This window comes from Eumetopias jubatus, unplaced genomic scaffold (assembly GCF_037043125.1).
Source record: "Eumetopias jubatus isolate StellerSeaLion01/CBP00866 unplaced genomic scaffold, mEumJub1_p1.0 scaffold_10, whole genome shotgun sequence".
Lineage (NCBI taxonomy): Eukaryota > Metazoa > Chordata > Mammalia > Carnivora > Otariidae > Eumetopias > Eumetopias jubatus.
In genome coordinates, this window is record NW_028274816.1 from 56,226,518 (window position 1) to 56,367,255 (window position 140,738).

At 49.1% G+C, this 140,738-nt stretch overlaps 4 protein-coding genes and 2 pseudogenes across 10 annotated transcripts; 4 read left to right on the forward strand and 2 right to left on the reverse strand.

Annotated features, from left to right (window-relative positions):
* Positions 1–6,961: 6,961 nt before the first annotated feature.
* Positions 6,962–84,118, forward strand: SAE1 (SUMO1 activating enzyme subunit 1). The gene is made up of 9 exons (XM_028088049.1): positions 6,962–7,152; positions 23,081–23,192; positions 27,915–28,088; positions 30,018–30,160; positions 31,825–31,924; positions 43,974–44,079; positions 68,788–68,932; positions 79,644–79,713; positions 83,050–84,118. Exons 1-9 carry the CDS (start codon positions 7,055–7,057, stop codon positions 83,140–83,142), a joined length of 1,041 nt encoding a protein of 346 aa, XP_027943850.1. The 5' UTR covers positions 6,962–7,054; the 3' UTR covers positions 83,143–84,118.
* LOC114197139 (V-type proton ATPase subunit e 1 pseudogene) lies at positions 52,559–52,812 on the forward strand (annotated as a pseudogene).
* Positions 84,119–91,796: 7,678 nt separating the features above from the next.
* Positions 91,797–99,762, reverse strand: BBC3 (BCL2 binding component 3). 2 transcript variants are annotated; one of them, XM_028088149.2, is made up of 4 exons: positions 99,684–99,762; positions 95,694–95,982; positions 94,051–94,241; positions 91,797–91,998 (listed from the first exon to the last, which is right to left on the reverse strand). In XM_028088149.2, exons 2-4 carry the CDS (start codon positions 95,965–95,967, stop codon positions 91,882–91,884), a joined length of 582 nt encoding a protein of 193 aa, XP_027943950.1. In that variant the 5' UTR covers positions 95,968–95,982; positions 99,684–99,762; the 3' UTR covers positions 91,797–91,881. The 2 variants fall into 2 exon arrangements, with proteins under 2 accessions (XP_027943950.1, XP_027943949.1); XM_028088148.2 differs by lacking the exon at positions 99,684–99,762 and adding an exon at positions 98,484–98,563.
* An 18,217-nt stretch (positions 99,763–117,979) lies between these two features.
* Positions 117,980–118,869, reverse strand: LOC114197063 (UBX domain-containing protein 2A pseudogene; annotated as a pseudogene).
* Positions 118,870–120,603: 1,734 nt separating this feature from the next.
* CCDC9 (coiled-coil domain containing 9) lies at positions 120,604–134,826 on the forward strand. 6 transcript variants are annotated; one of them, XM_028088061.2, is made up of 15 exons: positions 120,604–120,687; positions 122,378–122,451; positions 122,596–122,700; positions 124,306–124,407; positions 124,603–124,851; positions 126,714–126,797; positions 126,890–127,063; positions 127,894–128,075; positions 130,561–130,607; positions 130,721–130,853; positions 131,299–131,389; positions 131,475–131,706; positions 132,230–132,322; positions 133,255–133,304; positions 133,873–134,826. In XM_028088061.2, exons 2-15 carry the CDS (start codon positions 122,449–122,451, stop codon positions 133,888–133,890), a joined length of 1,563 nt encoding a protein of 520 aa, XP_027943862.1. In that variant the 5' UTR covers positions 120,604–120,687; positions 122,378–122,448; the 3' UTR covers positions 133,891–134,826. The 6 variants fall into 6 exon arrangements, with proteins under 6 accessions (XP_027943862.1, XP_027943864.1, XP_027943861.1 ...); XM_028088063.2 differs by lacking the exon at positions 132,230–132,322; XM_028088060.2 differs by lacking the exon at positions 133,873–134,826 and having other exon boundaries at positions 133,255–133,363.
* An 83-nt stretch (positions 134,827–134,909) lies between these two features.
* INAFM1 (InaF motif containing 1) lies at positions 134,910–135,711 on the forward strand. The gene has a single exon (XM_028088092.2). The coding sequence runs from the start codon at positions 134,937–134,939 to the stop codon at positions 135,366–135,368; it is 432 nt and encodes a 143-aa protein (XP_027943893.1). The 5' UTR covers positions 134,910–134,936; the 3' UTR covers positions 135,369–135,711.
* The last annotated feature ends 5,027 nt before the right edge of the window (positions 135,712–140,738 follow it).

Sequence of the window (140,738 nt, forward strand, 5' to 3'; positions counted from 1 at the left end):
CCCTCTGCCTGCCGCTCCACCTGCTTGTGCCCTCTCTCTCTGACAAATAAATAAAAATAAAATCCATAAAAATTAGCTAATTAATTAATTAATTAAAAAGTTACCAAATAGCGTCAACTATTCTCATTCTGTTCCTGAACTTCAAGCCATTTGGACGCTCATCTCATCCTCTGGATTAGGATAAGGGGTAAGGTCAAGGTTGGAGGCTGGGTTGGAGGTCAGGAAAGCAGTTAGGAAACGGCCTTTGCTGGGGGCCCAGCGATATTTGGAAGAAACTACAGATCTGAAGAGGCATGTACCTCCCAGACAGTCTCATTTCAAAGAGAACCTCAAATCATTCTAAGCAAAGTGATGTTCACTCTGGACGTGTCTCTTTAGCTGTCAGGATCCTGATTTTTTGTGTTCTCTATTTGCTTCAAAGTACAACAGTCACACACTGTAATTAACAAATAGATTTTCAGCATTAAAAAAAAAGATGATTCATGATCTGGTTTCTTTTTTTTTAAGACTTTATTTTTAAGGGGTGCCTGCTGGCTTGGTCGGTGGAGCATGTGACTCATGATCATGAGACTTATTTTTTTTAAGATTTTATTTGTCTACTTGACAGAGAGAGTGAGAGAGCACAAGCAGAGGGAGCGGTAGAGGGAGAGGGAGAAGCAGGCTCCCCACTGATGCCCAATGTGGGGCTCCATCCCAGGACCCTGGGATCATGACCTGAGCCGAAGGCAGCTGCTTAACCATCTGAGCCACCCAGACACCCCGTGATCATATGACTCTTGATTCTTAAGGTTGTGGGTTTGAGCCCCACATTGGGTGTGGAGCCTACTTAAAAAAATTTTTTTAAAGACTTTAAGTAATCTCTACATCCAATATGGGGCTTGAACTCACAACCCAGTAGCCACCCAGCCAGCCAGGCATCCCCATGATCTGGTTTCTTTCTTTTCTTTTCTTTATTATTTTTAAAAAGAGTTTTTTAAAGATTTTATTTTGAGGTAATCTCTACACCTAACATGGGGCTTTGAACTCACAACTCTGAGATCAAGAGTCGCATGCTCTACCAACTGAGCCAGCTGTGTGTCTCATGATTTGGCTTCTTAATTGATGCCTTTATCCCCTTCAGTTCCCGTGGCTCAGTCACCTGACTTTTCTTCATCCCTCACATCTCTGCTTGGTCATTACTTCCTCTGAGAGATAACAAAATAGGCCCCCAGGGTTTATGTATCACCTAGCACAGGGCTGGGCCCAGAGAAAGTCCTCGGGGAATACTGAATGAATGAGCGTGTCAGAGGAACCCAAATCAGAAAGATGGAGAGTGTTGGCAGAGAAGGGGAAAGGGAGGGAGAGAAAGAGAGTAGGGTGAGGGAAAGAGAGAGAGAGAGAGAGAGAGAGATCGTTTGCCTGTGAATGGCCGCAAGCCAAGGGGAGGGACAGAGAAGGAAACATTACAGAGAAAGAAGAAAGCATGAGGAGAGAGTTGATAGGGGGCAGCATCCAGGTAATCTAATGCCGTGTAACAAGTGATCCCAAAACTTTGTGGTGTAAATCAACAGCGATCATTTATTTTGCTTACTGATCAGAACTTTGGGCAGGACTTGGAAGGAATGGCTTGTGTCTGCTCTATTTGGGGAGGCTTCACCATCTGCCAGAGGATCCACCTCCAAGATGGCTCACTCCCATGGCCAACAGGTTGGTGCTGGCTGTTGCCTGGGGCTGTTGGCCTCTCTGAGGGTCAGGAGCTTTGTCTCCTCTCCGCGTGGACTTCTCTTTGGGCTGTTTTGACTTCTAGCAAGGAGGCTGGGATTAAAATCAAGTGTCCCACGGAAGGGAAAGTTGAAGCTTCCATTTCCTTTTTTTTTCTTTTTTTTAATTTTACAGCGTTACTGAGATATTCACATAGCACACAACTCACCTGTTTAAAGTACAATTCAGTGAGTTTTGGTATATTTCATTATTAATTTTTTACAATTGTGATTAAAACCATACATAACATAAAATCCACCATTTTAACCATTTTTTTTTTTAACTAAGTAAGCTCTATGCCCAACGTGGGTCTTGAACTCATGACCCTGAGATGGAGAGTCGCATGCTCTACTGACTGCCAGCCAGGCACCCCACCATTTTAATCATTTTATTTATTTATTTATTTTTTAACAATTCTTTTTTTTCTAAAGATTTCATTTATTTATTCATGAGAGACAGAGGGAGAGAGAGAGAGAGAGAGAGAGAGAGAGAGAGAGGCAGAGGGAGAAGTAGGCTCCCAAGAAGCAGGGAGCCCGATGCGGGACTCGATCCCAGGACCCCGGGATCATGACCTGAGCCAAAGGCAGACACTCAACCATCTGACCCACCCAGGCGCCCTTTATTTATTTATTTATTTTTAAAGAATTTATTTGAGAGAGAATGAGAGACAGAGAGCACGAGAGGGAAGAGGGTCAGAGGGAGAAGCAGACTCCCTGCTGAGCAGGGAGCTTGATGTGGGACTCGATCCCGGGACTCCAGGATCATGACCTGAGCCGAAGGCAGTTGCTTAACCAACTGAGCCACCCAGGCGCCCTAACCATTTTAATTATACAACTCAGTGGCATGAAGGACATTCACGATGTTATGCAATCATCATCACCATCTATTTCTTTTTTCATCAGCTTTCATGACAGATTTCTTTCACCTAGCATGATGTTTCTGGGACATGTTGTAGCATGTGTCAATGCTTCATTCTCTCTCTCTCTCTCTTTTTAAGGATTTTTTTTGAAAGATTTTACTTATTTATTTGTCAGAGAGAGAGAGAGAGAGCGCACGCAAACAGGAGCAGGGGGAGGGGCAGAAGGAGAAGCAGACTCCCCGCTGAGCAGGGAGCCCACCATGGGGCTCGATCCCAGGACTCTGAGATCATGACCTGAGCTGAAGGCAGACGCTTATCGGACTGAGCCACCCAGGCGCCCCAGTGCTTCCTTCTTTTTTATGGCTGAATGATATTCCACAGTAAGCATCTGACACATTTTGTTTATCCTTTCATTCAAGACAGTTGGATTGTTTTTCCTTTGGCTGTTGTGAATAGCACTACAGTGAAGATTGGCATACAAGTATCTGAGGGCCTGCTTTCAATTCCTCAGGGTATACACCTAAGAGTGCAGTTTCTGGGTCATAAGCTAATTGTGTTCAGATTTTTTGAGGGCAAGCTGCACCCTTCTTTCTTTCTTTCTTTCTTTCTTTTCTTTCTTTCTTTCTTTCTTTCTTTCTTTCTTTCTTTCTTTCTTTCTTTCTTTCTCTTTCTTTCTTTCTTGATGTTATTTATTTGTCAGAGAGAGAGAGAGAGAGAACAAGCGGGAGGGGGCAGGCAGGCAGAGGGAGAAGCAGGCTCCCCACTGAGCAAGGAGCCCGATGTGGGACACGATCCCAGGACTGAACCCAGGACCCCGGGATCATGACCTGAGCCGAAGGCAGACGCTTAACTGACTGAACCACCCAAGTGTCCCAAGCTGCACATTTCTTAAGGCCTGGATATAGAAATTGGTTCAGCGTTCATTTCCATCTTGTTCTATTGATCAGCAGTCACGGAGTACAGATTCAAGGACAGGGGACATTGATTCCCCCCACTCAATATCATTGAAGAATATCAAAGGATTTGTGGGCATGTTTTATTTTTTATTATTATTTTTTATAAAATAAGCTCTAGGCGCAACATGGGGCTTGAACTCATGACCTCCAGATCAAGAGTCGCATGCTCCACTAACTGAGCCAGCAAGGTGCCCCAGATTTGTGAACCTGTTTTAAATTTCCCACAGAGTGTGTGGGGGTGAAGGAGTAAGGCTCAAGGAGATACCCTCAGGGAGGCAGAGTCAGACTGAGAGGCACCTAAGTGGCTTAGTTGGCTAAGCAGTTAGTGTCTGACTTTGGCTCAGGTCATGATCGCAGCGTCCCGGGATTGAGCCCCTTGATGGGCTCCCTGCCCAGTGGGGAGCCTGCTTCTCCCTTTCTGTCTGCCCCCCCTTCTCTTTCTCTCTCAAAAAAATAAATAAAATGTTTAAAAAAAGAGAGAGAGAATGAACTTAAATTCTGAGTCACAGCAGGTGCAACCGTCCTTTCTGCCTGGGGTTCTTCCTGTGTTTTGTTAAACTTTATTTACTCTGTAAAGCTCAGCAGAAAGTTTACATTCTCAGAATATCCTTTTTCTCACCCAACACTAAGTCAAACATGTCATAGCTCTTTCTTCTTTTCACAGCACTTCGGGGAGTTTCTATTTATGTGACTGTTTTATCTCTCCCACTGGATTATGAGTGTCCCTAAAGCAGGAGTATGTCCATTTTTATCATTATTGTATCCCTGTGGCCTGGCACAAAGTCAAACACATAGTAGGGATATGGTAAATATTTTTCGAGAATATTTAGTAAATACTGATAAAATACTTCCTGTCTTCCCTATTAGCTGGTCAGCACAACACAGGGTGGATCCATGTTTCTTTTGTTCACCATATTCATGCCCTTGTATTGTCCTCTCCTACAATGAATACAACTGTGTATGATCAATGGAATATTACAGAAGTGGCAGTGTGTGACTTCCAAGGCTGAGGTATAAAAGATATTGCTGGGGTGCCTGGGGGCTCAGTTGGTATGTGTCTGCCATCGGCTCAGGTCATGATTCCAGGTCCTGGGGCCCAGCCCAGCATTGGGCTCCCTGCTTAGCGGAGAGTCTGCTTCTACCTCTGCCCCTCCCCTGCTCATGATCTCTCTCAAATAAATAAAGTCTTTTTAAAAAATAAAGTAAGGGGCGCCTGGGTGGCTCAGTTGTTAAGCGTTTGCCTTCATCTCAGGTTGTGATCGCAGGGTCCTGGGATTGAGCCCCGCATTGGGCTCCCTGCTCAGCGGGAAGCCTGCTTCTCCCTCTCCCGCTCCCCCTGCTTGTTTTCCCTCTCTCGCTGTGTCTCTCTCTGTCAAATAAAGAAATAAAAAATCTTAAAAAAAAAATAAAACAAAAGGCATTGCTGCTTTCACCTTGCTCTCATGGATCACTTACTCTGGGGGAAGCCAGCCACCATGTCATGAGAACACTCCAGCAGCCCAGCGGTTAGGCCCACGTGGAGCAGAACTGAGGTCCCCAGCCATCAGCCCACATCAGCTTGCTAACCATTGGAGTGAGTCACCTCAGAAAGGAATCTTCCATCACAAGCCATCAGATGACTACAGCCCCAGCTGACATCTGACTGCATCCTCATGAAAGACCTGTGCCAGAACAGCCTAGACAAGTTGCTCTGAATCCCAGACCCACAGAAACTATAAGAGATAATAAATATTTATTGTTGTTTAAGTCCCTAATTTTTTACATAATTTGTTCCAAGTCCATAACCAAGAGTAAGCATTGGCCAAACTTTTTTTTTTTTTTGGAGGGATATTGTGATCTTGGATGAATTCCTACCCCTTTCTGAGTCCCAGAGTTGTAATCTGTAAGAGGGGATGAAATATCCATCTCTGAGGTTCACAGAGTATGTACCTCAGAGGCAAGGTCGGAGCACATGGTAGAAGCCTAATGTACCACCAGCAGTATGACCTCCTGATGAAGCATGTGGGCCACACAGCCTGGGTTTGAATCCTAGTTTGACTACTTCTTTTTTTTTTTTTTTAAAGATTTTTTAAAATTTATTTATTCATGAAAGACAGAGCGAGAGAGAGAGGCAGAGGGAGAGGCAGGCTCCCAAGGAGCAGGGAGCCCAATGCGGGACTCGATCCCAGGACCCTGGGATCATGACCTGAGCCGAAGGCAGACGCCCAACCATCTGAGCCACCCAGGTGCCCCCTAGTTTGACTACTTCTAAGATATAAGCCTTTGTTCAGGCTACTGAACTTTGCTGGACCTCAGACTCCTTAGCTATGAAATAGCAGTATCAAAAAACCTAACTAATCTCATAAGGATTAGAGAAAGAATTCACATAAAATCCATTTTGACTCCATGAGAAGGCAGTGTTATTTTTTTTCTTATTTCAGTGCTCTACCTGGCCTAGCACTGAGATCAATGATTGACGCATAACAAGTGCTCAGTAAGTACTTGTTGAAGGGGTAATAAAAAAAGACACCTTGCCTAAGGAAAATAGGTATAAGCTATACTAGCCTACGAGGCCCTACAGGAAGTCCCACTTGCTTCATCTACGATTTCACCTCTTACCACCTGCCCATCCTCTCACTCTGCCCCAGCCACCTTGCGCTCTCCACAGTTCCTCAGCTATGCTAGCACATTCCAGCTTCAGGGCCTTTGCACCTGCTGTTTGCCCTGACCGGAAATGCTCCATCTCCCAGTTATCCACATGGCTTGTTTATTCGGTCCCTTCAGATCTCTGTTCAGTATCACTTTCTCTGAAAGACCTTCTCTCCGGCCACTCCTGCAACACTGTAATCCCATATCCGCCTTTATTTTTCTCCACAGCATTTATCACAGCCTGATTTCTTTTTTTTTTAAAGATTTTATTTATTTATTCATGAGAGACAGAGAGAGAGAGAGAGGCAGAGGGAGAAGCAGGCTCCCAAGGAGCAGGGAGCCCGACGCGGGATTCGATCCGAGGACCCTGGGATCATGACCTGAGCCGAAGGCAGACGCTTAACCATCTGAGCCACCCAGGCGCCCCTGATTTCTATTCTTCTGTGGGCACCCCTCAATAGAACGTAAGCTCCATGAGGACAGGGCTTTGTCTCTTTTATTCGCTGCTCTATTTCAAAACCCCCAATGCCGGGATTTCAGCAAGTGCTAGATAAATATTTGCCGAATTAATAGCCCCAGAAATCACCACTTGAGCATCTATCGTCTCCGGGCGTTAAACCGCGCCATCTTGGGGCCAGGATTGGCTGGAGCCCCGTCACGTGACTGGCAGTCCCGCTGGCCCGCCTTTGAGGCTGGGGAGGTCCACGTGGTCGGGGCGGGCCGGGCCGTGGAGGAGGTCCTGCGCAGGCGCGGCCCCTGGCGCAGGCGCAGAGGCGGCCCGGGCGTGCGGCCGGCGGCGGTTGGCGGCGCGTGGGGCCGGCGGGCGGTTACCGTGGGCAGGACCCGAGTGCAGGCAGCTAGAGCCGGCGCCATGGTGGAGAAGGAGGAGGCTGGCGGCGGCATCAGCGAGGAGGAGGCGGCGCAGTATGACCGCCAGATCCGTCTGTGGGGATTGGAGGCCCAGAAACGGTCAGGGCCCGAGCGGCTTGTGGGGCTGAGGGTCTGGAGGGGGCGCCCAGGCCTGAGGCGTTGGCGACCCTCACGGAGCCGGAGGGTCTGATTTGAAGCGAGGAGGCGGGAATTCTGTGCCGGGGAAGGGTGGCCTTCTTGAGAGGACTGGAGGGGTTGGTTAGGGGTGTTTCTGGAAGATGTGGGGAGAGGGGACCTCCCAGGGTGGGGGGAGGGTCGTTCCGAGGGAGGCCTCTGGAAGGGGCGGTGGGGGAGCCCTGAGGGTTCGGGACGACTCAAACTCAGGGACGCAGACGCCCGAAGGGAGTGGTGGTGGTGGGCACTTAGGGAGCAGGAGGATGCAAGGGAAGGATGAAGTGGGGGCGTAGTTCATTCATTCGTAGATTGTGGGAACCTATTCTCTGCTGGACGCCGGGGAGACTGGCCCACCGAACACGGGCGAGCTTACCTTTTTGTGGCTTCGAAACCGTGGGCCAGTTTGAAAGAATGAGGGTTTTTGAGGAGTTTGGGAGCAAGTTATTTCAACTGAGAATCTTGAGAGGCCCGGGGAGCTCAGGGGTTGGAGCTACCCGAAGAGGTTGCTTAGGCCTGGTTACTTGGGTGTGTCTAGAGAGGACTGGGCACTAGGGTTGGGCATACCTTGGGTACTGAATAGTTATCGGAGGGGATGAGGTCTTTGAAAGAGGTGATTGATTAGATCAAATATTTATTGAGCACCTGCTGTTTGCCCTGACCGGAAATGCTCGACGGGAAGCCTGTTTCTCCTTCTCCCACTCCCCTTATAACAAGCACTGTTATAGGTACTGAGCATATATTGATGAACCGGATGGACTCCTTGCCCGCATGGAGTGTACGCTCTGGTGGGGGAAACAATAAACATAAAGAAATAATATAATAGGTGATGCGAATGCGAGGGAGAGAAATACAGCCGGGTAGGAGCATCAATAAAGGATGCTGAGGTGAGAGAGCCATTTTGATAGGGAGGCCAGGGAGTGCCTCTGAAGAGATAACATGGAGCTTCAGACCTGTATGAAGGAAAAAGAGCCACGTGAAAGAACTTTGCTAGCAGAGAGAAAACAGCTGGTGTAAAATCCTGGAGGCCGGAGCATGCTTGGCAAGTGAGAGAAAGAAACAGAAAAGCTACTCATTTGATTTGGAGTAGCTTTTTTATACTGAGTGTTCTGGGAAACCCACTGGAGAGTTTTGAGCCTAGGAGTAATGCGATCAGGTTTGCATTTTAAAAAGGATCACTCTTGCTGTGGGGAGAGTAGGTTGAAGCAGGCAGAAGTAGAGATGAGGATTCTGGTTAGGAGACCGTGATAATAATCCCCTTGGGACATAAGGTAATGGTGGCTTCAAACTCTAGAGAAGGGGACAAATATATATTCTGAATATATTTTCAAGGTGCGGGAGGGGACGGGATTTGCTGAAGGATACAGTGTGTGGGGTATGAGAGGGAGAACACAAGGATGGCTTTAAGGTTTCCTTGGTTTGAGCAGGTGGAAAGATGGAATTGCCATTTATTGACTGAGACAGTGGGGTGAGTGAAGAAGCCAGAGTTCTCTTTTGGACTTAGGTTTTAGATGGTTCTTTATGTCTAAGTGGAAATATATGAGTGGCTGAGTTGAGAGATGAGGTCTGGTTGAGGGGGGAGGTATGTGATGTGAGTCCAGAGTATAGAGTTAACTGATCTAAGGGTAAGGAGGCAGGCAGGTCAAAAGAGAATTTAGTTTGAGAGGTGGGAGTTTCTAGAATCTTTTGGTGAGAGAGAAAGTGTGTGGGGGGCGTGAGTGGGGCGAACCTGAGTTTTCAGGCTTATTTCAGGTGTGGGGTTTTATGCGGTTGGTGGAGGGGGCATTGTGAGGCATTAGCAAACATTGGTCTGAGGACCCAAGGCATCTGAAGTGGAAGATTGGGAATTAAAAGGTGAAAATGGGCCTGAGGACATAGGTGGGGCTGGTTGAAATTAGGGACTGCTATTTGAAGAAGGTTTGAGTGTTAGGAGGTCCTAAAGGGTTGGGAAAGAGATCCTAAGTGTATTAGAAGGGCTCATCCAAAGGGTTGGGGCAGCCGGTGGTTTTAAGGTAGGGCAAAGCTGGTGAAGATTAAGATGGAATGTAGTGAGAGAACTGTCAAGAGGGTAGAATGATTCCTCTGAGGAGCAGTAAAGAATGATGGATGGGGGCTGCTGAAGAGGAGATGACCTAAGGGACAAATCAAAGTCAGGGAATAGAATTCTTGGGAAATGGGAGTTATTCTGAGGCAGTGGAGAGGTACCGAACTCAGTGGAGAACCTGAAAAGGATTGATTGAGTGTCCTGGGAGGGAAGGAAGGGGGGTGATCTGTAATTTGGACCTCTGTTTTTATAGACAATCTTGCAGAGTTTGTTAAAGTGCCTTCGTGTCCATTTTTCAACCGAGTCTCATATCAGCTCTGAAGTAGGAAGAGCAGTGATTTCCCCTGTACAAATAGGAAAGGGGCTCCACAAAGCAAATTGACCTGCCCCTAAGGAAACTCCAGGTGGAATAGGAGAGCTCTGGAGTTTGGGGTTCTTTTGTAAAATAAAAGATGGCCTAGGAATTAGCTGATTGCATTCTGGCAACATTTTGTTGCTGATTTTTTTTTTTTTTTTAAGATTTTATTTATTTGACAGAGAGAGACACAGCGAGGGAGGGAACACAAGCAGGGGGAGTGGGAGAGGGAGAAGCAGGCCCCCCGCGGAGCAGGGAGCCTGATGTAGGGCTCGATCCCAGGACCCCGGGATCACGACCCGAGCCGAAGGCAGATGCCCAATGACTTGAGCCACCCAGGCGCCCCTTGTTGCTAATTCTGTGTGATGTTGGACCAAGGTTATCAGAGAACTGAAAAGGAGAGTAATGGTCTAGAGGTTAAAAACTGGGTTGTATCGGGCGCCTGGGTGGCTCAGTCGTTAAGCGTCTGCCTTCGGCTCAGGTCATGATTCCAGGGTCCTGGGATCGAGTCGCACATCGGGCTCCTTGCTCAGCGGGAGGCCTGCTTCTCCCTCTCCCACTCCCCCTGCTTATGTTCCTGCTCTCGCTGTGTCTCTCTCTGTCAAATAAATAAAATCTTTAAAAAAAAACAAAACTGGGTTGTATCTCTCATACACTGTTTTAAAGATTTATTTATTTATTTGACAGAGAGAGAGACAGAGAGGGAACATAAGCAGGGGGAGTGGGAGAGGGAGAAACAGGCTTCCCGTCGAGCAGGGAGCCCGATCCGGGGCTCCATCCCAGGACCCTGGGATCATGACCTGAGCCGAAGGCAGATGCTTAACGACTAAGCCACCCAGGTGCCCCTTTCATACACTGTTTTAAATTTTTTGAAATTAGTTGCCAGCATTTAAAAATCTAGAGAATTGCCGCATTTGAGACCATTTGAGCATCAGAAAGAAAAAAATTGGGGCTCCTGGCTGGCCCAGTTAGTGGAACATGACACTCTTGATTGGGGTTGTGAGTTCAAGCCCCACATTGGATGTAGAGATTACTTAAAAATAAAGTCAAAGGATGGGTACCTGGGTGGCTCAGTTGGTTGGCGACTGCCTTCGGCTCGGGTCATGATCCTGGGGTCCCAGGATCGAGTCCCACATTGGGCTCCCTGCTCAGCGGGGAGTCTGCTCCCTCTGACCCTCCCCCCTCTCATGCTCTCTCTCTCTCATTCTTTCTCTCAAATAAATAAATAAATAAAATCTTAAAAAAGTCAAAAGAAGGAAGAAAAAGAAAGAAATTGACTTAATTTAAAAATACATAATAATTTAGAATCCATAAGGCCAAGGAAATAATTCAAACAAAGAAATTAAAAATGAGTTTATTGCCTTTGGAAGTGATTCTTAATAATGTGCTTTCTGTGAAATAAGAACTTGAGTATATCATCGGTGAAGTTGTCCTGCTGACTATCTTTTATCCTAATCATGCTTTCAGAGAACAGAGGAACAAATTAACATTGAGGTAATGATAAGATGTCCAGGATGTGGGACTTTTTTTTTTTTTAAAGATTTTATTTATTTACTTAGACAGCATGAGAGGGGAGAGTGTCCAAGGGAGAAGCAGCCTTCCCACCGAGCCGGGAGCCTGACGTGGGACTCCATCCCAGGACTCCGGGATCATGCCCTGAGCGGAAGGCAGTCTCTCTCTTTTTTTTTTTTTTAGAAGATTGATTGATTGATTGATTGATTTACTTGAGAGAGAGAGAATGAGAGATAGCACGAGAGGGAGGAGGGTCAGAGGGAGAAGCAGACTCCCTGCTGAGCAGGGACCCGATGTGGGACTCAATCCTGGGACTCCAGGATCATGACCTGAGCCGAAGGCAGTCGCGTAACCAACTGAGCCACCCAGGTGCCCCAAAGGCAGTCTCTTAACCAACTGAGCCACCCAGGCACCCCTAGGATGTGGGACATTTTACAAGACAACTGTCCTGGTTCTATTACAAAAGTCAATGTCATGGAAAGAACAAGGGAAAGGAGTGTTCTAGATTAAAAGAGCATAAAGAGATGAAGCCAAAATAAGATGTAAACTTTTGATTGGATCCTGGTTCAGAAAGAAAACTCCTAAAGAAACATCTTTTAGTCAGTAGTGGAAATTTGAATATTCAGTCCTATTAGGTGATATTTGAGAATTATTTTCTAGCATGGTTCTGGAGGAGAATGTCATATTTTTGGAGATGCATGCTAGAGGTGTGAAATGCCATGATGTATGCATAAAAGGCAAAATGCTAACCTTTTTACTTTATGTTTCAAATTTTTTATCATGAGAAGTTGGGAAAGAAATGTGATTCTCTTCCCTCCCACCCCACCCCAGCCCTATGCCCCATGCCCCAATCTGGCAATTTCTGATTTCTGTCTTCTCTTGAGGAATAGAAAAGTCAGACCTTCCACATTGATTGGAGCTAAGTAGGGACCGCCTCTGACATGGCACAGGGTTCTCTAGGGATCCTCTCTATTAGTTCAACTTCACTCATTTGATATAATTGCCTGGCCCCTGTCAGCATGTGACTTTGCATTTCTTGCTATGGTACATAGCCCATTTTATGGATGAGGTTCAAGGAAGAGAGCAGACTCCCAAGGTCATGCACCAAGTAGATAGAAGTAGGAGTTGAACCTAAGTCACTCACTTCAGGTTCATACTCTCCCCCACTCCGGGTCATTTTCGACAATAGGGGCTCATTTTTTCGGTCAAATTAGTGTAAAGGAGAGTGTTGAAGCTGGCAGCTGTGTATGTTTTCAGAATGTGTGCTTCAGCGGTTTCTGCAATATTTTTCACAACTAGGCCTGTATGATTTTTCTTCCACTCAGCAGTAGTTTATCCCTTACCTAAGCATGAGGAAGGGAGGGAGGGTGACTGGAAAGAGCAAAATAGATGATAAGCTCCATGAGGACAAGTGTTTTATAAATGCCTGATAACTAAAGGTTATCAGACTGGTCTTACTAAATTTCTAGTGCTTGCAAGTTTGTAGACATTCAGATATATTTGTTGGATGAAATGATTGTACTTTGCAAAGATGTAGGAAGTCAAGAAACCTGGGTTCAGTTCCCAGTTCTGCTAACCAGCTCTCCTGACCTTGGGTCAGTCTCACAGTTTGTTGGCCTTAAGTTCCACATCTGCAAAAAGGAGGGGTAAGTGTGACTACATTTTTAAGGACTCTTTCATCTGAAATTCTGACTTTACAAAAAAGGGACTTCAAAAATTTTCCTGTTTTCAGAGACTCATTAGCCAACACCGCTGCTGTTGAGTAGAACTTCAGTTGGTTCCATAGTCACACATTTGCCATAGTTAGTGACTGAGTGCATACTGTGTTGTGGAGGCCAATCCTGATTGCTCACATAAGGACCAATTTATTGTAGTGTTGATAGTGGTTGATAGTTAAGTTTGAATCTCAACAGCAGAAATTCTTAGTTATTTAACCTTGGATACATTCCTTCTGTTATTTAACCTTGGATATATTCCTTCTCTGTGCTTTAAGTGTCCTCATTTGTCAAATGGAGATAATAGAGTGTTGAGAATTAAATGAGATAATGCATGGAGGTGCCTGGCCGGCTCAGTTAGAAGAGGATTTGACTCTTGATTTCGGGGTCATGAGTTTGAGCCCCACATTGGGTGTAGAGATTACTTAAATGAATAAAGACTTATAAAAAATGACATAATGCATGAATAGTGCCTATGCTCACAGAGCATTCAGTAAATTATAGCTACAATTGCTTGACAAGTATAAATCATGAGTAACAAAAGCAGGAAGCTACATAGGAAATAGGTTGAGATAAATAAGGCAAATGTAAAGTAAACATTAGTGGGATGAGTGGAGACTCCAGAAGGATGAGGAAGATTGTAGGGGGATCAGTCTTAAGTTCTGTTTTGGATTCTGACAAGACATTGAAGTACATGTAATGAATGGGCAGTTAGATGGAGCAAGATTGTAGATTTATTTTATTTTTTATTTTTATTTTTTTTTAAAGATTTTATTTATTTATTTGAGAGAGAGAAAGAGAGAGAGCACATGAGAGGGGGGAGGGTCAGAGAGAGAAGCAGACTCCCTGCCGAGCAGGGAGCCCGATGCGGGACTAGATCCCGGGACTCCAGGATCATGACCTGAGCCGAAGGCAGTCGCTTAACCAACTGAGCCACCCAGGCGCCCAAGATTGTAGATTTAAATGAAAAGTACTTTACTGTTAGTTAAGTGAAGATGAGCTCATCTCTGAAGGAGAAAGTGGACCGATCTGCCAAATGCGGTTGGCCTCACCATTTATCTGGTTGCACAGACCAGAAACCTAGGAGTTCTTTATTCATCTCTGTCCCTTATTCCTATGTCCAATCTGTTGGCGAGTCCTATCAGCTTTGCTTCAAACTATCTCAGCCCTTTCTTCATTTCTTTTTTTTTAAGATTTTATTTATTTGAGAGAGAGAGCACATGAGAGTGGAGTGAGGGGCAGAGGGAGAAGCGGACTCCCTGCTGAGCAGGGAGCTGGGTGTGGGACTCAATCCCAGGACTCCGGGATCATTACCTGAGCTGAAGGCAGTCGCTTAACCGACTGAGCCACCCAGGCGCCCCAGCCTTTCTTCATTTCTTTTTTTTTTTTAAAGATTTATTTATTTGACAGAGACAGCTCTAGAGAGGGAACAAAAGCAGAGGGAGTGGGAGAGGGAGAAGCAGGCCTCCCGCTGAGCAGGGAGCCCGATGCGGGGCTCGATCCCAGGACCCTGGGATCATGATCTGAGCAGAAAGGCAGACGCTTAACGACCGAGCCACCCAGGCACCCCCCCCTTTTCTTCATTTCTAAGTCCAGCTTATACTCATCATCTCTCAGATTACCTCTGTAGTCCCCTCAATTGGTCTCCTCTGTTCCACTCTTGACTCTTTATAATCCAGTCTCCACACAGCAGCCAGATTGCTTAAAAAAAAAAAAAATCAGATCTCAGCCAGTTCTCTGCTTAAAGCCTTCCAGTGATTTCCTCTTATATTCTGAATAAAATCCAAAGCTTTTAAAATGCCTTGCCTTTCATGCTCTGCCTTGTCTGATCTTGGCTACATCTCCCTGGTTTACTTCATTCAAGCTCTTGAATTTTTCTGTTCCTCAAATATGCTAAACCTCTGGCCTAGAGATTTTGTGCTTACTTTTTACCCTACTTGAAGTAGTCTTTTTTTTTTAAGATTTTATTTATTTATTTGAGAGAGAATGAGAGAGAGAGAAAGCACATGAGAGGGGGGGGAGGGTCAGAGGGAGAAGCAGACTCCCTCCCGAGCAGGGAGCCCGATGCGGGACTCGATCCAGGGACTCCAGGATTATGACCTGAGCCGAAGGCAGTCGCTTAACCAACTGAGCCACCCAGGCGCCCTTGAAATAGTCTTATAACCAGATTTTTTCATGACTCATCACGCATTAAAATCTCAATAAATGTGGGGCTCCTGGATGGCTCAGTTGGTTGAGCGACTGCCTTCGGCTCGGGTCATGATCCGGGAGTCCCGGGATCGAGACCCACATCGGGCTCCCTGCTCAGCTGGGAGTCTGCTTCTCCCTCTGACCCTTCCCCCTCTCATGCTCTCTCTCAAATAAATAAATAAAATCTTTGTAAAAAAATAATAGGACGCCTGGGTGGCTCAGTCGTTAAGCGGCTGCCTTTGGCTCAGGTCATGGTCCCAGAGTCCTGGGATCGAGTCCCACATTGGGCTCCCTGCTCAGCAGGAAGCCTGCTTCTCCCTCTCCCACTCCCCCTGCTTGTGTTCCTGCTCTTGCTGTCTCTGTCTCTGTCAAATAAATAAATAAAATCTTTAAAAATAAAATAAAATCTCAGTAAATGTGGTTCAAGTGTGAATTTGATAGTCTTAGGAATTCTTAACCATAAGTGGAATTCAGTTGGCTTGGCTTAACTTGCGATATGTATTGTGAATTCAGAGGTTGTGATAAAAAGGCTCTGGTTCCTTCCTTCTCAGAAATTTAAAAGATATTCCTGTGGCAGTAGAAGTTAAGGATGAGAGAGCCCAATCAGCAAATATTTACTTAGAACCTGCTGTGTACAAGACAACATGGAGGGGTGCCTGGGTGGCTCAGTTGGTTAAGCGACTGCCTTCGGCTCAGGTCATGATCCTGGAGTCCCGCATCGGGCTCCCTGCTCAGCAAGGAGTCTGCTTCTCCCTCTGACCCTCTTCCCTCTCATGCTCTCTCACTACCATTCTCTCTCTCAAATAAATAAATAAAATCTTAAAAAAAAAAAAAGAACATGAAGAAGACATTGAAAGAGGAAAAATACTAGATTGTGGTCAGAACTGTATTCTTATCCCAGTTCTGGCCACTCATGAGCTGTGAGAGCTTGGACACCTTTTCTGAGCCTCAGTTTTCTCCTTACTCTAGGCAGACTTGAATCCTTTCCTGTGGAAACGTGATGGCCTACTCTGGGGTCTGTGGAGCCCTTTGGACTTCTAAGGCGAGAAATTGTATGCAATATTTAGGGTGTGTATGCTTTTTTCCCCCAAAAGAGACATGGTGAAGAACCATAATCAGAGTTGTTGTTTTGAACTTTATTTTAAGTAGGCTTCATACCCAATATGGGGCTTGAACTCAGGACACTTATGAGTCACATGCTCTACCGACTGAGCTAGCCAGGCACCCCAGTAATCAAGGTATCTCAGTGGAGTAGTATATGTAACGTACCTAGTTCCATGCCTCAAACCCAGTGAGCCCTCTGTAGATGGTGATTATTGCCGTCGTGGCTCCCGGTGGGCTATATACATAACATGTCGCAGTGTGATTTTACATTTATTTGTGGTATTGAGAGGCAATATAACTGGAAGAGTACAGATTTTGGAGCAGTATTTCCTGAGTTGATACCTGCTTTGCCATTTTGCAGTTGTGTAATCTTCAGCAAGTTCTTTAACAACTCTGTCCTCAATATCTTAGTTTCCTGTTGCTGCTGTAACAATGGCCACAAACTTAGTGGCTTAAAACAATACAAATTTACTCTCTTACAGTTCTGGAGGTCAGAAGTCTGAAATCAGTTTCACTGGGCTAAAATCAAGGTGTTGACAGGGCCATGTTCCCCTGTGGAGGCTTTAGGGGAAAGTCTTTTTGCCTGACTTTTCTAGCATGTAGAAGCCACCTATGTTCCTTAGCTTGTGGCCCCTTCATTTCCAAAGACAGCAGCATAGCATCTTCTGACCCTTTTGCCTCCCTCTTTTTTTTTTTTTTTTTTTAAAGATTTTATTTATTTGACACAGAGAGAGAGACACAGAGAGGGAACACAAGCAGGGGGAGAGGGAGAAGCAGGCTCCTCGCTGAGCATGGAGCCCGACACGGGGCTCGATTTCAGGACCCTGGGATCATGACCTGAGCCAAAGGCAGACGCTTAACAACTGAGCCACCCAGGCGCCCCTCTTCTGCGTCCCTCTTATTAAGGACCCTTGTGATTACTTAGGCCCACCCAAGTAATAATCTAGGTTAATCTCCCCATTTCAGAATCTTAATTTAATTACACCTAAGGTCCTTTTGTCATGTAAAGTAATTTATTCACAGGTCCCAGGGATTAGAGCGTGGACATCTGCAGTGGTGGGGGGGAAGGGAGGGATGGGCACATTTTGTCTACTACAGCTTTCTGTCTGCAAAATGAGAGTAACAGTGCCTTTCTGGCAGAGGTTTTTATTTTTTTATTTGACATAGAGCACAAGCAGGGGGAGCATCAGGCAGAGGGAGAGAGAGAAGCAGGTTCCCTGCTGAGCAAGGAGCCGGACACAGGGCTGGATCTCAGGACCCTGGGATCATGACCTGAGCTGAAGGCAGACGCTGAAGGCAGATGGAGCCACCCAGGTGCCCCTTTCTGGCAGAGTTAATACACATACATTGCTTAGAACAGTGCTTGGCATACAGTAACAGCTTAATAAGTGTTACCTTTTATCATCTTATTCTTTCTAATGGCCACCTCGTTTTCTATAGTGTGTGTGCACCAGAGCAGTGTGGCCTCAGAGCCCACCATCTGAATCGCTCTCCCTTATTATTGCCCTTATCAACTAGTTGATTATTAGCGACTTCCTAGCTGTGTATCCTTGGATAAGCTAGTGAACTTCTTTGTGCCTGTTTTCTCAGCTGCAAAAAAGGGATAAAAAGATAACCAGCTCATAAGATAGTCATGAGGATTAAATAACATAACACGTGTAAAGAGTGTGTAGCATGTAGTGAGTCTTCAGTAAATGTTAGCTATTATTATTTTATTATGTACCAGGTTTATGTAATTCTGCTGATGGACACTTGGATTTCTTTTGGTATATCTATTAATTCAGTACTGTTTCAGTAACAGTATACTAAGTGCCAAGCGCTGTCATAGATGCTGGGGATACGATGGTTTCTGGAGCTTACCTTACATTCAAATGGAGGTGGCAGTGAACATAGAAACGTAAAGTAATTCCAGATAGAAGAGGGCGTGGACATAAATTTGGATTAGGTGGCCAGTGTGGACTTCTAAGGTGGTGACAGTTGAGTTGAGACCTAAAGAATTGACTAATGCCCAGGTCAATGCCCAAGGCTGGAGCCAGGCTGTAGGCAATTAGCAGTCCGGAGAGTATGATGAGCCTGAGATGGGAGCAGTTCGCAGGGCTTTGGGTAAGGAACTTGAATAGGGAACCATTGAACGGTTTGAGCACGAGAGGGTCATAATCTGGTTTAAAAGATCTCTCTTCCGGGGCGCCTGGGTGGCTCAGTCATTGGGCGTCTGCCTTTGGCTCAGGTCATGATCCCAGGGTCCTGGGATCGAGCCCCACATCGGGCTCTCTGCTCAGCGGGAAGCCTGCTTCTCCCTCTCCCACTCCCCCTGCTTGTGTTCCCTCTCTCGCTTTGTCTCTCTGTGTCAAATAAATAAAATCTTAAAAAAAAAAAATCTCTCTTCCTGAGATGGGGAGAGCAGATTGTAGGGGGCAAGAGTGGAAGCAGGGAGACCATGTATAAAGCTATTGTAGTTTTGTAGGTGAGAAATGGTGGTGGCTGTGGAGGCGGAGGGAAGCGGATGGATGCTGCTGCTGTGAATAGATTTGTACATGATCTTGGTACACACCTTGAGTATTTCTGCAGGATTCATTCCTAGAAGGGGAATTGCTGCATCGGAGTATGAATAATAATAGCTGACATTTATTAAGTGCTGACTATGTGCCAGGTGCTATTTTAAGTGCATTTCATGTAATTGAGCCATACGTTAGCTGTAAGCTTGTAAGCTCAGGGCCTCTAGTATAGTTAAGGATTAAAAATACAAGCATGATATTCAGTGTTTGATGGCAGCTGAATAAAAAAACCTCTCAAGCAAGGGCACCTGGGTGGCTCAGTTGGTTAAGCGTCTAACTCTTGGTTTTGGCTCAGGTCAAGATCTTGGGGTCCTGGGATCCAGCCTTGTGTAGGGCTCCCTGCTCAGCAGGGAGTCTGCTTCTCCATCTCCCTCTGCCCCTCCCCCCACTCACGCTCTCCCTCTCCCTCTAATAAATGAGTAAGTAAGTAAAATCTTTAGAGGTAGAAGAAAACCCCTTCCAAGCAGTCAGAGTCTAGAGTTCTATAGGAGGTAGGGATTTTGGAGAGGCTATGTGGCTAAATGTGATTTTTTTGTCAGAGGCATTTATAAGTTGCAGTGCTCCAAGAGCTCAGAGGAGGGAGTGCTCACTTGAGTCCACTGTGGTAAGAGGGACTTTTTGAGGAAATGGAATTTGAATTGGGGTTTGAAGTCTGGGAAAAAGCTCGACTAGGCCTCAAGAGGAAGAGAGTGTATTTCAGGTGTGTGGAATGCTGTGATCTGAAGTTGGCAGGTGGGAAATGGAAGGCATGTCTGGGAGGGAGGAATCTGGTGCTGGTGGGAGAGACAGCTGGAGAAGTGGGAGACAGTACTGAAGGCCTTTAAATGCCAGCTTTAGAATTTTTCTGTCAGATTTTTTTTTGAAAATCGGGAACCCACCTATCACTGAACCCTTTTGGGGTTTTATTTTATCATTTTTTGTTTTTTAAAGATTTTTGTTTGAGAGATGGGGGAGAGCTCACGAGTAGGGGGAAGGGCAGAGGGAGAGAGACAAACAGACTCCCTGCTGAGTGTGGAGCCCAATGATGGATCCTAGGACCCTGAGATCATGAGCTGAGCCTAAAGTCAGATGCTTAAGAGACTGAGCCACCCACATGCCCCTTGTTTTTTGTTATAAGTAGGCTTCATGCCCAGCATGGAGCCCAGTGTGGGGCTTGAACTCACAACCCTAAGATCAAGACCTGAGCTGAGATCAAGAGTCGGACATCTAACCGACTGAGCCACCCAGGCGCCCTGTCACCAAGCCCTTTGGTAATAATTAGGGTAATGGGGTTGAGAAGTTCAGTAAGTCCAAGTGACATATATTGAGCATCCATTGTGTGCCAGGGATTATGCTAGATGCTTTTGCACACACATTTTGCCAGGTTGTCAAGGAGATTAATTGACATGAAATCACAACTGGTATCCCCATTTTACAGATGAAAAAACTGAAGTTTAGAGTGATTGTGCGGATTGTCCAGATCACCCAGTTGGGAAGTGGCAGAATTCAAACCTAATTTTTCAGACCTAGAGGGCATTTAGTGATTGGCAGTGCCCATTTCTGAAAGAACAGCAAAGAGAACAGAGCCTGAGAAGAATTTAGTGGGTGTAGGGATTAGAGGCCTATTGTTTGAAGATACAATTTCCCAGGAGAGAGCTGGGCTATTCTAGCTGTATCCTTGGAGTACTGGAGCAGCCAAACAGGACAAAAAACCCAGAACTTAGCACCCTGGAATTCCAGGAGGGGCAGTGTTGGGTCCAGGTGAAGGGAAGACTTACAGATTAACAGTGACAACAGAGATCTGGAAGGTAAAGCTAAATGCAGGGGTGCTCAACCTTTCTGATGTCCAAAGGTTTGGTATGTGTACTCTTCTTTTTGGAAACATTGCCTATTATATGCGCTGATTCTGGAGGGATAGGAGCTCCTCTGGAAAGTCACATAGCTTTTCTTCCTCCTTCCACCCACTGGTATAAATCTCTGATAAGCGTAGTACTCATTGCTAGCATCTTTGTTATTTACCTTGTATTTTGTAAGCCCTTTTCCCAATTCCCTTCTATTTTAGTGAAGTGGAATTGTCACTTGAAAGGCTTGTGTCTGCTAGCCTGTGGTTGGCAGTGGGGGAAGGGCCTGATAGAAGAAAAGCCATAATGGAGAAGCTGAAACCCAGACATACGCCTTTGAAGGAAATGTTGTCAGTATGCCCCCCCCCCCCCAATTTTACCCTTGGGTTGTATTAGCAAAAGAAATCCAGTATCTGCTAATATCAAGAATCAGTGCAGGATCCTATTTTGTCAGCCACCATCCTCAAAGATCTCTAGTCTAATTACATCCAAGTATCCATAATTATTAGTACCATTTTTAGAAGAACTTCTACATGTTCTCCCTAATACTAGTGCAAGTTGAAAATCGACTCATTTCATAAAGTTTAAAAAAATTTTATTCATTTATTTGCCAAAGAGAGAGAGTGAGCGAGCACAAGCCGGGTGAGCGGTAGGCAGAGGGAGAAGCAGGCTCCCCCCTGAGCAGGGAGCCCGACACAGGGCTCCATCCCCGGACCCCGGCATCACGACCTGAGCTCAAGGCAGACACTTTACCAATGGAGCCACCCAGGCGTCCCCTCATTTCATAAATTAAGAGCAAACTCATTGGCCAGCCAAACTTGAATTTATGTGAGATTGTTCTTAGTTCTCACTGATACTTTTCAGTGTGAATAGTCATACATTTGCTGCAAAAATATTAATGGGTTTGATTACAGGGTGTACTGCCCAAGATCCTGATGGGGTTTCATAATAAATGATGTAAATTCTGTTTCTTTTTTCAAATCCAAAAGATTCTGATTCTTAAACCCTCTGGTTCAAGGGATTTCAGATATGAATCCATGGACCTATACTGCCTTCCACTGACCTCGGAGTGAGGTCCAGACTTCTTCTTTTTTTTTTTTTTTAATGGAACTGAGGGTGGGGATTTTCTTTTCTTTCTTTTTTTTTCTTTTTAATTTTTTAATCAGAATAAGAGAGCAAGCACAGGCAGGGGGAGTGGCAGGCAGAGGGAGAAGCAAGCTCCCTGCTGAGCAAGGAGCCCGATGGAACTCGATCCTAGGACCTTATTGACCCGAGCCAAAGGCAGCTGCTTAACTGGCTGAGCCACCCAGGCATACCCAGACTTCTTCTTCTTCTTCTTTTTTTTTCCAGATTTTATTTATTTTAGAACACATGCATGAATGTGTGGAGGGAGGAACAGAGAGAGAGGGAGGGAGAGGGACAAGCAGACTCCTCACTGAGCATGGAGCCCATCTCAGGGCTCCATCTCACAACCTCTAGATCATGACCTGAGCTGAAATCAAGAGTCAGTTGCCCAACTGACTTGAGCCATCCAGGCTCCACTAAGTCCAGATTTTTTGAGACAGCTGGACATCTGACTACCTTTTTTTAAATCTCATCTTTTGTGACTTTACACACTAGAATGATCCAAACACTTTCCAAATACACCCTCTTTCATGCCACCCTGTTATTGCTCATACTCCCCCTTTTCACCTTTTCTTCTGCTGTCATACTAGTCCAAACCTTCGTTCTCACTTGCCTTAACTGTGACACTCTTCCCCCTCCAAGAGTCCATCCCCCCATGGCTTTCTATTGTGCTTAGATAAAATTCAGCCCTTACAGTGTCTGTAAGAGCCTTCATGATGTGGCCCTGGTTCTGTGACCCACCTCCTACTGTTCTTCCGTTTGCTCATTGTTGTTCAGCCACTGTCCTGTCTCCGAAACATGCCAAGCACTCTGCTTCAGGGCTTTTATACTTGCTGTTTTTGTACTTGCTCTTCTCCCAAATATGTGTATATTCGTCCTTCATTTCATTTTGATTTTCGCTCAGCACCTTCTCAGAAAGGTCTTCATGATCAGTCTGAGTAAAATAACATCCTCCATCATTCTTGATCTATATCCTGCTTGATTTTCATCACTTTTTTTGTTGTTCTAAGTAAGCTCTTCTACACCCAGTGTGGGGCTTGAACTCGTGACCCTGAGATCAAGAGTCACTCTACCAACTGAGCCAACCAGGCCTCCCTGACTTTCATCACTTTTTGACATAATCCTATATCTTTGTCTATCTCTTCCATAAAATAAAAGCTCCAGGAGGGCAGGGATTATGTCTGTCTTGTTCACTGCTGTATTTCTATACCTTAGAAGGGTGCCTGGCATAGTAGGTGCTCAATAAATATTTGTTGAATGAATTGTTCTTTGCAGGATGGATTAGAGCCTGTCTCTTTCCTAGATTTTAGGCCATGATGCTTCTGTGCATTTAATGAAAACCAAAATTACTTCACTGTTATTTTGACTTGTTTTTCAATGATTCGATGAAACTTCCATTGTCTTCTGTCACCTGGTTAACAGTGTCTGCCTTATAGGCTGCGGGCCTCCCGGGTGCTTCTTGTCGGCATGAAAGGACTTGGGGCTGAAATTGCCAAGAATCTCATTCTGGCAGGAGTGAAAGGACTGACCATGTTGGATCCTGAACAGGTGAGATGTTTGGGCACCTTGTCACTCTTCTTTCACCGTCTCCCCTCTTCAGTATGAAACCCTTGGAGGTTTTGTGAATCCCTACGTGCCCCTGCAGGCTGTGAATGGAGGACTGGCATTAGTGGAGCTGTGGCCTTTGGCCTCATGGCACTGGCATGTCCTAGGTGGTCGACCAGTGAGACTTCTGTCTCCTGCTAGAGCTTACCTGTTGGTAAAGTGTAGTTAATCTGTCCCTTGGAGGGTGACTTTGAGGAGGAGAGGGGTGGTTTTGTTACGGTATAGCTAGCTTTCACAGCCCCAGTGATTCTGCTTTAGAAGGTCTGAGATGTGGCTCAGGAATACATACGTTTGAAGGGTATCCCAGGAGAGCTTCACTGTAGACTGTTCATAGCCATTAGTTTGGAAAACAGTGGATCGGAGAGAATGGATGCAGACTGCTTAGCACGGTGCTGGCACATAATGAACATCTGGTAATAATTATATGACATACCATTTAATTGATAATACAATAGTCTTTCTCATCTCCTATGTAGATTTCTCTGACCAGTTTTTCCAAGGTGAAAATAACTTCTTTCTCTATATTCTCATGCTTCAACGTTTTTTCTTGTATAGAAAATTTCAAATATATACAAAAGTAGAGAGAATAACATTTGACACCCCATCTATCTGACTTCTACAGATAACTATATATATATATATTTTTTTGGTCTGTATTTTTTCCCCTGTATTTTTTTGGATGGTATTTTAAAGCAAATTCTAGAAATCATGTCGTTGTTGTTTAAGATAAAATACTTGAAAGGTTGTGTCATCACATGATACTGTTTGTGTCTTTCCTTTTAGGCAATGAACATGCTAAGTAGCACACAGTGAGGTATAGGCTCTGTGGAAGAAAGCAAATGTTGATGAAACTTTTTAAAGCTCATCTCGTTTGGGTTTCAGAGAAAAGTAATATCAGGATTTTAAAAAAATTCTCCTGCAATGAAGAGAAATGTGGGTTAGCTCACTTAATATCACAGTCACAAATTGATTTTTGACTTGAATTCAAAACCTTCTAAGGAAAGAAAATTCCTGCAAGCAAACTGCCAGATCAGTCACTGGCTGAGCACTTGCAGTTTTGACATCTCCCCAACCACAGTGCCCCCTAGAGGCGTTTGGAGGGAGAATTTGTTTGCTGTGTAGAGAGGGTCAGAGGGGAGAGAGAGCCAGGGAAGAAGGATGGTTCCCCAAATGTGGAGGCCCTCGGTGTGGGAAAATGAAACCAGATGGGGATGATGACTTCCTCATCTGGTTGCGAGAGTCTGAGAATGGGGAACAATGATATAATACTGAGGCGTGTGTGATGGGAGTGTTGTCACTGCCTCCGGACAGTGGGTGCCACCCAGTGTTGGAGTGAACAGGCTGACCGTTATCCCTTCCGTCTTCACTTTGAGGACTTATAGTGCCTTCCACCTACCTTCCACTGCAAAGCCTAATTCCTCTGACTGATTTTCAAGGCCTAACACAGTGGTTCTCAATCCCATCTGTGCTTTGAGTATTTTGGGGGAATTGTTAAAAATAAAAGTTCTCCAGGTGAGTCTAAAAGTCAGGGAGGGTTGAGAACCACTGACTTCATGTAACCTGGGCCCAGTGAATTTACCCAACCTGACTCCCACCTCATAAATTCATGGACACACTTTGGTTCTGCCTTGTTGCAATATGCTTGTGCTTTTTTCGCCCTGACTAGAAACATCCCAGGGAGACCGTGCTACCTAGTGCAAAAGCTCTGGAATTTTGCAGACTTGGACTCAGATCCCACCCCTTCAAGCTGGGCGAGAGGCCTAACCTCTCAGGGACTCAGTTTGCTATCTATCTATCTATCTATCTATCTATCTATCTATCTATCTATCTATCTTTATTTATTTTAGTACCCAGTGTGGGGCTCCAACTTGCAGCACTGAGATTGAGTCTCATGCTCTACCAACTGAGCCAGCCAGGTGCCCCTCAGTTTGCTCATTTATAAATCAAGGATGTTAATTCCTGCCCTTCAGAGTTCAGAGTATTTTATTTTGTTTACATCAACAAATACCCGAGTACCTGCTGGCTACCCTATCTAGACACTTGTGATACAAAGATCCACAAAATTTGGTTCCCATTCTCAAGGTTTCTTTAGAAACCAGAGCAGGCTCCTTGACTCAGGTTGTGGTAGGGGTACACAAAAGGCTTCGTGGAGCTGTGATCTTAGCTGAGGCTTAAGGAACAAGTAGAGATTTCTCAAGTGGCGGGGCTGTGTCTTAGGCAGGAAACATTAGCAGTGGCACAGAACAGCGTGGTAGAAATAGAATATGGCAAGCAGTGCTCTTTGGTGTTTTTAGAATGAGAAGCCCAAAGTGGGGGTGTGCAGGTTGTAGGTAAGGTCTAAATCATGAAGGCCCTGCTAGTAAGCCTTGCTGTAAGCTTGTACTCATCCTCTGGGTGGCAAGGATTCATTAAAAAGTTTCAAATGTGGGATGGGTGACCTGGTCAATTTCAGGCCTTCTGTAGAACAGTAGTTACTATATATGATTTGCACAAGATACAGTGCAGAAGACCACTTAGAAGGCTGCTTTAGTCGGTTAGGTGAGAGATGAAAAGGGTCTGAGTAATAGCACTCGTGATAGAAAAGACAAGAAGCACATAAAAGGTGAAAAATACGAGGTGGTAGAATCAGTAGGATCATATACAGGAGCATAGGGAAAGCAAGGAATCACTGTAGTAGCAGATACTTCCTGAGGGTGCTGGATACTTTTCTTTCTAAGAGCTATAGTTGTATCTCATTTAGTTCTCGTAACTCTGAGATGTAGGGATTGTCATCCCTATTTTACAGATAAGAAAACTGAGGAAAGGGAATTGACTTGCTGGCCCACTCAAGGTCATAGTAGTTGGTGGTATGACCAGCACCCAGGGAGTCTGACTCTTCGTAGAGCCCATGCTCTTAGCTACCTCGTCAGGTGGCTGTTAACCAAGGATATAACATGAATATAAAGATTGGGGTTTCTGACTCAAGTAATTGGATGGTTTGTTGGTAGGCTCATCAGTTGACCAAGAAAATAGTCAAATACGAATATTCAGGAGGAAATAGCTGGTGGGCAGTTTAGTACAAGACTCTGATGGATCAGTTAGCAGTCTGTACCAGTAGGAACAATTTGAGAAATAACCAGCAGAAATTAAAGGTAGTGAGTTTATGGAGCTATGCAGAGCAAAAAGATGAGTGATTCTGAGATGGAGTCCTGGGGACACCACACCCAAGAGGGTCCACGTAGAGACTGGATGTCTGGGGAGGGAAGAGCAGAGCAACACAAGTAGAGTGATTATAGTAAGTGTACTGTTTTTATTAACCTCATTTTGCATGTGATTCCTATATACTTGTTCAAGGTCACACAGTTAAGTAAGTGGTTGACCTAGGATATGAATCAAAGATTTGAATTCAGCTTGAATTATTCCAGAGCCTTGCTCTTAATCACTATGATATACAGCCTCTCAGTGTGATGAGATCCCTGAAGTGGGACAGGATGGGTCAAGGGTACTGGTAGAGGGCTGGCCTTGACCAGGAGGAAGACGAGCTCATTTTCTTGAAAGAGAGGTAGGAAGGGAGAGTGTGTGCTATGGATAGTTGGCTGGAGGAGAGGAGGGGGATTAACTTGTGTCTTGGTGAAGGTAGCAAGGTCATACTGGAGATTAATCGTTAAAATAGATGTTTGGTGTGTGAACAAATGCTGTGAACAGAATGGGATCTGTAATCCTACTGGCAGCTGTCACGTGATTTTATTATCTGTCTTTGAGGCTCTCTGCTGACATCCAGCCTTGTGGGTGAAATCCTCACTTTGTTCCAGCCCTACTCATCTCTCCTCCTTTCTGAATTTAGTTGAATTTAAGAGTTAATTTCAGGCATTCTTAATTGTGCCTGATGTTGGCACTGGTCTGATTTTATTTATTTACTTATTTTTAAAGTTTATTTATTTTAGTAATCTCTGTACCCAACACGGGGCTTGAACGCACGACCCCAAGATCAAGAGCTGTGCACATTCTTTGACTGAGCCAGCCAGGTGTCACTCACTGGTCTGATTTTAAACCAGTTGTAGGCAGGGACTACATCCTTTATTGATTTATTTTTTTTTTTAAGATTTTATTTATTTGATAGAGCACAAGCAGGGGGAGTGGCAGAGGGAGAAGCAGGCTCCCCGCTGAGAAGGGAGCCTGCCTCGGTACTCAATCCTAAGGACTCAATCCTAGGATTCTGATCCCAGGATTCTGGGATCATGAGCTGAAGGCAGATGCTCAACCGACTGAGCCACCTAGGCGCCCCAGGGACTACGTCCTTTAAACTACTATTGTTTGTCTCCAAATGCTTAAAATTGGGAACGTAGTACGTATTGTAAATTCTTACCACTGATAATCATGTCATTTTATTAGCAGTTACAAATTTAAGTGAAAGAAGAAAGTGTGGACTTTTCTGTTTAAAGTGAATTTTCTTTATAAACACAAGGGGGTGCTCTTTAACTATCAATGCCAAGTAAAAAAAGTTAAATGTCTCTAAAGTCTCTGAAGGAATGAGTGTAGGGAGTCTGCATTAGGCAAATTCCTGCAAGAACAATAATACAATTAGATGGTAGATATTTTAGTTATCCTTTAAAATGGAAAGGTTTGTTGTTTTTGAGAATTTGTTTTCCCCCCACAATTCAAGTATTAAAAAAATATTATTTCTAGGTATCTCCAGAAGACCCTGGAGCTCAGTTCTTGATCCGTACCGGATCTTTTGGCCGCAATAGGGCTGAAGCCTCTTTGGAGCGAGCCCAGAATCTCAACCCCATGGTGGATGTGAAGGTGGACACTGAGAATATAGAAAAGAAGCCGGAGTCATTTTTCACTCAGTTTGACGCTGTAAGTTTCATAGAGTGTAAAATCTTAAGGCTCAGTACATTGCCTGCGTGGTCTCAAGTGTGACATTGCCTTAGTGTATGTGCCTTACTAGCACATTGCCTTGCCATGTTGAATGTGTTGGTAGTAGATCCAGTCTGTTGGATCTGCTGTAGCTGTTTGTGATTTGCTGTCTGCTGCTTTCTTCTTTGGGCATATGTTCCCTTACACCAGGTTTCATCATTGGTGGTCTGTACTCCTTCCAGAATCTTTCCATATAGCTTTGATACATTTTACTGCAAGTGTTTTCTCCGGAAAACAAGTTGGTGGCTAATTTCTGTAGTAGAGGCATTTTTTTTGTTAGAAATATCAAACTACAGCTTGTGTTTTGTCTTAAAAAAAAGAGCACACCTGATCTTGGTCTGTCTGTCTCTTTCACACAGCCACTTTGACCGTGTTGCCATGGATAACTAGACAAATTCACTGTAGTCATAAGCCAAATGAGGCATATCCAGCCTCATTTGGTTTTCACTGCCAGATCTATGCAGAGGTGAAAGGATAAGTTAAATTCTGTTTCAGCATCTGTGACCTTTCAGACATGGTTCCCTGTACCCAGGAAAAGCTAAACAAATGTTGGATAACCATGAAATAGTCACAGATGATCTACTTGTTTTTTAAATGAGAGGCCTATTACATGAGAGGTTAGAATTTGGGCTGGGTAGTTTGTTTTTCCACACTTTTATTTCATATGTGCATCTGTTCAGATATGTGCTTGGAATGATGGATCATCTGTGCGTTTTGTCTTTTTTTTTTTTTTAATTTAATTCATTCTATTTTGTAACTCCGAAGTATTGGAATATTTTCTGTTTGGACAAACCTCTCCTCTTCATTTCTTTATCCATAGTAACTACATTTGGTTAATTCTAGGTGTCCCTTGCATTTCTAGCACTTAAGAGAGAGGGTTTGTTCGAACTGAAGCACCGGGCCAGTTGGTTGTATAAAGCATGCGCATGGGGCGAGGATCAGTGTCTCATGGGCTATGTATGACTGGGCCTCTTAGGTTTTACCCTCACTTTTGACTCTGCAGGGTTCCATTTGGTCAATGTTGCATGTTCAGCTGTGACGTCTTGCCTTTTAGATTTGATTTTTTTCCTTGGGTATTTTCATGTTCAGAAGAAAACTTGTGCAATTTAGAAATTGTCTTCATGACCCTTATCACAAAGGTTTTCCTGAAAAGATGGTGTTTCATGCAGTAAAACTTAGCTATTTCCAGTACCTCAACTTTTGGAACACAACATAGAGGCCTCAGAGCAACATTGATAATTCCAGTGAGTGAATCACCGGTTCATTGTCTACGTCTGAATGGAAGGTCACTTGGTGTGTAACCTTTTCTTTTGTCCTTAAATTCAGATAAAGTTTCACGTTGAAAACTGTGGAAAACTAATCTCAACAGGACTTGTTTATCTTCTTTATCTTAACATATCAATCAAAACAAGGAGGGAAAAATGCCCCCGAATTTAAATATGACCCTTGGGTCACTTAAAACTGGTTTTGCTTCTCATGATAGCTTATTCAGATTTTAATAGATTAAATAATTTAGAAATAACTTAGACTAAATTATTACTGTCTTTTCCCTTTTCACAAAAACTTTGAGGTGTGGTTTATATATGTTCATAGAACAGGGGAAATAAATTCATTGAATGGCTTTTACTTTCTGGTTTAAACCCATTTTGTTTTGGTTGCAGAAAGTGGAGGTCTCGCAATTTACATTTCTAGTGAAACCTGCAACTTTTCTTTTGTCTTCTAACCATAGGATCCAAAGAACCTGTTATTCCAGTTTGAAACTGACTTTAGACATGCCCAGAGAGACTGTTCATTAAGATTTATTTAGACATCAGGGCAGTGATTCACATTTTGCAAAGCTCACACTCAGCCAATTCTATCTTTCTGCAGGTTTGTCTGACTTGCTGCTCCAGGGATGTCATAGTCAAAGTTGACCAGATCTGTCACAAAAATAGCATCAAGTTTTTTACAGGAGATGTTTTTGGCTACCATGGATACACATTTGCCAATCTTGGAGAGCATGAATTCGTAGAGTAAGTTTTGGGAGAGGAGGGGAGAACATAATATTTTCAGAAAAAAATATAGTTTTATTCACCAGTAGGAAACAACCCATCTAAGGAAAGTATGCTTGAACACTTGGCAACCAGTTCATTAACAGCCTACTGATTATATAGGTTGTGTGTTCAGAATTGTAGGAGATGTGGCCCTTGTTTTCAAAATAATGGTCTAATTTAAAGCAGAGTTCTTACGGCAGTCAAATATACCACGTGGGTATTTGATCAGCCTGGACTTCAGTTGGTGAAACCACACCTTCTGTGTACGGGAGACTTGCTTGGATTGTAAACACGTGTTCCTCAGTTTTGGCTTCTGTGTTTTGAGGTTGATAATAAAATGAGTATGAAATAGTTAAGATGGGTAACTCTGAAGGCACAGGCAGTCAAAGTCTGTCTTGGAAAAGCTCCAAAGTCCAGAGACTGCTCTGGTCTAACAAACAGACCTTATCCTCTCAGTTTGAATATCAAGGTTGAAGACGGTGGTGATTCTCACATGATGGGACCTGCAGTGGTTTGAACTTGTAGCTTCCAGATGAAAGGTGGCAGATGATACCAGTATTGTTAAAACTATCTGCACTGGGTTTTTGGCTGTTATTTCTGACTACCTCCCTTGCTAATAAGAGGTAAAGAGAGATCCTGTGTGGTAGGTGAAGCTTCCTACCAAGAGTCAAGAATTGCTTGTTTTGGGGCGCCTGGGTGGCTCAGTCGTTAAGCGTCTGCCTTCGGCTCAGGTTGTGATCCCAGGGTCCTGGGATCGAGCCCCGCATCGGGCTCCCTGCTCCGTGGGAAGCCTGCTTCTCCCTCTCCCACTCCCCCTGCTTGTGTTCCCACTCTCGCTGTGTCTGTCTCTGACAAATAAAATCTTTAAAAAAAGAATTGCTTTGTTTTGTTCAGTTTCTTAGGCAGATCACTGAAATATCTCTGGTCTGCAAATATCTTGTCTGTAAAATTGAGGTGAGGGAAGGACAGACATGTTCAAAATCTCTCATAACTTTGGCATTTTATGGCTTTCAGAAACTCTGTAGTTTCTTGGGCACACTCTAAACGGATGGAGAAGTCAATACTAGAGAAAAGCAGGCCAGATTATTTTAATGTGAGCTCCCCATGGCAGAGGGGAGAAATTAAGTTTGGCTCTATTTCATAATTCAAGTGAAATTTAAAAAGCTTGCTGAGAGCTTACTTTGCGCTGGGCAGTGTATGCTAAGCAATTCGTTATTTCTCATCTTAAAATAATTCTGAGAGATTGTTATTCCCACATAGTGGGTAATTGATTTATCAGGTAATCATTGGCCACTTTGGGATTTGAACCCACTCTGATACGCCTGACTGCAAAGCTTTTGCTCTTTTTTTTTTTTTAAGATTTATTTATTTTAGAGAGGGTGCACAATGTGGGGGAAGGGGCAGAGGGAGAGGGAGAGAACCTCAAGCAGACTCCCTGCTGAGCATGGAGCCCAACGCAGCTGTTGGTTCCCACGACCTTGAGCTGAAACCAAGAGTCAGACACTTAACCCGCTGAGCCACCCAAGCACCCCAGGCTTTTGCTCTCAGCCACCATCCTATCGCATGAGCTGGTGATGCTCTTCTTGTTCTAATGGCTTGATTCAGAGAGTAGAGTTCAATTCCCTTCCCTTGTCACTCTCTAGGGAGAAAACCAAAGTTGCCAAAGTTAACCAAGGGGTAGAAGACGGACCTGATACCAAGAGAGCAAAGCTTGATTCATCTGAAACGACTATGGTCAAAAAGGTATGTGTACTGTGAGGGGGTCAAAGATCAGAAACCTTGGAGCCTTGTTGGGGACAGGCAGTCACAACTGCAAGCAGGGGAAGCAAGCATGTAGTCTTGAAGGGAGGGGTCTGGACAAACCCGGCTAGTGCTTGTCCAACTTAAAGGAGGGAGGGGGTAGCTGCTGCTTAGTTTCAGCCAGCTGTTGCCATGAAGGAATATGGACCCAGTGATGCCAGGTGTTAATTTTTTTTTTTTTTAAAGATTTTATTTATTTATTTCTTTGAGAGAGAAAGCAGGAGCTGGGGGAGGGGTAGAGGGAGAGGGGAAAGCAGACTGCCCACTGAGCAGGGACCCCGATGCGGGACTCGATCCAGGGACTCCAGGATCATGACCTGAGCCAAAGGCAGTCACTTAACCAACTGAGCCACCCAGGTGCCCGCCAGGTGTTAATTTTTAACAGAATCAGAAATACAGATTTTTTTTATAGGTTCTGTCCCAAACTTTTTTTTTTTTTTTAGATTTTATTTTTTTGGAGAGAGCGTGCGCACGCACAAGCATGCACAAGGTGGGGGAGCAGCAGGCAGAGGGAGAAGCCGGCTCCCCACTGAGCAGGGATCAATTCAGGGCTCTATCCCAGGACCCTGGGATCATGACCTGAGCTGAAGGCAGACACTTAACTGACTGAGCCACCCCAGGCATCCCAGTACCAAACTTTTTAATACTGGCTACCTACTCACTTTGGTTTGAATGCTGTTCCTTTCACTCCGTGGAGGCTAGAGAGAACATGCCTGCAGGACTGACTTGGTGTGGGGGCCGATTGGAGCCTCTAGTATTTGGAGCAGTGTCGGAATGACTTGGAGCAAAGGCCATCCCTCTTGCATAAAAGAAAGTTTTTTGGATAGACAGACAATTTAGGGAAGTCCTACCTAAGTGGGCAGGAAGACAGTTTAAGCTTGAATTGTTTATGCTTTGCTTCTTTTAAAATGAAGTATTCGAGGACAGCTTTCCACCAGATAACCTTTTAAGAAGAAAGGCCTCAGTGTTGACAAGTGTTATCATCCGGTGTGTATTTTTTAACATAGTTTTTAGGGGCTTAGGCTCTACTGGAGTTGGCGCAGTGATTTAAATCATTTTACAGAGAGAGCAGGGACTCGGAAGGAGATGATTTCCACAGCCAGTGTTGGAATCCGAGAAGGGAGTCCTGCACTGGGGGAGACAAGATGAAGGGGCCAGAATTGGTTTTGTCCAACTGAGGAAAGACATGACCGAGTCCATATTTACTCTTTGCTTTGTAGATTTAAATATTGAGAAAGAAAAACAGCTGGTCAGAGCTTCGAGTTAAAATTGCTCTAAAGGGGGGATTCTAAGAGCGCAGAAACCACAAGAGAGACTGCAGAAACCACAGAAGTGGAACTCGTTGAGTTTCCAGCAAGGCTGCGCAGGAGATTTTTGTTTTCTTGCTCTTTATGTTTGTATTGGAAGAGTTTGATTGCTGTGAGTGTGATATAGAGGAATTATTAAGCCCTAATTTTAGTGTCTATTCACAGGACCATAATTACCCAGAGTGAACATTGGTGTTTTGGCCAAAACTTGGGTCCTTTTCTTTCTCCCTTTTCTTTCTTTTTGAGGCCCAGTCAAGCTTTATCTGAATAGCTCCGTGAGTTTGGTGGGGGGAGATAAATTGTTAACTAAGGAGGAGTACAAAAGCATCTTTGTGGGTGCTGTCAATTTATAAATCACACCCTCTTACAAGTGTGACACTTGGCCTTGGTGTGAAGGGTTTTATGGCTTAAGGGCCTTCTCTGATTGAGGCGGGGTCGTTCACATTCAAATGGGGGAGAGCGCCTAGCTTTGTTAGCCCTTCACAGCTGGAAGTTTCTCCCGGAGTCAATACTGATGATGGTGCCCACTGGGGCGGATCTGGAAACCGCTCTGGGGAGCCACTTTATCTAGCTATGAGGAGAATGTGGGCAGCCCAGGCAGGCACCCGGTGGCCTTCGCGTACCATTCCTTGGGCTCTTCAGTCACAGAGCTCTTTGTGCGGCCTCTTCCTCCAGGGGCCGAGTTTGAAGGTATCAAAATATTCCCCAGCTGACATTGTTAGTCAGCTGTTTCACTTGGACAATTCAGGCTTGGATTCCAACCCCGAGCCCTTAAGGTTGTGAGGCATTCAGTGCATTCCTGATGACAATCCCTGGGATTCCAAACCTTGTCTTTGTGCGGCCTCACTAAGAGCACTGCGGAAGGACGGGCTTGAACTGGGTTTGGGCTCTGGCTTCGCCACCTTATAACAGGCCTTGTCCATTTTGGCAGAGACTGCTCCTTGGATTTTAAAGTTTTCTTCCAACTCAAAAATTCCTTAATTGAGATTATGCCCCTTCGCCTAAATTGTACAGAATAGGTAGTTGGGTTATGCTCAAAGTGCAGGATGGGGGTGGGGAGGCAACCACTTCCTGTTTCCTGTGAAAGGTTTCTGGTTAGGGTTCCCTCCCCGCCCGCCCCCCCCCCCCCCCGCCGCCTTTTCCTTAGGTTCAACCAAATGTTGTATAGCCACTTTTGCTTCAAGGTACACATTGTGCTCCTAAATTAGAAATGTTAAAAAACAAAGAGGAAAAATAGAGCTTGTGGTTTTCACACCGCTTAGGAGGATACTGGGCCTTTCTAGCACATGTGTCATCATGATAAATACAAGAGTGGGAAAATTCTTAGCCCAGAGGTAGGTGCTTGGTCGTTGGCTTCCTCTGGTGCCCAGGAAAAGTTATGAGACAGATTTCATCAGAATCAGGTCTTGGGCACAATCCTAATAGAGATACCAGTGTAAAGTAGATAAAGGAGAGGGCAGTAGTTTTGTGATAAGGAAGTGTCCAGAAAGATTTCCCAGAGGAAGAGTTGTTAAGAGTTGGTACATGAAGGAGAGTTTGCCAAGCACTGAAGACAGGACTGGCATTTAGTCACAGGAAATGGGATCAACTGAAAGCACAGACGTAGGAACAGAATGACTCTGGCTTCCCTCACCCCGAAACAGCCAGGTCTTTTTGTATCTGTGAGTTGCAAAGTGCCTACTGTGTGCAAGGCATTCTGTGGGGTGCAGGGAAGTGCATCCAGTCCTGTTGTCTCTATTTACGGCTGCCACCAAAGCTAAGAGCAGTTCCTTGACTTGCCTGAGATCCTGCAGCTATGTTAAGAGGGAGTGGAGGGGGAGGACATAGACGGTGGCCGCGGGCACAGGCTTGCCCTGCCTTCTAAAGGGTGAATCCCCCTTGGAGTTTCTAGGATAATTTTAAACTTTATGGAGATGATGGGATAAAATACATGAAAATTGGGACCTTTCTGGAAAAGCCTTCAGGATAAAAGGCCACCCTCATGCTCCCATGCTGCTGCTCATGTTTCTTTATTGTTAGGGCTGCCAGACACAGTAGATGCCTGGTGGTGGTGACTCTGCATCACAGCTCTTTAAAAATTAAACATAACAAAGGATTTGTTCGTGACATGCTAAGAAATACAGATTTAATTTTACCTCTGTTTCTGAAATAGTAAGGGACTAATTTGGGCACTGTTAATACTCTTGCATGAATCAGTTGTGAGATTCCACAGTTGAGTAGTGATTCATTATTTTGATCCCCCTTTCTGAGCAGTTTATGGACGACTCATCTCCTTTCACCCCCATCCTGAAGGGAACATTCCAGGGACTGACTGGTTTCATTCTTCACCTTGGTTTGTGATGCTGAGGGAACTTGTCAGGGTTTCTCTCCCGTTAGGGTCCAGGCTCCATAAGGGCTGGGCGCTTTTGTTCACTGCTGTGTTCCTGGTGCAGTCCCTGGTACAGTCTTATCCAGGAAATGTTTGTTCAGTGTGTTGTGGCTGCTCCTGACACATAATAGGACAGCTTTGGAGATCATTGTCATTTTAAAAAAGAATTACTGAGTTGACTTTCTTTGTGATCAACCAAATGGATTAATTAACCTCATAACACATTAGTTGTCATGGTTTATGTTATTTGAGCTGGGCTGAGAGAACAGAATTCCAAAAGAGGACAAGGGACTTGGCCCGGAGTATTTAGAAGTAAGTCATTGGGTTGCCTAGACCAGGACCTTTAGACCAGAGGTGTTTAAAACCCTGCTAATTGTCAGAATCACTTGGTTTGGGGGTGGGGGGCAGGAGATGCAGGGTGCATATTGCAGAGTTGGGCAGAGTGCTGATAGCAGGTTTTTAAGGTAGGACAGGTGGGGGGCTGGGGGCGAGGTTTTGGCACTCTAGGAATGAGGGAAGGGGGTCTCCCAGCATCACGGCACAATCCAGTGTATTTTTTATTGTGATATCTGATATCCCCAAATAATGTGACATCAATACAGATTACAGAACATAACAACAAAACACTACCCAACTTAAAAACCCAAATATTTCCAGTCCTGTTGTACCAATCTGTGTGTTCCTTCTCTGTCTTCTCCCCAGGGAGGTACGTTTGTGTGGATTTTAAAAAGTACGGGGGTCGGGGGCTGGTGCCTGGGTGGTTCAGTCAGTTGAGCCTCCAGCTCTTTGATTTTGGCTCAGGTCATGATCTCAGGGTCCAGGGTCGTGGGATTCCCTGCTCAGCGCAGAGTCTGCTTCTCTCCCTCTCTCTCTGCTCCTCTGCGTGCTCATACGCTTTCTCTCACTCTCTCTCTCAAAATAAATAACAAGTACCTGGAAGGGGCGGTTATAGCCCTGCTTGACATGGCGTTTTACCACGTTTGTAAATCTAAACAATGGAATGTGATGTAGGTGTAAATTAAGAATGATGTAGCTAATCTGCCATGGACCCACCACCCAATTTAAAGCATAAAACTCTGCCAGCATGGTCAAGGTCCCCCAGCTATCCCTCCCCAGTATAAGTAATCACTACCCTCAATTGTGGTTCTCATTCCCACCCATTTCTTCTTACTACATATGTATTTCCAAGCAATATAGGATTGTTTGGTATGCTTTTTAACTTCTTAAAAATCAGGTTTAATATTGTATGCATGCTGCCACCTGCTTTTTAAGAGCAGCGTTATGTTTGTGAGGCCATCTGTGTTTGTATGCAGTTCTAGGGCTTTGCTGTCCATTGTGGTTAGCCACTAGCCACATATGGCTATTTAAATTAAAATTAACTAAAATAAAATTTTTTTCAGTCTCCTAGCCACACTTCAAATGCTCACCAAGCACGTACGGTATTGGCATCTGTATTGTGCACAGATACAGAACAGTTGCCATCATCACTGAGTTCTCTAGGACAGCCCAGCAGGACATTTGGTCTTTTTTTTTTTTTTTTTTGCTGTAGTGTATTTGTTGTGTGAATGCATTGCTGTTTGTTTATCCAGTCTCCTATTGGTGAGCATGTGGGTGTATAAAGTTTTTCTGTTACAAATGGTGTCACAGAGAGAGAGAGAGAGTGTGTGTGTGTAGATAATCTCTCTGGGTAAATGTGTGATTTCTCTGGGATGTATGCTTAGGTGGGAGAATAGGGTATGTGCAGTTTCAACTTCACCAGACCTGCTAAATGACTCTCGAGTAGTTTTATCAATTCACATTCCAGAATCATCAGTATGTAATGGTAACATTTGGTGACTTCAGGCTCTTTTACCACTCTGCTGAGTGTGACAGCTTTGTCTTGGATTGTGGTTGTCATTTGTTAGAATGCTTTTGAAAACTATAGACTCTTGTGAGTAGGTGTGGAAATCCAACTTAGAAATCTGTAGTTTTCAACTTGTCTCAATTCTGATTTACATTTAGCTTTACAGCCAGAGCTGTATCCCTTGTTATAGATGTTCAGCCTGCTTTTTTAAAAGTAAAATATTTTGGGATGCCTGGGTGGCTCGGTTGGGTGTCTGCCTTCGGCTCAGGTCATGATCCCGGAGTCCTGGGATCAAGTCCCGCGTCGGGCTCCCTGCTCAGTGGGGAGTCTGCTTCTCCCTCTGCCCCCCCCACCCTCATGCTTGCGCTGTCTCTTTCTCTGAAATAAATAAATGAAATCTTAAAAAAAAAAAAAGTAAAATGTGTTTACAGTCCCAAATGTGGGAAATACAGAACAAGTTGAGAAAATGTGAACCCTGCTCGCCAGTAATGACTGTCATATTCCTTTCAGTATTCTTCCTACTCATCTGCATATGTGATAAAATTGGGGTTTTAATGAACATACGTTAACATGAGAAATACATAACAATCTAATATACATGACATATACACATAACATCTTTTGCTTTCTTCACTCAACATATTTTCCATAAGCATAGGAGTGGATGGTCCATTTTGGAGAGTCGTTTTAAGAGGCTGTGTTCTCTTCTCTTTTCGCTTTGCCTCAGTGCATTGAGCCAGGCTCCTATTGCGTTGATGGCTTTATACTTGCCCACTGTTCAGAGTGGCTCAACACAGCCCTACAGTTTGATGGCTGTCAGACTGTGTGGGAGAATTCATCTTTTATATTTACTACTGGGCTTTTGGCAAATGAAAAACAGGTTGGATCCTATCAGCTCACAGATACTTATTGACATTCTCTTCTATGCAGTGCTGTGTCTTTCACCGTGATCCCTGCCTCAGGAAGCTGATACCTGTCTGGGGAGAGTTGTAAGAGGGTTTGTTACTAGTCTTAACTAGACTATCAGTTTGAAATCCTTAAGGCTCAGAATTGCTAGGAAAGGAAATGGATAGTGGAGGGAAGTAAGTCAGGCATTGTACCCAGCGGAATCCATGAGCTGAGGGCAGGGAAAAGGGGGAGGGCTGAGTGAGGTGTGAAAGTTACCTGTTTTGGGGTGTTCATTCTGGGGGTTGTGGCTCCCTGGCGCATATTGCTGGGGGCTTTATCTGAAGACCCTTCATTTTCTGCGGATGCTGTTAGGCATATTTTTCTCATCGTAAATCCAGTGTCAGCAAGGTGGGCAAGATGGGTACCACCATTTGCATTTGTTGTACTATAGATTAGGTGATGTCGTTTTTTTTGTTTTGTTTTGTTTTGTTTTTGTTTTTTTAAGTAATCTCTACACCCCACATGGGGCTGAAACTCATGACCCCTAGATCAAGATCGCATGCTCCACCAACTGAGCCAGCCAGGCACCTAGACAATAATAGACTTTAGGTAGTTTGAACCAGAAAAATGGGACATTAATTGGGTTCAGGCTGCAGTAGCACAAGAAGCATTGACTAACTACTGTGACCTGAGAAGGGTAAAGACCAGGCCAGCTGGGGAGACTTGGATACAGCAGGAATTTAGCTTTTCTCTAAAGAGCGCTTCCAGCCATTAATGTGTCTCTGTTATTAATTTTCAGATTCTCAATTCCCAGGAGAAAGAATCTGTTTGGTGTGGCCTGGGCCATGTGCCCACCTCTGGCTCTGTCACGTGTGGCTGGAGGGCTGGTACATATTTCAGACAAGGTTACTGGGGGCCTCCTTCCCAAATATCAGAAAACTTCCCTAAAAGTTGCCTGCCACAGACAGGCCTAAGAGAGGTACATTCATTTGTGTGAATTCACAAGTTCCTGGCAAAATTTCGAGTAGTTCTGCCCTGAGACTTGGGGAGGAAAGAGGGCCGGTGTCCTTGGTCCTAGTGCTCTACAGGGTCCCAGTCTGGTCTCCTTGTAGCCCTTCCTCTAGTAGAGTGAGGATTCCGTGGGATTAAGGTGATATGTCCACCTGGGTCCATCTCCCCCACCCCCCTAGTTCTGGACCACATTGCGGGTACTTGGGACCCCTGGAATCTCCTGCCCAGACCACCCCGGCTCACTACCCAGGCCTTTGTGGGCTTCTTCCCTGATCTTCCTCCGGAGTGCAAACCTTGCAACAAGGTCCACACGCCTAGGCCTGAAGAGTAGTTGTTTCAGTGGGGAAGGATGGCCTGGGTGGCCACACTCATGTGCAAAGTCTCTTGCATGGTGACACAGAGCCAGAGGTGGGAAGAAAGAGGGGAAAGAGGACCTTTCCCTCTCCTAGTGCACCTCATTCTGCCGCAGAACTCCCAAGGAGTGTGAGAATTCTAAATTTGAACCCAGTCTTCCAGGTAGTAATAAAGAAAGTTTATTTGCTGAGGCAGGAGAATATAATACACTTTATTTTTATATTTTTAAAAAAGATTTTATTTATTTATTTGACAGAGACACAGCGAGAGGGGGAACACAAGCAGGGGGAGTGGGAGAGGGAGAAGCAGGCTTCCTGCTGAGCAGGGAGCCCGATGTGGGGCTCGATCCCAGGACCCTGGGATCATGACCTGAGCCAAAGGCAGATGCTTAACGACTGAGCCACTCAGGCACCCCTACACTTTATTTTTAAATAGCCCGTTCGTATGATTTATACCTAAATACGTAGAAGTGTTATATGGGTTTCCACCTGTACTTTCACCCCAGGCCCTGAAAGTTTAGAGGTAGGCCTGTGTGGGACTGAGACTCTGAAACACAACTTTTTTTCCTCATTTGTCATAGTGTCGTGACCTAAGAAATCAGTGGATTCTTAGCCAGGCAAACTACAAAAATTCTGAATTAAAATCTTGGTAGTTTAGGGCGCCTGGGTGGCTCAGATGGTTAAGCGTCTGCCTTCGGCTCAGGTCAAGATCCCAGCGTCCTGGGATCAAGTCCCGCATCAGGCTCCCTGCTCCTTGGGAGCCTGCTTCTCCCTCTGCCTCTCTCTCTCTGTCTCTTATGAATAAATAAATAAAATCTTAAAAAATAAAATCAAATCTTGGTAGTTTATGAGACCTCATGAGAGTTTGTTTTGTCATCGTGATGGCATTCCCCGACCATACTGCTGACGGCTGGATCTGTGTTGTAAGACTTCTTAAGAGGGGTCTGGCATTCTGTGTCAGGCAATAAATGTCACCCAGCTGGCTATTTCACTTGACTTTTGAGGTCAAACAGACTCATTGACCAAAAGGTTTGAGGGCAGTACAAACATTTTGTATATTAACTTTTACAGTGGATTTAAATCCCAAAGGAGTGATTATGGGGAAGTAGAAAACCACCTTAAAAACCATATGAGTTTTTCATCTTCACTAGTCATTTGAGCTTTCATCTGTCAGTTCCATTTTGGTCCTTAGCAAGCAGTGTCAACTGCCTGGGAACTGATAGATCTTGGTACTGTTGTCTCTTTTCTTTTTTAAATATCTGGGGTGTTTGTTGGAGGAGTGGATATGTGTGCATATGGAGTAGTGTGTATATGTGTGTATATGGAGTAGTGTGTATATGTGGTGAGAGAAGGAAGGAGAAAAAGACCCATACCTCGGGAAATTTGAAATTATTTATACATACTCACATACCATCTTTTTTTTTTTTTAGATTTTATTTATTTTTTTTGAGAGACACAGAGAGCTTGAGCATGAGTTGGGGGGAGGAGCAGAGAGAGAGGGAGAAGCACACTCCCTGCTGAGCAGGGAGCCCAATGTGAGGACTGATCCCAGGACTCCAGGATCGTGACCTGAGCCAAAGGCAGACACTTAACTGAGTGAGCCACCCAGGTGCCCCCATCTTTTTGTTGTTTTTAAGATTTTATTTATTTACTTGAGAGAGAGAGAGTGTGAGAGCATACAAGTCGGGGAAGGGGTGGAGGGAGAGGGAAATCTCAAGAGAATCCCAAGACTCCCTGCTGAGCAGGGATCCAGACCCGGACCCGGGGCTCAATCCCAGGTCATTGGGATTGTCATGACTTGAGCGGAAGGCAGATGCTTAACTGACTGAGCCACTCAGGCGTCCCCACATATAACCATATTAAACTTCGTAAAAGTAGCTAGTACAGGGGTGCGCCTGGGTGGCTGAGTTGGTTAAGCAGCTGCCTTCAGCTCAGGTCATGATCCTGGAGTCCCGGGATCAAGTGCCACATCGGGTTTCCTGCTCAGCAGGGAGTCTGCTTCTCCCTCTGACCTTCCCCCCTCTCATGTGCTCTCTCTCTCTCTCTCTCTCATTCTCTCTCTCAAATAAGTAAAATCTTAAAAAAAAAAAAAAACTAGGCTAGTACTGAGAACCATTTTTTTTCTGAACCATTTGAGAATAAGGTGTCAAAATGATGCTCCATCCATCACTCCTAAATATTTGTCTGTATTTTCTCAAACAAGGCATTTTCCGTAATCACAAACAAGTTAACTTCAAAATCAAAATTTAAATGGAGACATCACTACCATCTAATCCTCAGACCCCATTCAGGTTTTACCAGTTGTTCCAATCATGTCCTTAATGACAGAAGGATTCAGTTCAGGATTATGCATGCATCTAGATTTTCATGATGCTTTTGAAGATTATAAGCCAGTTATTTTGTAAATTGTTCCTTAGTCTGGGTTCGTCTAATGTTCCCTCATGATTAGATTCCAGCTTCACACCTTTGGGAAAAATATCACAGCAGGGTTGCTCCTCATCCCATCCTGTGGTCTGGTGCTGGTTTCCATATGCTACTTTACTGGCAATGTTAATTTTGATCGTTTGAGTAGAATTATGTCTGCCAGATTTTTCCTTTGAAAACAATTCCTCTCTTCCCTATAATTATCCTCCAGTAATTTTTGGAGAGGTTGTTTGAAAATATGTAAATACCTCATTATTCTTTATCAATGAGTTGATTTTAGCTATATGACTGAAGGATTCTAGTTTATTTAAAGTGTTATAATGTATTATTTTTTTTTCCCCGCAAAGTGTTCCAATTTGACCAGTGGGAGCTCCTTTATGTTGGCTCCTGTTTCCTCTTGACACGTCCCCATCATTCTTTGCACACTTCCTTGTTTCAGGCACAGTAAGATGTTTTGGGCTCCTGTCATACTCTCCCTGACCTAGCTTCGAAATCAGCCATTTCTCCAGAGAGAAATGTTTCTCTCATTGGGGGTTAGAAACCAAGATTTGTCAAGGTCTGCTCACGGCTCCCAGGGCATCATTGCTTTGGTGCTTTGTCTGTGGACGCAGCTCTTCAGTATTTGTATGTGCGTACACACATGCTTGCATCTGCATTTACTTCCTTGTCTGTCTGTATATATTGAAAATGAGTTCACACTAATAACCCACCACAGGCTTTATTCTATTTTTTTCCCTTTCCATAATTCTAATTCTCTTCTCTGACAGTGAGAAACCTAGGTTCTCTGTGTATTCACTTGCTGCAGAAGTTCTTCGTTGGTGGGGCGCCTGGGTGGCTCATTCATTAGGCGTCTGCCTTTGGCTCGGGTCATGATCCCAGGGTCCTGGGATCGAGCCCCGCATCGGGTTCCCTGCTCAGCTGGAAGCCTATTTCTCCCTCTCCCACTCCCCCTGCTTGTGTTCCCTCTCTCGCTGTGTCTCTATCAAATAAATAAATAGGAAAAAAAAATCTTAAAAAAAAAAAGAGAAGTCATCCCTGGTTGGAGTCAGTCTCCCAGTCCCCCCTGGGTTGCTACCCTTCTTACCCAGCTCTGCTCTGTCCCCTGCAGCAGGCCACCCAGCCCCCCCACACACACACACTCTTCCCTGCCTTTCCTCAGTCCCAGCGGGATGTCTTCTGGACCGAACGATTCAGGAAAGGAAAAGGAAAATCACTTTCTTACTCATATTTAATTGTTTATATTTTAAAATATAGATATGTGCTGGCATTTTTCAAGATAATTTTCATTTAGCTTTAATAGGTTTCGGCAATGTTTCTTGCTACTGTAGGCCTTTTGCTAATGCCATCTCCAGCCCCACAGCCTGGAACTTTTGTTTCATAGCCCTTGCTTATGTTTCTTGCTGTTATTTATTGCTATTGTTATCTTCAAACCATTCTTCTAATGAGACACGTTTAATTTTTTTGTTGGCTGTGACAAAGAATGTTGTATTGAATATCTTTAGACACACACTCTTATTCACTTGTGCAAGAACTTCTGCGGTGTGAACACAGCCAGAGTTAAAGCCAGAGTGGAACTGGATCTTTAGCTTTGCTAGGACTCCTCCTAGTGCAGAGAGTACATGTCATTCATCGCTGTGTCCCCAGCACCCAGAGGAGCACACAGTAAGTGCTCAATTAAAATTTATTGGGCTTGAGTGGTCCTCAGCTGCTTTTAATGAACAGTAAACCTTAAATAATGACATTTCTCCTAGATGGTGAGGAGCTACTGCCCTAAGCAATTTTGCCTTTTTCTCAACAGAAGGTGGTCTTTTGCTCTGTTAAGGAAGCGCTGGAAGTGGACTGGAGCAGTGATAAAGCAAAGGCAGCTCTGAAGCGTACAACTTCGGATTACTTTCTCCTTCAAGGTGAGGACTCAGAGCAGAGCTTCCCAGTGAGCACTTTGTGCTTTGATTTCTGCACCTGTGGCTACAGAGTCCAAGGGGTTTCTTGATGTTTGCCCCTAGTCGAGTTCCTCACGAGGTGGTTCTCCGTGGCCACTCAAGAACATCTAGATGGATGGAGATGTGGCCCATCGTTGAGTTCTGCATAACCCTCACCCATTCTCAGGGAGACTGAGGTAGAGATGTTGCTTTTATTTGTCAAATTTGCAAAGCACTTTTGGTTGCATTTGGATAGTCTTCAGCCTTCCTTTCTCCAGGGCTGGGTCTGTGCAGACTCCAGGAACACCCCCTGCCCCAAGTCAGGAGAGAGGGTGGCTGTGTGTGATAGCTACACACAATTCCTCCCTCCCCAGGCACTATGTATATTGGTTCAAAGGGAAATATATAAAACTTCCTTAATAAACTGAAAATCAGATGAGGCTAATTAGCTAGGAATGAAGCTTTCCTCCTGTTAATTAGTGGTGTTAGCCAGGTTGGGGTTGGGGAGAGTTGGGAAAAACTAGTTTAGAGCACTTAATATCCATTTGTATAGAAATCATCCAGTGTGGGGAGGTAAGGAAGTCATCCAGTGGGTTAGGTAGGAATGAGTCTTAGGCACGTGAGTCGGCTAGGACTCAGAAAATAGCTCCTTTTCTGGACGAGGATAGGACGGCAAGGCAGTGCCATCTCTAGTCCAGCCTGAGCACGGGGCCTGGACCCTTGGGAGAAGCCAGTCACTCTGGCTGGCACATCGAGAGCCCTCAGTAAACAGTAGCCATTAATTTGTAAAGGTTTGGGGGGTATAACCTGAGTGGTTCTTACTGCTGCTTATACAAGGAGTCAACAGGTATTTGAGTTTACCAAAATCTGGTGATTCTCAACCAAGGGCGGTTTTGCTCACTGGGGCTAGTAGCGGTGTCAAGACATTTTTGGTTGTTCAGGCTGGGGGCAGATAGGGTGGGGAGAGGTTAGGCATGTTGCTAAATATCCATGGCACAGGACAGCCCCTCGTGACAAAGCGTTATCTGGCCCACAGTGTCACAGTGTCAGTAGTGCCAAGGGCAAGACATCTAATCTAACCCTTTGCAGTTTCTAGAGTATTTTCTCTTCCCACCTCATCAACACAGCACCCTTGTGAGGTAGACAGAGTGGGACTTCTCCCCAGTTTGGTTTCTTGAGGTGGGGAAACAGAGACCCAGAGAGGCTCAGTGTTTTACCTGAGAGAACACAGACTGGACCTTGGGCCCTGAACCGCTCAGGTCTTTGAAGCATAAGGCCATGTGGGAAACAGCAGCCTACCTTCATCCTAAGTGCTGTCTAGGTGTTGGCTTATGGAATCCTCGCTACACTCATGTGGAGTAGCTGCTATTCCCCCATTTATAGTTGTTTTAAAAGACACAGACTGGGGCGCCTGGATGGCCCAGTCGGTTGAGTGGCTGCCTACGGCTCAGGTCATGATCTCAGGGTCCTGGGATGGAGCCCCGCATCGGGCTCCCTGCTTGGTGGGAAGTCTGCTTCTCCCTCTCCCTGTACCCCTCACCCTGCTTGTTCTCTCTCTCTCTTCCTCTATCAAATAAGTAAATAAAATCTTTTTTAAAAAAAGACAGACTGATTAAGATCCAGGCCTGCTGCCATCCCTGCCCTCAGGAGCCCATCACCAAAGTGGGAGGCCACATTGTGGGGGAAAGTGTATATTTAAATCCAGGTGCTGCTGGCCAGCACCGTTAGAAGTTACCAGGGGCTGGGGAAGTAGACAGGTCCTGAGGAAGAAGCAGTAGCCTTATTACTGTGACCCATATGGCATACTCGGTTCATGGTTGTTCAGAACAGGAGCTTTGGAATGAAAACAGATCTGGGTTTTCAGTCCTGGTTCTGTCATTTTTCTAGGTGGGTGATGTTGAGCCACAGAGTTAAATTCCCTGAGGCTCACTCAAATTCCCCTCTGACCATGGGGGTGTTATTAGCGCTTGTCTCAAGGGGGTTTTTGTAAGACTGGGATGGTATACATACAAAAGGCTCAGCACAGAGCAAGGAAATATTAGAGACCTGTGTTATCTGTGAAGTTGTAGGCTTTTTTGTTTTTTGGGTTTTTGGTTTTTGACATGAGTACTTTGCAACTGTGTAGAAATTTGGGGATTGACTCAATTTCCCTTAGTTCCATACTTGAGTAGGTATTATCATGGCAGCAATCTTAGTAGATTTTAATTTTCTGCTGGTGACACTTCGTTGGGTAATAACATCCCATATGTTTACTTCTCTCTTCTCTACGGTACTCAGTACCTTTCCAGTTTCAATTTCAGGGCTTCAGATTTGGTGATCTGATGTAAAACGTTCATTAATTAATAGTCATAGAAATTTTTTTATTATGGTAAGAAACACATACCATAAAATTTACCCTCTTAACCACTTTCCATGTACAGTTCTGTAACAGTCATAGAATTATAAAAGGAGGCAGGCCCACATATCCTCTAGGCCAGGAGTGGCAGGAAGGGGCTTTCCACTCCTCCCCCTACCCCCCTCACCCGTGGCATGTGTGGCTGAAGGACCCTCATTGCTGACCGGCAAGTCCACATCATCAGGCCACTTTCCCTAAGCCTCAGAACCCGTTCAGTGGCACAGGAGGGGAAGTGACTCGCCATCGTCATAGAACAAAATGGTGGTAGTCTACATCTCAATCCCAGGTCTCCTGACTCTTCCAGGGGCTAGTTCCTTCACACCACACCCAGTGCTCTTTCTGGCTGTTTTTGGATATCCATCACAGCCTTTCTTGAGCCTCTCTCTCTGCAGCAGGTGACAGGTTCTAACCTTTCTTGCGTGGTGTCATACACACATTCCTAGTGATTTTTTTTGGTCAGTTGGTCTCTCTGAGCTCTGCTGTGTCTTTCCAGAGGGGCTGCAATCGGAACTACCGGGAGTGCTCCAGATGCAATGGGCACAAGGGCCTGGCTTGGCTTTGGGGAGCTACTCTACGAATGCATACTTAATTAACACCCGTGACTGCCTGCTGGACTAAAGTTCTGGAAGTAGAGGGAAATGGCTGACGTGATCTCTTTCCCTGGTTATTCCAGCAGCTTAGAACCCTCTCCTTGTGGGTATGAAGCTGATCCTCTGCGGGTGTATCATCTTAATCTTATACCCAGGGAAATAAATACTCCTTTCGATTTTCTGCTCAGCCATTCATGGAGCTATGGGATTCTCCTGTGATTTGACCTCGTTGGATTTATGCAGCAAAGCATAGCAGCTTCCACATGTGAAGTTGCCTTGTGCCAAATACACTTGCCATTAACAGTATTTGTGACTTTAGGCAAATAACTTGCTTCTCTAGGATTTTGTTTCCTCGCTTCTGAAATGATAGGACTAAATCAGCCAGCCTGTCTTGAAAATCTTTTTCTGAGTCTAAATAATCAGTGAATCTAATAAAATATCATTCTTGTGGCTTGTATTTCTCTACTTTTATACTTGTATCTTTTTTTAAAAAAAGATTTTATTTGAGAGCGAGAGCATGAGCGCACAAGTAGCGGAAGTGGCAGAGAGAGGGAAAAGCAGATTCCCCACTGAACAGGGAGCTCTATGTGGGACTCGATCCCAGGACCCGGGGATCATGACCTGAGCCGAAGGCAGACGCTTAATGGACTGAGCCACCCAGGCGTCCCTCTACTTTTATATTTATAATTAACAACTTTATTGACTTATGATTTATACCAGAAAACTTAGTTTAAGTGTATTTCTTTAAAAAAAATTCTAGAAGTTATTTCTTGTTTTGTTTTGGGGGGTGTTTTGTGATTTTTAAAAAATTAATTAATTCAAACAATATTCTCCACGTAGTCCCAAAGTTTGATTTTAATTAGAAGCATTCTTTTTGCCCAGCCTGTTTTGATTGCTAACCATGGCAGTAAAAGTACAGCCTGAGTAGAGACTGATCCAGTCTTGTGTCTTGGAAAAAGCCTGGGCTTTGGAGGCTGACAGAGCTGAGCTCAGATCACAGCTACCCCCCCTTATCAACAGGCCTAACCTTTGGTGCATGAGCTTCATTCAGATCTAGGTTCCTAACTTGGGGCTGAGGGGGCTCGGGGATAGCACTGCCTTCCCTTGGCTCTAAGAGATGTACTGAGGTGGTAAATGTGAAAAACGAGTGCCGGGGCACAGCTTCTAGACTATTGAATATTTTCCTTTGACTCTCTTCAGAACATTTTCCAGTCACATATTGAGGAGGAGGAGAGTTGGTTTTGTTTTTTAAGTCAAGGTTTGCACACCTGAAATTGATATAATTCTAAAATGGCCTTAGATTTGTTATTATAAAATCAAACAATGGTAACGTCTGACTTAAGGTTGTGGGATGGCCTTAGGGAATATCCAGGTTGAGTGGTCATCTTTTCAGGCACTACTGTGGTTTTCATGTGGCGTGTAAGGATGGTTATTGTGTACTGAACAAGGCTTGCTGCTTTACCTCGCATTGTGCTAAGCATCTGACATATTCTCATTATTATTGGGATAACCTTTGAAATACAGTTGCTGTCCCATTTTCTTTAAGGAGACCAAGGTTGAGCATGGCTGTGACTTGCTTGGGCATACGCTTGGTTTTATAGACAGAACCAGGATTTAGACTACGAGGTCTGTTTGGTCCATGGACTGTGCTCCTCACATCTGTAATATGCACCTCTAAGCTAAGTGATTTTGTTAAACTGCAAATCAGGAGCTCTCCATGTTAGAGAAATGGGATCACCACCACAGTACAGAAAACCCTGGTTCAGATATGTATTAGACACAAAGATTGTCTGAATTCTGACCCAGATAGTCTTCCTCCTCCCCCAAGAGACACTTGAGTTTTATTTTTTTGAAAAAGTACCACAGTAAGCAGTTTTCAAAGAATTCACAATGGTGTAAAAGGGTAAGTTTTCTTCGTTATACCCTCCCCATTTTCCCCACTTCCAATTTGTGGGGGAAACTACTGTTTAAGAATACCTTGCCAGGGCACCTGGGCGGTTCGTTCGGTTAAGCGTCTGCCTTTGGCTCAGGTCATGATCCCGGGTTCCTGGGATAAAGCTCCCCATCGGGCTCTCCGCTCAGTGGGGAACCTGTTTCTCCCTCTCCGTCTGCTCCTCCCCCTGCTTGTGCTCATTTGCTCTCCCTCTTTCTCTCTCTGCCAAATAAATAAAATCTTAAAAATCTCCAACTTAAAAAGAATTTCTTGTCTCTCTGGGGTGGCTCAGTCGGCTAAGCATCCAACTCTTCTGGGGCGCCTGGGTGGCTCATTCGTTAGGCATCTGCCTTCGGCTCGGGTAGTGATCCCAGGGTCCTGGGATCAAGCCCCGCATCAGGCTCCCTGCTCCGCAGGAAGCCTGCTTCTCCCTCTCCCACTCCCCCTGCTTGCGTTTCCTCTCTCGCTGTGTCTCTCTCTGTCAAATCAATAAAATCTTTTTTAAAAAAAAAAAACAACTCTTTTTTTTTTTTTTTTTTTTTAAGATTTATTGATTTGAGAGAGAGAGCCAGCACACACGCACGAGTAGTGGGGAGGAGCAGAGGGAGTGGGAGAAGCAGACTCCGCGCTCAGCAGGGATCCCCCACTCGGGGCTCAATCCCAGGAGGCTGGGATCATGATCTGAGCCGAAGGCAGACGATCAACTGAGCCACCCAGGCACCCCAAGCATCCGACTCTTGATTTTGGCTCAGGTCATGATCTCAGGGTCGTGAGATTGAGCCCTGCATCGGTCTCTATGCTGAGGATGGAGTCTGCCTGGCATTCTCTCTGCCTCTTCCGGCTGTATGCTTTCTCTCTCTCTCTCTCTCTCTCTCTCTCTCTCTCTCTCTAAAATAAATAAATCTTAAAAAAAAGACTGTCTTGCCTGTCTTCTTGGAAAATGGTTAACAGTTATAATCGTGCATGTGTATATGTAAACCAAACTATTAAAGCAGCTTGCTCTTTTCTACTGGATTGCCTTAAGTGAGATGGAAAGATCTTGGAGCATATATAGAGTGACCTCCTGTGTCTTGTTGGCTGTATGATGTATTCCTTTGGGTGTACCATTGTTTGTGACCAGTTTCATCTTGAAAGGCATATAAGCTGTTTTCAGTTTTTCCTGGTCCTTGGAATTTGTTCTGAAGAGTCTTTCTAGGAAGGTGACTTACACACCTGATGATGCCTTAGGAGTTCCTAGTGAGGACACAGTGCTTGCTCGGCTATGGTGCACGCCCGAGAAAACCTCATAGGGGACCCAACTTTGTCTCACTATCGCCCAGTAGAGCACACAGTAGGTGCTCCGTAAGTATTTTTTGCCTGAGTGACTGCCTTTTGCTAGTCTGGTCATTTGGTCCACTCTAGAGGGAGAGCAGCCTGCCCACTGGTGTCCCTGCAGGATCTTCTTGCCTGCCCATTTCTCAGGCACCCATCAGGCTCGATTCCAGCCCCTCACATGTAGGTGTTTCTTACTGCCCCATTCACAATTCAGCCTCTGGTGAAGCAGCTGCTCTGTGCTGTCTGTGTGCGTGTGTGTTTGCCTTGTTTGGGTGTCGAGTGTTTTTCCAGTTTACTTAATAAGATAGTGGCCAGACTGCATGCTTCCTGCTGCATTTTTCCACTATCTTGAGAGTTGGCCTCACCATCTGTGAGCAAAAGGTCTCATCTTTTTATTATTCTCCCATGGCATGTTGCAAAACATTAAGCGTGAGCTGGTTTCCTGTGGCAAAAAGTTGACTTTGATTTGTTCTTTTTGAGGTTACTGTGAGTTTATCATAACAGGAGTGCTAAAAATAATCAGGTCTAGTATGGAAACAGCATTCACTTACCAGCATGAACAATAACATGCAGGTTTAGCCCAGAGCAGGAAGAGATGGGCTTCATCACAAGAGGAGAATTACTTAGCAGAGAATCCTTGGCAATTTGAACTTTCTCGGTCTCTGTTCTGATGAGTCGTGGAAAAGTACTTAGGCTGTTTTTGAGCCACAGAATTAAAGCTGAAAATAATCTTAACCAAACATTGTTTGAGCACCTGCTAAATGCCAGATCCTGTGCCTGGGAATCCTCATCGGATGCTTGCCAGTGGGAAAGAGAAACACAAATAATTCTCCTCCTCGTGAGGAGAGCTTTAACAGGGCTCTGGACAAGGCTGTTGTGTTGTGCTGTTCTGTTCTTCAGCATGTGTGAATTACTTCATAATAAACTACTGAGGAGCTCAGGGAACCGGGGGTCTGGCCGTCTTTGGGAAGCCGACGAGTCTTCACAGAGGACAAGACATTTGCGCTGGCTTCTAAAGAAGGGTTTGCTAGGGGCTCAAGAGAGGCGAGAAGATCGCAGGTAGAGGAGCCGTCCCTGCAGGGGGCCAGCACAAGCTCTCGGAGCTGGCTGGAGGGGAGATCATCAGGGCCCTGCTTTTTAGCCTTTTAATTCTTTTATTTTTATTTTTTTAAGATTTTATTTTTAAGTGATCTCTACACCCAGTGTGGCACTCGGGAACTCACAGCCCTGAGATCAAGAGTCGCATGGTCTTCCCAGAGACTGAGCCAGCCAGGCTCCCCCAGGCTTTTATTCTTACAGCCAGTCATTCCCCAACTGATAGAATATCAGAATCACTCAGGGAACATTTGAAAAATACAGATTCCCTGGTCCTAGTTCAGATTTATTGGCTCAAAATAACTAGGGGAGCCTGGCATATCTGTATGTTCGTAAAGCTCCACAGCTTCTGAAGGCCCAGCCAATTAGAGGGAAACTGCCACAGGGGAGGGGGTACCCATGTCCTGTGTCACAGCTTTGAGCTCATTTGTGTTCTTACTTTACAGCGTATTAAGTATTTATTTCAAATGGGGCCATTACTATACTGAGGCAGGAAAAAGGAACTAACCCATGTAGCTTTTGAATATATACCCTCAGACTAAAGAAAAAAGAACTATAAACAAATACTGAACTCTAATTAGTAGGTTTGTTTTTCACAGTGGTGTATGGGTTAGCAATTCTGAAACTAGTTACTGTTTGTTCTAGAATTGAGCAGATAGGTAAATATATTTTGGATAATGAGAATCACATTTTTTTTTATTACCAGAAAAGGGAGTTCCTGTAAGTATGGAAGGTGGGAAAGGCTAGAAGGAACTCTGTGAGATCAGATGGGAATTGGAGTCACCAGATGAACTCAGGGTTTTTCTGCGTAGATACAGAAATAGATGTGTGTATGTGTGTGTCTTCACATTTATGCATGTGTATTTCCTAGTTCTGTTTGTTGAGAGGGCTTAGAAGCAAGGACACTCTGGTAGCAAGCCATGAATACACTTCATGCCCAGATCCTGCTTGTTAATGTCCTAAGAACCAGGCTGTCTTGGAGAAATGGCTGATTCTGGGGCTTGGGAAGGAACATCACAGGTGAGCTTGGAGCATCCTGCTATGCCAGAAAGTAAGGATGTGCTCAAAGAATGATGGGTCATGGGGTCGGACCAAAGTGAGGCGGCTGGGCAGGGGCTGGTAGCTTCGGCGGCAACCATGGCATATAACGGCCTTATGGTGCCTCTCCTCATAATGAGCGTGTTCTAGGGCTTTGTCAGCTTCTGCGTGCCCTGGTTCATCCCTAAGGGTCCCAAACGGGCCGTTATCATCACCATGTTGGTAACCTGTTCAGTCTGCTGCTATCTCTTTTGGCTGATTGTAATTCTGGCCCAACTCAACCCTCTCTTCGGACCACAGTTGAAAAAAGAAACCATCTGGTACCTCAAGTATCATTGGCCTTAAGGAGGAAGACCTGCTCTCCAGGGCTCCATCATTGAGGTCACAGGGAGAATTCCTCTAGATGCAAAATCAACGCCAAACCCAGACCACCTTTGACTCGCCTCTTTTGGCCATCAGCTGCCTTAAATATTCACACCGCATTTGAATATCTTATTCTACAATGCAGTTATTTTTTCCTGTCAACCTTTTTTACATTTTGATGAATTATGTGCCTACTTAACCTAAACTGTGCTGACTCTATAAAGTGTTTAGGCACTCTTCTGAGATAGAAGGTGCTATTCTTCTGAGAAATACATTGCTCGCTCCTTGGAACCTGTGAATTTGAAGATACCTGCCAGGTCACAACATGGGAATCAGCAATGTGTTTAACTGTCACAAGACAGAATCCAGTGGGGCAGTCAGGAGAGCATGTTCAGAGGGACTGTCTGTCCCAACAGAATTGCACCAAAGTATATTTTCAGGATGACTTTCTTATTTCTGCCATCTACTGGAATAAATTATTTTTCTGCTTTCTGTGGAGAAAAAAAAAACTATGGGTCATGTCAGAAGGACACAGGAGCCAACTTGAAGGGGCTCCTCCTGGTGAAATCTGGGACAGTTGGAGGATCAAGTAAATAATAGATTATAACCCATTGAATGAATAAAAGAACCCATGAGTCTATACTGATAGATAAACGAATAAATGGGGGAGAGACGAAATTTTTTTTTTCATAAACGAATAAAGCAGGAGCAATGAAGATAAAAAAATCTGTATAGGGGCGCCTGGGTGGCTCAGTCGTTAAGCGTTTGCCTTTGGCTCAGGTCATGATCCCAGGGTCCTGGGATCGAGCCCCGCATTGGGCTCCCTGCTCGGCGGGAAGCCTGCTTCTCCCTCTCCCACTCCCCCTGCTTGTGTTCCCGCTCTTGCTGTGTCTTTCTCTGTCAAATAAATAAAATCTTAAAAAAAAAAAAAAATCTGTATATGACCATCACCATAGCAGTAAAAGTTGTTTCAGTCAAGAATCCTTGATGGAGGGGCGCCTGGGTGGCTCAGTCGTTGTGTCTGCCTTTGGCTCAGGTCATGATCCCAGCATCCTGGGATCGAGCCCCACATCGGGCTCCCTGCTCTGCGGGAAGCCTGCTTCTCCCTCTCCCACTCCCCCTGCTTGTGTTCCCTCTCTTGCTGTGTCTCTCTCTGTCAAATAAATAAATAAAATCTTAAAAAAAAAAAATCCTTGGTGGATGCTAAACCTAATGGGAAGGTTTGCTGTGAAGTAGAAGAGATGTCTCTTCCCAAGTTACTTTTTTAACTAATTACAGAGAGAGACTTTAGAGAACCCTGGCAGATTGTACCTCAACCGAGAGATCAAAGTTGATATTCTGGGAATGGGACAAAAAGAGCTCATGCGTCCCGAGAGGATGCACTGAGAAGGACACACCACCACTCTGGATTTCCTGTCCAAAATGGGTAATGTGAGTCTAATTACGAGGAAACATCAGACCAACTCGAATAGAAGAATATTCTGTGAAGTAAATGACTTGTACTCTTCAAAGTGTCACAAAGAACTGAGGAACTCTTGTTCCAGATTAAAGGAGAATAAAGAGACACGATAACTAAGTGGAGTGGAGAATTCTGGATTGGATCCGAGAGTAGGGGAAGACTTTTCTTTTGCTTTCGAGGACATTAGTGGGACAGTTGATAAAATTTGAAAAAGGTCTGTAGATTAGATATAGTCTATCAATGTTAATTTCATGGTTTGCATAATTGTTTTGTGGTTATGTAAGAGAATATTCTTGTTTTTAGGAAATACACCCTGAAGTATTTAGGAGCAAATGCTGTATCATTCAGGAAAAAATGAATATGTGTAGATACAGAGAAATAATGATAAATGTGGTAGAATGTTAACATTTGGGAAATCTAGATGAAGTTATACAGGAATTCTGTGTACAGTTTTTCTGTATGTCTAAAATTACTTCAAAAGTTAAAAATAGGGGCGCCTGGGTGGCTCAGATGGTTGAGCATCTGCCTTCGGCTCGGGTCATGATCCCAGGGTCCTGGGATCGAGCCCCACAACCGGGCTCCTGGCTCAATGGGGAGCCTGCTTCTTCCTTTCCCTCCGCCTCTCTCCCTGCTCATGCTTTCTCTCTCTCTCTCTCTCTCTCTGTCTCTGTGTCTCAAATGAATAAATAAAATCTTTAAAAAAATAATGTTTTAAAAAAAAAAAGTTAAAAATAAGGGCACCTGGGTGGCTTACTTGGTTAAACGTCTGACTTTTTGGCTCAGGTCATCTCCATGTCCTGTTATCAAGCCCTGTGTGGGGTTCCTTGCTCAGCAGGGAGTCTGCCTCACCTTTTCTCTCTCTTTCTCGCTCTCTCTCCCTCTCCCTCTCTCCCTTTGCCCCTACCTCCACTCTTGCTCCCGCGCTCAAATAAATATATAAATAAAATCTTAAAAAAAAAAAAAGTTGAAAATAACAAAAAACAAAAACAGTCTCCAAATGAACCGATTCTCAGCACCTGGAAAAATGCTGATATTTGATAGCTGATGAATAATACTTGCAAAGGGCTTATTGATGATCTGTGCGGGGTCCATAGAGTGCCATATTTTTTTTTAAGATTTTATTTATTTATTTGACAGGCAATACAAGCAGGGGGAGTGGGAGAGGGAGAAGCAGATCTCCCACTGAGCAGGGAGCCCGACACGGCCAGGATGGTCCTGGGATCATGACCTGAGCCAAAGACAGACACTTAATGACTGAGCCACCCAGGCGTCCCGAGAATGGCAGATTTTAACAGCACATCCTCGTCATCTCTTCAGATGGCGGGGAGGTCTGAAGCTGGTATTCTGTATGTACAGTTCCTCTGGAAAAGAGCTGTATAGGTTCCCTAGATTTTCAAGTGTTGCCTAGAGACCCTTGCTGTGGGAGAAATACCGCACATCACCAGAACAGCAAAGCCTTGATGAATTAGGTAGGAGATGATGAGCAAGTCTCCGTGGCCTCCACTATGGGGTTTTGCTCTGCAAAAAAGAATTTCCTCTGTCAGGCAGTAGTGGTAGGCAGACTGTAGGGGGTGTATTTGCATGTAAACAAGTCACACCTTCTGTCTGGAGCTGGGCAGGAACTTACTAAAAATACAAATGGTGGCTTGGAGGCAGGTACTAGGGGGGCAGAGGGCATAGATAGAGTGGTGGCCTCTTGTAACTCACTTCCCACTGCTGAGCCTCATTGGTTGTGGGGTGGATTAAAGATGAGGTGTCCTAATATGCTGCCTGTGTTTACCCAGAGCCAGAATGAATCTGTTGGAAGCCAGTGCTCCAAATTAAGCTGTTAACTTTGTTCCAGCCTATTTGCCTTTTTCTCTTCTGCAAAGCATTCGTGAAGTTCATATGCGTGATTGGCAGCTCCTTTCACCTAGAGCCCCAGCCCGGCCCTCTGTGTGGTGCTCTCTGGGACCCGAGTTCACTAGAGACCTGATCTCCCTCCCTCCTACTCACATGACCACGAGTTCTCCCATAGGACTGCCTCTCACCGGCAGCCTTCCTCAGTGCTGTGGTCCTTTTACCAGCCTCTGCCTTTAGAGCTCCTCCTTCTGATCCATTTTTAGTCACCAGATTGATCTTTCTAAAAACTGAAACCCTTCCATGAATCTTTTTTGCCATCAGGATACAATTTAAACTTTGCGGCTTAGCATTCTAGACCTGGGACCCGCTGACCTCTTTTCTCCTTTCCATTCCCTTCTGCCATCCTTGAACCCTACACTCTTACTGAACTACTACTTGCTGTCACCCCCTTCATTTCTATAACCATTTCCATTTCTTCTGCCTGGAATATCCTGCTTCAGCCCTTCCCACTTAACCCTCATTGCTCAGCTCCAGTGCTACCTCCAAGAACCTAACTCCCCTTATCTGAGTTGAGTTTCCTTCCTCTGTAATCCCCATGCCACCCCCAGACAACAGAGCTGACTCGAGGGCTATCTTGTGGGCTCCCTCGTCTCTTGACTGTCCAGCAGAGGCCTGATGCAGAACGGGCTTCGTCAATGTGGGTCAATTGCTGAGGCTACCTGTCCTACGTTTGGAGAGTTTTGCTAATTCCTTTTTGTTTTGTTTTTTAAGATTTTATTTATTAGAGAGCATGAGTGGGGGGTGGGCAGAGGCAGAGGGAGAAGCAGACTCCCCACTGAGCAGGGAGGGAGCCTGATGCGGGCTGATACCAGGATGCTGGGATCATGACCTGAGCCAAGGGCAGGCAAATGCTTAACCAACTGAGCCACCCACGCACCCCAGAATTTTGCTAATTCTTAACCTGTGGCTTCATTAGTTTATTTTAGGCTCATGTAAAGCTGCTTAGATGGTGCTAATTTGCCTGAGTCCTTTTCTCCACTGTGGCACAAGACTGGAAGTACCTGTAAGACCCAGACGTAGCTGTAGGACTGTGCCAATAAGCATCTAAAGGATGGAGAAGTATTTCCATGCCTTTAACTCTCATGTCCAGGGAGCAAGGGCTTGTTAACAACCAGCAGCTCCTGTCTCTGCTAGGAGCTGGAGAGGTCAGGGCCCTTCACTGGGGGATTAGGCTCTTTTCTAAAGTGACTGATTGTCCTTGGTTTGTAAATCTAGCCAGACAAGTTTGGGGTTCACATCTCCTTTCTCCTGCCTGTAGAATCTTCTCAGTCACCAATACCTTGAAGTCTCCAGAGTTGGATCTGGAAAGAAGAAGTTTAGGTCCCAGCTCTGCATATATTTCTTGACCTTAAGCAAGTCCCTTCACTTCGTGGCCTCTGTAGAAATGGAGATTTTGAGAACTTTATACTTAGGATGATCATATATATGCGAACCTTCAAAGTAGTTCTGTTTTGTCCTTTTTTAAATTGTAAAAGTGAGACAGATTAGTAAAATGTACAGATAACTTCAGAGGAAACAGCCATTTCTTATATATTCTTCTAGAACTTTCTTTTTTTAGGTTTACTTATTTTTTTTTAGTAACCTCTACACCCAATCTGGGGCTTGAACCTGCAACCCTGAGATCAAGAGTCTCATGCTCCTAAACGAGCCAACCAGGCACTCCTAGAACTTTCTAGTATTTTATTTTATTTATCTTTTTATCTTTTTATTTTTTAAAGATTTTTATTTATTTTTGTGAGAGAGCGAGAATGAGAGACAGAGAGCACATGAGAGGGGGGAGGGTCAGAGGGAGAAGCAGACTCCCTGCTGAGCAGGGAGCCTGATGCGGGACTCGATCCCGGGACTCCAGGATCATGACCTGAGCTGAAAGCAGTCGCTTAACTAACTGAGACACCCAGGCACCCGAACTTTCTAGTATTTTACACCTCATGTTTCATCGTCTCCGCGTGGATTCTTTTGCAAGGTGTCTTGATGGTGGGTGCTTTGTAATATTTTTTTTCCTGTTGTAGACTCTAGAAAACTTTGTTTCTTTGATGCCTCCTCCTCCAATTCTCCCTGACGCCACCACACTCCCTACTTACCTCCCTGTTTTTATGATTTGTAAATTGTCTTTGTCTCTAGGCCTCAGCTTGATTTGGTGATGAGTTCTGTTCAGAGGGAACTTCTTATTTTAGAACTTGTGACCTTTGCAGACCAGGTCAAGGGCAGCCATTCCCATTCGGGCCTGGCATTCCCCACTGGGTGTTTTGGTGTCCAGCAGTGACAAGGACCACTGAGGAGGAGACGGCCACAGGGAAGTGGGTTCCGATAAGGGGGTGGCAGTCGAGTACTTGTTGATTCACTGCTGTCATGACCACAGATGTTTAAAAATAATTTGTAGGAAGGGCGAAAGAAAAAAAGCAGTGGTTTTTTGGTGGTTGTTGTTCTGTTTGGGTTTTTTAGGTGCCACTGCCTTATCAGTGGTAGAGAACGCAGACCGCAGTCATTCAGAAAGGAAGGCAGTGCCATGTGAGAGAAGAGAGGTGAGGGGAAGGGCAGAGGTGACCCGTAAGTACGGTCTAGTGCCTCACAGCTGTCAGCGCATAGTCTGGCGAGAAAACCCATCCTGGTGAGGCACTGCTCCACTCTTCAGTCTGACAAATGGGCATAACCCTAAATCCGCCTCATCGGACAACAGGGATTAAACAAAGGCCCGGCCCCTGTTGTGCCTTCATCATTTTTGATTAAGAGCTTTACATGTGTCACAATCCCATTAAATCTTCATAGCGCCCTCGTGAGAGCAGATCTTATTATGATCGTCCATTGTCATCTTAGGATATTGACTGTTGGACAGGCTGTCATTTGTCCAGGGTCACCAAACCTAGTAAGTGTCTTAAGTGTTGCCCAACGCAGTCAGATTTCAATTACAGCAGAGCCTTGTACAACACAGATTTGAAATGTGCAGGTCCACTTACGAATTTTTTTTTTTTTTTATAAATACAGTACAGTACTGTAAAATGTATTTTCTCTTCCCTGTGATTTTGTTAATAACATTTCCTTTTCTCTACCTTACTTTATTTTAAGAATACAGTATGTAATAGATAGAACACGAATATTTGTTAACCAACTGTTTCTGTTACCACTAAGGTTTCCGGTTAGCAGTAGGCTATTAGTAGTGAAGTTTTTGGAGAATCAAAGTTATATGTGGATTGTCGAGTTCACGGGGGGTCAGTGCCTCTAAACCTCTGTTGTTCAAAGTTTGACTATATTAGCATCACCAATTAATGGCATTATGTCCATTTTACAAATCTCAATTTCACAAGAGCCCTGTGACATTTCCTTATCCCACTTTGGCAGATGGGAACCTGAGGCCCCTGAGAGCAGACTGTAATAATGGGCAGCATTGTCAACGAGACCTGCCTGGTTGTTTGCTTTGCAGCCCTATGTCTTCCCCACCCCCGGCATTAGCCTGTGTTTGAGCTGCTCTTGGGCCCCCAGCCCAGCTGCAGTTCTTGTTCAGCGCCTCCCATCTTTTCTCCTACTGTCAGACCACAGTCACGGGAATGTCCTGTGCCATCTTCCCTCGGTGAGAGCCGTTGGCAGAGAGCAGCAGATGCCCAGAGTCAAGGTCATGTGCCACTCAAGTGCTGGGCTAGAGAAAAGCCCCTGTCTCCCTGCTGCTTGTGACCAGGCAGGGTGAGTGTGAATGCAGAGGGCTCTGTCAGAACCGCTCTGTGAGTAGAGGGTGCGGTTGGCAACGCTGAGAGAGAAGGGGCCCTGCGGCAGGGGGCTGTGGATCTCTCTGCTTGCCCTCTACATAATTGTCCCTGCGTTTTAGAATTTCCTTGACATCTTCTTTTTGTAAGTTACATACAGTCTTTGCATACTAGGCAAAATGTTCTACTTCAAAGGTGAGAGTCAAGCTTAGGAATCACTTGACATTTTTTAGAGGAGAATCAGGTATTTGGCTGGACAAGAGTCTGACTGAGTGGTTGGCATTATTCTAAACTGGTGGGCTCTGGGGTGGGGAGCCAAATCCATTTGAAGTGATTTTTATTTTGTGAACTAGCGTGTCTCCTATCTTGTCTCTGCTCCTAGGGAGGGGGGGTATAGCATTGAGATTATGAATGTGATGACCTTTGAGTCCATTGTGACACTGAGCCTCTCTGTCCCAAGACTCAGTTTCCCACTTCTAGAATGGGGTGGGAACAGTTGTACCTTACCTCCTTCTGTTTTGTTTTTACATAGCGGAGTGTATTCTGAATATAGGATATTAAAGAATTTTTTTAAGGTTTTATTTTTAAGTAATCTCCACACCCAATGTGGGGCTTGAACTCACGACCCCGAGATCAGGAGTCGCACACTCCATTGACTCAGCCGGCCAGGTGCCCCTGTAGGATTTTTTTTTTTTAACCTAAATTAGGGTGGTTTTTGTTTTGTTTTTTGTTTTTTTAAGATTTATTTATCTTTTGGGAGGGGCGCAGAGGGAAAGACTCTTTCAAGCAGACGCCCTGCCAAGTGAGGAGCCTGACATGGGGCTCAATCCCACAACCCATGAGATTGTGTGTGACCTGAGCCGAAACCAAGAGTTGGATGCCCAACCAACTGAGCCACCCAGGCGCCCCTGACTAAAACCTGCTTAAACATAATTTTAATAGATGAATAATATTCCAACCTGTCCATATGTTTTATGTAACCATCCTACCATCTGATACTATTTCCAGATTTTCTGTCGTATAAATAACACGGCAGTGACCATTTATACATAATTCAGTCACTGGCCAAAAGGCATGGCCCTTTGTAAAGATCCTCTGTACCACATTTTCTTATGGTTTACTGAGCATTTACCCTCCCATCAGAGCTCAGTGACAGAGCAGTTCCCTCTGCCTTCTTGCTTAGGTGAGTAATCTTGGCCTTTAATTTGGTAGTTAAAAAACGGCATCTTGTTTTCAGGTCATTTCTGAGAAATAGCACTCCCTTCCCCACCCCACCCCCCCAATAACTTGCATGCGGCTGCTTCAAATTCTTTTCAGAAGAGGGTGAGATGTAAATAATAAGAGACAGCTTTCTTTTTCTGTTTTGAGCTGTTATGTGATGAGGTCCCACACCACGTTTCACTGGAGAGGTGAAAGGGTGGCCAGGACTTGGAGCTCAGAAGGGGCATTTCAGAGCAAGTCTTCAGGGGAAGCCACTCCAGTGGTGAGGCTCTCTGGAGAGTGAGATCAGAGTACTGTGTGGCCATGGTGACAGTCGTGACAGTCAGGAATTATGAGTGTGCCCTCTGTGGATGGCAGGACCTGGCGCTGTCTGGATCGCTTCTGGGTCCCCAGCACAGGCTCAGCAAGGGGGTGTGAGGGTGGAGTGCAGGTGCTCAGGAAATGTTTGTGGATGAAAAAATGAATGAATGAATATGTGCACACACCTACTTGTAAGTTTCTGTGGTTAAAGAGTGAAGTAAAAGAAGGGGCAAGTAATGTGGAACTGAGCTGAACAGATGACCAGGCACCTCAAAAGGCAGGAGGCTGCAAGAGCCAAACTCACAGTGACTTGCCTGAAACGTTCCTGCCTTCCCCAATCCAGCTCTGTCCCTCCTTGGAGCTTCATGCCTGGGGGCTGGCTTTTCTGCACCTTTAGCCCTCAGATACGGCCTTGATTTTTTTGTTTTTTGTTTTTTTTTAAAGATTTTGTTTATTTATTTGACTGAGAGAAAGAGGGAGAGAACACAAGCAGGGGGAGCAGCAGGCAAAGGGAGAAGCAGGCTCTCCACGGAGCAGGGAGCCCGATGTAGGGCTCGAACCCAGGACCCTGGGATCATGACCTGAGCCGCTGAAGGCAGATGCTTAACCGACTGAGCCACCCAGGCACCCCTGGCCTTGAAAGCCAGATTTCATCTCGTTTCCCTCTTGAGGACACACTTGGTGCACTGTGTATGTCTTTTTGTTTCTTGCTGGACTTTCCAGATCTGCCATGTTTGTAAATACATGGTAAGGAACAGATCCATCCTGGTTATGTTGAGAACTATATTCTGAATAGAAGAGCAGGCCTGGTAAGGGTGGGTGAGGATCCTGTGTCAGTTGTCATGAGCCCTCCGCCCCCTCATGTGTGACTGGTGTCCGTCGTTTGCCCGAGTGGACATTTTCTCAGTGCCCACTATGGGGCATGCCCTGTGCTAGGCATTAAGTAGAGAATAGTGAAAAAAGCAGATATGGTTTCTGTCCCACGAGCACAAAAATCCAGCAGAGGAGACAAATCCCGTCCTTGTACAGTGAATTTACACAAATTACTGTAAGATCACACCCTGAGATCCGAGCATTGGTGGAAAGAGGGTGGGGGGGTGTGTGTGTGCAGAGAGTATCAGGATTTCTCAGAGCCGAGTCACTGGGGCCTCCAGAACTTGTGGCTGTGTTAGTGATGGTAACAGTTAAGTGGGGATTTCGACACGAAGTAGGTCAGTTTCTCCGAGGGCGAGCAAACTGGGTTTATGGAGGTTGTGGAAGGGCAGCGGCTCTGGAGCTCTGTCGTTTACCTGGTGCACTCGCTGCACCTGGCGCTGTCCGGGCTGCTTTGCGGGGACACTACTTCACTTAGTCCTTAAACCCCGTAAGGGAAGTGCTCTTATGATTCCCATTTTACAGAGGAGGCTCAAGGATGTTGTCACAGGCCCAAGGTCATATAGTAAGTGGAAAAATTGGGATCCAGCCCAGGCAGTTTGGCTCCAGTGCTGTGGTCCTTACTGCTGCTGCCTGCCAATTTCAAAGCTCCCTTGGCTTTGAAGCAGCACATGGATGTGCCAAGGGTGAGAGTGTGCCCAGGGTCAGTGTTCAGGCCTGGTGGCCAGTGGGGATGAGATGGTTCCACCCAGTGAGACCGCCCCATTCCATCCAGTAATGCTCCCTCAGAGCACCTTTGCTGGTTCCCACCTTTTGTTATTCTGTATGTAATTTTGTCACCTTCCCTAAGTGCTCTGAGAGGGCAGTGTGTGTGTTTTTGCTTTCCCCTGTCCAGCTCAGGGCCTGGCACAAAATTGGTGCTCATTACTTATTTATATATTTGTTTTTATTGAGATGTACTTGACCTATAACACTATATTTCAGGTTACAACATAATGATTCGATATTTGTATACACTGTGAAATCATCACAATAATTCTAGTTATTACCATCCTTGGTATGTATTTATTGGAAAGAGCAATTGACCAAACATGAGACCTCATGTTTTGCCTTAAAAGATAGGCTTTGTGGGGCGGGGGTGCCTGGATGGCTTGGTTATGTTGAGCATTGGGCTCTTAATTTTGGGTCAGGTCATGATCTCAGGGTTGTGAGATCCGAGCCCTGCTCAGTGCAGAGTCTGCTTAAGACTCTCTTCCTCTCCGGGCGCCTGGGTGGCTCAGATGGTTAAGCGTCTGCCTTCGGCTCAGGTCATGGTCCGAGGGTCCTGGGATCGAGCCCCACGGGTCCTGGGATTGAGCCCCGCATCGGGTTCCCTGCTCCGCGGAAAGCCTGCCTCTCCCTCTCCCACGCCCCCTGCTTGTGTTTCCTCTCTCGCTGTGTCTCTCTCTGTCAAATACATAAATAAAATCCTTAAAAAAAAAAAAAAGACTCTCTCCCTCTCCTGTTGCCCCTCCCCCTACTCGAGCACTTGCACTCCCTCTGTCTCTTTGTCAAATAAACAAATAAATACAATCTTAAAAAAAAAAAAAAGGCTATAGGGTAGGAGGAAAACCCTTTTTTTTTTTTGTTTGGAAGTATATGTGAGCCAAGAGTCGAGCCAGTTTCCAGGCCATTCTCAGAGATAATGACAGCTTGGAGAGAATGGTTCTGTGGAAGGTTAGAAAGAACCAGAGAGATTGGAGGAAGGGTGTCAGGTACAGAGAAGCTTTAGGTGTCAGTCAGGCATATGAATAGGTTTTTGTGTAGATTTGTTTTTTTTCCCCCTCAGTTGAGGACAGCAATTGATTTGGGGCTAATTTGCAACATTAACTTCATTTTCTCACCTATAAATGTGCTATTTTTTTTTTTCGGGTGGCTTTACTGATTATGCTAAATATAATTCCAGTATTTAAATGTAATAAATTTGTAGAGAGAAATACAGTGATTAATAGTACTGCATTCCGGGGCGCCTGGGTGGCTCAGTTGTTAAGCATCTGCTTTCGGCTCAGGTCGTGATCCCAGGGTCTGGGATCGAGCCCCACATTGGGCTCCCTGCTCAGTGGGAAGTCTGCTTCTCCCTCTCCCACTCCCCCTGCTTGTGTTCCCTCTCTCTCTGTCTCTCTCTCATCAAACAGGTAAAAATAAAATCTTAAAAAAATAAGTAAATAAATAAATAATAGTGCTGCTTTCCAGATTTCTGTTACAACACGAATCTGATACTCTGATTCAGTTTAAATTTGAATTTGAGTGTTAATTTCTTTGTTTTTTTCCCAGAATAGTAGTATATTCGCATGTACATTGTTTTTCTTCTGACAGATGAAAAGGTGCTTGGTTTCTCCTTTTTCGAACTTTGCCTTTTTCCATTACACGGGCAAGTCCTGAACTTGGGCAGAGACACTAGCCTATCATCTGTAGCGATGAATGTCATTCCCTTAGACTTTAACAACCTAGTTAATTAAAAGCTTCAGATGAAGTTAATCAAGTTTGGAACTCTAATTTTGTGCAGTGTTTTGATACTATGCGATGAGTCATCTTTTGGCAGAGTAGCTCTCCATCCCTGACAATATTTGATCTTAATGGAACAATTTTATAATCTGGAAACTGGTGAAGAGGTGCTCTTCAGAAGTGCAGTGTCAACAGTGGTGGGGGTGGAGGTATGCGTGCGTGTGTGTAGCTGACTGGCTCTTTGGGAGGGGTAAGAAGCAGAACAAAGAGGAGAATTTAATAAGCAAGAGCTCGTTAGGGGATAGGGTCAGTTCTGGGGCTGCTGCCTGTCCAGGACATGGGCTTCTCCCTGTCCCCCACGACCCCTGCTGACTGGAATGCTGACATTTGAAAAAGAGTGAAAAATATAGCTTCTGTTTGCTTTGCTGCAAGTAAGTGGCCGGACTGACTGGCCCCCTTCCCAGAGGCCCTGCGAGGACTTCAGATGTGGTCAGCGAGGTATCTGGACGGTGCCAGCCTGCCGGCCCCCGGCCAGCCAGCCTGCACCCGGACCGGGCAAGGGGCCCAGAGAGACAGCAGGGCCAGCTGCTGGCTGCCTTCGTCCTCCGCCTTTTCGTGCCGTCTTCTTCTTTCTGAGGTGAAGCTGCTCTTACACACTGAAGACCGATGGGTGAGGTTTCGGACAGCCTCTGCCTCCACTTCTCACCCGCTGAACTAGCAACTGAAAATTAATGGACCAGTTGGGAGAGGGCAGGGCCCATCTGGAAAATGCATCTCACAAAAATGTGGTTGAATAGGAGTCTTCCTGAGGTTAGGGGCAAAGAGCCAGACCACTTGGAATCCTTGGGGCTGCATTCCTGGTTGTCTTAGCATTTCTCCTGGATTTGATTAGGGTTAAGAAACACTGATTCTGAAGCCAGATCTGAGTTGGCATTTCTGCTCCACTGCTTATTATGGACAGTTACATTGAACAAGCCACTTCATCTCTTTGAACTTCAGTTTCTTCATCAATAAAGTGGGGACAGTCATACCTCCCTCACCAGGTCATTGAGGATGAGCATTAATGCACATAAAATGTTGAGAATAGTGCCTGGCACATTGTAGGCACTGTTTTCCGATTATTATAATGGTTTGAGCTTTGTTCCAAGAGCTAGCTTTATTTTCTAACCAAAAGATGACAAGCTTTGTGGTGGAGCTGGAAAAATGGTCCTCTCTCCTCTCCGTCCCTCGTGACAGTTGGTGCTTCTGTTGCAGTGACACAGAAATGAGAGGATCGCCTGGAGACAGCCAGCACGGGCTCCTGCTGCCCACCACCCTGGCTGCTGGAAATCAAGCAGCCTCACTCATTTTTCCCACACAGTGGCCACTGGGCCATGGATTGTGCGGTTCGAGCGGCTTGCACTTGGCATGGCTTCTGTCATTGCTCAGGTGACACTGATAACTCTTTCTGGGTCTGTCCTTGTGTCCTCTCAGGAGTGATTGACAGGAATAACGATGACATTCGATACAGTCTGCTCAGAGTATCCTCTCTTCTGGCCTGACTAGCACATTTCCAGATTCCTTTGTCTTCATAGGACATTGTTGAAAAAGAATCTTGGTCTAAACAGGGATTGATGGTCCCTGTTTTAGTCTTTTCTCCACCCTGCCCCCAAATGCTTATTACTTGATTGCATTTATTTACTCCAAGTTGGAATCCCAGCAACACATCTGATGAGTTAGAAGTGAGGCTTAGGTGATGGCAGATTGGTGTTAGCCAGCATCCGAATTGTCATCAGCTCTGAGTTGGCTGCCAAGTGGTCAGGTAGCATTAAAGATTCTAGGAGCTGTGTTCTTCTTTTTTTCTTTTTTTAAAGATTGTATTTATTTGAGAGAGAGAGCGGGGTTGGGGGGGCGGGGGGGAGGAACAGAGGGAGAGGGACAAGCAGACTCCACGCTGAGTGCAGAGCCCCATGCGGGGCTCGATCCCACAACCCCAAGATCATGACCCAAGTCGAAATCAAGAGTCAGACACTCAACTGACTGAGCCACCCAGGTGCCCTGGAGCTGTGTTCTTGAAAAGAGGAAAGTAACATCCCCAGACAACAAAACAGATACTTTGGAGTCGTTTTTTGATGTGCTGAGGTTGCCAGAGAGATGCGGACCGGGGGGGGGGGGGGGGGGGGGCGGTTAAGGGGCCGGGGCTGTCTCTGAGAAAAGCCCAGCCCAGGGCAGGTTGTGTCTTCTTTTCCCTAAACGGGCCTTCCTGGAGCACTTGACAACCCATTTATGAGCTCCTCTCGGGCTTGAGGGGGCCATCTGCTGTGGTTCCTGAATCCTCCCTCTGCCCCCACCCCCATTGCCTTCACCAGAGCAGGCTGGCCACTCCCTGCAGCCCCTGGCCTGCCGGGCCTGCAGTGAGTGCCATCGTACCGGTGAATGAATGAATTCCTGCTGCTTAGCCAGTGGTTCTCAACCCAGGCCGCTCATCACCGAAACAATCTGAGTCTTAAGAAAACAAGTCGAAGGACAGATTCCTTAGTCGAGGGTGGCTTCCAAATCCTTGGATTTTTATTTTTATTTTTATTTTTTTTTAAAGATTTATTTATTTGACAGAGAGAGACCCATCGAGAGCGGGAACACAAGCAGGGGAAGTGGGAGAGGAGAAGCAGGCTTCCCTCTGAGCAGGGAGCCTGATGCAGGGCTCGATCCCAGGACCCCTGGGATATCATGACCTGAGCCGAAGGCAGACGCTTAACGACTGAGCCACCCAGATGCCCCCAAATCCTTGGATTTTTAAAGAGCCTCACAGCAGTTGGGTCACTTTTCAGTCCATCTTAATTTTTAGGGAAGAGCCCCTTGTACTGATGGAGAGTATAATTTGTTGAATAAGTTCTCTTTTCCATCAGCAGTTGTCAATGAGACTTAAAAGGAAGTACTTTTTTAAAAGTGGGAAGCCCCCTCTGGGCATGAGCTGCTGTCCCAGAACACCCGGTCCTGTCTGTGTCTACCCAAGCTCTGAAGCAGCAGTGTCAGGTGGGAGGGGCATTGCCCTAGAGATGGGGCTCCAGGCCGGCTGTGCACCCATCTTGGGGAGCTTGCGGGGAAGAAGGATACCATCCACCCAGCATGCAGTGAACATCGTGGACAGGGTGTGCTGGCATTAGAAGGTGCTGGTATTTTCATCAGTCTTAGGCTCCTGCCTGTGTCTTTTTGTTGGGGTTAAAAATTCAAACCTTGTTAGGGTCTCATTACACAGAAGCTCTAATTTGCCGCCATCATCTGAACCTTTCCCCTGGTTCACAAGCAAAATTAAACATTCATTTTTAGAGGTTGACATAATTATTGTACTGAGGGAGGTTTTGTTTGTAATGACCTGCCTGTCTGATGAGTCTGAGCATTTGGCTGGCCTTTCTGGCTGAAGCAGCCCTTTGAACTGATGCCTAGAATGCATGCCTCCCACTCCAGACCTGTCTTCTGGGTCATAATTGGGTCTTTTCCCTCTGCTTGAGGCTTCTCCCCTACTTCCCCTGCCCCCAAATTCACACATTCAAACCAAGTCAACTTGGTTACTACTTCCTTGGGGAGTCCTTAACTGACACCACCCCACCAAGGATGTCAGATCTTCTGTTACACCATTGTGGCACTCATCACAGTAATTTTAGTCATTTTTGTAATCACTGATTGCCTCTATGTTTGCAAATGAAAAGTAGATTATCTTTCACTTGGCTCTCATTTTGATTAACGTACCACTTTCTGTGTTTACGTTCTCAACATCCATAAGCATTTGTTATGAAAAGACTTGGTTTTGGAGGTGCCTGGGTAGCTCAGTGGCTGAGTGTCTGACTCTTTGATTTCAGCTTGAGTCATGATCTCAGGGTCGGGCGATTGGGCCCCATGTTGGGGCCTAAGCATGGAACCTGCTTGTCCCTCTCCCTCTTGCTCCCTGCTTGCTCTTGCTCTCTCTCTCTGTCTCTTTCTCTGAAATAAATAGAATCTTAAAAAAAAAAAAAAAAAAGACTTGGTTTTTAACCTACCTTCTTTGCCTTTCTTAGTGCTCTTGAAGTTCCGCACAGATAAAGGAAGAGATCCTAGTTCTGATACCTTTGGGGAAGATTCTGAGTTGTTGCTCCAGATTCGAAACGACGTGCTTGACTCCCTGGGTGTTAGTCCTGACCTGCTTCCCGAAGACTTCGTCAGGTTAGTCTCGGTGTTTATCACAGGTTAGCCTGGTTTGATAAATGTCTGCTTTCAGTATTTGCTTTAATTTGGGCAGATCCCTTATTAAGAGCAAAAGCCCTGAGGAGAGCCTCCTTCACCGCATTCTGCCTATTCCCATCGACCTCTGATATAGCACCAGTATGTGAAAAGGAAAGAGAGGTGCAGGTTATCTTTCGTCATAGATCATTTATATTCACATGGCTGAAAATTCAAGGTAATGTAAAATCTATATACACCACTCTATACCTTTCTCTTTTCAGTTTACATTATCTTTTGGGGATATTTCCAGATCAGTACATAGATTCCTCCTTTGTTTCTGTTGCTGTATAGTATTTCAACATGGGAGCACTATAATTTATTGAACCTGTCCTGTACAGATTCAGGTTGTGGCCAGGCTTTTGTTACCACGTAGTATATGACCATGTGCATATCATTTTGTATGTGTCCGGGTATAACTGCAGGATTCATTACTAGAAAGGGAGTGGCTAGGTCAGAAGATAGTGATTTTATCATTTGGTAGATATAACCCCATTGCCCTCCAGTGATTGCTTACCACTTTATACCACCAGCAGCAAGGGCATCCGTGTTCCCAGCGTCCTCGCCCTTGGATCCTGGGATGCCTTTGCCCTAGGTGACCAGTCTTTTGCTCTCATCCTTGGCAGGTTTAGGATTTAATTGGAGAGGTCCAGATGGTGACTGTGTCAGGAACCCCTTTCCAGGCAGTTCTGGGATCCTCTCACTCTGAGTGTCTTTGGAGGGTAACCAGAAGGCCTCCAGTTGTAGCACTAGTGAGGATGGCTGTATTGAGTTTATTGAGCAGCAGTTATGTCTCAGGCATTGTGGTGGTTGTCTTATGTACATGGTCTCTCTTCACAACAACCATTTTATAGGTGAGGAAAAGGTAAGTCAAAGCTCAGAGAAAGAGGCGCCTGGGAGGCTCAGTTGGTTAAGCGTCTGCCTTCGGCTCACGTCCTGATCTCAGGGTCCTGGGATTGAGCCCCGTGTCAGGCTCCCCGCTCAGTAGGGAGTCTGCTTCTCCCTCTCCTTCTGCCCCCCACCCCCCACTCGTGCTCTCTCTCTCCCTCTCAAATAAATAAATAAATAAATAAATAATCTTAAAAGGAAAAGAAAAAGGAAGAAAACTCAAGAGACTAGTCCAAGGTTATACAGCTAATAACAATAGTACCACATACTGAGGATGTTCTGTGCTTTACCTATACAGCCACATTTTCTTTCTTTTTTTTTTTTTTAAGATTTTATGTATTTATTTGACAGAGAGAGAGCACAAGTAGGCAGAGCAGCAGGTAGAGGCAGAGGGAGAAGCAGACTCCCCGCAGAGCAGGGAGCCCAGTGTGGGGCTTGATCCCAGGAACCCGGGATCATGACCTGAGCCGAAGGCAGACGCTTAACCAACTAAGCCACCCAGGCGCCCCAGCCACATTTTTTTTTTTAAGATTTTATTTATTTATTTGAGAGCGTGAGGGCAGAGGGAGAGGGACAAGCAGACTCCCCACTGAGTGGGGAGCCCAACTCGGGGCTTCGTCCCAGGACCCCAAGATCATGACCCGAGCCGAAGGCAGACACTTAACTGACTGAGCCCCCCAGGCGCCCCCTGTACCGCCACATTTAATTGTCACAATAATCCCTTGAAGTGTGCATTATTATTTTTTTATTATTGTATTTGTTATTACTTTCCCATTAAGTTAAATGAAGACACTAATGCTCAGAAAGATGTAATCACTTACTCAAGGTTTTAGGTTATAGCCAGCCAAGATCTCACCCAGGTCTTAACCACACTGCTGCCTTGGTTTCTTTTCAACAGTAAAGTAAGTCAGCGTCCCTGCCCGTCCTAGTCCCTCCTTAACTTCACTTGTATCTGGGAACCTCATTTAGACGCTACCAAAGCCCGACCAGTTTAGGCCCAGCAGTGGGCCTTGAACAACCTGCCAAGCCATCAGCCAAAAAGAGGCAGCATTTCACAGGGTACTTTTGTAAGTTAGCACTGTGTGGTCAGGGGCTAATAATACTGCCGGCTGGAATGGGGTCCCTGTGTCCTGCTAACAGCCAGACATCCGTCTGTTGGTGGCGGAAGGACACTGTGTGAGAAGCAAGTGGTGTCTGCCCTGTGCTTCACGGCGGGAGGAGGGGCTGGGCCACGCAGAGCCCCCAGGCATGCCTGGTGCCTGGTGCCAGGCTGTGAGTAGGCAGCTTAGTGAACTAATTTGGGCATCTTGAGTGAAGAACGGCTTGCCTGTGCATTGCAGGCCTCACGTCCCCAGAAGGAAAAAGCCGTAACCTAACTAGCTGCCGGCTGGTTTTCTCTCCAGAGTGTTTTCTTTCCGTGCCCACCCTCTTTGCGGAAACTGCTTTCCCTTGTCCAGGTCCTCATGTGCTCAGGCACTTCCGCTCTGTTGCCCTTTAAGTGAGAGGTGTTTGGTGGCCTCGTGGAGTGTCTGTGGATAGATAGGTGGAGATAAGGCCCGTGACGGGATCGGGATGCTGGCAAGGAAATGAGCTGCTGTCTGGCAGCTGAGCTACCCTCACAAACTGCCCGCGGCCAGCTCTGAACAGGGTGTGCCCACTTGAGTCAGGAAAACTGTGCGCAAGTCTTCATTCCCCTCATCTGTCTGTGATCTCACTGTCCTTTATATCAGGTTCTTTATTCTCTTTCAGAGAGTTTTATTGCTTTTCTGATTGTGAAAGTAACAGCTACCCATTTCCAGAAAGTGTTAAAAGGAAGAAAAAGATCACCCATAGTCCCACCATTGAGAAGTGGCCACTGCTAATGTTTCGGGGTTTCACCTCACAGACATCTCTATTTACTATTTATTCATATTTTTTTCTCTTTATTTTTATTCATTTATTTTTTTAAAGATTTTATTTATTTATTTGACAGAGAGATAGAGCAGGAACACAAGCAAGGGGGAGTGGGAGAGGGAGAAGCAGGTCTCCTGCCAAGCAGGGAGCCCGATGTGGGGCTCGATCCCAGGACCCTGGGATCATGACCTGAGCCGAAGGCAGACGCCCAACGACTGAGCCACCCAGGCGCCCTTTTTTTCTCTTTTTAAATATCAAAATGAGATCATGCTTACTATATGATAGCCTTATTTTTTCAGCATATCATGGGTCTGTTTGCAGCAAAAATACAAATTCATAGCCTCATTTGTGCTTCATGTTTCATTGTTTCATTAGGTGGTAATTTACTCTTAACCATTATGTTGGTGGGTATGTAAGTTGTTGATACTTTTTCACTATTGTAAACATTTATGATGAGCATTCTTAATTTGTGTATGTAATATAACTTAGTGTTTAATTTTTCTTTAATTTGGCAAAATACACACAATATAAAATGTAGCATTTTAACTTTTTTTTTTTTTTAATTTTTAAGTAATCTCTGCACCCAATGTGGGGCTCGAATTTACAACCACGAGATTAAGAGTCTCATGCTCTACCCCCTAAGCCAGCCAGGCACCCCCTTTTTTTTAGATTGATTTATTTTAGAGGGAGAGCCTGGAGGAAGGGGCAGAGGGAGAGAGAGAGTCCTGAAGCCGACTCCCCGCTGAGCACAGAACTCAATCCTGGGCTTGGTCTCACCACCTGGAGACCATGATCTGAGCTGAAACCAACAGTCGGCTCCTTAGCCAACTGCACCACCCAGGCACCCCTAAACCATTCTTAAATGTACACTTGAGGGCACCTGGCTGGCTTAGTTGATGGAGTGTGCAACTCTTGATCTCAGGATTATGAGTTTGTACCCCACGTTGAGTATAGAGATTACTAAAAAATAAAATCTTTAGGGGCACCTGGGTGGCTCAGTTGTTAAGTGTCTGCCTTCAGCTTGGGTCATCTGGGATCGAGCCCCGCATTGGGTTCCTTGCTCTGCAGGAAGCCTGTTTCTCCCTCTCCCACTCCCCCTGCTTGTGTTCCCTCTCTCACTGTGTCTCTCTCTGTCAAATACATAAATAAAAATCTTAAAAAAAAATAAAATCTTTTAAAAAAACACGTACAATTCATCAGCATTAAGTTTATTCACATTGTTGTGAAGACATTACTGCTGTCCATTTCCAGAACTTTTTCATCATCCTAAACTGAAAATCTGCCCATTAAACACTAACTTCCCATTCTGTCTTCCCCCAGCCTCTGGTAACCTCTATTCTGCTTTCTAGCTCTGTGAATTTAATTATTCTAGGTATTTCGTGTAACCAGAATCCTACCTTATTTATCCTTTTGTAAAGTTGCTGTTTTTAAATTACAGAAATAGTATGCGTGTTATGGAAAAATCTGATACAGTACAAAATAAATTCAGAGATGAAAATGAAAATCACTCATAATTCCATTACCCAGAGAAAACCACTGACCCTTTGGTATGATATCTTCTTACACATTTTCTGTCTTAGCATATGTAAAATCAACAAAATCCTTTGTAGTTTTTTTTTTTAAAGACCCATATAATTGTTCACAAGGGTGGTGGGAAAAGGTGCAGTCTTTTTAGGAAGCAGTTTGGAAATATTTATCAGGAGTCATTACAGTGTTCTGTCTTGGGCCCAGTCATTCTCCTTGATAATGAGAATATACCCTGAAGAAAGAATGTGAACAAGTATTTCTGTACAAAAGATATTCATGGGGCGTATGGATGGCTCAGTGGGTTAAGCATCAGACTGTTGATCTCAGGGTCATGAGTTTGAGCCCTCCATTGGGCTCCATACTGGTGTGGAGCTAAATAAATAAATATTTATTATCATATTTAAAAGCAAAATTGGAAAGGCATTAAAGAGTTAATGACACAGGACAATGCACAGTTTGAAAATTACGTTTATTGTGAAAAGTGCCAAGCATACAGAAAAATGAAAAGAATCATACAGTAATGAATACACTCAGCTAGATTCAATTGCTAATATTTTGCTTTTTGTTTTGGGGGAGGGACGTACTGATGACATGATGCATAAGGATGCATCCAAGTTCATCGCTTGGATTTGGTTCTGTGTCTATTTTAATCTAGGAGTTGGCAAACTATAGCTTGCCCCCTGTTTTTGTAAATAAAGTTTTATTCCACACCTACTCATTTATGTATTATCTGTGACAGCTTTTCCAGAATTTTTACAACTCTGTAACAGCAGCCTTAAGGAGTTTAAATGGGTGGGGGGGGGGGCGCCTGGGTGGCTCAGTCAGTTGGGCGCCTGCCTTCGGCTCAGGTCATGATCCCAGGGTCCTGGGATTGAGCCCTGCAAAGGGCTCCCTGCTCAGTGGGAAGCCTGCTTCTCCCTCTCCCACTCCCCCTGCTTGTGTTCCCTCTCTCGCCGTGTCTCTGTCAAATAAATAAATAAAATCTTTAAAAAAAAAAAAAAAGTTTAAACAGGGACCGTTATGGTGCATAAAGCCAAAAAAAATTTACTGTCAATTACTTTGCAGAGAAAGTTTTCCAATTCACGATCTTGAACAATTTAGCACTTTTTTTTAAGAGTCTGGGCCAGGTCAATTGTAGAACGTCCTGTATTCTGGATTCATCTGATTGTTTCTTCACTTGGTGCTTGTTTTGTCTTCATCTCGGGGTCGTGAGTTTGAGCCCCACGTTGGGTGTAGGGACGATATACGTACATATATACATAAGAGATGACATAAAGTTTTAAAAATAATAATAAAATCTTTTTTAAAAAATTTATATGCAGGGTGCCTGAGTGGCTCAGTCGGTTAAGTGTCTGCCGTTGGCTCAGATGGTTGGGCTTCTGCCTTCAGCTCAGGTCATGATCCCAGGGTCCTGGGATCGAGCCTCATGTTGGGCTCCCAGCTCAGCTGGGAGTCTGCTTTTGCCTCTCCCCCTGCATGTGCTCTCTCTGTCTCTCTCAAATGAATAAATAAAAAATCTTAAAAAAAAAGTCACTTATGGATTGTTTCCCTCTCTGCTTTTTTTCTTTTCCCCCTTCCCATATGTTCATCTGTTTTCTTTCTTAAATTCCACATATGAGGATGCCTGGGTGGCTCATTCGTGAAGTGTCTGCCTTCGGCTCAGGTCATGGTCCCAGGGTCCTGGGATCGAGCCCCACATCGGGCTCCCTGCTCAGCGGGAAGCCTGCTTCTCCCTCTCCCACTCCCCCTGCTGTGTTTCTTCTTTTGCTGTGTCTCTCTCTGTCAAATAAATAAATAAAATCTTTGGGGAAAAAAATTTCCACATATGAGTGAGATCATATGGTATTTGTCTTTCTCTGGCTGACTTATTTCACTTAGCAGAATATACTCTAGCTCTGTCCGTGTCATTGCATATGGCAAGATACATTCTTTTTGATGGCTGAATAATATTCCGTGTGTGTGTGTGTGTGTGTGTGTGTGTGTGTGTGTGTGTGTGTGTGTGTGTGTGTGTGTGTGTGTGTGTGTGTGTGTGTGTACACCACATCTTCTTTACCCATCATCAGTTGATGGACGTTTGGGCTCTCTCCATAGTTTGGCTATTGTTGATAATACTACTGTAAGCATCGGGGTGCATGTACCCCTTCAAATCTGTAGTTTTGTATCCTTTGGGTAAATACCTAGTGGTACAATTACTAGATCAAAGGGTAGTTCTATTTTTAAACTTTTTGAAACCTCCAAACTCTTCTCCACAGTGGCTGCACCAGTTTGCATTCCCACCAACAGGGCAAGAGGGTTCCCCTTTCTTGAAATCCTCACCAACACCCGTTGTTTCTTCTGTTAATTTTAGCCATTCTGACAGGTGTGGTGAGGTGGTATCTCATCATGGTTTTGATTTGTGTTTCCCTAATGATGAGTGATGTTGAGCATCTTTTCATGTGTCTGTTAGCCAACTTGACATCTTTGGAAAAGTGTCTATTCATGTCTTCTGCCCATTTCTTAACTGGATTCTTTTTTGGGGGGGGTGTTGAGTTTGGTGTTAAATTCTTTATAGATTTTGGATACTAACCCTTTATTGGATGTGTCATTGGCAAATACCTTCTCCCATTCCATAGACTGCCTTTTAGTTTTGTTTCCTTCGCTATGCAGAAGCTTTTTATCTTGAAGGAGTCCCAGTATTTTTGCTTTTGTTTCCTTTGCCTCTGGCAAGTATCTAGTAAGAAGTTGCTGTGGCTGAGGTCAGAGAGGTTTCTGCCTGTGTTCTCCTCTAGGATTTTGATGGTTTCCTCTCTCACGTTTAGGCCTTTCGTCCATTTTGAATTTATTTTTGTTTATGGTATTAGAAAGTGGTCCAGGGGCTCCTGGGTGGCTCAGTCCATTAAGTGTCTGCCTTTGCCTCAGGTCGTGATCCCGGGGTCCTGGAATGGAGCCCCACATTGGGCTCCTTGCTCATCGGGGAGTCTGCTTCTCCCTCTGCTCCTCCTCCCTGCTCCTGCTCGCTCTCACTCTTGCTCTATCTCTCACTCAAATAAGTAAATAATCTTTAAAAAAAAAAAGTTCTATGTAGGGTCTCAATACAAGTCATTCATCAGATACATGATTCATAAAGTTTTTCTCCTATTCCATGGGTTGTCTTTTCATTCTCTTTGAAGTGAAAAGTATCCTTTGAAGTGCAAGTTTTTAATTTTTATGAAATACAGTTTATCTGTTTGTTTTTTTTTTCTTTTTTCACATGTACTTTCCCTAGGATAGTATTTAAGAAACCATTGCCTAATCCAAGGTCATGAAGTTTTATTGCTCTGTTTTGTAGTTTTAGCTATTACATTTAGGTCTGTGAGCCATTTTTGAGTCATCTTTTGTGCATGGTGTGAGGTAGGGGTTCGGCTTAATTCTTTTGCATGTGGAGACCCAATTGTCCAGTATTGTTTGTTAAAAAAATAAAAAAGGCCTTCTTCATTGAATGGTCTTGTTACCCTTGTCAAAAATCAATTGACCATATATGTATTTCTTTAGTTCTGGATTCTCATTTCTGTTTCACTGATATATATGTCTGTCCATGTAGATTCAAGTACCACAGTATCTTGATTATGTTGTTTTGTAGCAGTATCAGCAGCTGTAGTAGTAAGTTGTAAAATTGGGACGTGTGAGTTCTTCAACTTTTTCCTTTCTGAGGAAGGATTCTTTTGACTAGTCTGGGTCTCTTGCATTCCCAGATGAATTTTTAGGATGTAGAAATTTGCATTTCTACGAAAAAGGCAGCAAGAATTTTGATTGGGATTATGCCAGATGTATAGATTAAATTTGGGGAGTATTGCCCCCTTAACGTTGTTAAGTGTACTGATCCGCAAACATGGGGTATCTTTCCATTTATTTACATCTTTTTTTTTTAACAATGTTTTGTCGTCTACAGAGTATTAGTTTTACACAATTATTGTCAAATTATTCCTATATATTTTATTCTTTTGGGTGGTATTGTAAATGGAGGTCTTAATTTCATTTTCAGAATGTTCATTGCTAATGTATCGAAATGCAACTAATTTTTGTATATTAATCTTGTGTCCTGCAGCCCTGCTGAATAAATTTAATAGTTCGAATAATTTTTCTGTGGATTCCTTAGTATTTTCTATATACTAGATCATGTTATCTGTGAATATATATTGTTTCTTCCTTTCCAATCTGGCAGTCTTGTTTATTTTTCCTTCCTTAATTGCTTTGGCTAGAACCCCTAGTACAATGTCAAGAAGTGGTGAGAACAGACATCCTTGTCTTACTCCTTATCTTAGGAAGAAAGCTTTCAGTCTTTCACCATTAAGTATGGTGTTAGCTGTGGATTTTCATAGATGCCCTTTATCGGGTTGAAGAAATTCCCCTATGTTCCCAGTTTGCTGAGTATTTTTATCATGAAAGGGTGCTGGATTTTGTCACATGCTTTTTTTTTTTTCTCTGTCAGTTGAGATGATCATGTTTATGGTACCATTATTTGTGTAAAATGGCAATACTGCATTGATTGATTTTTCAGATGTTACACCAACCTTGCATTCCTGGTTGTAAATCCCACTTAGTCACGGTGTATAATTCTTTCTGTATGTTCCTGGTTAGGTTCTCTAGCATTTTGTTGAGATAATATACTTTTTAAGAGGGGGGGGGAAGCAGAATATTAAATTGTATAGTATGATTGCACAGAATATAGGTATATTTTTTTAAAGGAAAAATATTTCCACATTTGATTATCTTTGAGTAGTGGGATTATGAGTGACTAGTTTTTCTTTGGTATAGTTCTCTATTTGTTTTATAGTTCTGTAAAGGAACTTGATAATCCAGAGGAAAAGTTACCTCTGTGGTTGCACATATGAGAATGCTGGTCCCGCCACGGTGTGAGGAGATGGGCACCTTCACACACAGTTGGTGGGAGTTGAAATGGTAACGCTTTTCTGGAGGGCATTTTGCCCAATGTGTCAGGACCCAGAAATTCTATATTTAAGAATTTGCCATGAGGAATTACTGGACATCGGGGTGCCTGGGTGGCTCAGTCGCTTGGGCATCTGCCTTCAGCTCAGGTCATGATCCCAGGGATGGAGCCCCACATCAGGCACTCTGCTCAGCGGGGACCCTGCTTCTCCCTCTCCCTCTGCCTGCCTCTCCCCCTGCTTGTGCTCACTCGCTTGCTCTCTGTCAAATAAATAAAATTTTTTTTTTAAAAGGAATTATTGGACACCTATGCCAGGATGTATGCTTGCAATGTTGAACAGCTTAAATATCTACCAGTAGGGTACAGAGCAGAGTGAATAATGATTACTATTACTTGGGTTTTAAATTATATATGTTTAGGTATGTGCACTTTTAAAAAATTAGGAAGGATGTATACCACACTGGGAAGATTGGAGGTAGTCTTCTGGTAGGTGGGTTCCTTAGGGAAGCTTTCCCTTTAACTTCTCTGTGTTCTACTTTGTTCATTTAAAAAATACCTTCATGGGGCACTTGGATGGCTCAGATGGTTAAACATCTGCCTTCAGCTCAGGTCATGATCCCAGGGTCCTGGGATCAAGCCCCACATCGGGCTCCTGGCTTAGCGGGGAGCCTGCTTCTCCCTCTCCCTCTGCCTCTCCCCCCTGCTCATGCTCTCTCTCTCTCTGTATCTCTGTGTCTCAAATGAATAAATAAAATCTTTAAAAAAATAAAAAAAATAAAAATAAATTATAAAAATAAAAAATAAAAAATACCTCCATGTTTGGCAGAGCTCACTTCCTCTGGGGCAGTGGTGGCAGAGTGTTATACTGCCCAGGAGCGGTGATTTGGGGAGGCAGGTGACAGTATTAGCTAAGATTTGTCCTCTGTATGCCCCATCCTGGCCCACAAGGGTTGGTATCTATGTAAGTAGCAGAGACTTTTTGTGCCCCCCATGCTTCATTTCAGGCCCCAGATTTCCTATGCCTCCTACATGTTAACACAGGCCTTCTCCCTGACATTTGTCTGGGAATAGCAGATAGAACCCACTGCCCATTGTGGGTAAGAAGAGAATTGCGAGAATGTGACCGGGGCACTGAAACATCTGATATTTGTTGGACCTTATTTTTAGGAAGCACAGATATAGTCTTTACTTTAACTTAAACAAAAAAAATGTTGTGAAACAATTCCTGCCTGCCTTGCAAGGTTCAGAGGTCTTTCCCAACTAACCTCCTGGAGCAGATTTCATTTTCACGCCTTTGTGCCAGCATTAGCATTGCTATCTGAATTGACTCCTCCTGGTAGGAGATGTTTTCATCAGGCAAGCCCACTACTGACCTTTGTCACATGTCCTACAGCCGCCTTCCTGTTCTCCGGGCTCGATTTCATTTGTCTTCTCTTCTAGGTACTGCTTCTCCGAGATGGCCCCAGTGTGTGCAGTGGTTGGAGGGATCCTGGCCCAGGAAATTGTGAAGGTAAAGAGTCCCTTTGGAGCAGAAGACCGTTGAACCACCATGGCCTTGTCAGTGTGCCACCTGAGAGAACCCATGGCTGCCGTAGAGAGCTGCCTGTCCTAACGACTGATGAGTTACGTGGTGCTCATGATACTTGCCATGTAGTCTGCTTCTCAGAGCTCTGTGAAGTGCATACTATCATGATCACCATTTAAAGGCGGGGGGACACTGAGGCCCGGAGATGGGCTCCACAGCCTGTGCCCTTAACTTCTCCTTCATGCGGTTTTCTCTGTCCACGGCCATGGTATCAGAGCTTCCTCTTGTAATGCACACACCAAGGGTAGTTGTTCAGAAGGGGGCATTCAGTACCAGTAGAGCATGTGTACTGTCCCAGGAGCCCCGCAAGGCTCTATAGTGGGTGACCTGTGACCACATTAGGTTTGGTGTCATTGTCCCTCTCAGAAGGGAAATATTTCACTTGGAATATGTGGTGTAACCACATAACTAGCACAGCCAGCCTTTTGAGTCTCTTCTGGAACATTTCCGTGTCAGAATTACAGCATGTCCCCAAATACTTTCTTTGGGACTTTGATATTTGCCCAGAGACATCGAATCTGCCTTTTGTAGGTTCTCGACTGCTCCAGTAGGTTTGCAATGATGGTTTGTCCTTTTCTTTCATGGAGCAGACTCATGCCTAGTTAAATGATTTCCCATGCTCATTTACATGATGTGTTTGAGCTTAAGGGGAGCATTTGGAGATCCAGGTCTCACTACTTTGTCTTGAAGTCAGTAAATTTGTTCTGGAGACATTTGACTCAATTTGATAGTCCTACCATCTTTAAGGTTCTTTTTTTTCCTCTCTTCTTTCCTGATCCTTTTCTCTGGACCAAATTCTCTCCCTAAATCCAACTTTCTATATCCTAAGGAGTAGGGCGAGCCTCAGGGAGATTCAGAGGGAGAAGAAGAGAGGGATGTGATGGCCACACCTATGTCCTTGCTCACGCCTTCTGCTTCGTTAAGACTGCTATGAATATTGTAGCTTATATGCCCAATCTGAGAAGTCAGTTGTGGCCGCCCAGGAGACTGTGTTGAGAAGGATTCTGAGGCCGCCTGTGGACAGACTCAGGAGGAAGGGGCGCTGTGATGGGAGAATCCTAAGGGCACAAAATCAGTTTTGTAGCCTACAGTGACAACAGCGGTAGCAAAACTTACTGAAATGCCTATGCAAGGATACACTTGTCTTTTCCTCACAACAGCCCTACGAGGTAGGACTGTTGTGAGCACCCCTGATTCATAAGGGAGGAGCCGCAGTGCAGAGAAGTGACGGAGCGAGGACCTGAGCCCAGGCAGTCTGCTCTCTGAGCCTGTGCCCTTCACCGCTCAGCCTCGTGCTGCAGACGTTGTCTCCGTGGAGCCGGGCGCTGTCTTTGTGCCTTCGGCTTCACTCGGGGCATCTCACCAAGAAGCTGCTCCCTGGGTATTTAATGTGGGATGGAGATTAGGAGTCGGGGCGGCTGGCCTTGACCCCATTGTTTGCAGTGGCTTCTCCGTGTCCCAGTCCTAACCTCTAATGCAGCCCCCTCCTTCCTGCCTGCTGGGGACAGCTGTTGCCCGCATCTTGTTTCTGTTTATCCCAGACAGCCAGAGTACTCTGCATTCTTGGTTGCTGGGTGTGTTTGGAATCTCCCCCTACCCCCATCTTGCTTGGGAAGCACTTTACCTTTTGCCCCGTGTTCAACCCATGGCCTGGTGTCTTGTCCCTACCACCCCCCGCCCCTTACTTAACACGATTCAGCCTTCAGCCAGCTGACACCAGGGTCCCACAATCTGAAGGTTGTGGCACAGCCCCACTTCTCTCCTGAGCACCATCTGACCATCCATAATGAGTAAACATTAGGAGATGGAGGGCAAACGTAACTCTCTTCCCTCCGAATCCTCTTTGTTTTCTTCCTTCCATCATTCCAAACACCACATATTCCATCCACATGCCCTGTCCTGTCATGCTTCCGTAAGTGTCCTCCTCCTCTTGTCTCCGCTAGGCCTCCCTGTCTACAGTGTAGCGGTGATGGTGGCAGCAGCAGTGCTGCTGGGTCCCATTGTGTCATGTCCTGTAACTTGGGTTCTGGGGTCTGGGAGTTCTAACTGTGGGCTCTTGGGCCCTTCCACCTGGCTGAGTGCTTGGGGTCCTCAGATCGTGGTAAGGGATCCCTGGCTCTTCTCAGTCATGGCAGCTCCCACTTTTTGAGAATTTGTTATGTGCCAGACGCATTCCAAGCTTGATTGCATCTCATGTTCCCCAAAAACGGTAGCAGGCACGTGCAGTTGCCATTTTGCATGTAAGCCCAGAGAAGCAGGCCTCTGTCTTAACTGTGCCTCAGACTCCTGATACCTGGCACAGAGTAGATGCTCTAGAAGTTTTCCATGGACGGATGGCTGAATAACCACTTGAAGGAGGTATAATTATTCCCATTTTACAGAGGAAGAAACAGGTTGAGATTGATGCTCAATTCAAAGAGAAGTTCAGGGTGTCTAGAGTGCATTCCTAACCTTGTGAAAGAAGTCCCGCCCTATGAATGACAATCATGGCGCTCCTGGGAGCCTTTAAACCTGGCCTAGTGGCGTGCTTGGACGATGTCCTCGTCTTTAAATGGCAACCCTTTTTGAGTTAAGAACCTCTGAGAAAACTCACTGACACCTGCGAGTCCTTTCTCAGTACGCACATGTACACACACGATTCAGCACATGATTTCAGGAGGTCTGGCCCCTTCGTTAAGGTGCCCTGTGCTGCTGTTAACCCCACAAGATAATCACCATTTCCATGGCTAAGTAGCATCTCAAAGACTGTCTGGATCCCAGCCCTGGCCCGTCGTGCACACGAAGGCAGGCAGCGTGTCTCCTCACGGAAGAGCCGTGTCTGCAGCAGTGTGTGTCCCACAGAGGGTCAGGGCTGCCGCCGTTCTCAGTCGGATCGGCATGAATAGTTATTACTGCTGTTCGCCCACGGCGCTGCTGGGGGCGGGGGGGACACGTCGTTTCACATGGTTGAGGAACAGCATCTGCCTAGTGCTACGAGGACAGTACGTGTACTGTTTTCATTTTATGTGGGGAAAATGGGGTTCAGAGAGGCTAACTGATCTGTCCAGAGGTGCTCAGGTGATTGGGGACAGCGCAGAGAGACAGGGCAGTTGCAGTTGTGGCTCTGACATAGCCACTGAGCCCCTGGGGAGCAGAATCAACCTCTGTTGAGAACCGCTGCTGAGTGTTAGAAGATCTGGTTTTTGAGGGCTTTTTCATTTTTCTCCATATTAGCCTTTTGAAAGCATCTGAGCTGAACCCTTGTCTTGTTTTTCTTCCCAGGCCCTGTCTCAAAGGGACCCTCCTCACAACAACTTCTTCTTTTTTGATGGCATGAAGGGCAGTGGGATTGTGGAGTGCCTCGGCCCCCAGTGAACCCAAGATTGGCAGCCCTGGAGACGCTGACCTGCAGCGCGACCACACGTGCCCTCTCCCTTCTCCCCTCCCCCCTTGAAGGCAGCTCCAGGCGGGGGGGTTGGGGGGAGCCATTGGACCAGTACAAACCATTTCCTGCGAGCAGTGAGCTTGTACAGATGTGTGACTTCTAAGCACCAGCAGCTGCTCAGCAAGGGGCATAGGGACCGGCTGTCTCCCTTCCTGCACTGGTGAAGGCTGTTTGCCAGCCGTCGCCTGAACGCCCCCTCTGATGCATCCCTCTGTCCTGGGGCCGCCATAGCATCGCCAACCCTCTGGGCTTCCACAGGAGACGCCTGCCAGCAGCCAGCATGCCTTGTTGCTTAGGATCCTCTTGCCATCTCCTTGGACTTACTCCCTGCCTGATGTCATACAGAGAAGAGCATGACTCCAGGTGGGGAGTAAGGCTGGGCCTGATGAAACACTAGCGGGAGCCACCGTTCCAAATGCAGACAGGTGCCCCAGAGAGGAAAAGACGGCAGGCGGAATGTATTTCCTCCAGAGTTTGAGATCCTGAAAAACAACAGGTGGCATCTGGTGTGCTGTTCTTGAGTTTTAGTTCAGGATTAGTTGGGTTTCAGCCTGGATTTTGGAAGAGAGGAAATGTTACCAAAGTTCCCTTGGGCATTAGGGCGAGACCTGGCAAAGTGAACATTACTTTGAAAACTTGTTTTAAAAAGGCAGGTTCCAGGGTCCCACCTCCTGAGGATCCTGATGTTTTGGGGCCCAAGCTAGGACATAGGAGCCTGTCTTATCAGAGCCCCCCCCGCCCTTTCCTGATGCAACTCAGACTGTCCTGGAGGCTGTTGCTTTCCAGGGCTGTGTCAGTCCTTCCTTTACCCCCCTGAGTCACAGCTGTTTGTGTTTTTTTTATATTTTCTATATGCCCTTGGTTCTTTAAAAAGGAATGATAGAAATAAAGTTATTTGCTTTAGGATTTGTTTTTTTCCCCACATTACAAACGTCTTCCTGTGATAGGGAATGATCCTATCAGTGGCCTTTTTTAACCTAAAGAAATCTCACTGGATGCTTCAGTGTGCCTCAGGGTTCCTCCCCTCCATCACCATTCCTGCCACTGTTTTTCTGGGTAATCTAACAAGAGATTGCTCAAATTCTAGAGTGCGTAGAAGCTTCTGGTTCCAACTGCCTATTGACTAATTCAGTTCAAAAGTGGCTATTCTCAGTGACAGGAATTATATTAACGGTAAAGAAGTAAAGGATGTGATACTGATGCTGCCTTCTGTGTAAATCCCCTGTGCAGCAGGCACTGTGCAGAGTCCGAGTGGGCAGTGGCCTCATTTTAAAGTTAAGTGACACTTAAGTAATGTGCCTCAAGTCCCACAGCTGGCAGGGCTCAAAGCTTTCATTGGTTCAGGATGCCGGGTTTGTCTTGACTCGACAGCCCGAGCACGCTCTAGTTCTTGTCACCGTCCTGGAGTTTCTCCTTATTGTAAAATTGTGTGAGCTGTGAGTCTGGCCAGTTTGAACAAATCCGCTCCTCCTGTTTCAGTCCTGCTCCAGAAGAAAAGGAAAGAAAAAAAATTGGGTCTCCACAGGGAGGAGGCACTCTATTCCCTGACCCTCCTGCTCACCTCTCCTCCTCCCTAGGTGAGGCTAGGACTGTGTTTCTGGAGGGGCCCCTTTCTGGACCCCATCAATGTCAACTCAGGGGCACCAAGGGCAGTGTTTTTATCAATGCATGAATCTCACCCTTTCTTGGACATTTTGAGCCAACTACACCCTTCTACTTTGCAGTGTGGGGCCTTGGTCACAAGGGGGAGCAGGAGGGTCTGGATGGATAAAAACAAAATTATCATAGAAACTTCTCTGAAGCTTCTCAAACTTTTCCACCCCTGTACCTTTCATGGCAGAAATTGAATCATCTGGAAAAGACCCCTTGGGAATCTGGGGTGGGTGCTGGAAGCTGCCAGCCCCAGGCAAGAACTGTCTTTATTCTCATTTCTTCAAATTTCATATTCTCCCATATTACATGTTTTAATATTATCATAAAAATAGATTTCCCCACGTCTCCAGGAAGAGCACAGTGATCATCCTGTGGTTTCTAATACCTCCAGGAGATACGTAGCTACTTGGGAAGGAGGATCTAATCTGTGAAGGTAACAAATACTTTAGGGATGCTAGAGTTACCAAATGAAAGGAAGTGGGCTGTCTTTGGGGCTGCCAGGTTTCTCCACTCCATACCCCACTTATGTTGTCTGTGGAATATTGTCTGTGTATGATGTGTCGTAGCCAAACTCTTAAGTTGAAGCCTCAGAACATTCTAGTGGAACAGGTACTACTCAAAAAATAAATAATACACGCAAAGGTAAAAAACTACAATAAAAAGCTCTTGGTCCCATCAGAGCCCCACATTCTGTGGTTTCCCTTTGCAGCACAGACCCTTTTAGTCAGTTTCTTGCATATTTTTTGGTGTGTGTATCTGTTGAGGTTATGTCCTATTTGCCCTTTGCAGATGGAAAAATGGAGGCTTAGGTTGGAGTTGGCAAGTCAAAAGAGTTTAATAATAGCTAACATACTCACACTTACCTGCCTGGTACCTTTCAGAATACTTGCACTTTGGCTTAATTGCTTGAATCCTCACAGCAGCCCCATGGGAGTCGATGCTGTTGTCGTGCTCACACTGCAGATGAGGGAACAGCCTGATCCAACAAGTAAGGCACGGAATGTGGGCTGATGGGGAAGACTTCTCCGCAAGACACTTAGGAACATTTATTTAGTGGCGCCACTACTTGTTAGCGACTAGGGCTTTGCCTTCACAAGGTCCTGGGACTTAGTAGTCACCACTGAAAAACAGGCAGGCCCGGGTGGCCCAGGTGTTGAGGGAGGGCCTTCAGCTGGATCCAGAGGGGCAGGTAGATTTTGTTTTTAAGCTCATAGTTAAACATTCAAGCATTATACATATATAGGGGTGAAAAGACTCCTCCCCACTGCGTCATAGGGCCTGGCAGCTCAACATCGGCCACATAGCAGGAGCAGCTGACTTCCTAGCTAAACTCAGGATTTTGGAGAGAAATGGGAGATGCTTTTTGGATATGTTAGCTGTATCCACTTTCATATATACCTCCCAGAGGTCACTCTCGGCAGCCTTTGACAGTGAATCTTTCCAAACTGTCAGGTTTAAGCCCGGGCTATCCCACTTGCTATGTGACCTTGGGCAGGTGACCTTTTTGTGCCTCCATTGCCCCATGTGTAAAATGGGTTAATAGTACATTCCTCTGTTAATGTGGGAATTGAATGAATACATTCTTTTGAGTAGAAGTTGCTCCATGTTAGCTGCTATTGTGCATAACTTTTCCTGCAACTTGCTTTTTCTCACTATGTTTTGGAGATCCTTGTCAGTGCATTGTGCATTGAATTCCAAAACCACAGATGAACCATAAGCTATTTAATCAGTCTGCTGTTGAGTGACATTGAGCTGGTTTCCTTTGCACACGCTTGGGAAAGACTCCCCAAAGCCCGAGGCCGAGGTTATAGAGTATATAAGTGCATTTGAGATGTTGCTTCCTTCTGAAAGAGTAGCATGGTAGCATTTTTACATGTCATTTGTTGTCTGGATAGATAATAGGTGTGTGTAGTGCAGAATTGAAAGGTTTACCGAGACACGCAGTCATAGTTTTTGAGGAAGGAAAAAACAACATAAACAATGAAAAGTAAATCTCTCCCTTCCAGAAGCAACCATTGCAGGGTGGGATTACTGGAGATGGGTGAGGGATGCCGGTTCAAGTTGGGGATTAGTTGGCTAGAGGGGGCACAGTTTGCCTGTGGCAGAGGTTCGGCTCTGGACCTCATTTGCCAGGTGCTCTGAGTGTCCACTTTGCCAAGCCGTGGGACCACTCAGCACCTTAGTTCTAAGAGAGAAGGCCAACAGAGATGACTTTAGATGTTTCCTTTCCTCCTGGAACAACTGATCCCTTCTCTTGTTTTATTAGGAGCCCTTTGGACTTTGCTAATAAAATATGGCCATCTCCGACTTTGTCCCTGGATCTCTGACTCTTTCCATCTACCCTGGATAGTAGAGTAGGGTTCCCCCCTTTCAATCCTGAAAAAATAATCGGTCTAGGTCTACTAAAAAAATACAGAAGCTCTGTTTCTGGTGTGGTGGAGTATGCTTCTAACAGGCAACCACACCCCTGCAAATAAACTATATATTCTAGACAAAATACCAAAAACAAAAAAACCCCCAAAACTGCTGGAAGGCTCTGGAGAGTGATCAAAAGCAGGTGGATTTGGGGGAGAGGGCGAGTTGGAAGTTGCAGGAAAAGCCCACCACAGGATGAGTTTTCTGGTGTGTGTGCAGTTTTCTACAGTGTTAGCCCGAGGGTGGGTTGCAGCCTCTGGCACTGCACCAGGCAGCCAAAAATCAGGTAGAAAACCAGCTGTCTTACTGGCCTGAAGAACCAGAGGACAGAGCCTCAGGGAACCACAGCAGCTGGAACGGAGAGTGTGAGGGAAGTTCCCTCCCCCCAATTGACATGTATAGATTCAGCCCAAGTCTTTAGCTGACCACCAGGCTATGGATGTGTGGGGCCAACTCCAAGGAGGACTGAAGCAATCCAGATTTATACTGTCACCCGCTGCAGCAGGTTGAGTCTAGCAAATACAAATATCCCCACAGGAACTCTCACATTTCTTTGGAGGAATATAACAGAATCCAGAATGTCTACAATGTTAACGTACTATCTGGACACAATGCAAAATTACCTAATATACATAGAATTAGGGAAATGGGACTCATTCTCAAGGGAAAAGACAAGATGACCAAGAGAACCCAAGTGTTGGGGGGGGCGCCTGGCTGGCTCAGTGGGTAGAGCATGCAACTCTTGATCTTGGGGTCGTGAGTTCAAGCCCCATGTTGGGCGTGGAGCCTACGTTAAAACAAAACAAAAAGACATCCAAGTGTTGGAGTTAGCAGGCAAGGACTTTAAAGTAGTTATTACAACTATGCTCACTGAGGTAAAAGGAAAACACCTGTGTAATGTTGACAAGTCTCAGCAGAGAAATAGAAGATGTTAACAAAATGGGTGTTCTAACACCGAAAATACAGTATCTGCAATTTTAAAGATCCACTGGTAGACCTAATAGAATGGGGATGAGAGACTTTTGTGCACTGGAAATAATATTAATAGGAATTATCCAGTCTAAAAAAGAGGCAAAGATTTTTTTAATAAAGTCTTGAAAGCAGCCTGACAAAAACAACACATTACAAGCAGGGCAACCATGATTCGGGTAATCCTGGATTTCTCCAAAAACGGAGACCAGAGACAGCGAAACAACATCGTCAAGAGGCTGAAAGAAAACTGTCAACCCCAGAATTCTAAAACCAGTGAAAACAAGTAAAAAGACAAGAGAACTTGTCACTGGCAGAAATACACTATACAAAATGCTAATGGAAGTTCTTCAGGCTTTCGGGACATTATCCCAGGAGAAACTTGGAACTTCAGTCTGCATCGAAGAAATGGTAATCCAGCGGGGAAAGATTGCTAAAGACTATCTGGTCTCTTCATTTCTTTGAAATCTATTATGATTTTAAAGCAAAAGTTAAAGGGTGCCTTTGTGGCTCAGTCATTTAAGCGTCTGCCTTCGGCTCAGGTCATGTGACAACAACGACAGCACAAAATGGTGGGAGGAGTGGAAAGGACCCATGGCCTGAGCGATGGCGGATTCTACAGTGGAAGTGAAGTGGTACGATACGGACTCTGAATAGACCGAGAAAGAGGTATGTGTGTGTGCAGTACTAAAGACTGAACTGCCGAGAGCGAAACCTCAAAGAACCGGAAAAAGCGTTCAAATAATCCAAGAGAAGGCAGGAGAGAGGAAACCAGAATGAAAAGGGAAAACAAATACTAAAATCTATAGACCTAATTCAGCCATATCAGTAATTCGATGAATGGTTACTGGAAAGGAGAAGCCGTCGGTTGCCCGAGTAGGAAGCATCCTCTGCTGGGCTTCGGACAGCTGGGTGTGAACGCCCCCACTGGCCAGGGGCCTTGGCCTCTGTGTGCAGCATTTAAGCCCTGATGGAAAATATGAAGAAAAATATAAAAAACACCCAGGTACCTGCCATCATTTTGCCACTTGCTTTTTTTTTTTTTCTCTCACCGTTATTTGTTGTTTATTTGTAGAGTTCTAGTTTATTCCAGCTACCCGCTGTTGTTCTGTTGCATGTCTAGAGCAGACTTGAGACCCTTTCGACTGCTGTTGGAGACTTTAGGGAGTTGCCAACCCTTGGACACTTGCGCACATGCACTTCTAAGGGAGGACACCCAGGAAGGCGATTGCTGGCATAGATAGGCGCGTCCTCTGCCTGACAAGCTTTTGCCAAATTCCTTTCCAAAGTGATCATGCCCGTTTACCCTGATTTTTTTTTTTTAAGATTTTATTTCTTTATTTGACAGAGACACAGCGAGAGAGGGAACACATGCAGGGAGAGTGGGAAAGGGAGAAGCCGGCTTCCCGCTGAGCAGGGAGTCTGACATGGGGCTCGATCCCAGGACCCCGGGATCATGACCTGAGCCAAAGGCAGACGCTTAACGACTGAGCCACCCAGGCACCCCTACCCTGATCTTTTAGAAGGGCCCTTTCCCCTGAATTTCCCCTCTTCCAGTGAGGACTACCAGAAGGGCCAGAGCTGGGTTCCAAACCTGTGTCTGCGCCAGTCGTGTAGGAGAGGGCATAAGGAAAGCATTTGCCCGCTTGCCCTGTTTTCAGGAAGATAACGGTAGGAGCTCCCCTTCTTATATTAATTAACCACAGGCTTATGCCAGGCGGCGTGTTCGGCCTTAGGGCAGCCGCATGGGTAAAGCCCCAGTTTGATCTTAGCTTGAGATGCTCTCCCTCCATGAGGGCGGGGACAAGGTCAGCCTCATTCCCAACATGTGCCCCAGGACTCCTCGTGGTGGTGCTTCTGAAGAAGTTCTAGGTCATTCATTAAGTAAATGTGGAGCTTCCAGAACATACTTTATCCAGTGAGGATAAAGCACCAAAGAAACCCACCCCTCTGCCCTTGGGGGGCCCGGCTGACTCCGTGAGAGGAGTGTGGGACTCTTGATCTCAGGCTTATGAGTTCGAGCCCCACGCTGGGTGTGGAGATGACTTAAACTCTTAAACATGACAAAACAAAGCCCTGCCCTCACGGGGCTTTGCTTTTTTTGTTGTCCAGTAAACAAGTTTTTTTTTAAATTTTATTATGTTAATCACCATACATCATTAGTTTTTGATGTAGTGTTCCATGATTCATTGTTTGCGTATAGCACCCAGTGCTCCATTCAATACGTGCCCTCTTTAATACCCATCACCAGGCTAACCCATCCCCCCACCCCCCTCCCCTCTAGAACCCTCAGTTTGTTTCTCAGAGTCCATCGTCTCTCATGGTTCATCTCCCCCTCCGATTTCCCCCGTTTCATTTTTCCCTTCCACCCTGAACGCGCCTGATCTCGTCTGATCTCGGAAGCTAAGCAGGGTCGGGCCTGGTTAGTACTTGGATGGGGCTTTGCTTTTAATGGGAGTTGTGTAGGGAGGCATGAGGGCTGGGTGTATACAGTGGCACCCGTGCTCCTTAGCCTCCCTTTGGATACAGCTGGACAGCCAGGTGTGCTCTGTGGACCACCTCTCCCACCTCCTACCTCATCCCAGATAGAGGTCACAGAGACTTGGACCCGACCAGGCAGTGGGGAAAGAAAGCAGAAAGAGTATCCACTGTTCCAATCTGATTTTATTGAAAAGGAAACATACAAAAATCATGTACAAAAAAAATTAACCAAACATGTACAGAAAATTCATTCCGGTATCTACAGCAGCGCATATACAGTATTTTACAGGCTGGGCCATCCCTCCCCGCTCCCAGACTCCTCCCTCTTCTGCGATTTCCCCCCCTCCCTGACTCCCCGTCTTCCCCCCAGCGCTTCGCCCTGGGGACTAAGGCTGGGGCGGTTTCCGCCAAAATATCCCACCCCCCAAATGAATGCCAGTGGTCACACGTGCTCTCTCTAAACCTATGCAATGGGATTGATGGGGGCGGGGGGTGGTCACGGGCAGAGCACAGGATTCACAGTCTGGGCCCCTCCTGGCCACCCCCAGATGAAGGTGAGGCAGGCATGCCCACCACCCGCCGGCTGGCTCAGGGAAGATGGCTGGGCGCTGGGCTGGGGTAGCCATCAGACCCACCCCATTCTCTGGCTCCAGGAGGCTAGTGGTCACGTTTGGCTCATTTGCTCTTCACGGGCCCCCTCCCCAGGAGGAGGGGGGGAAGCACCAGGGGCCTGAGGCCAGGCCCAAAGTGAAGGAGCACTGGGAGGGAGACTCCCCCCCAGTGTCACCCCTGCAGCTGGAACGGGCAGCCAGCACCAGCAGCCTTTCCTGAGATGGTGGTGGGCGGCAGAGGCGGGCAGCTCCATCCCCACCCTCTCTGTCACCGCTGCCTTCAGACGCTGAGTCCGTCAGCCCTCTCTCCCCTGGCTTCCCAGCCAGGGACCCAGGAGTCCACATCTCCCATCAGTGCACCCAGGCTAGGCCGGGGCTGGGGCTGGAGTGGCTGCCCTGGCCTGCCCCTGGGACAGGCAGGGCTTGGTAGTCCAGTATGCTACATGGTGCAGAAAAAGTCCCCCGCGCTGGCCAGGGCATCAGGAGGTGGGAGGGTCCTGCCCCCCAAGTCCCTGACGTCCACCGGGCGGCTGCAGGCACCTAATTGGGCTCCATCTCCGGGGCTCCGCGGCCCCTGGGTAAGGGCAGGAGTCCCATGATGAGATTGTACAGGACCCTCCAGGGTGAGGGGCGGTGTCGCTGCCGCTCCTCTTGTCTCTAGGGAGAGGGAGAAGAGGAAGTCAGGGTGGGTGTGCCACAGGGGGACCCGGGCACATGGGTGGTTAGGCCCAAGGGCAGCGAGGAGGGAGGCACCGTCCTACATTCTCCCCCAACCCTCAGCGGTAGGTACTATTACTGCTGATTGGGTCCAAATCCCAGCTCCTCCCACCACCTGGGCCCACGTCGTCACCTTGAGGACAGCAACCTCATCTAGAACAAAACAGGACGGAGAGGATGCGGACCGAATGCCCTCAGCACAGTGCCTGCGCCCAGCAAGTGCTCCCCTAGTCTCCCAACCAAAGTCAGCCAGGGCTGGGGGGTTGCGGGGCGGGGGTGGGGAGGCTGGATGGCGGCCTGTCCTGCCCTCCGCTCAAAGGCTGGGAAGTGAGAGAGAAGGGAGCGGGGAGCCCATAGTCTCAGTGATTCTAGAATGATCTGTGGAAGGACAGGCCCTGGGAACCACAGTTCACCTTCTGTGCTGAGGCTGCTCAGAAGTATATCCAGCCAAACTAACCCCTGCCCTCTTTCCAGCAACAGGATGAAGGCTTGGGGTGGCCTCTAGGACCCCCTCAGTTCCAAATTGCTAGGCAAGTGAGAACGAAGGAAGCCACATAGAAGAAAAGACTCCCCACCAGTAGGAATTAAAGGTAAGCTGTAGCACTCTCCCACCCCCTATCCTGAGTGCATGGCCAGGCCCGCTGCTAATAAGCAGGGCCCACCTAGTCTCATCCCCGTGAAAGGATGAGAAACTCCTCTGACAGATGAGAACAAAGTCAGATAAACCATCCTGATGATCCTAGTGGGTGCCAGGCTGTGGGATGCCTTGTACCAATCCCCACCCTCTCATCACTCCCCACCAACTCTTGCAACCAGGAGGTAGCAAAGGGGGCACATCAGAATGGCATTAGTTGGAAAGCCTGCCAATGTCTCACTGCTGAGGGGTGCCGCCCAGCACAGTCATCTCTGTGAGCAAGCTAGCAACTATCTAGTAAAGCTGAGGCGGGCAGAACACCCAGGTAGCTACTCCAGAGGTACAAGTGCTCTGCAGATGTGCATCATTGGAAAGAGACAAAAACCAAACCAAAACAAAACAAAAAAACCCGCCAATGAAATTTGAGCATTCTTTTTTTTAAATCCTAAATATTCATCAATGAGAAAATGAGCAAGGATACTATGTGTTGAGCCAATAGAATGCTACATAGCAGGGAAAATGCAGGAACTAAAACCTGCTTTGCCCACATGGATCAGTCTCAAAGCCTAATACAGGGGGAAAAAGTTTGGAGAGGGACACACCACGTATATGAAGCCAAAAACATCCCGCAAACCTAAGCATTGTTTGTGGCCTGATAAATAGGTAGTAAAAGAATCAACACCTGCGGAGTCAGGGGACATGCCCACTTGAGAGGAGTCCTTTGGAAAGGGGGAGGAGGAGAGGTCAGAGAGGAGAACAAGGGGCTTGACAACATCCGGGTTTTGTGTCTTTCAATAAGCAAGCACTGCGGGTGTAATGTTCAGATTTGGACAGAGCTGGGTGGTCGGCGCCCTGATACTTATTCTCTGTTCTACGACATAGGCTTCAAGGATTTTCTTTTAACGAGAGGCCGAGGCGTGGGCTGGGGGCGGGGCCTACCGCGGGGGCGGGGCTCCAGGGCCCGCCCCCGCCGCCCGGGAAGCTGTAAGGCGCGCTGCGGGCCGCGCGCGCCGGCGAGTGGGAGGGGCGGGTGCGGCCGCGCCGCCGCTGCTGACTCACCGGCTATAAATAGCCCGGGATATATGAGTCGCTCCGCGGAGCGCCGCCCTCAGTCCCCGCGGCCGCGGGCCCCGGGCGCGCCGCGGCACTTGAGGCAGTCCCGGCCCTCGCCCGGCCTGTGCCAGCCGCGGCGCGGGCCCTTCGGCAGGTCCGCGGGCCCGCCGCCCCTCCCACCTGCATGTCCCCAGCGCGACCCCGCCGCGCCGGGCAGCAGCTGCCGCACATCTGGCGGGGCCCGCCCGCAGCCCCCTCCTGGGCGGGAAGTCCCACCTGCCGTCTACCCCGCCCCCAGCACTCACCCGCCGCTCGTACAGCGCATTGAGGTCGTCCGCCATCCGCCGCAGCTGGGCCCCGATCTCCCGGGCCCACTGCTCCTCCTCCCCCCGGACTCCCGGGGCTGCCTGGGTGGGGCCGCCCGCCAGGGCCCCCGGGGCACTGGGCACCGGCGATTCCAGGTGCTGCTCCGCCGGCGAGAGCGAGGGCTGAGGACCTGGGAAAAGACGGGGGGGCGGGGGAAGGAGGGGGGCGTGGTCAGCACCCACCACCCCTTGTAGGCCCTGAGATGGCCCCGAGGGACTAATTAGCCAGAGCCCGCTTCTCCCTTTTCCAGCCTCCCGATTTCCTTTCTGCTCCCCGCCTCATTTCTGCCGATTCCGTTTCTCCCCTCCTAAAGCCAGATTTCTCAGCTTCGGCTCCCCAGGCACCAGAAAGCATGAAGAGGTCCTGGGGAGGCCTCTCTGGGGGTTACCTGCCTAGCCAGCTACCACCCCACTACCCATGTTAGTCTGGAAGCCCTCCCTCTTATCCGACCCAACTATTCCAAAACGGGACCAAATTTTGCCGGCTCCATTTGACAGATGGGGAAACTGAGGCCCACCCTAAGAAGTGGCCCAAGGTCACATAGGGATACGGCGACTGACTACACCCAGTCACAAGCCTCAGGTCTCCTGCCCTCTGGTGTCCAACCACAGTGAAGCCACACCCCCGGATGTGGCAGGGGCACGGAGACCAGAAGGCCAGACTGGCTGCCTCCGAGCGAGCCCGGGCCCTGGGGGGCTGGGATTCGGGAGATGCCTTCCTGCCCCACCCCCTTCTGAGCCACCCGCAGTCTCTGCCTCTCTCCAGTCACACCAGGTCCTGGTGAGAGGGATCCTAAGGCCTAAAGTCGGGGCCTCAGTTTCCACACCTAGGCCTGTGGTCTTGAAATCGGGGCCCCTCTTGCCCCCGCTGCCAGGGAACCCAGCCAGGGAAGTTTTCTCTCCCCTGCCCTCCGTGGGCTCCAGGGACAAGGTGAGGGGTTGGGGTGGAGAGGGAGAGCAGGACAATCTTCCCTGCCACCGAGCGTGCTCGCCGGGATGGGGCTAGCAGGGCACCACAGGGTTAACAGCCCATCCGGCAGGGGACCTTTAACCCTTCCCTCCCCAAGACTCACTTTCCCACTCTCGCCTCCCCCACCCCCACTTTCCCCACACAATGGCCCCTCCCCCTCTCCTTCCTCCTCCCGGACTGCGGAGAGGGGCGGCCCTGGCCAGAGATGCAGATAAAGGCAAAAGGCCAACCGCCCCCCCCCAAGTCCTGAAGTGACAGTCCCCTCGCTCTGCCCACGCTCTCTCCAACTACAGTCCTCGGGGAGGTTAAGGAGACCCAGACTAGGGGAGGGGGGCTGGGAAACAGCTGCTGCCCCGGGCCCGGAAAAGGCCGTGGGCTGCAACTCGGAGACTGCAGTCAGATTCCAGGAGGGACTTCCCACTCGGCCTCCCCCCACCCCCAGCCTCCCACTCCGTCTTCCTGCTTCTTGCAACACAAAGACCACACTGGCCACACCCTCCCTGTGGCCCGGCCGGCTCGCCACCTCCCCCCACTCGCTCCCACTTCTCCAGTTCCTCAGTGTCTCTTTCCTGGATCCCATCATCCCGGGGCGCCGGCGCGGGGCGGCACTCACCGTCGGGGCGCGGGCCTCGGGGCCGGCTGCGGGGACCCCCAGGCCAGCGGGGGCCCCCCAGGGCGGCGGTGACGGCGGGCGGGGCGGTGGGGGCGCAGAGGTAGGCAGCGGGCAGCAGGGCGGGGGCGGCGGGGGCGGCGGGCAGGCCGGGCTCGCAGAGGCCGCAGGATACGGCCGAGGGCACCAGGCGGCTGAGGGGAAAGGGGCGCGGGCCGTCGCGGGCCAGGCCCTCTACGGGCTCCGGGGAGCTGCCCTCCTGGCGTGCTCGGGCCATGGCGCTCCCTGAGGCCTGCAGGACAGGGGGAGAGGGGTGCGGTCAGCCGGGCAGTGCCGGGGGCACCAGGGCCCCACAATACACGCCTCCTACCTGGGGTACACAGGACACCCCCACTCCTGCACATCTGGGGGGCAGGGAAGGCTCCCACAACAAACAGGGCCCAGATGGGGCACTGTAGGCGGGCGTGATGGCCCCACAAGACACATGCCCACCGACGGTCTGACGCAGGGCCGCCCAGGTGGGGACAGCCTCCCATGCACACGACGGACAAGGAAAGAGGCACAGGACGGCTCTCACAGCAAGCCCAAGGGCTCACACAGGACCCAGATGGAGGAGTCTGTCAGGTGTGTGTATGTAGCAGGGGAGACAGCCTCAAAACACAAACTCACCCAGCCTGGGAGTCACCCAGGGCATGGGCTGGTGGGTCTAACTTCCGGAACACAGTGATGCGCACACACAGGGACTCATGCGGGACCCAAATGGCAAAGACGAGTTGTGGGGTGGGGGGAGGTGCGAAGGGTACACGTCACACATGGAAGGACTCACTCAGGACTGGCCAGCCTGACCTCCCCCCTCATCTCCCGTTTGCACAGGTTCCAGTCTCTGATAGTGGTACCCAATACAGGACACACACACACACACACACAATGCAGCCATCACAAACACAAAAACACACTACATGGGCACTGGCACACTTCTCCAACACACATGCCCCTCCCCCCCCCACATACACACCCACGAGGTCAGACCTGCACACCTCAGGACTTACACAAATATCAATACCAAATGGACATCCATGGACACACGCAGGCCAACACACCCAAAACACGCCCCCCCCGGGTCACCAACTCTCAGACCCCAGGACATATGTACAGTGGGCACACACGGACTCCTGTCATCAGACCCAGATGCATCACCATTCACACCAGCAACGACACACAGATGCAAAAGAGCAGACATCAACTCACCCTTCTCCGCCAACCTCAAAGCACCATCACCAACTGTGAGCCCCGGACACACACGCACACACGCACACAGCCCAGCGAACTCTAATCCTACACAGCAGTGGCGGCGCGCACACCTAGAGCACCCACAGAAAACACTGGTCTCACGTGACTGACATAAACACTCCACACACGCAGCCCACATGACACACATGAGCCAGCGGATCACAGAGACAAGCCCCTCAGACTCAACACACACACACACACACACACACAGAGGCTCAGACACAGCCCCACACTACAAGAGACTGCCAGCAACACCCACTGACCACTGCACAGACCCCACAGAGCTGAGATCCTCAATTCCCAGACGCGGATGCCAGACACACAAGCCAAACACAGACCGAGACACCCCCCCACCACACACACACACACACACACACACACAGAACTCACACACGCACCTGGACAGAAAACAGAGGTTGCATTCAGCAGGCACACCATCACAAACGCTTAGCTGAGACCCATGCCCTGGAGATACACACAGACAGTACACACAGTCAAGACACACAAGCACACACAAACACAGCACATCGGGCAAGACACACACATATAGACCCTCAGACACAGCTCACTCAAGCAACACACAAACACTCCAACCATACACTGGAGCCCACGCAGGCAACACAGACCCAGAGAATCACCCCAAACAGCACACACAGACAACTCTCACAGAGCACACAACACACACACACACACAGGTATACCACACATAAACAGCACCCGCCCCTCGGGCACGGCATACACAGAACCTCACACAAACACACATGGGGACTCGCACACACCCCGACGGGCCGCAGCCCCAACATTCCCCTGGACTGACACCACCACCCCCCGCAGACCCCAGCACAAACTCGGAGCCAGACACACGCACACACCCAGGCGAGACACCTGCAGATCCACAACCCCGCACACGCGCGCTCCCACGGCGGGCCCAGACGCCCCCCTCTGCTGTCACAGCACACCCCCCCCACCCCGCCGCCGCCACGTGCGCCTGCCCCGCCCGCCAGGCGAGCGAGGGGCCAATAACCGGCTGTTGCTGGGGCGCAGCCCCCGCCCGCAGGAGCCGCAGACTCCACGGCCCGCGAGCCGCCCCCTGTCGCCGCCCCCAGCGGGCGCGCGCCTGGGGTGTGGCCGCCCCGACAAGCCGCCCCCCCCACCCCGCACGCGCCCCTCCCGGACTGCGGGGGCCGGGGCAGTCGGGGTCGACTCACTTCCCCGGGCCCGCACTGGCCGCCAGGGGGCGCTGCCGAGCCCGCACCCCCATTGTTTGTAAACAAACCCGCCAGAGCGCTGAGGCACCTGCGCTCCCGGACCCTTAGTGCCTCCCGCCCAGCGACCCCAACCCAGGGTCGTTCGTGGGATGGAGGGTGGGGACAGAGGGAGGCACGGGTGTGGGGATGCAGCGTGCCCCCACTGCTCTCCCAGCGCACTCCTGCCACCTCCTCCAGGGAGCCCACCCGGCCTGGCCAATCGCGGCCGGTGGGCACTCGGGGTGCGCACACTCACCCCGGGGGCATGAACACGCCGGAGGGGGCGGTGATGGGGGGGCGGGCGGCTTCCTTCGAGAGGACGCGCCCGCCGAGCGCCGCTCGCTGCGGCGCCTGCTGCTGCGGCGGCGGCTACTGCTGCTCTAACTGCAGTGGCGGCTGCTGTGGCTGTGGCTGCCGCTGTTCCCGCTCAGGCTGCAGGCGTGTCCGCGTCGTGGCCGCCGCCGCCGATTCTGGGGCCGCCGCTGTCGTCGTTGCCGCCGCCGCCGCCAGGCGCCCGCTCGCATGTGGCTCGCGCGGCGTCTCAGGCCGCCCGGCGGATCCCCGGCCCGCTCGGCGGCCGCCCCGCCCCGCCCCGCCCCCGCCCGGCGGGTCCCACGCCCCGCCCCCGCGTGACGCCACGGCCCCGCCCGCCCGCCCGCCCGCCGCGGACAAGTCGGGACTTGCAGGCGCGCGCCGCGCCCCCCTACCTCCGCGTGGGGGTTTCCCTGCAGTCGGGGGCGGGGCGGGGCCCGGCCCGCGGCGGGAAGGACCGAGGCGTGCGGACGCGGGCGGCCCGGCCGGCGGGACAGCCGGACACACACGCTGACACACTGACACACTGACTGGGACCCACAGACACAGGCGCGTAGAGATGTGTACGCAGACTGACCGACTGGCGCTCCAGGGTACACAAAGTCACGTGCTGACAGGGCCACGGCGACAAGCCGACTCACAGGCGCTCGGCCACACTTGCACAAAAGCACACCCTGGACCGGGGCGGGGATGTGCAAACTCACACGCTGACTGGGGCACACGCTCACAAATACAGAGCCCGGCTCGCTGAGACGGCCCCAGGGACACGCCGACTGACACAAGGAAGGGGGCTGTGTTGCACAAACACCCACACTGATGAGCACACGGGGACCCACAAACTGTGTTCACAAACATTGCCACGGAGCAGGTACCCCCCCAGCACACACGCAGTCACGGGCTGAGGCTGAGAGCTTCTCAGGACACACACACACACACACACACACACACACACACACACACACACCTGTCACAGGGACGCCTGGACACACAGCTTGATCTAGGTGACCCTCCTACAGGGACACACACAAACGCACGCACGCCAGTTCACAGTAGACACATTACAACTGTCAGAAACTGACCCTCATGGACACAGATCAAGTCAGACATAAACAAAAACTGACCCCCCAGCAGTCACAAAGCACACCTGTAACAGGTTCCTGGTAACTGGCCCACTGACGGGGACACACTCTGGAGCAAGCACACCTGGCCACACTCGCCACAAATCTGGCAGGGGACTCAGGGCAAGAAGGAAACCCCTAGCACCTGACCGGACATGCCCGGGCAGCCCCTGCATTGACGTGCTCGCACCCTGCCTCCTGGCTTTCACTTCCCTTTCTGTTTCTCTTTGCCACTCTTTACCTCGCTTGGACTTGGTGACCCCATAGCCTTCCCTCCCCCAGGACTCGGGAGCACTGGTTCCTCGGTCTGCACCTTCCATTCCCGCGATGTCACACCCCTAGCCGAACCACGTCACCACAGGGCGAGTCATCTGAGCACCCGGGCACTGGGCTGGCTGAGAAGGAATGCCAGATCTGAGCGAAACGGGGCTTCTCCAGGTTCTCAGACTTGGTTTCCCTCTGGAGCCAGATCCCTCCATTTCCCAAGAGAAGCCAGAAGGGCACATCCCCTGTGAAATCTCCCTACTTTAAATACTGGGGAGTTGGGGGGCACCTGGCTGGCTCAGTCGTAGAGCATGTGGCTCTTGGTCTCCAGGTCCTGAGGTCAAGCCCCACATTGGGTGTAGAGCTTACTTAACTTACTTATTGAATAAATGAATAAATGAATACATACATACATATATACTTACATACTAATTCAGCCTCCTTCCCTCCTTCCCTTCCCTCATTCATTCATTTTCCCCTCTTTCCTTCCACTGTTTTTCTTTTTTTTTTTTTAAGATTTTATTTATTTATTTGACAGAGAGACAAAGCGAGAGAGGGAACACAAGCAGGGGGAGCGGGAGAGGGAGAAGCAGGCCTCCGGCTGAGCAGGGAGCCTGATATGGGGCTCGATCCCAGGACCCTGGGATCATGACCCGAGCCAAAGGCAGACACTCAACGACTGAGCCACCCAGGCGCCCCTCCTTCCAGTGTTTTTCAAACTGTGGGTCATGAGCACACCATGCATCGTGAAATGACTTTTGTGGATCTTACTCTTTCTTACTTCACTTTATTGAGATATATTTACACGTAATGAAGTTCTCTCTTTTTAGGTGCACAGTCTGGTGAGTTGTGACTAATGTCCGCCATGTGTGTCAATGCGTGTATACCGCCCCAAGCAAGATTTGGAACATTTCTGTCACCCCCCATACTCCCCTGGTGCCCCTTTCTCGTCAATCCTTCTACCTGTGACTTGAGGGGCTCTTGACCAGACTTTAAAAAAACAAAAATACAAAAGAGAACATCCTTTAAAAAAATCATGAAGTCAAAGAAAATACTGTTTTGTGAAAACATTGCTCATACACAGTGAATACATATCGGGTCACGGAGAAAGTGTATTTCTGACTGTGGACCAAGCTTAAAGGTGTGTGAGAGATGCTGCTTTGGACATTTATGAAATGAGATCATGAATGGAAGTCACTGAGTGCATTGTCTGACATGGAGTGAGCACCTAATAAATGGTAGCTATTATTCACTAGTGTAACTAATTACTGTGGGTGTTTGCTCTGTGCCTAGCACTGATGAAGCTGGGAGACAGGCCCCAGCCCTGGGCTAGCTCACCCCTTACTCGTGGGTCTGTGCTCTCTGGCTGCCCAATCTAAGACTGGACACCAGGAAACCAGATGTGCTGGAGTGTCCTGGGGTGGGGTGGGGATGAGTGTGAAGAATGGTAGGAATCTGGCTTGGTGCGTAGAGGTGTGGGCCAAGAGTTTTACCAGGCCATGAGCATTGTCACCAGTCACGATCCTTCCCACTGTCTAGTCCAGATCCTGTTACAAATTCTGGCATCCTATCACCCCGGACCAGGGGCTCATCCTCAAGGGCCATGATTAAATAAATGAGAGAAACGAGTCCAATGTCATACCATAGGGAGTGGTGCGGACTGGGGCTAATTGGAGCACACCATGCATCGTGAAATCACAGATCTTACTGTTTTTTACTTCACTTTACTGAGATATATTTACACGTGATGAAGTTCTCTCTTTTTAGGTGCACAGTCTGGTGAGTTGTGACTAACGTCTGCCATGTGTGTCAATGCGTGTACACCACCCCAAGCAAGATTCTTTTGTATTTTTGTTTTCCTTCTAGAAGCATACAAACTCCAGAATAAACACTGTGTGGGCAAAGAAATAAGAACGTTTGTGACTAGTTCGAGGGCTGCCCTTTTGAGACCCATACCCTAGGGGCACAGGGAAGGAGAAGGCCCCACCTGCATCTTCCAGACTACATTTCCCCACCTCTACCTCCTGAGGGACCAAGGGACTCCCTCAACTCTAAGTTCCTGGAAGAGCATTCTGGGCCTCCTTCCAACCCTGCCTCTGGTCCATGCTCCCCTGGATAGGGGACAAGGGCCTCTTTTTTGGCGGGGGGTGGGGGACAAGGGTCTCTTAAGATTGGAGGGGTCACCCACACCTCTGATGGAGGGTGAGAAACAGACGTAAAAAGAGACACAAGGGCGCCTGGGTGGCTCAGTTGGTTAAGTGACTGCCTTCGGCTCAGGTCATGATCCTAGAGACCCAGGATCGAGTCCCGCATCGGGCTCCCTGCTGAGCAGGGAGTCGGCTTCTCCCTCCGACCCTCTTCCCTCTCGTGCTATCTCTCATTCTCTCTCTCTCAAATAAATAAATAAATAAAATATTTAAAAAAAAAGAGAGACACAAACAGAGAGACAGGAAGACTCAGCTCAGGGAAGTGGAGAAAGTGAAAAAGAGACTGAGAGAGAGACCAGGTGGAGAGAAAATGAGAGGGGTCGGTGGTGGAGTGGGGGAGGCGGAGGGGGTGGGGGTGGTGGCGGTGATGGTGGTGGTGTCATACTTGGCATAGACCAGGGTTTCTCAACCTCCTCTATTTGGGGCCGGATGATTCCTTGTTGTGGAGAGTCAGCTAAGAAAAATTAGTCAGGATCCCCACAGCTGTAGCCCAGCCCCCCCAAAGCCTGCTTGCAGAGCTCTGAACTCTGGTCTAAATGGCCTCAGTTAGAATCCCCAGCTCTGCCACCTGCTAACTGTGTGGCCTTGGGTCAGCGGTCATGCCTCTGAGCTTCAATTTCCTCAGCTTGGAGTTGGGACAGCCCAGGTCCCTACCTCATAGGATTTTGCAGAGTAAGAAGGTCAATAAAAAGAAGGCACTGGGGCCTAGTGGGTGATTAATATATATGTTACCCATCATGAATATTACCAATGTGGGAGTCCGTTGACTCTCTGAGAATCCAAATAAGGACTTCAAGCTAAGACCCTCAAGTTGGGGCAGGGGGGCTCCAACCAGGGGTCCACAGGCCAGCCACTATTGTGTTTTGCTTGACCTGCAGTTTCTCCCGGACTCTTGATCTAAAGGTCCTGAGCCCGAGCCCCACGTCGGGGGCATAGAGTTACTTAAAAAATAAAAATGATACAAAATAATTTTAAAGAAAGCTGTGAATATGAATGCCTCTCAGAGGGACATTCAGCACAGTGAAGTGATAAAAGACCCAGACTCGGGAGCCAGGCTGCCTGGGTTCAAATGATGACCTTGAGCAAGTAGCTTTCCCTCTCTGTCTCAGTTTCCTTTTCTGTAGAAAGAGGGTCGCCGCGGGACCCGAAATGAACTGTGAAGATTACATGGGTTTATGTTTGCAACGCACTTAGAGCAGTGCTCTGCAGGAGTAGCCTCCATGTGATTCGTTGGTTCGAGAAAATAAACGTCCCAGCTGGTTTACTGCAGAACCACCACCTTCCCCAGTATCTTGTTTGCCATTCTGGGTGAGTCGATTTCGCAGCTCGGGGAGAGGGAGTTGGGAAGGACTTAACTTTTCACTGCAGGGCCTGAGTCCTGGCTTTCCACGGTGGGGAGGGGGCCTCCTGGGTTCCTCGGTGCAGCCAGCCCCCCAGGCCCGGAGGCTGGACCGGAGCCGGGTGGGGGCTGGGCGGGGGCGCGGGTGTCCGCAGGGTCCGAGCGGCCGGCGCGTGTGAAGGTTACCGCTCCCCGGCGGGGCGGGGGCCGCGCGCTGTTGCTGGGGTCTGCGGGGCCTGCCTGCGCCCGCGCCCCCCCTCCTTCCCGGCCAGCCAGTGAGCGGTACCCGCCGCCGTTGCCAGGGGAAACTCGCCGCCCCGTTACCCAGCAACAAGCCTGGCCCAACCAGGCGCGAGGACCCCCCAGGCCCCGCCCGCCGCTGCCCACCGCGTGCCCAATGCCAGGCGGGCAGAGCCGGCCCGGCTCCCGGAGACGGCGAGCGCGCTCATTGGCCGCCGCCGCGCCCGCCCGCCCGGATCTGGGGGAGCCCTCGGCGCGGGGGGCGGGGAGCCGGGCCCCGGGGAGCTGCCGGGCGCACGGCCTGCAAGCCTGAGGCCGGCTGGGGTGAGGCCCGGGCTGGGCACCGTCCCATCCCCCCTCCACCCCGCCCCACACTCTCGGGCGAGGTTGGGCACTTGGGATGGGCTGGAAACGGGGGCTGCGCATCCCGTGCCTCCACCCCGCCAGGAAGGTACGCTGGAGTTGGCCTTGTGAAAACAGGGACGGAGCTTTCCCCTCCCAGAGGAGACCTGGGCGTCCTGACCCCGCGAAGGCAGGGGCTGTTTATCCCTCCCACCCCACCCCACCCCAAAACAAGATTCGGGCATCTTGAAAGAGAAGCTGAGGATTCCCTACTCCTCCGAAAAGGATCCAGAGTCCGGACGCCATAAGAACTGCCCGGCCCTCCCCAGAGGACCCGAGCATGCCCTCTCCTGTGACATCAAGATATGAATCCCTTCGCCCCAGTGGATGCTAGTTTCCCAGCCCCAGGAAAGAAGGGCTGAGGGTGCCCCCAAAAGGGGATTCCAGGCCTTTCTGATGCTATAAAAGTTAGGTCGCAGCATCCCCCACCCCCGCGCCCCCCATCTCCCCAAACAGGGACTCGGGCCTTTGGACCTCAGGCTCTGAGCCGCCCAGAGAACCTGGGCATCCTGGCCCTACCCCATATTGGTACTGGAAGCCCCTCCCCCGCCCCAACAGTCACCAGACCCTCAGGTGTCCCAACTTACCCAGATGACCACCTGCCCAGACCCAGGTCGCAGACCTGCTAGCTTCCCTCCCCTCTGAGCCCTTTTCCCCAGGCTCAAGCTTGCTGATCTCCCAGGACCCAGGCCTCTGACCCCACAGCCATTCCCTCTACTCCCTGGCACCCGCCGCCCCCCCCCCCCGTACCAGGCCTCACAGTGCCAAGGACCCGGAAGTCTAAACCCCAAGTCTCTCAGACACCCCCCTCTCCAGACACCTGCCGAGGTGACCCAGCCCCTCACAGTGGTACAGGGGGGCTCTTCCCAGTTCCAGGACCCTGCGATGTTCTGGACCCCAGGTGTGGAAGTTCCAGCTTTCCAGTGCCTTTAGTTGGCCACCAGGGATCCAGGACTGGGAGCCTCCAGCCTCCAGGGACCCTGATGTGAGTCCCCAGGCCACTCCAGAGAGGCTCAGATTCCTCAGTCCCCACCCCAGGAAGACCCAGGGAGCAGAGCCCCTAGCTCCAGACCCTGATGAGCCCAGGTGCGGCCCGCCCCTACCCCAGTACCTGGGGGGGGGGGGGCGGAGTCGAGGATTACTCAGCCTCCAGAATGAGGCGATGACATCATCCTGGGGGGGGTTGACTAATGGCCGCGCTGGGGGGAGGCGGGGAAGTTTACCCGGTAACAGCGGCTGCCGCATGGCCCCGCCCCCCAGGAAGGGCCGGGAGGGGGAGGCATAAGCACACACAGGCACACACAAGCCCACTCAGCACACGCACCCCCTCCAGCAGCCCACATTGCACACATCTTACTGGGGCAAGGGCAAGGATGGGGGCAGTGTTTGTGTGACTGTGTGTTTGTGTGCTGGAGAGTTCTCTGGAGGTCTGCTGGGTCAGTGTGCTGTATGTTAAGGGGTTGACCTATGAGGGTGGTGGTTGTGTCAGGGTGCCGTGTGTGGGTGTGTGTGACTGTCAGTGCACTCGTGTGTCAGTCGATTGTGTGTGTCAGGAAGATGGCGCTGTGTGTCAGCCTGCTACATTTGTCCCATTGGGTGTCTGTGGCCATGATTGTGCATCAGTGTGTTATTGAGTGATGTTCTGGTGTGCTGTGCGTGTGATGGTGTGTCTGTGTGTTGTTTGTGTCACCGTGTTGCTTTGTGCAGTGTGCTGGTGTGCATGGGTGAGATGGTGTGTGTCCGTGTGATTGTGTTTGTGTGACATGGGGATTGTATATGAGATGGTGTGCGTCCATGCGATTGTGTTTGTGTGACACGGGGACTGTATATGTGTTGGAATGATGTGTTAGTAGGAATGTTTGTGAAAGTGCTGCGTCATTGTACCCTTGTGTTAGTGTGATTGGATGCGTCGGTGTAACATCACTGTGGTGTAGTGTGCTGGGTATGTTGTGTCACTGTGATTGTGTGTGCCATTGGGCTTTTGCTATGTGTCAAGGGGAAGATGCACATGCGTGTCACTGTTATCCTGTGTGTCTGGACAGTGCTGTGTATAGTGGGATTGTGTGTGTAGCACTGTCATGGTATCTGAAGTGTTGTGTGTCCGTGGGACTATGTGTTACTGAGAGTATGTGCATCCGTGCAACGCTGCGTGTCATTGTGATTATGTGTGTCGTTGTGGTTGTGTTGTCAGGGTCATGTTGTGTGTCTCTCTATATGGGACTCTATATATGTTAATAAGAGGGTGTGTCTCTGCAATGTTGTGTGCCGCCGTGGCTGAGTGTGTCATTGCGTTTGTGTGTCAATGGGATAAACTGGCTGTGGGATTATGAGGGTGTCACTGTGATCGTGTGTGTGTGTTCTAGGAACTAAGTCATGGAGACTGCCTGTGTCTGGGCGATGCGGTTGTGTGTTGGGGTAAGGTGTGTCGCGGTGGTTGTGGGTCTGGGCAGTGCTCGTGCGTCCTGGGACTGTGTCGGCTGACTGAGATTTGGGGTGCCCGTGTGATGCCGCGTGTCTCGGCGCGATCCTGGTGTGTGTCCGTCTGTGTGCGTGTCACGGTGATGCTGCGCGTGTGTGGGGGCGATGCTGCGCGTCCCTGGGACAGTGCGTGTGTGCGAGCTGCTGCGATTGTGTGTCGGCGCGCTTCGCTGGGTGTCAGGGGAAGGTGCGCGCGTCTCCGGGCCTCCTGCCCGAGAACAGCGGCGCTGCTTTCTGATTGGCTGCGGCCTCGCCAGTGAGAAGCTCGCGAATCCTGCGGTAACTTGGTAACTCGGTAACTCGGCCGCCGCCGCCGCCGCCGCCGCCGCCCCGGGGATGGGGGGTTGGGGAGGGGCCCGCCCCGCCGCACCCCGCGCCCGGCCCGCCCCTGCGGGCCACCCTCTCCCCGCCGGCTCGCCCACGGTCCGCAGCTCCGTCCCCGGGACTCCATCCATCTCCCTCACGGGTCTCTGTGCCTCGGCTTCCCGCAGCTCTGCTGCTCGCTAGGTCTCTGTGCGGCTCCGTCTTGCCCACGTTGCTCTCTCGCTGCCTCAGTGTCCCTGCCGTCTCTTTCTCTGCCTCTGTCTCCCACACCCCGTCCCTGCCTCTCTTCCAGGGTCCGGCTCTCCATGTCTGCTTCTCCCGGCGTCTCTCTGTCTCCCCATCTCTCTTCCTATCTCTGTGTCTCTCCATCTCTGTCCCTCCATCTGACTTTGCCGAGTTCTCTCTCCTCTCTGTTTCCCCTTCCTCTGCCTCAGTCTCCCCAGCTTTGTCTCCCCTTCCCTTGTCTCTCCCACCTCTTGTCTGTCTCTCCCCCCATCCCCTTTCTCTCTCACTCCCACGGTCATGCTCAGAATTCACTTTTCGTTCTGCGGAGACGGCCAGGGGACTATTCGCTACTTCATCCTCGCCCCTCTCCACAGGCCTAGGCTTCTGGCAGCAGGCCCCACGCAGGGCAGACTTCAGGAAGGACTTCCCGCCCTGGCTCAGCACCGGAGCTTTATCGCTCGGGCCAGGCGGAGGCCAGGCGGCCCCGTGGCTTCCGGAGGCGCCCGGGCGGGATGAGCTCACTGCTAGTTGGCTTGGATTTCATCAGCTTCCTCTGCTGGAGTTGCCCCCGCTCCTTTTCCCGCGCCGGCCGGGCGGGCGAATCCTTCGGGCTCCTGCTGCCCCCGAGCGGCGAAATGCGGAAGCGCAGGTGCAGCGCGGAAAGTCCACCTTTGCCACTGACCACGTCGTGTCGCCAGTTTATGAATGCTGCAAATATGAACCCATTTAATCCTCACAACGACCCCTTGGGGAAGAGACCATCTTAAATTCCATTTCCAACGGGTGAACTGAGGCCAGAGAACTGAGGTCGGCCCCCTACGGTCACACAGCTGGTGAATGGAGCCCTTTGAGGGCTTACACAGGGAGAGAAGGGAATGGGTATGACCACCGGGAGGTCTGTGGTCATTTATTCTTACACTTATTCATTCAGCAGAGCTTTACCGAGGGCCTCCTCTGTGCCAGGCAGGGGGTGGTCTTATTCACGAGGGTGACCAAGGAAGCGGTAGTTCAGTAAAGGCCCAAAGGAGGTGAGGAAGCAAGGAGTGAGCGCCCAGACAGAAGGGCAGGTGCAAAGGTCCTGAGGGCAGAGTGGGCGTGTCCAGGATGGTGAGGAGCTCCTCCGCAGCTGGGAAGAGCTGGAAGTGCGTGAAGAAGGGGAGAGGGGTGGAAGGTGAGGTCTGAGAGGGGGTTAAATCCGGATGAAGACTTTAGCTTTTACTCTGACAAGGTGGGAGCCACTGGAGGGTTCTGAGCTGAGGGAGGTGAGCCGATTTAGTTCTAACAGGCGCCCTCTGGCGGTCACGTGGGAAACAGGCTGTGAGCCGAGAGCAGGGAGCCCAGCGAGGAGGCGACTGTCCTAACTCAGGCTGAGGTGGTGATTGTGGGGTCAGATCGAAGGGGGAGCCGATGGGATTGGCTGAGGCATTGGGTGTGGCTGTGAGGGAAAGAGAGAAGTTTGGGTGACTCCAGGTTTTGGCCTGAGCAGCTGGAAGGAGGAAGGGGCTGAGAGAAATAATAATCGTAAATAATGACGCACCTACTGTGTGCACGACCTCGTTAAATCCTATGAGTAGGGCGCCTGCGTGGCTCAGTCGTTAAGCGTCTGCCTTCGGCTCAGGTCATGATCCCAGGGTCCTGGGATCGAGCCCCACATCGGGCTCCCTGCTCCGCGGGAAGCCTGCTTCTCCCTCTCTCGCTCCCCCTGCTTGGGTTCCCTCTCTCGCTGTGTCCCTCTCTGTCAAATAAATAAATAAAATCTAAAAAAAAAAAAATCCTATGAGTCTCCTGAGAGGCAGGAAGTGGAGGTGGGAAATGTGGTAGGGCTCTGGATTTATTCAGTTTTATAGATTTTGAAAGTGGAGTCTACATAATTTGCTCAGTAGCTATTGGTGGATTCAGTGGATCATTGCAGTAATAGCAAAAACATAGAGTGTGTGCGGCACTGTTCTCGGCACTGTACTTATCTTATTTAATCCTTACAACCTGTTATCACGAGCGCCGTTTTCCACATAGGGAAACTGAGTCACAGAAAGATTTTTTTTTTTTTAAGTACCTTGCCTAGCATGATGCTACTAAGAATTATAATAGATTTGTCATAGAGGTGGTATAGTAAGCTCTGGGAGTCAGAAAGATCCCTGTGGGCTCAAATCCCAGCTAGTCGTGTGACCTTGGGCAACTCACAGCATCTCAGGACTTTAGTGTCCTGCTTTGTAAAATGGAGGTTAGAAGGGTACGGTTGGCACAGGGCTTTGGGATGAGTTTAGAAGATAATTCATGTAACAAAAGTGAGGTCACCATGTAGAAAATGCTCTTTAAACACTGTAGGTTGGGACGCCTGGGTGGCTCAGTCGTTAAGTGTCTGCCTTCGGCTCAGGTCAGGATCCCGGGGTCCTGAGATCGAGCCCCGCATCGGGCTCCCTGCTCTGCGGGAAGCCTGCTTCTCCCTCTCCCACTCCCCCGCTTGTGTTCCCTCTCTCGCTGTGTCTCTCTCTGTCAAATAAATAAAATCTTAAAAAAATAAAAAACAAAAAACGTCACCTCCTCAGAGAAGCCTTCCGGAACCATCTCTGCCCCCTCCCTCACTCAGCCTTATTTTGCTCCACAGCGCTCCTACTAACATATTCATTTGTTTAACTATGCATACATAGTTACCTCTTGGAGAAAGTGAGCTCCACGGCGACAGGGACGTGCCTCCAGGACAGGTGTACGTTCTGATCTCCATTTCACAGATCGGAAAACCAGAACGAGGCCGGGCACAGAGAGGGTTTTCATGGTTCAGGGGCTGTTTGTTGAATGAATGCTTGTCCCGCGTGTAAAGCGGCAAGGAGTGCGCCACAGCTCCTCCTGGTGGCTGATGGGAAACTCGCACCGCGAAAGTCGGCCCGGTTGGCGGTCCAATTTCCCACCAGATATTCATGTAGTCTGAGAGTTATGTATGTACTGATGCTAGAACTTAACTCCATTTCACATACAAACACAAAGTACTTTTTACGATGTCTTTTTGAACTTGCACATTTTATTTTCAAAATTCTTTAAAACGTTGTTGAAACGAAGGCGTAACTTACACACTTTTGTAAAACCCACAAATCCTAAGTGTAAAACTCCATGTCATCAGCAGCCCAGGGGAGGAAATAAAACATAACAATCGCCCCCCCACTCCCCCAGGACCTCTTCGGGGCCCCTTCTAATCCCTCCCCTGGACCATCATTATCCTTGATTCTTTGTTTTATTTTATTTTATTTTATTTTTTATTTATTTGACAGAGAGACAGCGAGTGAGGGAACACAAGCAGGGGGAGTGGGAGAGGGAGAAGCAGGCTTCCCGCGGAGCAGAGAGCCCGATGTGGGGCTTGATCCCAGTATCCCGGGATCCCGACCTGAGCCGAAGGCAGACGCTTACCCGACTGAGCCACCCAGGTGCCCCGTTATCCTTGATTCCAAGAGCAGAGGTGAGCTTTGCCTGTTCTAGAACTTCCTATCAATAGAATCACACGGTATGTGCTTCTTTGTGTCTGTCTGGCTTTTGTCACTCAGCATAATGTTCATGAGATTCATCCACGCGGTGGCATGTAGGTAGAGAGGGTTCATCCATTGCACCTCTGATGGGCATTCTGGTTGCTTCTGATTTGGAGCAGTATCAGTTTCCTTAGTTAGAGCGGCTACCACCAAGTAGCCCAGGCTGGATGGCATGAAGCAACAAAAACTTTCTTTTCTCATAATCCTAGAGGCCAGAAGTCCTACCTCAAGGTGTCGGCTGGGTTAGTTTCTTCTGTGGCCTCTCTCCTGGGCTCGAGGATGGCTGTTTTCTCCCTGAGGCCTCACCCAGGCTTTCCCCTGTGCCTGTATACTAATCTCCTCTTCTTACAAGGACACCAGTCACACGGGATTAGGGCCCACCCTACTGACCTCATTTTCACTGAAATACCTCTGTAAAAGGCCTACGTCCAAATTAGGTCACATTTTGAGGCGCTGGGGAGGGGTGCGTTGGGACTTTGACACATGAATCGGGGAGGGGACACAAATCAGCCCGTAAGAGGGGCAATTCTGTTAAAGCTGCTATGGACATTTTTTTTTTTTAAAGATTTTATTTATTTGACACAGAGAGAGAGAGCACAAGCAGGGGGAACAGCAGGTGGGAGCAGAGGGAGAAGCAGGCTTGCCACGGAGCAGGGAGCCGGAGTTGGGGTTCGATCCTCGGACCCTGGGATCATGACCTGAGCCGAAGGCAGACACTTCACCCACTGAGCCACCCAGGCGCCTCGCTGCTATGAACATTCTTGTACGTGATATGTCGTTTGGTGAACGTGTGCACCATTTCTGTTGGGTCAATCCCTCGGGGTGCATTTGCTGGCTCAGAGGGTGCGCGTTCGCAGCGAACTGTAGCCGAACTTGCCAAGTGGTTACCCCACAGTGGCTGGAGCATTTTGTGTCCCCCTCCAGCAGGGGGCGAGAGTCCCCGCGGCTGCACACATCCTCACCAGCACTTGACCTTGTCAGGCCTTTGCATTTGAGACATTCTTTTGTTGGGAGACACAAAGTGTTATTTGCGTGGTTTCAATATATCCTGAATTTTCCAGGGAGTCCGCTACTTCCGTCGAGGGAAAATTGTGCTACGTTGCGTTCAGAAATCATCCAAGGGTGATGCGCCATTTTGGGTCATCACGTCACCCCTGCAACCCCACTCCTGCCATCGAGGGGCTCACCACGGCGTCCAGCTGCTGCATTCCAGAGTCCACATATAGGCAAGCGCGTAAGATGGGGCTACACACGCGCATGCGCACGCGCTCAGCCCTTTTTTCAAATTCTCACATACCACAAAAGGGTGTTGTTCCATTAGCAAGCATTCCAACTCTCTTACGCTCAAACACATTCATTGTAAGAGCTGAAAGCATCTGACTACTTCTTGACGATTTCCAGTGTCGTCGTCCGAATGCATTTTCACGTGTGTTGCTTTATTATAAATTCTTCCCTTCGATTTCTGTAATTTCTCTCTTATGGTAAATTTAGGTGATTACACTAAAAATGATGTATATAGGGGTGCCTGGTTGGCTCAGTTGGAAGAGCATGCGACTCTTGGTCTTGGGGACATGAGTTCGAGCCCCACAAAGATTGGGGCGCCTGGGTGGCTCAGTCAGTTAAGCGTCTGCCTTTGGCTCAGGTCGTGATCCCGGGGTCCTGGGATCGAGCCCCGCATTGGGCTCCCTGCTCAGCGGGGAGTCTGCTTCTCCCTCTCCCTCTGCCCCTCCCCCTGCTCCTGTTCTCTCTCAAATGGATGAATAAAATCTTAAAAAAAAAAAAGATGTATGTAGGTAGGACATACTGTTTAGGCATTTCATTTCGGGATAGTACAAGGGGTATTTTGCAAAGAGTTTGTGTCATAAAAGGGCGTTTGGGATTCGATGGGGTTGGGTCTTGCTGGTCTAATGGGTTGGGGACACAGAAGCTTTGGGAGAACCAGGTTGCTTTACTGATTCCATTTGTATCGAGAACTACGTGTCCTTGTGCTGGACAGTGCTGGGGACCCCGTGGTGACAGCGACAACCCCAGCCCTGCCCCTACAGGTCTCAGGGTCCAGTGAGGGACACAGAGCCGACCCTGGGCAGTGAGGGCCCGAGTAGGCCAGGACTGGGATGTGAGAATCCAGGGGGGCATGGGGACAGCGCAGAGTGGCACCCGACCTAGCTGCGGGTCAAGGAGGGTTTCCTGGGGGAAGTGACATCGGCGCTGAGCCCTGAGGAAGAGGTTTCCAAGCAGGAGAAATAGCCTATGCCACAGCCCAGGCACGGGGGAGAGCGTGTTAGTTTCATGGAACCAAAAATATTGTGCAGCGGCTGGAGCAACATTTCTTTTCTTTCTTTTTAAGATTATTTATTTATTTATTTATTTGACAGAGAGAGACAGAGAGAGAGGGGACACAAGCAGGGGGAGTGGGAGAGGGAGAAGCAGGCCCCCCGCCGAGCAGGGAGCCCGATGCACGCGGGGCTCAACCCCAGGATCAGGGCCCGAGCCGAAGACGGACGCCCAACGACTGAGCCACGCAGGCGCCTCTGGAGCAACATTTCTTTTTTTTTTTTTATAATTTTTGTTGTTATGTTAATCATCATACATTACATCATTAGTTTTTGATGTAGTGTTCCATGATTCATTGTTTGTGCATAACACCGAGTGCTCCACGTAGAAGGTGCTCTATTTAATACCCATCACCAGGCTAACCCATCCCCCCACCCCCCTCCCCTCTAGAACCCTCAGTTTGTTTTTCAGAGTCCATCATCTCTCATGGTTCGTCTCCCCCTCCGACTTACTCCCCTTCATTCTTCCCCTCCTGCTATCTTCTTCTTTTTTTTTTCTTAACATATATTGCATTATTTGTTTCAGAAGTACAGATCTGTGATTCATCAGTCTTGTACAATTCACAGCGCTCACCGTATCACATACCCTCCCCAATGTCTATCACCCAGTCACACCATCCCTCCCACCCCCCACCAGTCCAGCAACCCTCAGTTTGTTTCCTGAGATTAGGAATTCCTCATATCAGTGAGGTCATATGATACATGTCTTTCTCTGATTGACTTATTTCACTCAGCATAACACCCTCCAGTTCCATCCACGTCGTTGCAAATGGCAAGATCTCATTCCTTTTGATGGCTGCGTAATATTCCGTTGTGTATATATACCACAGCTTCTTTATCCATTCATTGGAGCGACATTTCTTAAGATCGGCTCCATTGGGTCCTGGGCAGCGTCTTTTGGTGTGAAGGGCTCTATGGAGGGCTGGGCCATGTGAAGGCTCGCAAGACCTGGGACTGGGTTCCAATCCTGGCCCTGCCACCGCCGTCGTGGGTTGAATTGTGGCTCCCAAGATACCTTCGCTGGAACCTGGGAACGTGACCTTCTCTGGAATAAGGGTCTTTGCAGATGTACCTTGATTAAGGATCTTGAGATGTGATCATCTGGGGAGCAGGGGAGGCCCTACACCCCATGACAGGTGTCCCTGGAAGAGACAGAAAAGGAGAAGACACAGAGCCACAGAGAGGGAGGCCATGTGAAGACCCAGGCCGAGATCGGAGTGACGCGTGTACCAAGGAACGCCAAGAATTGCCGACCATTGCCAGAAGCTAGGAGAGATGCCTGGCACAGATCCTCCCTCAGAGCCTCTGGAAGGGGCAACTCTGCCCACACTTTGATTTCAGACTTGTGGCCTCTGGAACTGTGAAGATACACTTCTGCTGTTTTTAAATTTTTAAAAATATTTTATTTGTTTGAGAGAGAGAGAGCACCCGTGAGCGGGGAGAGGAGCAGAGGGCCTAGGGAAAGAATCTCCAAGCTGACTCCCCGAGTGCAGAGCCCGATGTGGGGCTCAATCCCACGACCCTGAGATCCCGACTTGAGCCGAGACCAAGAGTTGGACATTTAACCGACTGTGGCCCCCCGGGCGCCCCACTTCTGCTGGTATAAATCACACAATGTGTGGCCGTTGGTTATGGCAGCCACTGGAGTGGCTGTGACCCACTGTGCAGGGGAGCCTCGGTGAGCCTGTTTTCCTCTCTGTAAAATGGGCATAAACAAGGCCTATCAGGCCCCTGATGTGAATGAAAAGACAGCAGCCTTTTAACCAATAAAGCAGCAAACATCCGTGACTGTGACTGTTGCCAGAGGCCATGGGCTGGCCAGGGGTGTTTCAGGTAATTACAAGAGTAACAGATAAGGGACGCCTGGGTGGCTCCGTGGGTTAGGCGATGGACTCTTGGTTTCGGCTCAGCTCCTGATTGATCTTGGGGTCATGACAGCGTACCAGTGTGGGGCTCTGCACTCAGGGCAGAGTTTGCTTGGAGTTTCTCTCTCCCTCTCCCTTTGCCCTTCAAACCCCGCCCCCCCCCCCCGTGCTCTCTGTCTCTCTCTCAAATAAATAAATAAATCTTAAAAAAAATAACTGTTAAGTGCATCTGCTATGTTCCAGGCACTGTTCTAAGAGACTCTTGCTGCCATCAAACAACACATATTTATTCTCTTACAGTTCTGGGGGTCCCAGATGCAGAAGCAACCTCCCTGGGCCCAAATCAAGGTGTTAGCATGGCCACACTCCCTGGGGAGATTCTAGGGGAGAGTCCATCTCCTGACCTTTTTGAAACATTTCCCAGCTGTATTCTTTGCATTCCTCAGCTTGTGGGTCCTTCCTCCACCTTCAGTGCCGGCCACATAACATGTCACCTGTGTTCTGTGTCAAATCTCCCTCTGCTTCCCTCTTTTAAGGACTCTTGGGATTACAGTGGGCCCCTCCAAATGGTCCAGGATCATCGCCCCATCTCAAGATTCTCTCTCTCTCTCTCTTTTTTTTTTAAGTAGGCTCCATGCCCAGCGTGGAGCCCAATGCGGGACTCTAACTCACAACCCTGAGATCAAGACCTGGACTGAGGGGCACCTGGGTGGCTCAGTTCGTTAGGTGTCCGACTCTTGATTTTGGCTCAGGTCATGATCTCAGGGTTGTGAGATTGAGCCCCAAGATGGGCTCCACACTGATCATCGAGCCTGCTTGGGATTCTCTCTCCTTCTCCCTCTGCCCCTCCCGCTCTCTCGCTCTAAAAAATAAATAAACAAACAAACAAATAAACAAACAAATAAGATAAACTTAAAAAAAAAAAAAGACCTGAGCTGAGATCAAGAGTCAAACACCCAACCGACTGAGCCACCCAGGCGCCCCCCCACCCCATGTCAAGATTCTTAATCCCATTTGCAAAGTCTCTCCTGCCATGTAAATTAACATTCACAGGTTCCAGGATCAGGATGTGGACATCTTTGGGGGCCGCTCCTCAGCTCACCACACCTTCCAGTAGCCTGATGGGATAGGCGCTCTTATTGTCATTTTACAGATGAGGGCACTAAAGCTCAGAGAAGTTAGGTAACTTCCTCAGGGTCCCACAGCCCAGGTGGCAGATCTGGGATCTGAAGTCGGCAGCCTGGTCCCAGAGATCATGCTCTTACCTGCCCTCCACATGGCATCCCTGTGGTCAGGTGGTCCCAGGTGCAAATCCCAGGTTGGCTGCTGGGTAGCTGGGTGACTGAGGGCCAGCACCATCGGCTGTCTGGGCCTGTGTCTTCATCTTTAAAATGGTAATGAGACCGCTCACCTCCTTGGTAGGCTGGGAGGGGCGAGGAAATCAGAATCATCTGGGGCTTGGGTCAGTGTCTTGGCTCCAGGGAGCTGCCCAGTCAGGGTAGCTTAGCTGAACTTTGGATTCTTCTCCTTCTTTTTATTTTATTTTTTTTTAGAGAGGGGGAGGAAGGGGTGGGTAGGGAGAGGGGAAGAGAGAGAATCTTTTTTTTTTTAAAGATTTTATTTAGTTATTTGACAGAGGGAGACACAGCGAGAGAGGGAACGCAAGCAGGGGGAGTGGGAGAGGGAGAAGCAGGCCCCCCGTGGAGCAGGGAGCCTGATGCGGGGCTCGATCCCAGGACCCTGGGATCATGACCTGAGCCGAAGGCAGATGCTTAACAACTGAGCCACCCAGGCGCCCCTCAGAGAGAGAATCTTAAGCAGACTCTGCACAGAGCGTGGGGCCTAACGTGGGGCTGGATCCCATGACCCTGAGATTATGGCCTGAGCCAAAATCAAGAGTCAGACGCTTAACTGACATGTATTGAGAACTTAACAGTATTTCAGGCCTCGTGCCAAGCACTTTCTGTGTTTTAATTCATTAATCCATTCAATTCTGCACCACAGATCCAGTAGGAAGGTGTTATGATATCTCCTCCACAGATGAAGCTGAAGTCCAGAGAAGTTCCATACATTGCTCAAGGTCACGCAGTTGGTGACAGAGCTGAGATTCAAACCCAGGCCTTCTGGCTTCAGAGTCTGTAGTCTTTTTTTTTTTTTTTTTTTTAGCTAAAAACAAATCCTTAATTTTCAAAAGAAAAAATAAGGGATGAACTCGGGTTCCTGGACAGAAAAGAAATTTTTAAAAATTACACTTCTTGTAATGTCAAAATGTGAATAGGCAGATTAATATTGACATTGTACTAAGCTGCACAATTTTATCCTTAAAATGCATTTTAGATACTGTGCCAAAATAATATGAATATATCTTGCCATTAGAAAATAAAAATGGAGAACACTTGGAGGTTCAGGCATAGCTGTGGTGAAAGAAGTTCCTTCTAGCTTTCTGACTGTATCTCAGATGTAAAATAATTACATTGATGTTTTTTAACCTGTCATGTATAATTTTCTTAATATATTGCTACTTAAAAAATCTGAGACAGCTAACATCTAAACAAACCACTGCTGGTTGGGAATATTTGAATGAATGATGCTGTGAATACATTTGCTAATTTATACCACATTAAGATTCTATATGATACAGTGATTTAATATATCTTATTGCTGAATAACTGGTATTTGAAAATAAGTATAGTTTTCTTTCTGAGTAGTCTTTTGGAAAAAGTGCATTGAATATAGTTTCCAGTCATAGTTCACTTTCCTAACTTGTACTTATTTAAAAATCTTCTCATCAGGAGGGAGTTAAATCATGCCCGAACTAAAAGTCCAGTGAATCTGACTTCCTTTCCCTCATTTTGGTTTGCATGTTCATTTACAACCATCATTTCTCTTCAAACTTTCCACTTAGTGTATCAAAAATCAATGTTATGAAAGTTCTCTAAAAGGTTCAGCGGTTTGGGTGCCTGGGTGGCTCAGATGGTTAAGCGTCTGCCTTTGGCTCAGGTCATGATCCCAGGGTCCTGGGATCGAGTCCCGCATCAGGCTCCCTGCTCCTTGGGAGCCTGCTTCTCCCTCTGCTTCTCTCTCTCTCTCTCCTCTTCTCTCTCATGAATAAATAAATAAATAAAAATCTTTAAAAAAAAAAATAAATAAAAGGTTCAGCGGTTTTTTGGAGTCTCTGAATGACTACAGCATTCTGTAAATCTGCTTCTTCCAATGTGAGTGTTTCATCTAGCAATTTGAGGAAAGGAAGAGCTGTGGCCAGGGAGAAGGGAGGACTTCTTTGAGATCCTTGGTATTTTTCGATGAAGTCTTTGATGTGGCTTATCCTATGAGAAATGTTAAATTTCTGGACAATCCTTTTTCCATTGGCTAACCAGATCTGTACATTAGTGATGGGTTCCAGATTGTTTAGTTGAACAACAAATTATTTTTATTCTCTACTTCAGTACTCTTTGCTTTAGAAACAATTTTTGGTGTGGCACTTCCTAGTCTGTGACCCTGTCCTGAGAAGGGCTGGAACACAGGCTTCGTTGACATACATACTTCATTTTTTTTGTCTTCAACTTTAACATCCACCTCCTCTTTATCAAAAATTCCCTGTAATTCCAAAGGTAATTCCCCTTTTTTGATGGAGTTCAGAAACTGCTGACTTGCACCATCAGAGTAACTTCTGAAATTATCATTGACTGTGAATCCATTTTTCCATAATTTTATACTTACATCGACTTGTTTCTTCTGTTCAGTGGGAGACATGCATTTGGCACCAACCTTCTCAGCTTCCTCAAAAAGGCTGTCAACAAAATATTCACAATTTCTTTGTTGATCATCACTAAGAGGTTGGTTGTCAGATCCTGTTTCACAAACCCATTCTTCTTTTATACTTTCGAGATTATCTACTTCTTTCATTCTTTTGTTTTACTCCGGGCGCAGCCGCGCTGCCGCCTTCCGGCCTGGTCCTCCGTTCGCTCAGGGGCCGCGGGCGCCACCGCCGCTGTCGGGCCGGAGCCCCTCAGACGAGGAGCACCGCCGCCCCCAGACCCGCTGAGCCTCGCGGGCCCCGCCGCTGGGACCCAGCCCGCCTCCCTGGGCCTCCGCCGCCGGGCGCCGAGCGCGTGCCGAGCCCAGAGTCTGTAGTCTTAATCATGATATTCTGAGTCCTTTTTGAGCAAGATTACAGGTCATGTACTTACAAAGATGTGTGCCTAGAGAACTTCAATGCAGCATTGCTGGCCATCTCTCCAGTCTGAAAACAACTTAAACATCCATGAGACCAGGTAGGGCGAATTATGGCCCATCTCTAGGAGGGAATATCACACAGCAGTTTTAAAGGTTGTCAACCGTCCATTGTTAAAATAAAGATACATGATCTTAGCGCAGCACATATGCTTTTTCTTTTTGTTTCATAAGAAGGGAAAAAATATAATAAAGATTGACCCATTTGTAAACTTCTTCTTCTTTTTTTTTTTTTTTGGAGAGCTTATTAAGGTATGAGGCCCTGTTAGAGGCACTGGGGATGTAGCAAGTTATAAAAAGAGATGAGTCCTGGCCGGTTAGCTCAGTTGGTTAGAGCGTGGTGCTAATAAAAAGAGATGATACAGGGGAGGAGACATAGAATAAGGGAAGTAAGACAGACATTGGATAGTTCAGAGGGTGAACAGTAAAATGGAAAAATAGAGTGGGAATTAAAAAAGGGATGGGAGGTTTTGCAATTTTCAAACAGGCAGCTTCAAGGAAGGCCCCTGAGTGGATCTAACATCTGAATAAAGAACTGAAGCAGGATATAGTGAACTTGGCAGGTATTTGGGGAGTTATAAGAAATTCAGTTGTATATGTAGAAAAGGTCTTTGAAAAGCTGTTAACAGTAACCTTATAAGGGACCAGGGATTAGCAGGTACTTCCACTTTTTCCCGTTTTAAATCACAAGATAAAATTACCAGCAACCTTAGGGAATCCGGTCTGCCCAATTATAATTGTCAATGCTTTTTATCAATTGTAATGACAGGTTCATTACATCAAATTTTTGGTTAATGAATGTAACCCCCGGCCTCTGTAACAAAATCCAGCTGATCCCTCTCTGAGCTTCTTCCGGTTCCTGGAATGCACGAAGCTCACTCGCCACCGGGCCTTTGCACCAGTTGTGTGTGCTCTGCCTGGATAGCCACCACCTTTTACCCGGAGGCCCCTCTGCCAGGTATCTCCCACATTTCTGTTCCTGTTATTTCGCATTTACTTGTGCCTTCCCTCACCAGGGAAGGGATGGGGTCTGCCTTGTTCATCGCCTTGACTCCCCTCCTCCCCATGCACCCCACCTCCCCCAGCCTGGCACTCAATGCAGATTTAGAGAATGAATCAAAGATTCTATCGATTGCAAATTTTAAGCTTCTACAACTAGCTCTAAGGTTTCACTGGCAGGGGGGTGAGGGATTCTCCACCAATCCCCCACACAAGCCTGGCAGGTCAGGCTTCCAGGAGTCATTGCCCCGTACCTGGTACCTATTTTATTCCTGGTACCAGGAAAGAGGAAGCAGGTAAAGCAGGTAAAGGCCTGCCAGAGAGAGGCTGGTGTCTCCTTTCCCTGGAAGGAAGTGATCTAGGCCAAACGAAGTTGAGCAAGCCTCCAGAATACCCTTGAGGACCACCTATACACACTCCCGCCTGCACCCGCGGGGGCGCGGCTCCTTTAAGCCTCCCGGAAACGGGCAGGCAGGACCGGAAGTGACCCTCTTTAGTTCCCCTCTTCACGTGGTGCGGGCGGGAAGTGACGCGCGCGGCCCGGGAGCTGCGGACGCAGAGGCCGACGGAGCCGGAGTCGCGGACGCCGCGGGGTCTCCGGGACAGGTGACCGGGGGAGGGGGCCGGGAGCGCGCCCGGAGAGGGCGGGGCCTGGCGCCCCACGTGGGGGGAGCGGGAGCGGGTGCGGGCGGGGCAGCGAGCAGCCCGCGGGGGCGGGGTCAGAGTACTCTGCGGGGGGCGGGGACAGGACGCCCACATGGGAAGCTAGAGGGGCCCTGGTGGGGCGGGACATCGGCGGGTGGGCAGGACCCGGGCGGGCCAGGCTGTGGGCGGGGCCGGGGCGTGGGTGGGCAGATGGGGTGGGGCTGAAAAAGTTGTGTGCGGGCTGGGGGCGGAGCCAAAATATTGTCCGGCGAGCTAGGGGCGGGGCCGGGACTTTGGCCGAACGTGCTGGGGGCGGGGCCAGAAAGTTCTGCCTGAGCTTGAAGTGGGTCCAGATCGTCGGCCGCGACTTGCGAGGCAGACGCGAGGGCGGGGGCGGGGCCAAAAAGTTGTAGGGGGGCAGGGCGCCGGGACCAGATTACTGGCGTGGAATGCTGGGGGTGGAGCCAGAAAGTTTTGCCGGAGCCAGGGGCGCGGTCAGAGCGTTGGCGCGGAAGCTGGCGCCGGAGCCAGAACCTCGGCTGGGGCTCCCGGGGGCGGGGCCGTAGCTTGACGCGACAAGGCGTGGCTGGGAAGCAGGGGGCGTGACCGGGAGCTTGGCTGGGCAAATCGGAGGCGGGGCCGGTGTAATAACGCGAGAGTAGGGGGCGGCTTCAGGCTGTTGCCTGGGGGCCCAGGGGCGGGGCCGGAGGAGAGGCTGGGAAAGTCAGAAGCGGGGTCAGATTAACGCCGCGCGTGTGGGCGGGGTCGGAGGTCTAGCGGGAGAGGCGGGGCGAGAAAGTTGGTTCTGGCGTGGGGCGGGGCCGTGTCTTCCGGACGCGGTAGAGGCTAGAACTTTTCCCTGCAAAGGCGCGCCCGGGCCGGGAAGTTTTGTCCGCGCCGGGGCGGGTAGAGTATTCCCTGGGAAGGTTGAGCCAGACCCAGGAAGCCTCGCCAGTGGGCACCGGGCCTGTTTTCGGAATCTTTGCGGGGTTGTTGGGGAAGCAGTGGTACCTTTCTCGGGATGTTGGAGGCGGGGCTAGGACATCCCAGAGCGAGGCGTGGGTCTGAAGTGTTCTCGCAGGGTCGGGGCAACCTGTAGGCATGGGGTTCGAGCTTGTTTTTGTGTGGGGTTATTTTGAACCGTTCCTGGGAAAGAGGTGGGTTTAGAGTGTTCACGGGGATGGAGTGGCACCAGAGTGGGCACAGAAAGGTGGGCCTAGAATCTTCTTGTACAGATGGGGGGGGGCAAGAGGATGTATCTAAAGCTCTCTGGAGATGGAGGCCTGGATTGAAACTCCCAGCACCGGGGTGTGGAGGCTGGGCTAGAATCGTCCTTTGGAAGGGAGCAGTGTTGGATGTTTCCTTAAGCTGTAGGGTAGGACCAGAACTTTCCGGAGGAGGGTGCAACTCTAGTATTTAAGCAGGGAATGGGTGGGCACAAATGTTTGGGAGGTGGTGGAATGTAAATTTTTCCAGGTAAGTGTTGGGCTCGCACAAGAAGAGGGAGTGGGAGCAAGGGCTAGAATTTTCTTGGGGGTGCAGCTGGTGGTGTTTATGTGCATGTATGTTTGAGAGGAGTCCCTGGTATGGGTGAGATGGAAGCAGATTGGGGAGGCATTGGCCTTAGTCCTTCTCTTCCCTCTGCCCTCAGGAACCCCCAGTGCTGTGTCCACATTCTACAGGGGAAGTTTGCTGGGACCCTGGCACCACCTTGCCAGTGGAATGGTGAGATGGAAAGTGGGGTCTCGAATCTGAGCTTTGGGTCAGGGGGCTTGGGAGGAGGGGACCCGAGACTCAGACCCTGGATCAAATGGTGCTGGGTTGGGTATGGGTTTTTCTTACTGTTTCTCAACTGTCTCCTCCTCTCAGTCAGCCACACTGGATCTGAAATCGAAGGAGGAGAAGGATGCTGAGTTGGACAAGAGGATCGAGGCTCTTCGGCGAAAAAATGAGGCCCTCATCCGGCGCTACCAGGTGCCCTAGCCCCGCCCTGGGAGACCCCATCCCCTCTCCTCCCCGCAGTGAGTTTCCCTCACCTCTCCCTTCCTTCAAACCTTTTCATGGTTCCCCATCACTCTCAGGATAAAAGCCAAAGGCCTTAGCCTGCCATTCCTTCCTTCATTCCATCATTCCATCATTCATACATGAATACTCACCAGGGTCTTCACTGCCAGGCTCTAGGTGTGGCAGGGGATATAGCTATGACTGAGACAGCCCTGAGGTCATTCCACACTTCACAGTCCAGTGAGAGCACCGGCCGTTCTTCAGGCAGTGATGACCCAGAGTGGGCTGGGTTGGGCTGCAGGAGTTCAGGGGTCTGGGGGGCGCCCAGAAGGGGCTTTTCACCCACCCAGATATTAGGGAGGGCTTCCTGGAGGAGGAGATTCTGACACCTGAAGGGGGTGAGTTAGCCAACTGAAAAGAAGAGCCGAACGTGTTTCAAGCAGAGGGAACAATTTGTGCAGAAACCAGGAGCTTAAAGTTTGGAAGGTCAGTGGAGGAATGTTGACCCTGGCAGCCAGGTTGAGAGTTTGGACTTTCTCTCGAGGGCACTGGGGAACCCTGGAGGGCTTTGAGCAGGAGCAGGATCAGGTCAGAACAACCTTTAAGGAAGAGCTCCCTGGCTGCTCTGTGGTGTTGAGTGGGAGGAGGTGATACCGGAGCCCAGAGACCAAGGAGGAAGGAAAGGAGGTGCCCAGCCTGGGACAGGGCTGTTGGGAGGGCTCAGTGGCAGTGGTGGAGGTGGGGAGGAGGTGGGAGGGGCCAGGATGCGGCCCAGGTCCTTGTCAGAGGTGCCAGAGTAGTTGGCGGGGCTGTTCCTGAGAAGGGACCTGAGAGAAAGAGTGGGTTTCATTTATTCATTTTTCATGCATTCATTCATTTACTTTAAAAGAAAAAAAAAGAATATTGAGTTTCTGGTGTGTGTCACAGATTGTTCTAGTTTTGGGGTATACATTGGTGAACAAAACAACCAGGTACCCCTTGTCCTCAGGCAGCTTTTGTTGCAAGCTTCAAGGCAGACAATAGGCAAAATACATAAAATGCCAGGTAGTGAACAAGAGAATGGTAGGGGAGGTGGTTTCTGTAAGCTGGTCATGGAAGGCCTCCCTGAGAAGGGGACATTTCAGGAGCAGAAACCTGAAGGAGATGAGGGACTGAAGGCTCTCTGGGGGAAGAGCGTTCCCAGCAGAGGGGACAGTAGGTGCAAAGGCCCTGAGGCAGGTCTGAGCCTGGTATGTTCTAGGAACAGTGAGAAGGGCGGAGTGAGTGAGGGGGAGAAAAAGGAGAGAGGGTGGGGGATGAGGTCAGGGTAGTCATTGGGCCAGACCCTATAGGGTCCCGTAGGCTGTGAGGAAGCCTTTGGCTCATACTCGGAGATCGGTACCACAGGAGCCTTCTGAGCAGGGGAGTAGCATGGTGCAGTGGTGGTGGGGAAGATGCTGAAGTGACCAGCTTTCTTGCCTGGAGCTGAGGAGAGAGGCCTAGGTGGGGGCTAGTCTTGGGGGACGTTCAGGGGGCTGTGGGAATCCAGCTGGTGCCGGGACCCCTGACACTTCTCCTGCTGACGTTTGCTCCTAGGAGATTGAGGAGGACCGGAAAAAAGCCGAACTCGAGGGAGTGGCTGTGACAGCTCCCCGGAAGGGCCGCTCGGTGGAGAAGGAGAACGTGGCAGTTGAGGCGGTGAGCTCCACACCGGGGTGGGGGACTCGTCAGGACAGGGAGGGGGTGAGAGTTGAGACCTGGGGCCTGAGAGCCCTCCCCTGCCAACCACCCCAGCCCTGTGGGCAGCCTCAGGTCTCCCAGCTGCCTTCGGGCCTTGGGTGCCCCAGTCTCCTCATCCCAGTGACTGTACTTTTCCTCCCTTCTCTCCTCCAGGAGAAGAACTTGGGTCCCTCTCGGAGGTCTCCTGGGACCCCACGACCCCCAGGGGCCAGCAAGGGAGGCCGGATGCCCCCCCAGCAGGGAGGTCGGGCAGGCGTGGGCCGGGCGGCCCGCAGCTGGGAGGACAATTCTGGGGAGCAGCCTCGAGGAGGATCTGGGGGCCGTGGCCGGAGGGGCCGGGGCAGGGGGTCCCCTCAACTCTCTGGAGCTGGAGATGCCTCAGCTGCCGACCGCAAATCTAAGGTAGAAGCCCGGGATAGGCTGGAGTTGTCTGGCCAAGGCTCTTACTGTCTCATTCCTCTTTGGTCCTACTCTCTGAGGGACCGGTGTCCCGTTTATCCATCTTTCTCAGCCCCTCCATTGGCTTTTTCAGTCCCTCCATCGGCTCTCTCTCTCTCTCCTCCCTCCTTTCCTCCCTCCCCCTGACCAGGGCTTCATGTACTCTCCCTGTTTTTTTTTTTTTTAAAGATTTTATTTATTTATTTGAGAGAGAGAGAGAGAATGAGAGAGAGAAAGCACATGAGAGGAGGGAGGGTCAGAGGGAGAAGCAGACTCCCCGCTGGGCAGGGAGCCCGATGCGGGACTCGATCCAGCGACTCCAGGATCATGACCTGAGCCGAAGGTAGTCGCTTAACCAACTGAGCCACCCAGGCGCCCTCTCCCTGTTTTTTTATCTCCCCTTGTTTTGCTCATTCTGGTGCAGTGTTTCTGTCCAGTACGTGTGCGCTTGCTCGTTCTCTCTCTCTCTTATTCTGTCTGTCTCGCAGCCTGGATTTATCCGTGGCGATCAGTGATGTTCTTACTGTAACTGCTCTCCCACCCTGATGCTCAGGTCAGCGGGCTGGGAGGCTGTCTGGCAGAGGGCCTCGGGCCCACCATGGACTTGGGGTCGACTCGGTTTGATTAGTACCCTGTCCTTGGGCAGCTCACTTCCCTCTGGGAGCTTCTGGGTTCTCAGGGGAATAATAATCAGGTTTCAAGGGTATCGCGAGCATTCTGGGACATCAGGCATTGAAATCCTCAGAGGAAGTGTTTGAAGAACGTTACTTATGGATGTTTGTGATTTGTACACATTAAGCTGCTGTTCCCGAAAGACCTCAAAATACCATGGCTTTAACCCAAGTGGAAGTTTATTTCTCCCCCGTGTGCCGAGCCCCGGGAATGAAAACGTCCTTTCCAGCAACTTGGCTGTATGCTCGTCTAAAATTCTGTTACCACGGAAGAAGGGGAGAATGGACTGTGGGGGGGTCACCTTGCCATCTGTCAAGTTACTACTGCTATTACCGGCGTCACTTCTGTGGCAGCCGTGACGTGTTGGGGTCCCCAGCTCCTTTTCCGGGTTCAGTACTCCCCTAGTAAGATTGACGGCTAAGATTTATTACAGTGCGAAACCGAGGGGAGAAGGTGCAGGGGACGACGTCTGGAGGGGATCAGGCGCAGGCTCCCGAGCGATCTCGTCCGGTGTAGCCACACCTCAGGGTGCCCTTACTTCCTCCAGCATGGAATGGTGACGACACCCATGAAGGGCTGTCTACCAGGGACTCCCTAGAGACCCCCTGCCTGGGGTTTTTATTGGGTACTCGCCATGTAGGTCCCTTCTGCCTCCTACAAACCCAAATTCCAGATCCCAGAAGGAAAGGTGCTCAGCACGTACCATACAGTTGGTACCGACAGCCAAGGCACCTTGAGCCCCCTTTATAGCTGACTGTTGCCCAGGAGCATGCCGGGAGCCAAATTCCCAGATGCCAGCCACGAGTCGGCCTTGCGAGCTATGTACGGAGAGAGTCTCAGGCCTGCTGTGGTCATTTTTTTTTTTTCTTTAAAGATTTTATTTATTTATTTGACAGAGAGACAGCGAGAGAGGGAACACAAGCAGGGGGAGCGGGAGAGGGAGAAGCAGGCTTCCCGCGGATCAAGGAGCCCAATGCAGGGCTCGATCCCAGCACCCTGGGACCATAACCTGAGCCGAAGGCAGACGCTTCACTGACAGCCCCCCAGGCACCCCCCGCTGTGGTCATTCTTCCGCGCACATGCTAACATGCCGGGGTTGGGCAGTTCTCCCTGACGCCCCGGTGTCTCTGTCTCTGTGTTCTACCTGCCCCCAGGAGTGGGAGGAGCGGCGCCGGCAGAATATCGAGAAGATGAACGAGGAGATGGAGAAGATTGCAGAGTATGAGCGAAACCAGCGGGTCAGTGCCAGGGGTGCCCCACGGCCGGGCGGAGCCGCCTGGGCCCAGGTGAGCCCTCCAACCCTTCCCCCTCCAATTCCCTGTGCCCACAGGAAGGTGTGCTGGAGCCCAACCCGGTGCGGAACTTCCTGGACGACCCCCGGCGACGCGGCGGGCCCCTGGAGGAGCCCGAGCGGGACCGCCGGGAAGGCAGCCGCCGGCATGGGCGCAACTGGGGGGGGCCCGACTTCGAGCGGGTGCGCTGCGGCCTGGAGCAGGAGCGGCAGGTGGGTGCTGGTGGCGGGGGCGCCCTGGGTCGGGCCCCAGTCTGCAGCCAGTCTGTCCTTCCTGCAGCCTCTGTTGATTGGGGCTGTGCCAGAGCACCGGGCCCAGTGGTGGCCGGGACACCAGCGAGGGACAGCCTCCCCTCCCCATCTTTCAGCTCCAAGCTGATGGTCTGTTCTTGTGGGGGCAGCATAGTGCTTTCCTCTTACAGCGTTATGGTGCCTTTGGGTGATGTCCTCTCTCGCTAACGTCAGTAATGTTTACTGGGACCTTTTAAGTGCTGGACACAGACTTAGGTGCTAGGGCTGAGTTTTTTTTTTTTTAAGATTTTATTTATTTGAGGGAGAGAGAGCGCGCACAAGCAGGGGGGAGGGGGAGAGGGAGAGGCTGACTCCCTGATGAGCAGGGAGCTGGATGCGGGACTCGATCCCAGGACCCTGGGATCGTGACCTGAGCTGAAGGCAGACAATGACTCAGCCACCCAGGCGTCCACTGGGATGGAGTCTTCAGGCCAAGCCCCTGCCCCAGTGAAGTTGATTCTGGGGGCGGCTCTCTAAATGAACATACAGTAAGGTGTCAGGGAGTGTCAGACACTGTGAAGAAAAATCCAGCAGGGAGAGGGACTAGAAGGGGTTGCTACTTGAGAGAGAGATCTGGGATGGCCTCTCTGTGGAGGTGTCATGGGAGCAAACCTGGTCCCAACCTCCACCCTGTCACCTCCTCCTGTGACCTTGAGCATGGCCCTGCCTCTGAGCCCCGCGGGCATGGGGGAGAGGCGAGGGTGGGCCGGCTCAGAGAACAGGGCCCTGACTGCCTGTCTGTGGGTGGGCAGGGCCGCCGGACCGGCCTGGGTGGCGCTGGTGACATGACGCTGTCCATGACGGGCCGCGAGCGGTCGGAGTATCTGCGCTGGAAGCAGGAGAGGGAGAAGATCGACCAGGAGCGGCTGCAGAGACACCGCAAGCCCACCGGCCAGTGGCGGCGGGAGTGGGATGCTGAGAAGACTGAGGGCATGTGAGTGTCCCTCTGCTTACCCGTTTGGCTCCTTGACCTTGACCCCGACTTAATTCTCTGTCTCTCTCTGACGTCCCACCTAGTGTATCAGGTAGCAGTCGCCGTGCTGCGTAAGAACCACCAACTCCCTGGCATATAAAACCATTTCTTTTTTTCTTTCTTTTTTCCTTTTCAAAACCATTTCTTTCTCGTGTTCACAGGTCAGCCGGGTTTGGCTGATCCAGGCTGGGCTCTAAGCTGTGGGTCCGGCTGGGCCTGGCTCCCCATGCAGGCAGAACTCAGTTCTGCTCCCCGTGGGTTCATTCTGGGGTTCAGGTGGAGGCCGCTCTCTGGAGAAGTGCCCGTTATGGCATCAGCAGATGGCCAGGAGGCAGGCGGACACGCTTCCCATTCTGTTGGCGACAGACCTGGCGGGAGAGTAAGCTGCTCTAGTTGGTGGTACTCTGGTGGCGCCGTGGCTAAGGGCATGGATGGAAATTCTAATTAGAGAAGGTGTGAGGAAGATGTGACGGTGATTAGACCTTTAAACTGCACCCCTGCCCCCAACCCAAAGTCCTTATCCGGATGGGACTTTTACCCTTATCTGATTGGGTCCCCTTTCGGGTCCCAGGAAATATCCAGTTAGTCTAACTTAAACGGAAGCTCTACCCTTGTGTCATTGACAGGAAGCCCAACTTCCGTACCAGAGAGCCAGCCCACAGCACTCTTAAGATCTCCAGCTGTAGTCATTTATTTTATTATTTTTTTAAGAGTGAGAGTGTAAGCTGGGGGAGGGGCAGAGGGAGAGAATCCTCAAGCAGACTCCCTGTGGAGTGCAGAGCCTCACTTGGGGCTTGATCCCACGACCCCAAGTTCATGACCGGAGCGACGCCCAACCGACTGAGCCACCCGGGCGCCCCTACTGTTGTCATTTTTATGGCATCCAGCACCCTTTGCTGCTTTGGAAGTTTTCATGCCAGTCACGTTTATTATTGGCGCTGGCTGGAGAGAGAGGCTGTTGTCTGTGCGCCCAGTGATCAGAGCATTCATTGTGGATTGTGAGCCAAGCTTGTGCAAGTGCGAGAAATACTTTGCACAGATACTATAGCTGATCCTTCTAAGGCTTTTAGGGAGATGTTCTCAGGGTTAAGAATGAGAGTAAGTAAGGTGTCCTCTTGTGTCCCCAAGGCAGCCTGCAGCAAGTCTCATTAATGCATGAGTGCTTTGATTTCGTCAGCAAATTTTTTTTTTAAGATTTTATTTATTTGAGGGACGCCTGGGTGGCTCAGTTGTTAAGCATCTGCCTTTGGCTCAGGTCGTGATCCCAGGGTGCTGGGAGCGAGCCCTGCATCGGGCTCTGTGCTCAGTGGGGAGCCTGCTTCTCCCTCCCCCACTCCCCCTGCTTGTGTTCCCTCTCTCGCTGTGTCTCTCTCTGTCAAACAAATAAATAAAATCTTAAAAAAATTTTTTTATTTTTGGGGGGCAGAGGGAGAGGAAGAAGCAGGCTCCCCGCTGAGCAGGGAGCCGGATGCGGGACTTGATCCTAGGACCCTGGGATCATGACCTGAGCCAAAGGCAAGACCCTTAACCGACTGAGCCACCCAGGCATCCCTGTCAGCAAATATTTATTGAGTCTCTCCTCTGTGTCACGAAAGGTGATGAGAATACAGTAATGAACAAAATACTTCTGCCTTCAGGGAACCTAGACTCGAGTTGGAAAGGTGGACACTGACTAGATCCGGTGGCGGTCACGAAGAACAGTGAAGAGTACAGAGAGGGATGGAGGCTCTTGTTTTAGACTTTGGTGATATATATAATATGTGATGATTTTATTTTTTAAAGATTTTATTTGTTTCTTTGACAGAGAGAGACAGCGAGAGAGGGAACACAAGCAGGTCCCCCTGCTTGTGGGGGAGGGAGAAGCAGGCTTCCCGTGGAGCAGGAAGCCCGACGTAGGGCTCGATCCCAGGACCCTGGGATCATGACCTGAGCCGAAAGCAGATGCTTAACGACTGAACCACCCAGTCGCCCCAGTATGTGATTATTTTAGATAGGTGTTTAGGAGGGTCTGAGCTGAGGCCTGGAGGAGGTGAGGGTGCAGGCCACTGAAAGGTCTGGGGAAGTGTCCCAGGAGCAGCAGGTACGAAGGCCCAGAGGCAGGAGTTCTGTGTGGTAGGTGACTCTGCTTAGCCGAGGAGATGGGAGACAGTGATAGGAATTGCAGCTAGACTGGAGGCTGGGGATCGTGTACTTTCTAAATTTTTGTTTTGGGGTGTCAAATACTGAGTTTTTTCTTTCTGTATTTGTCACTCCAGGGTCATGTTTGCCTCTTGTCCATCACCTGATCCTGTCTGCCTTCTAATCAGGGACCCCCTCTGGTTGACCATCTCTCCTTCTGTGACCTTGATGTTGACCCTGGTCCCCATCTCTTCCTTATCTCTCCCTACCCCTCCTGCCCCCACTGTTCCCCCAGCTGCGTGGCTCACCCCCTTTCTCTTTTCCCCAGGTTCAAGGATGGCCCAGCTGCTGCCCTTGAACCATCCCACCGCTATGGTGAGTGGGCGTTCTCGGGGTGGGGGTGGGGGGACGGCAGCTGGCAGGGCCAGGCATGGGGGTTACTTTGTGCCATGCCCCCCGTCCCCCACTCCTCCTGGGTTCTCTTGCAGATGACCAGGCTTGGACTCGGCCCCCCAAGCCCCCCACTTTCAGGGAGTTCCTGTCCCAGCACAAAGCTGAGGTCAGCCGCAGGAGGAGGAAGAGTAGCCGACCCCAGACCAAGGCAGCCCCTCGTGCCTACAGGTGGGGGCACCCCTACCCTTGGTGTGTGTACACCCCCATGCCCCCAGCAGGGCTGTTTGGCTCTATCCCTGGGTGTTCTGACTCCTGTATGTGGGGGCCTGTCTGTGCTGTCTCGTGCCTGTCTGTTCTTGGCTACTTGTCTCTCTGGGGGTCAGGCTCTTGTTGTTGGGGAGTTGGGGCCTAGCTCTCTAGGTAAATGCTTTACCTCCATCTCTCCCTTCATCTCCTTTCACTCCTTCTGCCACCTGGCGCCCCTCCGTCTGTCTGTCCCTGACACCTGGGGACACACTCCCTCCTCAGTGCTCCAACATGCTGGACCCTCACCTGGAAAGCTGCAGCCCCCTCCTGCCCTGAGTTGAATTTTGCAGCTTTTCTCTGGGGGAGGACCTGGAGGCCCCTTCTTCTCATCCACCCAGGCCTCACCCCTTCCTTCTGTGCCCTCCAGTGACCATGATGACCGCTGGGAGACAAAGGACGCAGTGCCCCCAGCCCCTGAGGCCCCACAGCCGGCTCCACCTGAGGAGACGCCCACGCAGGTAAGGTGGGCCGTCCTCTCTGGGCAGGGGGCGTGCGGTGCTCAGGGCCCACCCCCTCGCCCCGACCTGCCTTGTGTCCCCGCAGCCGCCGGAGACCCCAGCTCCTCCTGCCCACCGGCCCCCTGAGGACGAGGGGGAGGAGGATGTGGGGGAGGACGAGGGGGAGGATGAGGAGTGGGAAGACGTGAGTGAGGAGGAGGAAGAGGAGGTCGAGGAAGAAGAGGCTGATGAGGAACAAGAGCCAGCCCAAGGCCATGAACTCCAAGAGGCTGAGCCCACCGGAAGCCCTCCCCGAAGCCGCACCGGAAGTCCCACCGGTGAGCAGGCTGACACAGAGCTGTCGAGGCCAGAGGAGCCCCCGCCACTGCCCCAGGCCCCTGCCACGCCTTCCAGCCCCTTTTCACCCCCTGGAGACCACCAACCCGTGTCTGACTGGGGTGAAGAGATGGAGCTGAATTCCCCCCGGGACCCCCACCCGGCCAGTGCCCTGTCTCCGGGTGAGGCCTGGCCTTTTGGAAATGCATGAAACTGGCTGCTTGTGTGTGTGTGCTTGAGGGGTACACTCGCAGGGGGGACCGTCAGGGGCTGGGCCCCGGGACCCTGTGTGCCCCACTGCCCTGGTGGCTAGGGAGGACAGTCCATGTCTGTCTCTGGAATGCCCCCCCCCATCCTGCCCTTGCTCTGGGCCACAGAGCCCCCTCCCCAATAAAGAGTTCACGTCCTCAAATGATACTACCCAAGTGTGTCCTTGAACACCCCTCACTCCCCCGGGGCCTTCTCTCTCAGGGTGGGGGGAAATTTGGAGGGGTAGGGGCTTGACTGGGCCTCCCCATTCCCCAGGAGGTGACCAGCCAGCCCCTGCCTCCCTTGAGAGTGGGCCCAGCCTCCCAGGAACCCAGCAAGCTGAAGAGGAAGGGTCTGAGGCAGCTCCAGGTGGGGGAGCGGATGGGGCCCGAGATGGCCGCCTTCCTTCCTTTTTCTCCCTCCGGGGCTGAGGGAAGGGTTTGGGGAAGAGTAGGGATAGAGTGTAGCTGGGTGTGTGGGGTAGCAGTGGCCCTGGGGGGAAGGCTACAGTGCTAGGGTGCGGCGAGACAGGCGCCAAGGTCGAGGGGGTGGAGCTAGGTGGAGAATCCCTGGGGCGCGGAGGGGGAGAGGTGGGCCGTGAGGCGGTGGAGCCAAGATGGGGTTGGGATTTGGAGGTCGACCCCAGGGGTTTGGGGATGTAATCTAAAAATAATGGGGTGGGGCTAGGTTCAAGGGCCGGGGCTGAGGGCACGATTAGGAATTTAAATAGGTCAAAAGTAAGAATGGGGGAGGGGTAGAATCATGGATTTGGCTGTGGGCAGGATTGGAGTTTTGAGGTCTAACCAAGTAGGGTAAATTAGAACAGAAATGCAGGCCCCATTAGAATGTTGGGCCCAACCCCGTCTTCAGCTCCATCAGCGCAAGCCAGGTTGCGAACCAGGGACCTCCCCAGGAGCGGGGTTAGCGTTTGGGGCAGAGCCAAGCAAGATCTGGTCAGCACCCTCGTGGGCAAGGGCAGAGAGGGACAGGTCCGATGGCGGGGCGTGATGGGAGTTAGTTTATGCCCGTGGGAGCGTGAGGGGGGCGGCTGGGGTGCGAGAGGACAGTTTAGGGTGACCGTAATCTCGCTATCCCAGATGATTTCCTCGATTGTACACAGGGTTCTGTTGGGGTGCATGCAGCTTGTGGGTCCCCTGCGAAGATTAAAGAAGTCTGAGGCCCATAAATCACCTAGCGCAGGGGGACTGCAGCCGGGCTCAGTTGGGATCAGAGACGGAACTGGACGGGGGGGGGTGCGGGGGGAGACTGTCCTCTCCGCTGACTACCCCTTCTCTCCCCAGAGGCGGGTACCGAGGGCCAGGAGACAGCGGAGATCACCGACTTCCAGAGGGTGCGTTTCTGCAAGGTGGTGGCGGCCGCTCCGCCACCGGGGGCCGCCCGCTGACCGCGTCCGCCGACTGTGGCCTCCGCTCTCTGCACTAACCTCCTGCCGCCTTGCTCCTCTGTCCTCTGCTTCCGTCACACTCCCGCCAGGAGAGGGTTAAATGTAAGGGGGGCGGAGCCAGGGACAGTGAACGGGGTGGGGCCAGGGCAATAGTCCAGTCTCCCGCTTCGGGGGCGCCGTGGCACCGGGAGGGCTGAGACGCCCCCGAGTTACCCACCTAATGGAAGCCATGGGGGGCTAGGTGCCGGTCCCCAGGCCTAGAATGCCGCCTCCTGGAGTTTACATCTGGGGCCTGGCAGATAGCCGGTGACTCTTCTACAGGACTCGGAATTACTCGGCCACCGGCCCCGTCTCTTATTAAATGCAGTGCTTCCGCTAACCTTTGAACTGTGTTTCTGGCAGGGCAGGCTGGGTTGCTGTGCTTAGCGGGCTTTTCTGTGGCGGAAGAGGCGGGAGGAAGGGGGTCTTCCTTCCTCCACTCCCCTGATACGTCTTCCCTCCCCCCCTCCCGCAGGCCTCCCCGAATTCCTGAAGACGCTGCTGGGAGGGGACTGAAGCTTCCCCGCCTTGATGGGGTGGGGGCGGCAGGAGGGGGTTAGTCTGGATTCCCAGGCTGCGCTCTCTCCTCCCCGGAGACCGCTCTGGATCCCATGGTTTTAGGGAGAGGGAGAAATTGAGGGTGGTGGGGAGGAGTTGGGGAAGGGGCGTGATTGGGTTTGTGGGGCAGAGGTGGGGCTTCGGGGAGTGTTTAGACCTCAGGACACTAAGTAGCGAGGAGGTCCCGCCAGGGGCGTGGTTAGGATGCCTGGGCGGGGCCAGAATTCTGGTGGATGGAGTTAGAACACAGGACGGCCTTAGATGTCGGATGGGGCCGCGTGAGCCGGTTTAGATGGGCGTTCCTAATGCGGGTGTGGGGTGCGGCCCTCCGTCGAGGGCGTGTTCAGTACGGTGCTAGAACTAGTGGAGTGAGGCGGAGGAAAGGGGTGGAGCCTGGACTAGAGAGTGTGAATCCAGGGAGTGAAGAGGGTGGCTTCGAATGCTAAGAGTCGAGTCTGAGTCAGAGAAAGGCACGTTAGAAGCGGAGCGGGCCTGCGGCTAAGGAAGTGCGGGGGGTCTGTGAGGCCCAAACCTCGCAAGGCGCTGGGGCTCGGAGGCGGGACTAGATGCTTGGGAGAAGTCTTGAGTCGCGAAAGGGGACGGGGTTAGGACTGGGGGAGGAGGCCAGAAAGGAGAGGGCGGGGCTAGGCGCTGGGCGGGTTCGCAGGTAAGAGACGTGGGCATCACCCCGAAGCCCGGCAGTAGTGGAAAGAGCAGAGAGCTGTCTTTGCAGGCTTGGGGCAGGATGGAAACACTAGTTAAGCCTTAGCTTGATTATGGTTGGCTGGGGACTGAGGAGGGGGCGGGCCCAGGGCCCGGAGGAGACCCGCCCGTTCGGGGGCGTGACCATGCTGGCGGGGGCGGGGTTGGACGAGGGAGCTTTAGAACGCGGAGGCGGTCCTCCGAGGGGGTGGGTCAGGGGGGCGGGCGCGGGGGCGGGGCCTGCGCGGGCCGCGGAGCTGGGCCCAGTGGGCTGCGGGGATGCGGGGCACGAGCTGCGTGGGCAGCGGCGGCGAGAGCCCGGGTGGCGCCGGGCTGAGCGAGGGCCCGCGGGGCCGCTGGCTGCGCCTCGCCCCGGTCTGCGCCTACTTCCTCTGCGTCTCGTTGGCCGCCGTGCTGCTCGCCGTCTACTACGGGCTCATCTGGGTTCCCACGCGGCCCCCCGCGGGCCCCGCCGGCCCGCCGCCCAGCGCGCCGTCCCCTCCGTGCGCCGCCCGTCCGGGCGCGCCGCCTGCCCCGGCGCCCGCCGCTGCCTCGGTCTCCTGCCTCCTGGGAGCCCCCGGCGGGCCGCGACCCCAGCTCGAGCTGCCGCGCAGCCGCCGCCGCCGCCGCCACAGCGACCCCAGCAGCCGCCCGAACCGCCAGACAGCCAGAGAGACGCCGGAGGCCGTGGGGGGGCGAGGACCCGGGTAACCCTCCCTTCCACCCCAAGCTGGATCGCCGGCCCTCGAGAGCCCGCGCCCCCACGGCGGATGCTCCGTTACCCGGTTGGGCCCGGACTCCCTCTTCATGACATCGCCTAGCGTCTCCGGAGTCGTCATCCAGAAGAATGGGGGGGGGGGCAAGGGGAGCTGGCCCAGGGCCTCGCTCCTCTGCCGTCAGGCCGGGGTCCTCCACCATCTGGCAGACCCGGTCCTGACCTCTGCCTCTTGACACCCTCCGTAGGAGTCTGAGCACAGAACCCACAGCCCACCGTTCTCCTCTCTGAATCTCCGTGTCCATATGTCCCCCTGTAATAAACTCCAGCCCCAACTGCCTGGTGCTGTGTTTGTTGTATTGTTTGCGACATGTCTCCCCTTTCAAGTTTGTGAGGGGAAGGCCTTCCTGGCGTCTGATCTTTGTCTCTCTTGCCGTGGGTGGGTTGGGTGGATTCTCCCCTGACCTGGGTGGGGGTGAGGGGTGTGTTGGGGGGTTCTTCTCCCATCGCCATCATGTAGTTTTGGGGGCTGGGAGAGGAAGCTTATCTGCAACAGGGCAGTTGAAGGTCAGACAGCGTGAAGGACTTCTCAGCTTTCTGTATCCTTGGGGTAGAAGATGAGTGTAAGATGAGTGTGTCTGGAGAGAAGCAGGGGGTCTGCCCTCCTGTTACAGCCCAGGATTAGACGGGAGAGGTGGGATGATTAATGGGGTTTTGGGGGACTGTGAGTAGTATGATTACAGTGTCAGGGACAGAAGCTAAGTCACCCTGAGATGTCAGGATGCTGCCGGGAGGGAATAAGGCCTTTTTCCTGGGGTCTGAGAGGCCAGGATGAACAGGGGTGGTGGGGGGCTCCTCTGCCTCCCTGGAAATCACAGAGGAAGTTATCAGCACTGCGCTGCCTTTGAAGATAAGTACAACCTCTCTGGTCTGCAATGCTCCTGGTAGCGGGAGGCAGAGAAACTTGGGTCCTGTTGAAAGAGTCAAAGGTAGTTAAATCTATCTTCCCACCCAGAAGACTGAGGCCTGGCTCCGGGCAGGGCATCGGACCCTATAGGCACGAAGTGGTTTTCCTGTCCAGCCTCCTCCCTTGAACTGGAGACTTTCCTAGAAAGAGTGAAGCTGAGCCTCCTCCCTCAGGCTGGGACATCTGTGGTTGAGGACTGGGCTGAGAATGTCAGTCATTCTGGTTACCTCCCTCCCCCACTTCTACCCTTCTGGCACCACTTCCCGGGGGGGGGGTCTCCAGACTGAAGGGCAACCCGGGAAGCCAGCACCCCTTTGTAGTTAGCACAGGTGATGGTTAAAGGGCACTGACTTTGGGGTCAAGACGCCCAGGTTCAAATTCCCGCTCTTCCTCTCACTAGCTGTGTGACCTTGGGCAGGTTCCTCAACCTTCCTGGTCCTGTAAAACGAAGATGGTAATAGTACTGAGAGTTTCCGTGAGGAACAAATAAGCTAGTGATCTGCAGCCTTTTGAACAGCATCACATGTTCTTTCTCTACCCACATCTGTCCCTCAGGGATTCAAAAACCACAGCCTGGATCCCAAGGGATATCAAGTCAGCCCAGAGCTTCTGGAGACCAGCAAGTGGTGAGTTGGAGATGGGGACTGCTGCATCTCTGTTCCCCCTGGGCTCTCTAGCTTCCCGCCCTCTTCTCCCCAGCTCCATCTCTCCCCGGCCCTCGGTTTCTCTTCCTGTCTCTGTGTTTCTCCACCCTCCTCTCATTCTGTCTCTGCCTCTCTGTCTCTCCCTGACCTCTCTCAGTGTAGCCTCTGCCTCTGTCCCTCACTCGGCTCTCTCTGACTCACTCTCCTGCCTCTGTCGCCCTCCACCCCGGCTGGCTCTCTTTCCATTTCTTCTCCTTCCCCCATCTTGCCCCAACACCCCCACCTTGCTCTTCCCCTCTCTCCCCCCGCCCCACCTACTTTCCCATTTCTTCTCTGGTTCCGCCCCCTCTGCCCAGCGCCTCCCCCGTGTTGGTCTCTCTTCCTGATCTCTCAGTCTCTCTCTTGGCCGCTGTCTCTTAATTTTGCACTTAGCAAACATTTACTGAGCCTTTACAATGTGCCAAGCCTTATTTTAGGCACCGGGGTCACAGCCGTGAACAAAACGGGCAAAACGTCCTGCTCTCGAGGGAGCTGACATATTACTGGTGAGACAGACAAAAGATAGGATTAGTAATGTAGATATACGTTATGACCGGTCATAAGAAGCACCAAGGAGGGAAATAATCAGGGTCAAGGTGACGGGGAGGGATGGAGTTGTTGATCACTGGGCAGAAGCAAGGGCAGGGCATGCCGATCTCTGAGGGAAGCATGTGCCAGGAAGTGGGAACAGCAAGGGCAGTGACCCCGAGGCTCAGGTGCTTGGCTTGTCCAAGGAACCACCAAGAGACCAGTGAGTGAGCAGAGTGAGTGATGGGGAGAGCAGGAGGAGGTGAGCCGAGAGAGAGAAAGGGGGCAGATGGTGCAGAGCCTCATGGGCTGCCCTGAGGACTTTGGCTTTTGCTTGGAGTGAGCTGAGGAGGGACAGAGCCAACTTAGGTGTCAACAGGACTCTCTCACTGCGGGGTGGGAAGGAACGGTACGGGGCGAGGGCAGAAGCAGAAGCCGGGAGCCCAGGGAGGAGGCCACTGCCGTGGTTCAGGTGAGGGACAGTGGTGGCTAGACCAAGATGGTGGCCTGGAGGAAAAGTGGGTGGTCCAAATCTGTGTGTGTGTGTGTGTAAATACACGTAGCATAAACGTTACCATTTAAACCACTTTAAAGTGTACAGTACAGGGCATTAAGTATGGTGGTGTGCAACCATCACCACCTCCATCCATCTGGTTGTCAAGAAAGGAGGGAGGGAAGGAGGGACTGGGCCAGAGGGCCTCAGGCTGTAACACAGTCCTGAGGAAGTCGGGGGGGGGGGCGGAGGTGTGTTTCCGGGGGTCCTTAAACAAAGGCTGCCCATCAGAGGAGTCCTGGGTGGCGTGGTAATGGGCTGGCTCTAGTACCCGCTGTGTCGTCGTTGGGAGGAGCCCCAGGGAAGCATGGCCTTGGCACCAGTGCGGTGGCGCTGTCGGACAGCTGGGCCCTCAGCCAGCTGTTTCTAGTTCTTTCTGGGCATAGGGTCAGCCTCCTCCCCAAGCAGCTTCGCAGGGTGCTTACAGATGGAGGCACCTGTGAACTCATTCCCATCCCTCGGAGGGAGGGAGGCCTGGCCCCTATTGGTGTGCTGAAGGGCTTTCCTTTAATTTGATTGGAGCAGTGCAGGTCACATGACAAACCCGGACCCAATGACTGGGCGAGGCGCCGTCAGGTGCCGTTGGTTACGGCTTGGATTCAACCACTCACTGGCAAGTGGAGGCGGGATTACTCGGAAGATTTAGCCCAATCAGGACCCGTCGCTGGATCAGGCCAAAGCCTGTAGACATCCCGTCTGCATCCGAGCTGCGAGGGGCGGAGCTGCCAGGAGAGGGCGCCAAAGAGTCGCTGTCCTCCCCAACGCCTACCCCGGCCTGGAGTCCGAGGTTCACAATCGGAGCAGGAATATAAGTGCGTGCACGTGGGGCCTGCTACTGGGATCCCTTGTCTCTTCTCCACAATTCCGAATTCTGAAAAAGCTGTGACAACCGAAAAATATTTCTTTGGGGGGTAATTTTGGCCCAGTGTCACATGGTGGCCGATCAACTAATATGAGTTATTTACACTCTTTATCTCCTTTTAGTGTGAATTTTCACGAGCGTTTTGCTGCAAATATATTAACATGTCTGATGGGGAGGGGGCTGTCTCAGGCCCCTGGGAGTGTTACGTAAAATATAGCATTAGCTCAGAATTACCTTTCTAAAATTGGAACAGTTCTGAGTTATGAAATGCATCTGTCCCCAAGGATTTTCAGCTAAGGGATTGTGGACCTCTAATTGGGCATGCTGCCAAACCTAGATTCATCTTAATTACTTGTTCAACATTTATTTAATGGCTTTGGGAAGAAACTCATTTTCCATTACAATAAAAAAATAGAGAATGGGGGTAATTTACCAAGTCCCTTTTGTTAATCATATGCTATTTTTAGTGTCGCGTGTGTATGCGTATGTGGAGTGTGTGTCCATATGTGAGTCTGTGTCTCTTTGTATGTGTTACAGTATTGCTGTGTGTGTGTGTGTGTGTGTGTGTGTGTGCATATGTGGGTCTGTGCGAGAGTTTGTGTGAAGGCGTGTTTGATCATGTCTGTGTGTGTGTGAGCGTCTAGTTGTGTTTGCCGCAAAATTACCGAGAAATTTTGCGCCGTCAAGCGATACCTTGTATTTCCACTAGAGGTCGCCTGTCTGCTTTGGCCGGAAGAAATGTAAAACTACATTTTTTGCACTTAATCCGGAAATTGTTGATTCTTGCAGAGATGTGTCAGGGACAGTTAGCTCAGGCTCAGCTCAGCTGCTCATAGAGCAGAGGTTCTCAAACTTGTTGCTCTCAGGATTTTTTTTTTTCATCCTTAAAAATTATTGAGGACCCCCAAAGAGCTCTTGTGTATGTGAGTTGTATCTATTAATATTTAGTATTAAATTAAGACTGAGAGGTTCAAAGGGCGCCTAGCTGGCTCGGTCGGTGGAGTCAGCGGCTCATGATCTCAGGGTTGTGGGTTCGAGCCCCACGCTGGGTATGGAGATTACATAAAAATAAAATCTTAAAAAACCCTGAAAAGTTCAAAATTTTATTTATGGAGTGATTTAAAAATAACCATAATAAATTGATCGCATTTTTGGTAAATATTTTATTGTGGTAAAATATACGTAACATAAAATATACCATTTTATTTTTTTATTTTTTATTTTTTTAAAGATTTATTTATTTATTTATTTATTTGACAGAGACAGAGACACAGCGAGAGAGGGAACACAAGCAGGGGGAGCGGCAGGCAAAGAGGGAGAAGCAGACTCCCCGCGGAGCTGGGAGCCCGATGCCAGACTCGATCCCAGGACTCTGGGATCATGACCTGAGCCGAAGGCAGACGCTTAACGACTGAGCCACCCAGGTGCCCCCAAATTTACCATTTTAAACATTTTAGGTGTACAGTTAGTGGTATAAAGAACATTTCCGTTGCTGTGCAAGCATCACTACCATTCCTTTCCAGAATGTTTCCATCTTCCCAAACTGAAATTCTGTACCTATCGAACAATACTCCCCAGTCCCCGCCCTCCACCACCCCCACCCTGGCTTCCTCAACCCTAGGTAACCTCTAGTCTACTTTCTGCCTCTGAGAATTTCCCTGTTCTATGTGCCTCATATAAGCGGAATCATCCAATATTTGTCCTTTTGTATCTGTCTTGTTCTGCTTAACATCATGTGGTCAAGTTTCATCTATGCTGTAGCATGTGTCAGAA

Bases quoted from the DNA above. Each gene is read 5' to 3' on its own strand.
- CCDC9 (XM_028088058.2), top strand. The intron at 126,798-126,889 runs GTCAGTGCCAGG...CTGTGCCCACAG, and splicing joins AGTATGAGCGAAACCAGCGG to GAAGGTGTGCTGGAGCCCAA. The intron at 127,064-127,893 runs GTGGGTGCTGGT...GTGGGTGGGCAG, and splicing joins GCCTGGAGCAGGAGCGGCAG to GGCCGCCGGACCGGCCTGGG.
- INAFM1 (XM_028088092.2), top strand. From the start codon at position 134,937: ATGCGGGGCACGAGCTGCGTGGGCAGCGGCGGCGAGAGCCCGGGTGGC.
- SAE1 (XM_028088049.1), top strand. From the start codon at position 7,055: ATGGTGGAGAAGGAGGAGGCTGGCGGCGGCATCAGCGAGGAGGAGGCG. The intron at 28,089-30,017 runs GTAAGTTTCATA...ATCTTTCTGCAG, and splicing joins TTTTCACTCAGTTTGACGCT to GTTTGTCTGACTTGCTGCTC. The intron at 31,925-43,973 runs GTATGTGTACTG...TTTTCTCAACAG, and splicing joins AAACGACTATGGTCAAAAAG to AAGGTGGTCTTTTGCTCTGT.
- BBC3 (XM_028088149.2), bottom strand. From the start codon at position 95,967: ATGGCCCGAGCACGCCAGGAGGGCAGCTCCCCGGAGCCCGTAGAGGGC. The intron at 94,242-95,693 runs GTGAGTGCCGCC...GTCTTTTCCCAG, and splicing joins CCGAGGCCCGCGCCCCGACG to GTCCTCAGCCCTCGCTCTCG. The intron at 91,999-94,050 runs GTGAGTGCTGGG...CCCTCTCCCTAG, and splicing joins ATGCGCTGTACGAGCGGCGG to AGACAAGAGGAGCGGCAGCG.